Source organism: Oncorhynchus mykiss, chromosome 28, assembly GCF_057628025.1.
Source record: "Oncorhynchus mykiss isolate SJ-2025 chromosome 28, ASM5762802v1, whole genome shotgun sequence".
Classification (NCBI taxonomy): Eukaryota; Metazoa; Chordata; class Actinopteri; order Salmoniformes; family Salmonidae; genus Oncorhynchus; species Oncorhynchus mykiss.
In genome coordinates this window covers 19,056,193-19,200,371 of record NC_143049.1, presented here as the reverse complement: position 1 = coordinate 19,200,371, position 144,179 = coordinate 19,056,193, and the positions used below count along the sequence as shown (strand labels likewise).

Sequence of the window (144,179 nt, the reverse complement as noted above, 5' to 3'; positions counted from 1 at the left end):
TCCAACTCTCTGAGATAGTCAAGGATTCTAGATAAGTGACTATAGTAAGAGTTGGCAAATTAACTAGGTAATGTCCTACCTTCATCAGAAATCAAGGTAAGACCCAGATGCAGGTACGTCAAATTTTACAATGGCTTAATATTACAACATGGGCAGGCAACAGACAAGTCAAGGCAGGCAGGGGTCAGTTAACCAGAGGTGGGGCAACGGTACCGGATGGCAGGCAGACTCAGGGTAGGCAGAGGTCAAACAATCCAGAGGTGGGGCAAAGATACAGGTTGGCAGGCAGTCTCGGGGTCAGGACAGGCAAGTGTCAAAACCAGGTGAGCAAAAAAAAGAGAAACTTGGAAAAGCAGGAGCTGAGAACAAAAACGCTGGTTGACTTGACAAACAAGACAAACTGGCAACGGACAAACAGAGAACACAGGTATAAATACACAGGGGATAATGGGGAAGATGGGCAACACCCGGAGGGGGGTGGAGACAATCACAAGGACAGGTGAAACAGATTAGGGTGTGACAACCTTATACACTTTTGTTTATTTAAGTAAAAATAGGAAAATATTATAAATGGTAAAATTATGATTATTATTATTCATGTCTTAAAAATGTCAGCAAGCATTCAACACGTAGGTGCGTATGGAAACAGTAGACAGGGCTGTGAGACATAGCTTTGACTCTGGACACATGAAAGGCGGGGTGTATACGAAGGGTACAGGGCAACAGAAGACGAACAACAGAGGGGCTAATAATCTTGGAGATGGGAAATGGGTCAATAAACCAGGGGGAGTGTTTGCTTGAATCCACCCGTAGGGGCAGATCTTTGGTGGATAGCCATACCTTCTGCCCGAGACGATACAGGGGGGCCGGGGTCCAATATCGATCTGCTTGTCATCGATACCTGGAGGTGGTCTTGAGGAGGGCTGACCGGGCTCTCCTCCAGGTACGACGACAGCGGCGGATGAACATCTGGGCAGAAGGTACGCCGACCTCTTCTTCCTGTTCTGGGAAGAGCGGGGGCTTATACCCCAGGGAACACTCAAATGGAGATAGGCCTGTGGCAGAGCAGGGAAGGATGTTGCGGGCATACTCAACCCACACCAGCTGGTAGTTTGGGGAGAGGAATGAAGTGAGCGGCCTTGTAAAACCGTTCGACCACAGTCAGGATGGCAGTGCTGCCCTCAGACAGGGGCAGACCCGTGATGAACTCCAGGGATATGTGGGACCAGGGATGGTGAGGGACAGGCAGGGGTTGCAGAAGACCAGCAGGAGCTTGCCAAGGAGTCTTATTCTGAGCACAGACCTTGCAGGGGGAGACAAACGTGGCGACATCTGGAAACCATCGTAGGCCACCAAAAGCGCGTTGCACGAAGGCCAGGGTCCGACGGGAGACCGGGTGGCAGGCAAGCCTGGAGGAATGGGCCCACTCCAGGACCGCAGAGTGGACAGCGTCAGGCACAAACATCCGATTATCAGAGCTCTCCCCAGGGTTCGGCTGGGACCGCTGCGCCTCCCGGATCTGTTTCCCTATACCCCAGTTGAGTGCCGTCACCAGGCACATGGTGGAAAGGATGGTCTCGGGCTCCGGGGTGGTAACCACGGGGCTTTAGTGGCGGAACAGTGCATCTGGCTTGACATTCTTGGATCCTGGCCGGTACGAGAGGGAGAAGTTGAACTGTGTGAACAGCAGGGCCCTTCTGGCTTGCCTGGAGTTGAAGCGCATGGTGGTGCGGAGATACTCCAGGTTCTTATGGTCGGTCCACACGATGAATGGGTGTTCCACCCCCTCCAGCTACTGTCTCCATTCCTCCAACGCCATCTTCACCACGAGAAGCTCACAATTGCCCACATCGTAGTTATTTTCCGTGGCATTGAGGCGGTGGGAGAAGAAGAAGCAGGGATGTAGCTTGAGATCCAGGGCAGAATGCTGGGACAGGACCGCCCCCACTCCGACATCAGAAGCATCGGCCTCCACCACGAACTGACGGGAAGGATCTGGATGAACCAAGATGGGAGCTGTGGTGAAGAGATGTCTAATTATATATATTTTTTACCATGTTCAGCCATAGCTAAAGTAGAAAATCCATAATCAGTAGTTCTACTTTACCAAAGCTTGCAGCAGGTGCACCCTCCATTGACATCCAGTAGCTCTTGCTCAGCCAGCTTGCGGCCTCTTTCAATCTGTTCAAGACATCTTCATAGCTCCTCAACCTTTGCCTGCATTAGATTGTTATGTCTCTACAATGGCAATGTTCTCTTTCAGATCATCATTGGAGTGGAGAGAGTCATTCAACTGGATTTGGGCATCCTAAAGATACTAATACCCGCGCCCTGTTCAGAGACCATTCTCTGGCATTTTCTACAAGGAATCTGCCTCCAGGAAAAATATTATACCAAGTGGGTGTGACACCTACTCCCATTGCCTGCTGCACTGCTGCACTGCTGCTTGGATTCCACCTGGCGATCTGTTGACCGTCTGCCCTGGCCTGTCTCCCCCACCACACTCCACCCTCTCTCCCAAGCTTTCACTCACCTCCAGGACACATGCACTGTTGGGGCGAGTGACTCTGAACTTACAATGGCTAGCCCCAAGTCGTTATATTGTTTTCTTGTGCTTTATGCTATTTGCCTCAAGACTCCTGCATGCTTTATTGACTATGAACTTGCTTGTTTATCCAACCGTGGGACAGACTATGTTTGTTCCCACACTCGGGACTCTGACACTCTATTGGTAGCATGGACTCTTGGCCTCCCATCCTATTCTAACCACCTCTCGCTGGCTTTGTATTCAGGTTACCTGATGAAATTACTGAACAATATGATCTTGTTGCCTTTTAATGCACATTCAAATGTCATAAATCAACACTGCAGAGCTCTCCCTGTTCTCTGCCGTGCCCTGATTGTATTACTGCTGATGATATCTGGAAATGTGCATGTACACCCTGGTCCATCTACTGTTGCTATCGCCAATTCTGACTTGTGCTCTGATATTCGCTTCACTGATTCCTGCTCTCGTAAAAGACTGAGGTTTCTGCAGCTCTAATCCAGATGTGTTGGTCATTACTGAGAAGTGGTTAAAACCTGTTATGGCAAGGCGATCCCCGAGGGGAACTCCACCCCCCCATTCAGCTGAAAAGGTGGCGCAGGGAATTAAAAAATATTCTTTAGAAATATTTAACTTTCACACATTAACAAGTCCAATACCTCAAATGAAAGATAAACATCTTGTTCATCTACCCATCATGTCCGATTTTTTTAAATGTTTTACAACGAAAACACAACATATGTTAGACCACCACCAAATCAAAGGAAAAACGCAGCCATTTTTTCCAGCCAAAGATAGAGTCACAAAAGCAAGATTAGAGATAAAATGAATCACTAACCTTTTGAAAATGTTCATCAGATGACACTCATATGTCATGTTACACAATACATTTATGTTTTGTTTGATAATATGCATATTTATATCCACAAATCTCGGTTTACATTGACGCCATGTTCAGAAATGCCTCCAAAATATCCGGAGGAATTATAGAAAGCTACGCCAGATAACAGAAATACTCATCATAAACTTTGACTAAAGATACATGTTCTACATATAATTAAAGATACACTGGTTCTTAATGCAACCGCTGTGTCAGATTTTTTTTTAACGTTACGGAAAAAGCCTACCATGCAATAATCTGAGACAGCGCTCAGACGTAAAAGTATTTCTCCGCCATGTTGGAGTCAACAGAAATACTAAATTACATCATAAATATTCCCTTACCTTTGATGATCTTTCATCAGAATGCAGTGCAAGGAGTCCTAATTCCACAATAAATTGTTGTTTTGTTCCATAATGTCCAATACTAGTGTCCAATTAGCTGCATTTGCTACCACTTTCAGCTCACGTGCCCAAAAGCTGACGCCGGTCCAGGACAACTTGCACGAAAACTTCAAAAATATATATTCCAGGTCGAATAAACTGGTCAAACTAAGTAGAGAATCAATCTTCAGGATGTTATTTTCATATATATCCAATAACGTTCCAACCTGATCATACGTTTTCAGCTGCAGCCAAATGGAACGACGGTGGCGCCACAAGGAAATTACATTCTGTCGGGACAGTGACTATTTCCCCTCCCATTCGGTCAAAGTTCACACCAAACACTCCATTCCACATTCTACCGAATGAGGACATCTAGTGGAAGGCGTAGGAAGTGCTACCCGATCCATATCTTGTTGGGAAAGGAAGGGGCGATGACGTTAAAGTTGACCAACATTCAGAATTTCACTTCTTGTTTGGAAGATTGCCTGCCCTATGAGTTCTGTTATACTCACAGACATAATTCAAACAGTTTTAGAAACTTCAGAGTGTTTTCTATCCAATAGTAATAATAATATGCATATATTAGCAATCTAGGACAGAGTAGCATGCAGTTCACTATGGGCACACAATTCATCCAAAGTGAAAATACTGCCCCCTATCCTCAACAAGTTTAAGGAAGATTGTTTTGAACACTGATGTTAACCTTTCTGGTTATAACCGGCCTGTTCCCTACCCGCCTTAAACTCTCTCCTGGCCCCTTACACTAAGTCTGAATTTGTCCTGCTAGGTGACCTAAACTGGGACATGCTTAAACCACCTGACCAAGTCCTAAAGCAATGGGACTCCCTAAATCTTTCTCAGATTATTACCAATCCCACAAGGTATGACTCCAAACACCCAGAAAAGGCTACTCTCCCTGATGTTATCCTCACAAATAATCCTGATAGGTATCAGTCTGGTGTTTTCTGTAATGACCTTATGATCACTGTTTTAGCCTGTGTTCGTAATGGCTGCTCAGTGAAACGACCTGTCCTGATTTGTCATAGGCGCTTTCTAAAAAACTTTAATGAGCAAGACTTCATTCATGATCTGGCCTCTGTAAATTGGTATAGAATCAGCTCTGTCAAAGATGCTTGGACCTTATTGTTTTTATATTTTCAGTGGTATTGTTCACAAACACGCCCCCATAAAGAAAATTTGAATTAGAAACAGGTTCACCCCCTGGTTCAACCGTGATCTTGCAGAGTTACTCCGCCTCAAGAATTCCATTTGAAGAAAGGCTCGGCACATGCATACACAGGCTGACTGGCTCTCGTTCAGGCAAATGAGAAATAAGTGCACTCAGACTATCCGGAAGGCCAAAGTTAGTTACTTCAAGGAGCAGTTCTCTCTCTGTGGGTCTGACCCCAAGAAGTTCTGGAAATTGGTTAAAGACCAGGAGAATAAACCCTCATCCTCACAGCTGCCCATGTCCCTTAATGTTGATGATGTAGTTGTTACTGACAAGGAGCACATGGCTGAGCTGTTTAATCACCACTTCATTAAGTCAGGATTCCTATTTGACTCAGCCATTCCTCATTGCCTGTTCAACATTTCCTCATACCCAACCCCTTCTAATGCGACCAGCCGCGATGCTCCTCCCTCCTTTTTCTCTGCCCCGCTACAAAGGCAGGGAGTCACTGAATCTGAGGTGCTAAAGGAGCTCCTTAAACTTGAACCCCCAAAAACATCTGGGTCAGATGGTTCAGACCCTTTCTTCTTTAAAGTTGCTGCCCCTATCATTGCCTATCTCTGACCTTTCAAATCTGTCTCTCCTCTCTGGGGAGGTTCCCATTGCTTGCAAGGCAGCCATGGTGTATCCTTTATTTAAAGGGGGGGGGGGGGGGGGGGGAATCAAGCTGATCCTAACTGTTATAGGCCTATTTCTATTTTCTCCTGTTTATCAAAAGTGTTAGAAAAACTTGTCAATAAATAATTGACTGGCTTTCTTGATAGTCTATAGTATTCTCTCTGGTATGCAATCTGGTTTCCACTCAGGTTATGGATATGTCACTGCAAGGTCCTCAATGATGTCACCATTGCCCTTGATTCTAAGCAATGTTGTGCTGCTATTTTTAGACCATTCCATTCTTGTGGGCCGGTTAAGGAGCATTTGTGTCTCTGAGGGGTCTTTGGCCTGGTTTGCTAACTACCTCTCTCAAAGAGCGCAGTGTATAAAGCAGAGGTGGGACCAAGTCATTGTTTTACAAGTCACAAGTAAGTCTCAAGTCTTAGCACTCAAGTCCCACGTCAAGTCCCAAGTCAAGACAGGCAAGTCAGTGTCAACACTCAAGTCAAGACCGTCAAGTATCAAGTCAAGTTTCCAGTCCTAAACAAGTCATAATGTGCTCTTCACCAAATGTAATACCATTTCATATTTTTAACAATAGTAATAGTATAATACATTACGCAAATCATGAATGCTTTTAAAAATATCTATATATTTATTACTTTCCAAATAAACATTATATTTCCATGGAAATACATGGGTAGCCATGAGAAAGACCCCCCCCCCCAATAGTGATCGACTATCGAGGATTGATATGGGGCGCAATCGGGCGATGTAGGCTTGTACACAATCGCCCAACCTTTAACACACACACACACACTCTCTCTGTGTGGTTACAGTAGGCTAATGTATGTCCATGGTTTTAGGAACAGCAGTAACATCAGGCAGGAAGGACCAACTGCCTAGCCAGTTGTAGCTCAATCTTGAGTGCAATGATCACGTTCTCGCACTGACTGACTGTGTGGAGGCTCATTGACTTAACATTACGTTAGCTTACATGATACACTTTAAAGTAATAAAATATATAGCTGCCGGCTATATTAGCCACTACTTACCGTTCTTTGTGCAGCTTCAAAAACAAAGTTCAAAATTGTTGCACCTCCATCTGTAATTTTCTTCCCGCATGGTTTGCAAGTTGCAATCCGTTTTTTGTTGATACAGCGTCGTCTTTATATCCGAAAATAATACATTTGGGTATCATCTTTCCAAGGGCTCCATCTGAATTCACCCACCGACGTTCTTCTGCACAGCCACGCACAACTTTTTTTCAGCTGGCACAATTTTGATTGGCTGCTGTCCGATTCAAACTGTAATCCGTTAAATGAAGAGTTGATGCGCTGCACACTTTTTTATTAGCATCATTTTTTATATTTGGGCTTGGGGAGGGTATCAAGTCAGGTCAAATCATAAGGCTCGTCACGAGTAATTGGTGTTAAAGTCAAAGTCGAGTTGCAAGTCATCATATTTGTGACTCAAGTCTGACTCGAGTCCAAGTCATGTGACTCGAGTCCACACCTCTGGTATAAAGTCAGAACATCTGCTGTCTCAGCCACTGCCCGTCACCAAGGGAGTACCCCAAGGCTCGATCCTAGGCCCCACGCTCTTCTCAATTTACATCAACAACATAGCTCAGGCAGTAGGAAGCTCTCTCATCCATTTCTAAGTAGATTATACAGTCTTATACTCAGCTAGCCCCTCCCCGGATTTTGTGTTAAACGCTCTACAACAAAGTTTTTTTAGTGTCCAACAAGCTTTCTCTGCCCTTAACCTTAACCATTAACCTCCAAAACAAAGGTCATGTGGTTCGGTAAGAAGAATGCCCCTCACCACACAGGTGTGATTACTACTTCTGAGGGTTTACAGCTTGAGGTAGTCACCTCATACAAGTACTTGGGAGTATGACTAGATGGTACACTGTCCTTCTCTTGGCACCTATCAAAGCTGCAGGCTAAAGTTAAATCTAGACTTGGTTTCCTCTATTGTAATCGCTCCTCTTTCACCCCAGCTGCCAAACTAACCCTGATTCAGATGACCATCCTACCCATCCTACCCACGCTAGATTACGGAGACATAAGGGGGCACTCAACCGGCTAGATGTTCCTTACCATTCGGCCATCAGATTTGCCATCAATGCTCCTTATAGGACACATCACTGCACTCTACACTCCTCTGTAAACTGGTCATCTCGCAAGAACCACTGGTTGATGCGTATTTATAAAACCCTCTTAGGCCTCACTCCCCCCTATCTGAGGTACCTACTGCAGCCCTCATCCTCCACATACGACACATTCACCAGTCATTCACCAGTCACATTCTGTTAAAGGTCCCCGAAGCACACACATTTCCTGGGTCGCTTCTCTTTTCAGTTCACTGCAGCTAGAGACTGGAACGAGCTGCAATTAACACTCAAACTCTTCATTCAAAGACTCTGTCATGGACACTCTTACTGACAGTTGAGGCTGCTTTGCGTGTTGTATTGTTGTCTCTACCTTCTTGCCCCTTGTGTTGTTGTCTGTGCTCAATAATGTTTGTACCATATTTTGTGCTGCTACAGTATTGGGCTGCTGTCATGTTGTGTTGCTATCATGTTGTTGTCATTTTGTGTTGCTACCATGCTGTGTTGTCATGTGTTGATGCTTTGCTATGTTGTTGTCTTAGGTCTCTCTTTATATAGTGTTGTGGTGTCTCTCTTGTTGTGATGTGTGTTTTGTCCTATATTTTTATTAGATGTTTTTAAAAATTATCCCAGCCCCTGTCCCTGCAGGAGGGCTTTTGCCTTTTGGCAGGCCTTCATTGTAAATAAGAATTTGTTCTTAACCGACTTGAGTTAAATAAAGGTTAAATAAAATAATATTACAAATAAAAAAATATGTAATGTTACAATCTTAGAAAAACGGGTTCCAAACCGGTGTTTAGGCTGTCCCCATAGGTGTCACGGATTCCGCCGGTACTGCTGCCCTTCCGTGCACCAGTTCCGGAGGTCAACGTCATCGGCCTCTAGGAGTCACTGAACTGTCTCATTACGAACACCTGATTCCAATTCCCCTGATTAGTAATTGTATATATATATATGTGCCCTCTGTTCACCATTGTTTTGTCGGTTATTGTTCCCATGTCCGTTGGTCTGTGAGTACCTGTGCTTTGTTATTTCGGCTTTCGTGCTGCATGTATTGTACACTTGTTATTATGGGTCTCGTCCCGTGTATTGTTGTGCATTTGTCGTTACGGGTCTCGCTCCCTGTAGTGTATTACGGGTCTCGTCCCATGTAGTGTATTACGGGTCTCGTCCCATGTAGTGTATTACGGGTCTCGTCCCATGTAGTGTATTACGGGTCTCGTCCCATGTAGTGTATTACGGGTCTCGTCCCATGTAGTGTATTACGGGTCTCGTCCCGTGTATTTATTAGAGGTTACATCCCTGTGTTTTGTATACGTGTTTGTTTTGGGCTTCGTCCCCGTGACTTTTCATGGCATGTTGTATATTTTAGGTGGAGTATTAAACCCCCCTGTTACGAATTCCTGTGTCTGTCTCCAATCATTTATACAGGGTTCTCCTATGGGGACAGTATATTGTTGTATTTACTGTAGTGTTTTTGCGGACTGTAGTACGGAATACTGTAGTATTTACTGTAAAGACGACGCTGGAGTAGAGCAGCGGGTACGGGGAGTCAATATTTAATAAGTAACAGACATGGAACAAGACAGGAACAGTGTCAGCACACAGGCAACACAGCGACATATGACGTTGAAGCGAGGAACAGATATCAAGCGAGGAACAGATATATATATATAGGGGAGGTAATGACACAGGTGACTGAGTCCAGGTGAGTCCAATAATTGCTGATGCGCGTGACGGGGGAAGAGAGGTCTGCATAATGATGGTGGCATGAGTGAGTAATGCTGGGGAGCCTGGCGTCTTCGAGCTAGTGGCTTGTTAGAATGGAAAAATGCTATCTAATCTCTATATAGGATCTCACATCATCAACTTTTTGCTCTCCCCTGTGTGAATTATTCCATCACTCACCTCTTGGACAGTTTGCCCTTTGACCCACTCGTTCCCTACTTTTACCTGTGGGTGACAGAGACCCTTTATGAGGTCAGCAGAGTTCAGGCCCATAAGATATCATACTTTGTCACCACCTGGGGAAGAAAATCAGTGAGTTGTAATGCTTTACCTATGGATTCACAGAACTATCCAATGCTCTGCTTTTGGCTTTTAGCCTGCTCTCACATTCCGTTCCATCAGCCTCTGCCTGCTCCTTGCACTGTTTCTGCTTGAACCTCATATTGCCATAGTGCTTGATGGCACCAGTCAGCTTATACACTGAGTTCTTCTTCTCCACAGGAAAGCCCAGCAAATCAAAAGCACTCTGTGGAAGCTGAGAAAAGCACAGCAATTTAGTAGTGAGAATTGGTCAAAAAAACAAAAAAACCAACACCGATATTTCATGATGTAATGATGCTCTGCTATCGTAGATATTATTATTTAAAATCAAGAACAGGGTAGGCTACAATGTTTACTTGACATATGCAACATAAATCCATCTTTTGGATTGACAACATAACAAGCTGGCTTGAAATTTAGCAAGACAACACTTTGTTTCCCAAACCAAAGAATTACAACTGTAATACCTAAATTCAGGGGCCAGAGTAATGGTAAAGTAACTCACATCTGTTCCCAACATCAGTGTCATCAATAGACATCAATAGACAATAGTCATATGGATTAGCTGTCACCAGCAGCGTCTCTGTATTCTCATGAGAGCGAGGAGAGAGACATAGAAAGACAAATGTAGACATGATATTACATTATTACACTCCACAAATGAATGTAGTCAATGCATCATTGTTATCTAATTGTGGTACTGACCCAGTAATTCAGGTTTCTTGTTTGACAATATCTGATAGAAGATGTGGTAGTCTCTCTCAGCCCTCAGCTCAAAAGTGACACAAGATTTCTTTCAGCCACTTTCTTTGGACATGTCTCAATTTTAGCAGAAGTTAGTTTTCTCGAGTGTCAAAATTAATCCTGATAAATTTACCCGAAACATAAAATGTTTTTTAGTTTATTTTCAGGTGATTAATGTTGTATTAAATAAATCTGAATATCTATCAGAAACTCTCAAATCTTGAGGAGTTGTCATTTCTAATGGTCTTGGCATTACCAAATGCCTCCAGAGCTGGGTTAGCCTGGATGATTAGATCCTTAGTTTCCTTAGAATGTTATAGAAACACATATTAGTGTCACGCCCTGATCTGTTTCACCTGACCTTCCCATTTCACTGACCTTCCCATTCTTGGTCTGCCCCAGTGGAGGCTCCTCGGAGGAGGAATGGGTGGACCATCCTCAGTGAATTTCATACACATTTAAATTGTAAAACATTCAAAAAGTTATACTTTCTAGATAAAACTATAACTCATGTCACCAAATAACTGATTAAAAAACACTATTTTGCAAAGAAGGTCTACAGTAGCCTCAACAGCACTCTGTAGGGTAGCACCATGGTGTAGCCGGAGGACAGCTAGCTTCCGTCCTCTGGGTACATTGATTTCAATACAAAACCTAGGAGGCTTATGGTTTTCACCCACTTCCATTGACTTACACAGTAATTACGACAACTTCAGGCTAGAGGACGTCCTCCGATCAGAGCTCTTGCAGCATGAACTGACATGTTGTCCACCCAATCAAAGGATCACTGAAAGCATAAGCTACAACTAGCTAGCACTGCAGTGTATTAAATGTGGTGAGTAGTGGACTCAAGTAGAGAGAGAATAGTTGAACAGTTTTGAACAAATTAATTTCTTCCAAAATGAAGGAGAAGCAAGAGAAAGAGTGTATTTTTTCCCCTCACTTTTACTTACTTAGCTAGCAAATGCAGCTACCTAGTTTAGCGTACTGAAACATCCTGCTCAAACAGAGGGATGCTATGTTATCTAGCTGGCTATGACTATCCAACACAACACTGGAACTCTTCCAAGTCTAGGTAAGCTTTTGGTAGTACACATTTATTGCCACCAGGACCCGTTGGTGTAACTGCTCACTGACTGTACACTGTAACGTTATTGCGTGATTGTAGCGGGTTTACTAACGCGTTAGTTCTATTAGCTATGCTGACTATGATGTTACTTTAGCTAATATGGTGACAACGATGTGGGCTGTGTGTGGCGGTTTGGCTTGGAAAGGTTTTTTCACCTCGTCACATACGGCTGATGTGTTGTGCATTTAAGTCCACGAGTGAAGGGAAAAGAAGGAATACAACGTGGCTGTTATGAGTGAACTCTGTTAACGTGTGATTCACTACGCTGATTCTGTTGAAAAGCATTTCTTAAACTGAACAAAACGGGGATAAACATACCTGAATTTGTCCAATAAACTCTCTTTCGCAACTGTTGGACTAATGATTACAACCTATATCAGCTAGATGCAGACAAGAGTGTGCAAGGCGGTACTGAATGACACTGTCTGTTTCCTCAAATTTGTCTCTCAACCTGTGTGCATTCTACGTTGTAAACTTTCATTCATAGGCTAGGTTGTAGCAACCTCATGATGGGTATAGGAACATTTGAGTATCATGTAGTAGCCTAAAACTATCGCTGTTACATTGAACTGGGTGAATGGAATATAAATGAGTCACCCCAATATGCTGTAATAGAAATAAGGCCCTGCTCATGAAGAAAAAATAGTCCTCCCTCATCTTAAACGGCACTGACTGCCACTGCACAGTGACCGAGTCGCCTTTGCGGCTGGTGACGGACGCCTGGACAAACTCCTTCAGCATTTCCACCGTTCATTACATCACTAATCCTTTGTCAAAAGCATAGCAATAAATCATACAATTTGATTTCGATGTATGTAACAATCACACAATAAAAGTGAATGGAGTGTTAATTTACCTTGAACACTGCTAAGAGGTGGATAAGGAAGGATGCTTCAGAACTCTATCCCTGCAATAGCGGAGATCAAATATGTAACCTCTGTAGGCCCTGACCTCAAAGGCCAAGGACACTGTAACCCATGACCCCCCTACGCACAAAACAAGCACACGCACAAACCTCTGAGACACAAACTACTCCAGACTCCAGAGGGACATGCCACTCTTGCCCAGAGGAGTGCATTGTTTTCTGTCTACCTCCCTTGACCGGCATTCCACAGCTCCATTGTGATTTTATGAGGTAATGTCCAGGGAAATGCAGATGTCTATGCTGTGAGTCACACATATACAAGCACTTATTACTATCCCCAACACTTCATCTGTCACTGTCAGTGTTGTTCTTTTTCATCTTTTTTGTTATATAGGGTTTAATATAAGTCTCATTTTGGCCCATCCACCTTTCTATATCTCCATCTGTCTCAAGCCAAGGGGAACGGCAGGGACGGCCGAGTTCACAGCTGAATGTGCATGTGGCAGTGCTGGTGTAAATCCTCATTATCACTCATCCAACTATTTGTTTTGAAAAGGTCACATTGACTGATTGAAACACCTAGCTGATCCAACACATACACTTGCGTTAAAGTGTTGCTATGATCTTGTTATTATGACTCCACATTATTTATAGCAATGTGATTTGGGACATTCCCATTCCTCTCTGAAATGCTACATAGGAAATACAATCTTGACTCTCACTCGTCCAATGATAGCAGAGCTAAGGGAGCAATAACTTTAAATTAACACTTGCGTCAGTGTTACCTGCTTCGAACACCAGCCATGAACTCTTCATTAGCCAATCATGCTCACTGTGCTTGCCGACCTGGGCCATGCACAGACCTTTTGGGGCAAAGTTCCCGCAACCACAGTCTTTGGTTACTCTTTGAGCAATTATTGCAAGAAGAAGGGAAAGTGGCACAATCTGATGATTAAATCATTTTAGAAAAAATATTTTGAACAGGAACTTGTTAACAACAACCAAAACAATTCCAGTCAAAATAGAATATTATAATAAATACTGTAGCCCATCATTCCCATATACAACCCAAGCCCATTTGTTGCCACAATCCAGAGGTACAAAACTTGCTACCCCCCCCCCCCCCCCCCCCCCCCCCCCAGCCAATATCATCAACTAGGGATATGTCATGTCACTTCCCTGGAGTCCAGAGCAAGCAAAATCATACGTCCTACTTGTAGCGGAGGATGCAGGACAGATGGAAAGGATGTTCTTTCTGGCAGCACTACGCTATCACTTTGGAGGGCAGCCTGCCAGCAGAGTGCTCGTTGCCAGCCATCATAGACTGTCTTGATCACATACTGTATGCCTGCTGGTTTATAATGCTGGTATCAAAAGGTAGACAAGTATTCAGAATACATTTCTACATTTCACTAAAATATATCACATTGGGGTTGAATAATATTGACTATGGACATTTTTCACAATTCAAATAATCGAACTTGAAGGTATCAGTGTATTTTGCAATAAACTATCTTTACCCAAGTTATTTCACAAAGAAATGACTATTTAAAATGCAGGTACCAGCTGTCAGTGCAGTTGGTGCATACATGATGGCCAACATTACTATGCTGGACATTTGCCTGCATAGTGGAAACAGACACACAGCTTGCCACATATTTGCTACCTTTATTTTACCTTTGAAGTTTTATCACTGGGCTTCAATCTTAATCTCTACATGACAATTAGCCGAGACACACATCAGAAAGAGTGCCGTTTTGGCGGAACACTCTTCATTACTGCTGAGTGCTAAAAGACATGTATCTTTAAAGGCTTTTTATGACCTACTAAGACTGTGATATGTGGTTGCCTCACCTTAATGGATGCACTAACTGTAAATTGTTCTGGATAAGAGCGATTGCCTAATGACTAAAATGTAAATGAGAGTCGGTTTGTTGATCGCTCTCATAAAATTTGGTTGGGTCCGATCCACCATGGTCCACCTGAACCAATACATTTAAATCATTTAGCAGACGCTGTTATCCAGACAAACCCCTCAAGCCAAAGCACCATTATCTCTGCCATTACCACACTTATTGTTAGGTTCGGCCACAAATTCAACTCTGGATGTTGAGGTTCGAAAGTATGCATACTTACTTCAAGCAGTGTGCGCGGATATTGCACAACCTTAAGAATGCATGTGGGACTCTAGCAGAGAGACACCAACTGTTCCAAGTCTATTTAAGTGCTGGCAGTTTATTTCAGGTAGAAAACTGAACCGACTTTTATGCCAGTGATTACAACAAGAAGATTGACGATTCAGTCGCTGTATTTCACTTCAAATCTGACAACACAGCTGTTTCAAATGATATCACTGTCAAAGGCACAATGTACAGGAAGAGAATGTATGTTGTGATGGGGAAAGATGAGGATGGATTGCAGGTAGGTACTTGATTTTGAAAATTATTTTGAAATATGATTTTTTTAACGACTTTTGTCAGTCATTATTGATGTAAATAGCCATTAAAGGTATGTTCAGTGTCATGTCCTCTTCAAAGTTGCGTGTGAGCTCAACTACCAGAAGCGTCTGCATGCATCCTGACTCCTGTGGGAATGACATGCCACATGTCTGCCTTAGCATCTCCTCTCGTTGCCTCCTGTGTCCTCATCTGAGAGGACTTACGGGAGTTGAAAAGAACTGACCGCATTCAGCAGTGCAGCTGTTTGTATTGTCAGTCAGAGCCTAACCAGGGGATCAGAGGTCAATTCCAGTCCAACTGCTGAATGTTCTATTCTCAGAGGCATAGAGAGACAAATACACAAATTGTTTTTGGTCATCACCAACGACAGGATAGTTGTTGGATAAGTTATTTGGAGAATTATACTGGTCATATTTATGCTTATATTTTGACAGTGATGTGTTTCTCAAGGTACTGTATGTTTGTGGCCCAATTTATGGATACAAAGTTTAAATTTAACATCCCGAGTACACCATTTTTTTGATCAGATGTTTGTTTTTTGTTTTGTTATCTCTCTCTCTGTTGTCTCAATTTCCTCATAGACCTTTTTGGCATCCATTATTTCTGTGAACATAGAACAATTTAGTGAGTGTCAGATGAAAACAAAGAGACAGGAAAAGGTCACAGGCTTAGTAATAGAATAGCTTGGTATAACGACAGTGAGACATCCATTAATACCAAGGGAGACATAAGGCTGGAGCCCAGGGTAAATATTTTGAACGCAGGAGCCATTAAGAAACAAGTAGCATTCTACATATTTTAGATTGCTGACACAATGACATGAATACAACATCCAGAAATTCACGAGCTCTGCTTTCAAAACACACCCACATGCAATTCAATGAACATGTGTAATGTAGATTTTGACCACATGGTGGCAGTGATGCCACATCAATATAGGCCTATTTCAGTGGCCAAGTTATTCTTGGATGGTGATTGAAAAATTGTAAGGACATCAAGCCACTCAACTCTGTTAAGTAGTGAAGGAGAAAGGGTGCATGGGTCATTCTCCCAAAATAGTGGCTTTTTGACCAGCCATTTAAAAATATATATAATTTTTTTAAACCAAAACTTAGATCATTGTTTTTTTTAAACCTAATGGAAATCAACATAAATTACAGCTTAATGTATTTTGATATTTTACTACATAAAATGTTTGCTAAATGCTTGTGTTGCCTTTCTGTCAATGGGGTTACCTATATTTTAATGTTAATTCAGGCTTTACAGAATGTAATTTGACTACACCTACGGTGTCTTTGGAAAGTATTCAGACCCCTTGACTTTTTCCACATTTAAAAATAAAAAACTGAAATACCTTATTTACATAAGTATTGAGACCCTTTGCTATGTGACTCAAAATTGAGTTCAGGTGCATCCTGTTTCCATAGATCATCCTTGAGATGTTTCTACAACATGATTGGAGTTCACCTGTGGAAAATTCAATTGATTGGACATGATTTGGGAAGGCACACACCTGTCTATATAAGGTCCCACGTAAGGTCCCACGTGTCAGAGCAAAAACCTTCCAGAAGGACAACCATCTCTGCAGCACTCCACCAATCAGGCCTTTATGGTAGAGTGACCAGACAGAAGTCACTCCTCAGTAAAAGGCACATGAGGCCCGCTCGGAGTTTAACAAAAAGCACCTGAAGAGACTAAGACCATGAGAAACAAGATTCTCTGGTCTGATGAAACCAAGATTGAACTCACGTCTGGAGGAAACCTCGCACCTTCCCTATGGTGAAGCATGGTGGCATGGTGGCAGCATCATGCTGTGGGGATGTTTGTCAGCGACAGGAACTGGGAGACTAGTTAGGATCAAGGCAAAGATGAACGGAGCGAAGTACAGAGAGATCCTTGATGAAAACCTGCTCCAGAGTGCTAAGGACTTCAGACTGGGGCGAAGGTTCACCTTCCAACAGGACAACGACCCTAAGCACACAGTCAAGACAATGCAGGATTGGCTTCGGAACAAGTCTCTGAATGTCCTTGAGTGGTCCAGCCAGAGCTGGGACTTAAACCCGATCTAACATCTTTGGAGAGACCTGAAAAAAGCTGTGCAGCAACGCTACCCATCCAACCTGACAGAGCTTGAGAGGATCTGCAGAGAAAAATTGAAGAAACTCCCCAAAAACACGTATGCCAAGCTTGTAGTGTCATACACAAGAAGACTTGAGGCTGTAATCACAGCCAAAGGTGCTTCAACAAAGTACTGAAGTACTTTTTTGAAGCACCTTTGGCTGTGAAGCACCTTTGGCTGTGAGCGTTGCTGCACAGCTTTTTTCAGGTCTTTCCAAAGTTGCTGACAGGGGTATGGAATAGAGTACACAGCTGTGCAGTCTCCATAGACAAGCATTGGCAGTAGAATGGCCTTACTGAAGAGCTCAGTGACTTTCTTTTTTTTTTTACCCCTATGTTCTCCCCAATTGGTAGTCGCTGCAACTCCCGTATGGACTCGGGAGAGGCGAAGGTCGAGAGCTATGCGTCCTCCAAAACACAACCCAACCTAGCCACACTGCTTCTTGACACAATGCACATCCAACCCGGAAGCCAGCCGCACCAATGTGTCAGAGGAAACACCTGGCGACCTGATCAGCGTGCACTGCACCCGGCCCGACACAGGAGTCGCTAGTGCGCGATGAGACAAGGATACCCCTGCTGGCCAAACCCTCCCTAACCAAGACGAGGCTGGCCCCATTGTCCTCCCCATGGGCCTACCGGTCGCGGCCGGCTGCGACAGAGCCTGGGCTCGAACCCAGAATCTCTGGTGGCACAGTGCCTTAGACCACTGTGCCACCCGGGAGGCCCTAGCTCAGTGACTTTCAACGTGGCACCGTCATATGATGCCACCGTTCCAACAAGTCAGTTCGTAAAATTTCTGCCCTATTAGAGCTTCCCCGGTCAACTGTAAGTGCTGTTATTGTGAAATGGAAACTTCTAGGATAAACAACGACTCAGTTGTGAAGTGGTAGGCCACACAAGCTCACAGAATGCGATAGTCGAGTGTTGAAGCAAGTAGTGCGTAAAAATTGTCTGTCCTCGGTTGCAACACTCACCATTGAGTTCCAAACTGCCTCTGGAAGTAACTTCAGCACAGCCAGCACAATAACTGTTCATCGGGAGCTTCATGCAATGGGTTTCCATGACTGAGTAGCCGCACACAAGCCTAAGATCACCATGCGCAATGCCAAGCCTCGGCTGGAGTGATGTAAAGCTTGCTGACATTGGACTCTGGAACAGTGGAAACGTGCTCTTTGAAGCAATGAATCATGCTTCACCATCTGGCCTTCCGAAGGACAAATCTAGGTTTGGCAGATGCCAGGAGAACACAACCTGGCCCAATGTATAGTGCTAACTGAAAAGTTTGGTGGAGGAGGAATAACGGTCAGAAAAAACTTAGACTTAGAATTAAATTATAATGAAACGAAAAATGTCTTACTGGCTATAAAGTCATTCAACAATGCCTATTCTATGTGCGCTATTTCAATGCATCCCGTGATTCAATTTCGTTTTTGCGTCTTTTACTTTCGGTTTTGTACACCAGCTTCAAACAACTGAAATTATAATATTTTCGGTTATGGAAAATATATTTCACAGCGTTTTAAATGGTACAACGATTCTCTACTTCTTGTTTTGACGCATAAACAGAAATTAGGCGAAGTATTCGACTTTTAGCAATGTCGGTGCATTGTTTGTGTTCATTGTTTATTTTATTTATTAAAACACTCACTCCCTGAACTTGCTTCCCGACTCTCAGCGCACTTGTTACATGACGTGAGATATGACTAGAGCGATGCACGGACTACACTACACTACCATTCTTCACAATCTTTATGGAAATTGTTGTTACTTTAATAAACTATTTACTGATAAATCATACAGTACCAGTCAAAAGGTTGGACACCTACTCATTCAATGGTTTTTATTTTAATTTTCACTATTTTCTACAATGTAGAATTATAGTGAAGACATCAAAACTATGAATAATACATATGGAATCATGTAGTAACCAAAAAAGTGTTAAACAAAATAGATATTTTTTCAATATATTTTAGATTTTACATTCTTCAATGTATCCACCCTTTGGCTTGATGACAGTTTTGCACACTCTTGGCATTCTCTCAACCAGTTTTATGAGGAATGCATTTCCAACAGTCATGAAGGAGTTCCTAGATATGCTGAGGACTTGGTAGCTTTTCCTTCACTCTGCGATCCAGCTCATCCAAAACCATCTCAATTGTGTTGATCTAGTCATGGGTGCACCTCAGCCACGCTCAAGGTCCGAAACGATATCATAACCGCCATCGATAAAAAAAACAATACTGTGCAGCCGTCTTCATCGACCCGGCCAAGGCTTTCGACTCTGTCAATCACTGCATTCTTATCGGCAGACTCATCAGCCTTGGTTTCTCAAATGACTGCCTCACCTGGTTCACCAACTACTTCTCAGATAGAGTTCCATATGTCAAATCGGAGGGCCTGTTGTCCGGACCTCTGGCAGTCTCTATGGGGGTGCCACAGGGTTCAATTCTCGGGCTGACTCTTTTCTCTGTATACATCAATGATGTCGGTCTAGCTGCTGGTGATTCTCTGATCCACCTCTACGCAGACGACACCATTCTGTATACTTCTGGCCCTTCTTTGACACTGTGTTAACAAACCTCCAGACGAGCTTCAATGCCATACAACACTCCTTCCGTGGCCTCCAACTGCTCTTAAATGCAAGTAAAACTAAATGCATGCTCTTCAACCGATCGCTGCCCGCACCTGCCTGCCCGTCTAGCATCACTACTCTGGACGGTTCTGACTTAGAATATGTCTACAACTACAATTATCTAGGTGTCTGGTAAGACTGTAAACTCTCCTTCCAGACTCATATCAAACATCTCCAATCCAAAATCAAATCTACAATCGGCTTCCTATTTACCAACAAAGCATCCTTCACTTGTGCTGCCAAACATACCCTTGCTGTTACGGTGCGTGAATGAGGACCCAAAAGCGAATCAACTTAAACAGAGCTTCTTTAATTACCAAACATAGGTAGGCTCAGATGGACCGGCAGATTCCGACAGGACAGGACAAGGTTACAGCAAACATGACGACAGTCTGGTTCAGGCATGAATGACACAAACAAACAAGAATCCGACAAGGACAGGAGCAGAAACAGAGAGAGATATAGGGACCTAATCAGAGGGAAAAAGGGAACAGGTGGGGAACGGGGTGAATGGGTAGTTAGAGGAGACAAGGGACAGCTGGGGGAAAGCGGGGGAGAAAAGGTAACCTAACACGACCAGCAGAGGGAGACAGGGTGAAGGGAAAGGACAGAGACAAGACAACATGACAGTACATGACAGTACCCCCCCACTCACCGAGCGCCTCCTGGCGCACTCGAGGAGGAAACCTGGCGGCAACGGAGGAAATCATCAATCAGCGCACGGTCCAGCACGTCCCGAGAGGGAACCCAACTCCTCTCCTCAGGACCGTACCCCTCCCAGTCAACTAGGTACTGATGACCACGGCCCCGAGGACGCATGTCCAAGATTTTACGGACCCTGTAGATAGGTGCGCCCTCGACAAGGATGGGGGGGGGGGGGGGGGGGAAGACGAGCGGGGGCGCGAAGAACGGGCTTAACACAGGAGACATGGAAGACCGGGTGGACGCGACGAAGATATCGCGGAAGAAGAAGTCGCACTGCGACAGGATTAATGACCTGAGAGATACGGAATGGACCAATGAACCGCGGGGTCAACTTGCGAGAAGCCGTCTTAAGGGGAAGGTTCTGAGTGGAGAGCCAAACTCTCTGACCGCGACAATATCTAGGGCTCTTAGTTCTACGCTTATTAGCAGCTCTCACAGTCTGCGCCCTATAACGGCAAAGTGCAGACCTGACCCTCTTCCAGGTGCGCTCGCAACGTTGGACAAAAGCCTGAGCGGAGGGGACGCTGGACTCGGCGAACTGAGATGAGAACAACGGAGGCTGGTACCCGAGGCTACTCTGAAAAGGAGATAGCCCGGTCGCAGACGAAGGAAGCGAGTTGTGGGCGTATTCTGCCCAGGGGAGCTGTTCTGACCAAGACGCAGGGTTGCGAAAAGAAAGACTGCGTAAGATGCGACCAATAGTCTGATTGGCCCGTTCTGCTTGACCGTTAGACTGGGGGTGAAAGCCGGAAGAGAGACTGACGGAAGCCCCAATCAAACGGCAAAACTCCCTCCAAAATTGAGACGTGAATTGCGGACCTCTGTCCGAAACGACGTCTGACGGAAGGCCATGAATTCTGAAAACATTCTCGATGATGATTTGTGCCGTCTCTTTAGCAGAAGGAAGCTTAGCAAGGGGAATGAAATGAGCCGCCTTAGAGAACCTATCGACAACCGTAAGAATAACAGTCTTCCCCGCTGACGAAGGCAGTCCGGTGACAAAATCTAAGGCGATGTGAGACCACGGTCGAGAGGGAATAGGAAGCGGCCTGAGACGGCCGGCAGGAGGAGAGTTACCGGACTTAGTCTGCGCGCAGACCGAACAAGCAGCCACGAAACGACGCGTGTCATGCTCCCGGGTGGGCCACCAGAAACGCTGGCGAATGGAAGCAAGCGTACCCCGAACGCCAGGGTGGCCGGCTAACTTGGCAGAGTGAGCCCACTGAAGAACGGCCAGACGAGTAGGAACGGGAACGAAAAGAAGGTTCCTAGGACAAGCGCGCGGCGACGGAGTTTGAGTGAGTGCTTGCTTTACCTGCCTCTCAATTCCCCAGACAGTCAACCCGACAACACGCCCCTCAGGGAGAATCCCCTCGGGGTCAGTGGAGGCTACTGAAGAACTGAAGAGACGAGACAAAGCATCAGGCTTGGTGTTCTTAGAGCCCGGACGATAAGAAATCACGAACTCGAAACGAGCGAAAAACAGCGCCCAACGCGCCTGACGCGCATTAAGTCGTTTGGCAGAACGGATGTACTCAAGGTTCCTATGGTCAGTCCAAACGACAAAAGGAACGGTCGCCCCCTCCAACCACTGTCGCCATTCGCCTAGGGCTAACCGGATGGCGAGCAGTTCGCGGTTACCCACATCATAGTTACGTTCCGACGGCGACAGGCGATGAGAAAAATACGCGCATGGGTGGACCTTGTCGTCAGAGAGGGAGCGCTGAGAAAGGATGGCTCCCACTCCCACCTCTGACGCGTCAACCTCGACAACGAACTGTCTAGAGACGTCAGGTGTAACAAGGATAGGAGCGGATGTAAAACGATTCTTGAGGAGATCAAAAGCTCCCTGGGCGGAAACGGACCACTTAAAGCACGTCTTGACAGAAGTAAGGGCTGTGAGAGGAGCTGCCACCTGACCGAAATTACGGATGAAACGACGATAGAAGTTCGCGAAGCCGAGAAAGCGCTGCAGCTCGACGCGTGACTTAGGGACGGGCCAATCAATGACAGCTTGGACCTTAGCGGGATCCATCTTAATGCCTTCAGCGGAAATAACAGAACCGAGAAATGTGACGGAGGAGGCATGAAAAGTGCACTTCTCAGCCTTCACAAAAAGACAATTCTCTAAAAGGCGCTGGAGGACACGTCGAACGTGCTGAACATGAATCTGGAGTGACGGTGAAAAAATCAGGATATCGTCAAGGTAAACGAAAACAAAGATGTTCAGCATGTCTCTCAGGACATCATTGACTAATGCCTGAAAGACAGCTGGAGCGTTAGCGAGGCCGAAAGGAAGAACCCGGTATTCAAAGTGCCCTAACGGAGTGCTAAACGCCGTCTTCCACTCGTCCCCCTCCCTGATGCGCACGAGATGGTAAGCGTTACGAAGGTCCAACTTAGTGAAAAACCTGGCTCCCTGCAGGATCTCGAAGGCTGAAGACATAAGAGGAAGCGGATAACGATTCTTCACTGTTATGTCATTCAGCCCTCGATAATCTATGCAGGGGCGCAGAGACCCGTCCTTCTTCTTGACAAAAAAAAACCCTGCTCCGGCGGGAGAGGAGGAGGGGACTATGGTACCGGCGTCAAGAGCTACAGACAAATAATCTTCGAGAGCCTTACGTTCGGGAGCCGACAGAGAGTATAGTCTACCCCGGGGGGGGGTGGTTCCCGGAAGGAGATCAATACTACAATCATACGACCGGTGTGGAGGAAGAGAGGTGGCCCTGGACCGACTGAACACCGTGCGCAGATCGTGATATTCCTCCGGCACCCCTGTCAAATCACCAGGCTCCTCCTGTGAAGAAGAGACAGAGGAAACAGGAGGGATAGCAGACATTAAACATTTCACATGACAAGAGACGTTCCAGGAGAGGATAGAATTACTAGACCAATTAATGGAAGGATTATGACAAACTAGCCAGGGATGGCCCAAAACAACAGGTGTAAAAGGTGAACGAAAAATTAAAAAAGAAATGGTTTCACTATGATTACCAGAAACAGTGAGGGTTAAAGGTAGCGTCTCACGCTGAATCCTGGGGAGAGGACTACCATCCAGGGCGAACAAGGCCGTGGGCTCCTTTAACTGTCTGAGAGGAATGTCATGTTCCCGAGCCCAGGTCTCGTCCATAAAACAGCCCTCCGCCCCAGAGTCTATTAAGGCACTGCAGGAAGCTGACGAACCGGTCCAGCGTAGATGGACCGACAAGGTAGTGCAGGATCTTGAAGGAGAGACAGGAGTAGTAGCGCTCACCAGTAGCCCTCCGCTTACTGACGAGCTCTGGCCTTTTACTGGACATGAAGTGACAAAATGACCAGCGGAACCGCAATAGAGACAGAGGCGGTTGGTGATTCTCCGTTCCCTCTCCTCAGTCGAGATGCGGATACCTCCCAGCTGCATGGACTCAGCACCCGAGCCGGCAGAGGAAGATGGTAGTGACGCGGAGAGGGAGGCGACGGAGAGCGCGAGCTCCTTTCCACGAGCTCGGTGACGAAGATCAACCCGTCGCTCAATGCGAATAGCGAGTTCAATCAAGGAATCCACGCTGGAAGGAACCTCCCGGGAGAGAATCTCATCCTTTACCTCTGCGCGGAAACCCTCCAGAAGACGAGCGAGCAAGGCCGGCTCGTTCCAGCCACTGGAGACAGCAAGAGTGCGAAACTCAATAGAGTAGTCTGTTATGGATCGATTGCCTTGACATAGGGAAGACAGGGCCCTGGAAGCCTCCTCCCCAAAAACAGATCGATCAAAAACCTGTATCATCTCCTCCTTAAAGTCTTGATACTGGTTAGTACACTCAGCCCTTGCCTCCCAGATTGCCGTGCCCCACTCACGAGCCCGTCCAATAAGGAGAGATATGACGTAGGCGACACGAGCAGTGCTCCTGGAGTAAGTGTTGGGCTGGAGAGAAAACACAATATCACACTGGGTGAGGAACGAGCGGCATTCAGTGGGCTCCCCAGAGTAACACGGCGGGTTATTGATTCTGGGCTCCGGAGATTCGAAAGCCCTGGAAGTGGCCGGTGGATCGAGGCGGAGATGGTGAACCTGTTCTGTGAGGTTGGAGACTTGGGTGGCCAGGGTCTCAACGGCATGTCGAGCAGCAGACAATTCCTGCTTGTGTCTGCCTAGCATCGCTCCCTGGATCTCGACGGCTGAGTGGAGAGGATCCGAAGTCGCTGGGTCCATTCTTGGTCGGATTCTTCTGTTACGGTGCGTGAATGAGGACCCAAAAGCGAATCAACTTAAACAGAGCTTCTTTAATTACCAAACATAGGTAGGCTCAGATGGACCGGCAGATTCCGACAGGACAGGACAAGGTTACAGCAAACATGACGACAGTCTGGTTCAGGCATGAATGACACAAACAAACAAGAATCCGACAAGGACAGGAGCAGAAACAGAGAGAGATATAGGGACCTAATCAGAGGGAAAAAGGGAACAGGTGGGGAACGGGGTGAATGGGTAGTTAGAGGAGACAAGGGACAGCTGGGGGAAAGCGGGGGAGAAAAGGTAACCTAACACGACCAGCAGAGGGAGACAGGGTGAAGGGAAAGGACAGAGACAAGACAACATGACAGTACATGACACTTGCAAAACTGACTATCCTATCAAACCTTGACTTCGGCGATGTCAAATACAAAATAGCCTCCGACACTCTACTCAGCAAATTGGATGTAGTCTATCACAGTGCCATCTGTTTTGTCACCAAAGCCCCATAAACTACCCACCTTTCAAAGTTCTTGAGATTTTTCGCATTGACTGATGTGTTAAAGTAATAATGGACTGTCATTTCTCTTTGCTTATTTGAGCTGTTCTTATCATAATATGGACTTGGTCTTTTACCAAATAGAGCTATCTTCTGTATACCACCCCTACCCTACTTTGTCACAACAAAACTGATTGGCTCAAACACATTAAGAAGGAAGAAATTCCACAAATAAACTTTTAACAAGGCACACCTGTTAACTTCTTGCGACTATCAAACCCGGATCCGGGAGCGTAATCATAGCCTCAAACTAATTAGCATAACGCAGCGGACATAAATGTTCCTACAAAATCTTCCTATTCATTAAAATCACAAATGAAATATATTGAGACACAGCTTAGCCTTTTGTTAATCACACTGTCATCTCAGATGTTCAAAATATGCTTTACAGCCAACGCTAGACAAGCATTTGTGTAAGTTTATCATGGCATAATGCTATGCTAGGCTCTGCTGGCAGCAGGCAACATTTTCACGAAAATAAGAAAAGCAATCAAATTAAATCATTTACCTTTGAAGAACTTCGGATGTTTTCACTCAGACTCCCAGTTAGATAGCAAATGTTCCTTTTTTCCAAAAATAATATTTTTGTAGGGGAAAAAGCTCAGGAAAATGCGGTCACTACAACGCCAAACTTTTTTCCAAATTAGCTCCATAATATCGACAGAAACATGGCAAACGTTGTTTAGAATCAATCCTCAAGGTGTTTTTCACATAACAATTCGATAATATATCCATCGGGACAATTGGTTTCTCATAAGAAGCGATTGGAAAAATGGCTACTTGTGTTTTCTGCGGGAGCCATCATGTGACCACTTGCTAAATGTGGTCCCTTACGGCTATTCTTCAACATAAATGCGTAAAAAGACGTCACAATGCTGTAGACACCTTGGGGAATACGTAGAAAACGTAAGCTCATTCGTAGCTCATTCACAGCCATATAAGGAGTCATTAGCATGAGGCGGTTTCAAAAAATGCGGCACTTCCTGATTGGATTTTTATCTGGGTTTCGCCTGTAACATCAGTTCTGTTGCACTCACAGACAATATCTTTGCAGTTTTGGAAACGTCAGTGTTTTCTATCCAAAGCTGTCAATTATATGAATAGTCGTGCATCTTTTCGTGACAAAATGTCTTGTTTAAAACGGGGACGTTTTTTATCCAAAAATGAAAATACTGCCCCTAGAGTCGCAACAGGTTAATTGAAATGCATTCCAGGTGACTACCTCATGAAGCTGGTTGAGAGGATGCCAAGAGTATGCAAAGCTGTCATCAAAGCAAAGGGCGGCTACTTTGAAGAATCCAAAATCTAAAATACATTTTGATTTGTTTAACACTTTTTTGGTTACTACATGATTCCATATGTGTTATTTCATAGTTTTGATGTCTTCACTATTATTCTACAATGTAGAAAATAGTCAACATAAACAAAATCCCTGAAATGAGTAGGTGCGTCTAAACCTTTGACTGGTAATGTACTTCAGCTGTAACTGGTTCTGTTGCGCTCAATTTTTACAGACATAGACTATCTTCTTTTTTAACAATAGCTTGTATAGAAATCAAAACGTCTCTGGTCCTGCAGCATACTAAAAAAGATTCTGCTCAATTCTATGTCATATAAAATTACATAGAATTACATGAAATGCGTTTATAAAAGGCAATTTGTTTCTCAGTCTGCAAATAATATGATCGATTCATACGGTGCTTTTATTATAATGGAGACCTTTGTCCCCTACCCCGGTCTGCGGTAGTCTGCGAATCCACATCTGGCTACATTGCCATGTAATGCTTACAAAAGGAGGAACAGTTTTTAAAACTGCATCTAAGCCTCTGGTCTGTCCTAGGACTAAGGGTAAACATGTTCTTTGCTATTCACTTTATGTTTTAATTATTATTTTGGGGATAGGGGAGGGTTACTTGTTTTTTTTTAAGCATTCAGGAAGGGAAGAAATATATTTTCAATTCAGAGAGGTCCGATTTTCTCAAGGTATCCCTCATTATAAGTCATGTACAGTCCCTTAGATTATCATAGTTTCCGTAGGTTTATACTAAAAGGCATATCATGAAAATACGTCCTCTCATCACATAAGCCTACACTAGATTTCAAAGTGCAAAAAATATTCAGCAAGAATGCAAGATGAGTGTCTTGTCAACAGTAGATCAAGGTCTGTGCTAAATCACTGATGCTATGAGAGAAGAATGTGCAATGATATTTTGGGAAAGAGCAATGGCAAAATGTTTTATTTGGGTAGCTGAGGGGTAGCTTGATCGTTGCGTAGGGGTGCTTGCAATCGATGAGGGTGCTTGTAATCGATGGTGTACATGTGTTCAAATTACATTCTGTCTTGGGAGTGCTAATGGCCCACTGGGCACACACGGGTTGAATCAACATTGTTTCCACATCCCTTCTAGGCTTTTTCCCTGGAGCCTCATGGGTAAAACAGGTCTACTACATCCATCCATAATAAAAAAAAATCCAGTGGGAATTTGCCCCCACAAGGAATTTTGCTTCTACAAGTTACAGTGCCTTCAGAAAGTAATCAGACCCCTTGACTTTTTACACATTTTGTTGTGTTACAAGGTGGTATTAAAATCGATTTAATTGTAATTTTTTTTTTTTTTTACAATTTACACAAAATAATCAGTAAGGTCAGAATAGAAGAAAATTTGTAAAACAATTATGAAGGATAAAACACTAATATCTTGATTACATAAGTATTCAACCCCCTGAGTCAATACAAGTTAGAATCACCTTTGGCAGAGATCACAGATGTGCGTCTTTCTGGGTAAGTCTCTAAGAGTTTTGCACACCTGGATTTTACAATATTTGCACATTATTCTATAAAAAATTATTCAAGTTCTGTCAAGTTGGTTGTTGATCATTGCAAGACAGTCATTTTCAAGTTTTGCCATAGATTTTCATGCCGATTTAAGTCAAAATTGTAACTAGGCCACACAGGAACATTCAATATTGTCTTGCTAAGCAACTATATTTGGCCTTGTGTTATTGTCCTGCGGAAAAGTGAATTTGTCTCCCAGTGTCTGTTGGAAAGCAGACTGAATCAGGTTTTCCTCAAGGATTTTGCCTGTGATTAGCTCTATTACTTGTATTTTTATCATAAAAACTCCCTTGTCCTTGGCGATGACAAGAATACATGATGCAGCCACCACCATGCTTGAATATATGAAGAGTGGTACTCAGTGATGTGTTGTGTTGCATTTGCCCCAAACATAACATTTTGTATTCAAGACATAAAGTTAATTTCATTGCCACATTTTTTTCAGTATTACTTTAGTATATATTTTACTTTAGTTTACTTTAGTACCTCATTGCAAACAGAAGCATGTTTTAAAATGTTGTTATTCTGTACAGGCTTCCTTCTTTTCACTCTGTCATTTAGGTTGGTATTGTGGAGTAACTACAATGTTGTTGATCCATCACAGCCATTAATCTCTAATTGTTTCAAAGTTACTATTGGCCTAATGGTGAAAATTCTGAGCGGTTTCCTTCCTCCCCGGCAACTGAGTTAGGAAGGACGCCTGTATCTTTGTAGTGACTGGGTGTATTGATACACCATTCTAAGTGTAATTAATAACTTCACCATGCTCAACTTATGTGACTCGTTTTTTATTACTGAACTTATTTAGGCTTGCCATAACAAATACTTATTGACTCAAGACATTTCAGCTTTTCATTTTTAATGAATTTACTAACATTTCTAAAAACATAAATCCACTATGACATTATACAGTATTTTGAGTAGGCCAGTGACACAAAATCTCAATTTAGTCCATTTTAAATCCAGACAGAACAAAATGTGGAAAAGGGGTGTGAATATTCTGAGGGCACTGTACATGCTACATATAGACTTTCTCTGTATATAGGCAGACAGAGAAAATAGACAGCAGTGAGGGATGTCAGTCAGGAATACTTGAGCTTGAAATGTCAGCGTGTGTGTGAGAGAGAGAGAGAGAGAGAGAGAGAGAGAGAGAGAGAGAGGGAGAGAGAGAGAAAGAGAGAAAGAGAGAGAATGAGAGAGAGAGAGAGAGAGAGAGAGAGAGAGAGAGAGAGAGAAGGAGAGGGAGAGAGAGAAGGAGAGAGAGAGAGAGAGAGCGAGAAGGAGAGAGAGAGAGAGAGAGAGAAGGAGAGAGAGAGAGAGAGAGAGAGAGAGAGAGAGGAGAGAGAGAGAGAACAGCTCCAACTCACTGATTGACAGAGACAGGCTTCTAGGCCTACACCAACAGCTGAGTCTAAGAATGGTGGCTGGGCGGGTGTGGATACAGTACACAGGTTATAGATATAAATAGAAGACACATGGAGGAGACCTAGTTATTTAGAATGTTACTGACATTTACAGCAGAGAGTTAAAGAAAACAAAATTAAATCGTGGAACTGTGGGCCAACCAATTCAACTGGGAGAGTATTTGGGAGCTCTAGCGCTTACTATAATCAAATATCGTTGCACAACTTCACACTGCTTATAATGAGTTGAAAGATATTATAAACAAAGTGCGTACTCAGCATTAATGTAGTATTTTTTTTGGAATGCACACAAATACCACAATAATCACATTAACACAGTAACACACAATCACATTAACAGTGGGGTACTTGCTGATTCACTCAATACATTCTGTAACCCCTAAAAACGTTGTAAAAGTAATGTGACACCTGCAACGGAGGGATTTTCCAAAGGCGAGAACATATGTCCCACACTGTCGGTGTGGATGAAAGGGTGAATGGGTGGAGTGAGACGGGAGCTGAGGGGATGTGGGACAGAGGAATCTCTAACTTCAGCTCTAACAGTTGGACTTTACGGTTTACTGTTTGAGCACAAGGACAACGAACACGCCATTGTGGATTAGCATATTTTTTAATGCTGCATGAGCAAGAGGTGGGCCGTTACCTCAGCAATAACAGGAAGAACAGTGGCAACACGTGGAAGTAAATCCAAAGTGGAAACCTAGTCAAGGTCAGACAAGGCAGGATTAAAATATTCTTCAACTGTGGAAAACTGCAAGATATTGAATAACAAATTAAGTGCAACATTTGTAGAAATGGGATGTACCAACTGTGTTGGATACAGGAGATGAACAACTGGATTTGTGCACATTCAAATAAGTGAGCTTCTGAAAGTCAGAACACCTGCCACTTTAAGACATCTACACATGAAGAGTTGAATGTCAAAAACTTGCAGAAGATTGCATCTCGATTGAATTACCAAACCTTTGGATTGATTCAATTAAAAGTGATTTACACCAACTGAAGGTATTGCTTTTAGATTATAACATGCAGGATTGGTCAGTCACACGGGCATAGTAAGCAATACAGAAACAACAACCTACAGGATCATTGGATACACACATGAACTATAGGGTATAGTTTTAAAGCCAGAGGAAGAGATAAAAGCTTCATTATTGTTTCGGTTGAGACTAGATTTAGTCAGTTGAGATGTTTCTCAATACCCTTCTGGTGGTCTTGACTGACCTGGCAGCCGGACTCATGGGAAGTGCCAATTTCCGCCGCCATTTTCACCTGTTCTTGTCAGGCCTGATTATGTTTGGACCTGCCCTGAGCATGTGGGTCTCCCAACACAGCATCTTTGCCAAAAGGACACATTTTCTTTACAGGTGAGAACTAAGATGGGCCCAAATAACAATGCATGATTGCCTTATTGTTTGTTTCAAGATATTTTTCTAAAGTACAGCACCTTCAGAAAGTTTTCACACCACCTGACTTTTTACATATTTTGTTGTGTTACAGTCAGAATTTTTAGATTTTGTGACATTGGCCTACACACAATACCCCATCAATTCAAAGTAGAATTATGTTTGTAGACATGTTTACAAATTGATTAGAATGCTGAAATGTCTTGAGTCAATAAGTATTCAACCCCTTTGTTATGGTAAGCCTAAATAAGTTCTGGAGTACAAATGTGCAAGTCCCATAATAATTTGCATGGACTCACTCTGTGTGCAATAGTAGTGTTTAACATGATTTTTGAATGTCTACCTCATCTCTGGAGCCCACACATACAATTATTTGTAAAGGTCCCTAAGTCGAGCAGTGAATTTCAAACACAGTTTCAACCACAAAGACCAAGGTGGTTTTCAAATGCCTCGCAAAGAAGGGCACCTATTGGTAGATGGGGAAGAAAAAAAAGCAAACATTGAATATCCCTTTGGGCATTGTGAAGTTATTAATTACACATTGGATGGTGTATCAATACACCCAGTCACTAAAAAGATACAGGCGCCTTCCTAACTCAGTTGCAGAAGAGGAAGGAAACTGTGCAGGGATTTCACCATGAGGCCAATGGTGACTTTAAAATAGTTAGTTAGTTTAATGGCTGTGAAAGGTGAAAACTGTCAATGGATCAACAACATTGTAGTTACTCCACAATACTAACCTAAATGACAGAGTGAAAAGAAGGAAGCCTGTACATAATAACAATATTCCAAAACATGCCTGCCAGTTATTTAAAACTATGTTCCAACCATCTTGTCATTTCTTTACCATTCAGAGCATTCCTGCGCTCAGGCTGGGGATGGACCTGCATCTTCGTCGGCTCCTTTGTCTTCCTCCTTTCCTTCTCAGTGCGCAGATCCCTCGTTCTCTCACTGCGACACCTGTCCAGGCTGGTGGTGGCAGGCGTGCTGTGGGTGGGGTTCCGAAAGCTTCTGGATGTCCTTGAGAACGCCACAGGGAGCTGCTACGAGCCCCTCAGCGCGGTAGATGGCCAGCCCACGGTGGACGGCCAGCCCTTCCTACTACTTCGGGAGGGGGCGAGCAAACAGTTGTGTGTGGGAAACGGCATGCTGTGGCGTGGCTATGAGGTCTCTGAGGACATCTTCTTGCTGTGTCTGTGCTGCCTGCTGGTGGCAGAGGAGACGGCCGTGTTCGGGCCCTACCTGACTCTGGGTGGGCCCTCGGGGGCCCCGCTGCGCCTGCTCTTCCTGTTCTGTGTCACTCTGCTAGGCCTCTGGATGTTCTTGCTTCTCTGCCTGCTGGCTTACTTCCCCGCATTCCCCACACAGATCTTAGGAGGGGCTCTGGGGTGTCTTAGTTGGAGGGGCCTGTATCAGGGCTGGTACCGCCTGGGCCCCAGCTGGTACTGTCCTGGACGACCAGGGGTGGGACTCTTCACCACGAAGGAAGGGGGGAAGCCTGAGTGAAAGAACGAGAGGAATGGTTATAGGCATAAACACACCTCATTAAACTTAGACACGAAGCTAATGAATGTGATGTCCTTTTCAGGAACGAATTAGGGGCTAATTAAACCCTGTACAGAATTTTAAGTCATTTTAACTGATGTCACCTATCATTAAGTTATTGTACTTGATAAAAAATATTTGTTTGTGAACTTGTCTACAAGCAGTTTTATGATAAATAAAATTCTTCATACAATTCGATGGCTGCCTTTCAGACCTCAGGTGCCATCATTTTGCAAATGTACATGCATATCAATATGGTATTAACTAGGCCTCGAACACAGTGTTACAGTGCATCTGACCATACAGCATTCATTACATAATACTGTATCTTTTGATTATGCATCTTTGACAGTGCAGGACATGTACAGTTGAAGTTGGAAGTTTACATACACTTAGGTTGGAGTCATTAAAACTAGTTTTTCAACCACTCCACAAATTTTTGTTGACAAACTATAGTTTTGGCAAGTCGGTTAGGACATCTACTTTGTCTATGACACAAGTATTTTTTTCAACAATTGTTTACAGATTAATTCACTGTATCACAATTCCAGTGGGTCAGAAGTTAACATACACTAAGTTGACTGTGCTTTTACACAGCTTGGAAAATTCCAGAAAATGATGTCATGGCTTCAGAAGCTTCTGATATACCAAATGACATAATGAGTCAATTGGAGGTGTACCTTTGGATGTATTTCAAGGCCTACCTTCCAACTCAGTGCCTCTTCGCTTGACATCATGGGAAAATCAAAAGAAATCAGCCAAGACCTCAGAAAAAAAATTGTAGACCTCCACAAGTCTGGTTCATCCTTGGGGGCAATGTCCAAACACCTGAAGGTACCACGTTCATCTGTACAAACAATAGTATGCAAGTATAAACACCATGGAACCAGGCAGCCATCATATCGCTCAGGAAGGAGACGCGTTCTGTCTCCTAGAGATGAACGTATTTTGGTGCGAAAAGTGCAAATCAATACGAGAATACAGCAAAGGACCTTGTGAAGATGCTGGAGGAAACAGGTACAAAAGTATCTATATCCACAGTCAAACGAGTCCTATATCAACATAACCTTTAAGGCCGCTCAGCAAGGAAGAAGCCACTGCTCCAAAACCGGCATAAAAAAGCCAGACTACGGTTTGCAACTGCACATGGGGACAAAGATCGTACTTTTTGGAGAAATGTCCTTTGGTCTGATGAAACAAAAATAGAACTGTTTGGCCATAATGGCCATCGTTATGTTTGGAGGAAAAAGGGGGATGCTTGCAAGCTGAAGAACACCATCCCAGCCGTGAAGCACGGGGGTGGCATCATGTTGTGGGGGTGCTTGGCTGCAGGAGGGACTGGTGCACTCACAAAATAGATGGCATCATGAGGTAGGAAAATGATGTGGATATATTGAAGCAACATCTCAAGACAGTCAGGAAGTTAAAGCTTGGTCGCAAATGGGTCTTCCAAATGGACAATGATCCCAAGCATACCACCAAAGTTGTGGCAAAATGGCTTAAGGACAACAAAGTCAAGGTATTGGAGTGGCCATCACAAAGCCCTAACCTCAATCCCATGGACAAATTGTGGGAAGAACTGAAAAAGAGTGTGCAAGAAACCAAGGGTTTTGAATGCAACCGAGTCAGGCAATGGTAACAATACATTTAAAAGGAAGAACAAGAAAGACCTTATATCTGAAACACATTGCATTTTCCTTTAGTGCATGTGAAAGTATAGTGAAGAGTTACCTTCTGCTGCCTCTTCTTCAGGCTCATCTGTGGACTCCTGTGTTTGCTAATGTGAAAAACAAGACAACACAAATGAATCATTGTGAACACCTGTTAGCATGAAAACCATTTTTAGACAGATTTCATTAGATTAAGGGACAGGTTATGGGAAATTATGAGGAAAGATCCCAGGAGCATGTAAGGAAGCCTTACCTCTGAGGAAGTCTGCATGTCTGTGGGCATGGGGGGCATGCCGATGGGAGGTGGGGGTCCCATCATCCCATGGGGGCCTGGAGGGGGGTACCCTCCATAGGGACCGTACCCACCATAGTTGTAGCTGTTGTACTGGTCATAGCCCCACTGAGGGTAGTAATTCTGGTTGGGTTGTTGATAGTATGGCTGTTGGTAATTGTTGTGGTAGGAGTTGTGGTTCTGGTTGTTATAGCTGTTCATTTTATGAGCGAGCAAGGAGGCCTACAAACCTGACTCCGTTACACCAGCTCCGTGAGGAGGAACGGGCCAAAATTCACCCAACTTATTGTGGAAAGCTACCCAAAATGTTTGACCCTATTTAAACAATTTAAAGGCAATGCTACCATATACTAATTGAGTGTATGTAAACTTCTGACCCACTGGGAATGTGACGAAATAAATACAATCTGAAATAAATCACTCTACTATTATTCTGACATTTCACATTCTTAAAATAAAGTGGTGATCCTAACTGACCTAAAACAGGGAATTATTACAAGGATTAAATGTTGGGATTTGTGAAAAACTTTAAATGTATTTGGCTAAGGTGTATGTAAACTTCCGACTTCAACTGTAGGTAAGAAGGAAAATTAAGATTTTATTCAAATCAGACCAAATGTGTTGAATGAAAATGTTAAACTTTGCATAAGCACCACTTTTCCGTGTCAAATTACAATTGGATAATACAGTCTACTACTGTACTTAAACAACTTCAACATCTTGTTTTTTTCCCCTCCAAGTCAGCTTTAATAATACAATTATTTCAAAAGCTACAGGCACAAAAAAAAGCTGACATGAATTACAAGTCTAAGACAAATAGACAAGTTGTATAACATGAAAATGACAGGTAAATGCATTTAAAAGAAGAAAAAAAAAGAAACCCACAGATTAAGCTAAAGTAAAGTTGAGATGCAAGCTTTTGAAATACAAGCTTAAATGTAAGTTTCTAATTTTTGAAAAATAGAGTTACACCAACATTTCTTTACATTTTCTTTCTGAAGACAAGATGGTACCCAAAACAGTGTGAAATAAAAAACAAAGTGTCTGGGAGATGACGAACATTGATTACTTGATATAATCAAATTAAAATGGAAGAATCAAGTTTCGGCAAAAAAAAAAAAAATCTAATAATAATAATAATAATCTAGAGAGACAGAAAAAAATAAGCAAAAGACGTGGACAATATATACAAATGGACAATAATGTAGCTCAGGAACATAATGCGTCTCTACTGGTAAATATTTTTTTTAAACAACGCTGACATTTTCTGTGTGACTGCTCTTTTGGAGAAAATACACTTCATACTAAATTCATAGGACAAGTGGAAACAGATCAGGAAGTGGAAAAAGGAGGGATTTTTGAAGTGATGGTATCCAGTGGCTGCCAGTGACAGTTCATTAGTGAATCATAGAGCTCCTCACTCCCCTCCATGTATTCTTTGTTCAGTGCATCCACATCCAGGTGAGGATTGGGTTCTGGCAGGGAAGAGAGGGGAATGAAGAAGAGTAAATAAGTCAAGAAACCAAGGGTTTTGAATGCAACCGAGTCAGGCAATGGTAACAATACATTTAAAAGGAAGAACAAGAAAGACCTTATATCTGAAACACATTGCATTTTCCTTTAGTGCATGTGAAAGTATAGTGAAGAGTTACCTTCTGCTGCCTCTTCTTCAGGCTCATCTGTGGACTCCTGTGTTTGCTAATGTGAAAAACAAGACAACACAAATGAATCATTGTGAACACCTGTTAGCATGAAAACCATTTTTAGACAGATTTCATTAGATTAAGGGACAGGTTATGGGAAATTATGAGGAAAGATCCCAGGAGCATGTAAGGAAGCCTTACCTCTGAGGAAGTCTGCATGTCTGTGGGCATGGGGGGCATGCCGATGGGAGGTGGGGGTCCCATCATCCCATGGGGGCCTGGAGGGGGGTACCCTCCATAGGGACCGTACCCACCATAGTTGTAGCTGTTGTACTGGTCATAGCCCCACTGAGGGTAGTAATTCTGGTTGGGTTGTTGATAGTATGGCTGTTGGTAATTGTTGTGGTAGGAGTTGTGGTTCTGGTTGTTATAGCTGTTCATTTTATGGCTAAAAAGCAAGGAAACAGGAACACTTTATGTTAGGAGCAGTGGATGTCAAGTTAGGAGGACAATCACACACAGTATATCAACTTTCAACAAAGACAGACCAGCATGACACTAATTGACCCTAATACAGTATAATTTATATACTTATTTCAGAAGATTAGAACCATACCTCTTGTTCACAGCTATGCTGATCCTGATTGGTTTCGTCCCCAGGCCTGAAGCATTCTGACACTCATCGATGGCTTTCTTCTGTTCGTTCTCATCTTCAAACTTGATGAAGCCATAACCTCTGCGAGATCAAGCAAAATGCTAAAACCCTGAGCACACATTCTGTCCGAACTCGCCGTATCATGCTAATCAAATGCGTAATTAATTCGAAAAACAAAAATGGTATGGTAGAACTGAAACTTGTTGTTTTACTTTTAATATGAAGTAGCATCACTTCAATTGTGAGTTGCTCTTGCTTACCCTACATGGGGAAAACAATAGTTTTAGCATAAATGTCAGAAACAAACTTTTCCAGTATTTAGGGGGAAATATACCAGTGGTAAACAGTGGTGAAGATACCCAACACAGTAGTATATATACACACACACACACACATCCAATGTAATAAGAAGTGTTATTGAAACAATTGTCTATTGTTAAAACGCCATGAGCTTTTACAAGGAATTTAAAATGTAATGAAATGTCAGATTAATTCAAATTGTGTTCAAAAGCAGGTGATGCATAACTAGCCTCACCAAATAACATGAATGTATAGGTCTGTTCAGCACACATACCTGGAGTTACCATACTGATCAGAGACCACTTTGCCTCCTTTGCAGGAAGGGTACTTCTTCAAGAAGAACTGATGAAGCTGGTAGTCGTCCACCTCTGATGACAGATCTCCCACAAAAACGGAAAATTCCGGGCTGAGGTTGCATAAAAGACAGACACAGAGAGAGGGATTACGAAGGTGAACCAACACAAAACCATCTAGCGGTTTCTTTCGCACAATCTTTTTTTCTGGAGATAGAAAATATCACACAGAACAGTGTGATATACTGCGGGTTCCAACAACAGAATCATGCATCAAATGAGGAAGAAAGTAAAACAGCTTACCCAGCCTCTGGCCGTTTCCCGTAAGTTGCATAGTTTAACTTAAACTTTCTGGGCTATACAGGAAGAAAGAACAAGCAATCAAGCACCTTCAAAGACAAATGCGTGTAGTAAGGACATATATTGCTGGAAAATAAAGAGTATATTATTAGAGAAGAACATTTTATTTGGTTTACATACCTCCACCACCCAGAACAGGCTTTATTCCATTCGTCAGTTAGCTCCTAACAGAGTTTATTCACCAGCTTTAAACAAAGTCAACTTACAAACAGCCTCAACCACCTTCATCAGGAAGAAAACGGAGCTCAGTAACTTTGCAGTAATGTAAATCTGAGATACTGTATTCCGTTCCATCAACCTCAAATTAAGGTGGGGGCCAATGCTAGCGAAGCTCCGCTATCAACAACACATTTGAAACTAAAACTAGAGGGTGGTTGTCCGCTAATACATCTTGAGTAAGTTGTTCAAATGAACTATGAATTTTAGAAATGTCAAGCTTATGATGAGTGCTCACCGGATTTGATCCAGGAACTAGCTTCCCATTCAGTTGGTGAACGCATCGGTCAACGCTGGTTTCGTCTGCCATTTCCACAAAGCAATAGCCCGCTGAACCACTGTAGAACAAGAGATTGTATTAGTGCCAACAGTGTGATACAACAACATTTTAGAAACGGGACAGAAACCCCAATGTGGGGTAATAAATATTGCATTTTGAAATTACAGTATCAATTCACAGCTTTGTGGTAAGTAAACCAAGTACTTCCCTAAAATGACAACAGGAGGTTCTAGAACAACTGACATTTAAGGTTAGGATAGCCTGGCATTGTAGCTGATAGGGTTAAATTACTCACAATGTATTTTAATTACTGACTGATTCTAATTTGGTAAAGTAGTTGCTTGATATATAGCCTACATAAAATAGTGTGGACTATTTAAAAACAAGGAAACACATGGCATTACTTGACTACATTACACAGAGGTGTGATGAACGTACCCTGTTACTCTGTGGGTAATGATCTTAACACCATACGCCGTCTCGCCCATAGTGCTGAAGGCTTGTTTGATGAAATTCTCATCCATGTATGGGTCCAGCTTTGAAAAAGATTGTGTAGAGTTATCTGTCTGTAAGATATACACTTGCAAATATCCCATTCATATCCATGAAATATAAAGCTGGCTACAGTACAAGCCAGGAAATAGAGAATAGTGAGAGAAGGCCTGGTTAGGTTAGGCATAATGTTAGCAGTGTGGTTAAAGTTAGGTTTAAAATGTTGCTATAATTATGACTTTGTGGCTGTGGTAACTAGTGACGACCAAACATTTGTTGAACGTAATTCAATTCGTCAGACACTTCCTTCACCATGGAGTGGAGTTTAGTCAGCTATGATAACTAGTGACAACCCAAATGTTTAAACAAATGTCTGCTTGAGCTCAGGAGTAGCTGTAAACACGTTAGACTATTACCAAAGACAGGTTTAGAAACTCTTTATATTATTAGGTCCTCTACTACTAGGCCCAGCCAGGGCAGCGAGCTAGCCTAACTGTCGGGATTCGGGAACATTACTTTTGAGAAGTTACCACATTTTAATTCGGTACCTAATACATCACTGGCTGTATCTCTTGTCCTGTTTTTAAATGAACGTCCACATAACCATACAGATTATACACTTCACATCACAACAATTGGGGAATTTAGCTAGCTGACGTTAGCGAGCTAGATAACGTTACCAGATAGCTAGTCCCCTGTAGCTAAAGTAGCTGGCTAAAACGTTTGCCTTCAGTCAGTTAGTAACAAGAGGATTAAAACAGAGCGAACGTACATCACCCATCCAAAGGCTTGTCATCCTGTTGAACATATTGATGGTTTATTTTCGGGGTGTATCCTACAAACACGAATATGTAGCTACTAGTTAAGTTTTATAAATTGATAGCTCTTCCTGCTGAAACTGGTGCTACTGAAATCAAAGATGGTGAAGACCACGCCTCCGGAAATTCGGTTAGCTAAATAAATGGACTAGCATGAATGGACACATATTGAATTCATTTCCGCATTAGATTATGTAGGCGACTTCAAAATGATTGACTTTATAGATCAGTGTTAACAAAACAATAAACCTCAGTGCCAGTGGTTTGGACCTTATTTTCGCTAGGGGGCGATGTGGATTCTATCCGTCCTTCGAAGAAGTGTGACGATATTTTCTTTCGGCTTTGATTATTCAAGAGGGCAACGGCTACATTTTCCACCAATCATAGTAACGGATGCTATTCTGCTTCCATGGTAACCTCCCAAATATTTTGAACAAACCAATCACGACAGCGCATTTAGTAATTTAAAGAAAGTTCGTCATTGGTTGTTGAAATTTTAAACCTGAGCTGCGGCTGAAAGGAACACGTTTCAGTGAAGTTTGTGAGTTGATTTTCCCTTCCAGTAGTTCTAAAAGTACATTTTTATCATCAACGACGTGTGGAATTAATTTTATAGTAAGTAGCTCACGTTTGTTAACGCCTACATTTAGGTTTTGTTGCATGGAATGTAAATCGTAAATGACGGAGAAAGCCAGCAAGTTTGCTGGCAAACGTTAGCCGTTCAATTATAGCGTCAGTGAATTCGTTTTCTACGGTTAGCTAACATGCACGTTTAGTTAACAAAATATATGCATTTGTTAGTGTAATTTTATAAACTACTTGGTTCTATTCTTGCATCGTTACCCTGTAGGAAGTCCGAAAGTCAGATTCAGACATGGCTCAATTTGGATTCGACAACGACATTCACAGCATTCTGAAGCTGGATATGCCAATCACAAACGCGCCCATGGCGAGGTGGCAGAGAAAAGCCAGTTCGTCGATGTCGACCAGCTGTGCCAACACCAGCGCTCTATCACCTGGCAAATCCGGAAACCGATCTCTTAGTCTGTCCAAGACGCCCAGTAAAACACCAGGTGACTAGCTATTATTTTTGTTTTTCATGTTGAATCTTGCTCTACAGTACTTGATTATGTGTACGTAGATAGTCTCTTTCAACTGTCTATGGGTGTGGCACTGTTAACAATCTGTTTCACCAAGGGTTCTATTACTAATCTGCCCTTCTCTCTTGCTCAGGTAAAAATGGAAAGACACAGTGCACACCTTCCAAGGCAGGTGGCGACCGTTTCATTCCCACTAGAAACAACAAACAGATGGATGTGGCAAGCTTCCTGCTCTCAAAGGAAAATGAACCCATGGACACAAACCCCTCAGCAGCAACATCAGTGAGTCTTTTCTCTAACATTTCCAATCACATTTGTTGTTGGTATGTTGTATTGTAGCTAAACACAGGCAAATTTGTCATTGTAGGAGAACCAGAAAGCATGGTCTGTTACACTCAATGGATATGACATTGAGGAGGCAAAGATCTTGCATCTGGGAGGAAAACCCTTGAATGCTCCAGAAGGTAGGCCTTCTGTTGGGAATGATTGTGACTTGATGTCAGTTGCTTGCTATCAGAATCTAGTGTTGAATTCTCTTTTCTTTGCAGGTTACCAGAACAACCTAAAAGTTCTCTACAGTCAGATTCCTACCCCAGTTTCCACCAAAAAGAACCGATACATACCATCAGTGCCTGACAGAATCTTAGACGCTCCTGAACTCCGAAATGATTTCTGTGAGTCCTGCCAATACTGTACTACAAATGTCTGAGGAGCAGGTACCGATTAACTTAATCTAGGGCTGTGTGTCATAGATGCTCCTGAACTTCAAAATGACGACTGTCTCCTAACACAGTAAATGTCCAGTAACCTACTTGGGAAGTAATCCTAGCTGTGGGTGTAACATGCGCCTGCCGTAATGCATAAATCCAGTGTTTTACATTTTAGTAATTTGGCAGCTGCTCTTATCTGTGGCGGGTGTGTGGGATTACTTCAGATACTCTTTGAGGAGTTTTGGTTGTTTTTGGAAGATGGACAGGGAAGCTGCTGTCCTAGCTTGAGGTGGAAGCTGTGCCGCTTCCGGTGAGAAGTTCGTATTCTACAATGTTGTAGAGCATGAACTTGCAGGAGCGAGTCACTGCTTTGATGTTGGCAGAGAACGAGTGTTGTCCAGGGTCCGGCCAGGGTTTTTTGCATTCTGGAGGTGTCAACTGTGATGGGGAGGTAGGCCTTTCCCTGGAGGAAGAGTAGCTTCGTCCTGGCGAGGTTAAGCTTGAGGTGGTTGGCTGACATCCAAGCTGAGTTATCTGCCAGGCTGATATGACGGAGCTGAGTTACTTGGTGTATAGAGAGAGGTCCAAGATTTCAATGGGAGATGGAGTGACTAACAGGCCACATCAAGTTGATCTTGTCCTTTTGTCTTCAGACTCATCTAAATTCACTCAGGGTGGAGATGCGCATTCTTTTACTTTGTTAAAAAGCTCAATTTACCTCTGTCTGTTCCCACAGATCTGAACCTACTAGACTGGAGCAGCCGGAACCTTCTAGCAGTTGCCCTTCACAGCAATCTTTATCTGTGGGACGCCACCCAGGGTGACATCGTCCTACTGATGAAGATGGAGCAGGTGGAGGACTACATCTGCTCTGTGTCATGGATCAAGGAGGGCAACTTCCTTGCCCTTGGTACCAGTGACTGCAAAGTTCAGGTGAACTGTCTGCTGTGAACCTACCCAGCGCACATCTAACTGAATTGGGCCTCCAATGCAATTTTGTGGTGTTAAAGAATGATTTAATGCCTTTTTTTCCCTTTTTTGTATACATATCACCTGAATTTGTCGTTGTCCCTAGTTGTGGGATGTGGAGAACCAGAAGCGTCTACGCAGCATGTCTGGCCACACTGCCAGAGTTGGCAGTCTGAGTTGGAACAATCACATTCTTTCCAGGTAAAGTTTCATGTCTGGGGGGGGGGGGTACGACTGTATGAATAGTCAGTCCCACTTAATGCTTTTGCTGTGATTTTGCTGTCCCAGACAATGTCCATGTTGTGGGCAAATTCTTAGGTCGTAAATGATCGTGGTACGTCTTGGCTCGTTCAGTGTGACATGGATCTGTCGCTTATATTACTGCTACATGCGGTCGTAGACCCCTTGAAGAAGTTATACCGTGTCCAATTTTTTGGGGTGCTTTATCGCGCAGTGTGGCTGGTACGAGCCGATCCCAGCGACTGACAACTAGGAACACTGCCGGTACAGAGTATGCACAGAATATGATTCTTGTGAATAGTCAGATTAAATGTAATAGTTCTATTTAATGTTTAGGCTACATACTGTGTCAGAACAATTTCCTGAATAGTCTTATTTACGTGACGCATCTGAAATCAGCCTACCTGATGGGATTATAATAAATGCACAATCGCCAATCAAAATAATGTTCTACCACAGCGACCATGCTATTTAGAGGTTATTTGAAAATGTTCTACAATGCCTACTTTCAGTTTTTTAAATTCAATATACTTGCGCATAAGCATAGTGGGGCTGGTGCTGGAACATGATCAACATGAGCTGGCTCAGATCAAATACACCACTGCAGTTGACGAAGCCTCGCAAGACTATCACAGAATGTGACGCCAGAACTGAAGCGAATTGTACATCTGGACAGGATGATAAAGATTTTAATTTGGTAACATCAGTGTGGCGTGACAAAATGTAAAAGATGGAATCCCATGTACAGTCTGCCACAGCCTTAAGTCAGTCCCTCCTGGATCTATTTTTTTGGTTATGTTTGTGTCCAGAATGTTTTGATTTGGTGTTTTTATTAACCATCTTGTGATTTACCTTTTCCAGTGGCTCCAGATCTGGTCACATCCACCACCATGATGTAAGGGTAGCAGACCACCACATCTTCACCCTGTCCGGACACTCTCAGGAGGTGTGTGGGCTGGAGTGGTCCCCTGATGGAAGATACCTGGCCAGTGGCGGCAACGACAACCTTGTGTACGTGTGGCCAGGTGTGCAGGAGGGCAGCGGCCAAGGCAGTAATGCTGTCCACAGCTTCAATGAGCACCAAGGTGCAGTCAAGGTAAGCAAAAAAAAAAGAAATAAATGTAATTATTGGTGCAACGTGCTAAATAAACTACCATGTTTGAAGGATGGAGTTGGGATTGAATAAAAGGCCACAATTTGATGCACATTAAAGTCCACTCACTGTAAAGAGAAATGCCCAACCACAATGATTGTTTCTTACAAAAATTCCTTAGGCTCTGGCCTGGTGCCCATGGCAACCTAACATTCTTGCGTCTGGAGGGGGCACCAGTGACCGTCACATCCGCATCTGGAACGTCACCAGTGGCTCTTGCATCAGTGCCCTGGACACTCAGTCTCAGGTAACTGCACCCATCTTGATCCCTAGTGGGATTGTCTGTTCTGAAGTCTCATTCAATTTTGTGCTAGATGATATTCCACCTCCAAGGACCTGCTGCTCAGTCATAGCGACATGAATATTTGCATACCAGTCACTTAAAAAAAAAAAAGTTTACTTTGCATAACTGCAATACCTTTACGATCAGACATTGACTGGTGGTCAAATCTGCCTTACAGGTGTCCTCTTTGAAGTTTGCGCCAAACTACAAGGAATTGGTCTCCGGCCACGGATATGCCCACGACAACGTAGTCATCTGGAAGTATCCCTCCTTGACTAAAGTGGCAGAGCTCAATGGTGAGTGTCTGGCCTGAAATGATGACTCTTGTAATAACTTTACACAGAGCTGTTAAGTTTATCATTGATGGATCAGTTGACAAGGATAATTTTTTTGCCTAAAACTGCAAAAAATTTCAGTTTGACAAAATAAGTAGCTATAGTGTAAAGAATCATCTAAACTACTGAAGTATTTTCCATAACCAAAAGGTATATCATTTTTCAGCTTTATGAAGCTGGTGTACAAAATTGAAAGTAAAATAGCACATGTTTCCAACTGTAGCCATTCTGGGGTCAAAGTTCAAAACTGAAATCTAAAACTCCCCCTCCCCCCAAAGGTCATGAGGGCAGGGTCTTGAACATTACCATGAGTCCAGACTGCTCGACTATCGCCACTGTAGCCGGTGATGAAACTGTCCGCCTCTGGAAGAGCTTTGAGCTGGATCCAGTCAAGAAGAAGGCCAAAGAGAGGATGGTGAAGTCCACCAGCAGCAGCATCCACCAATCTATCCGATAATTAACCTTTTTGTATTGTGTGTTCAAGTTAGTTATTGATCAACTCCTAATTCTTTACTAATGTACAAAATGTTTATTCACTGTAAAATAATAAAGATTGCCACTTTTAAATTTTCTTTGTTTGAATATTTTGCAGCCTTGCCACTCGATGACAAATCTGATTTTCCAGTTAAGAAAATCTTCAAGTATTATAACCTGGGTAGAGTGTAGTGAAATACTGTTCAGGCCCTCATTCAATGTGAAACAGATTATCTTTGCTGAAACCATATTAGCTTCTGCTTTTGAGTCATTTTTCTGTGGTTAACATTATTTTGAAGTACACCTGAGTTTATTGGTGATGCGCTAGTTGAATGTGGTCTTATTCATAAATGACTCTTTAACCAAGAATGGTGGTTTCTGAAATGCATAACTAGGGCTTGATTATTGATATGTCCAGATGGGATGGGTTCTATGTCATGTACAGAACACTTCTAGGCATTGTGATAACAGCTCAGGTCAACAATCCTCTGAAACTAGCAGTGTGACCACAGTAAAGACTACCTGGAAAACCAATGGGTGCTTTCCAGTAAGACATTCTGCAGAATACAAGATTGTTGATCGGTAGGTTTCTGAGAAGCACTTGTGCAGGAATGAAGATATTCTAAAATGGTGTCCCAACTAACCTTAGTCTCTAGCTAACTGTTCTAAACCTGGCCGGAGGCCAGGATGGTGTTCTAAGCTTGTTGGATGAGTGCCTAAAATGAGGCATGTATGACTAATATTCAGTACGCTTTGGTTTGATCTGCTCCTTTATGAAAGCCAAAAATGCAACACCCTTGACCCTGATGGTGAGGAAAAGATTGCAATGCCTGGGATGTGCAGACTACCACCAGAACACTGAAAAGATGCATGGAGAACAATAGAAAAAGTGGCCTTATCAAGAATGCTGCTGCAGACCAGATACAGGGCTCTAGCGCCACAATGAGAGGGTGCAGGCTGCCAACTCAGTGGAGTCTGCCACCAGCAGTCAGTGTAGTCAGCTCAGCTATCCCAATTGAGACTGTTCCTCAATCTAGGTTGGTCTAAACATGGCGGTGTTCGAAGACGTCCATTCCTGTCATTGAAAGAGATTGTGACATTCAAAATGGGGCTACTTAATGTTAGATCCCTCAGTTCCTAGACAGTTATGGTCAATTAACTGATCATAATCTTGTGATTGACCTGACAAACATGGCTTAAGCCTGAATTTACTGTGTTAAATGAGGCCTCTCCTGGTTACACTAGTGACCATATCCCCGCGCATCCAGCAAAGGCGGAGGTGTTGCTAACATTTACAATAGCAAATTTCAATTTACAAAAAAAAGATTGCATTCTCATCTTTCGAGCTTCTAGTCAAATCAAATTTTATTTGTCACATACACATGGTTAGCAGATGTTAATGCGAGTGTAGCGAAATGCTTGTGCTTCTTGTTCCGACAATGCAGTAATAACCAACGAGTAATCTAGCTAACTATTCCAAAACTACTACCTTATACACACAAGTGTAAGGGGATAAAGAATATGTACATAAAGATATATGAATGAGTGATGGTACAGAGCGGCATAGGCAAGATACAGTAGATGGTATTGAATACAGTATATACATATGAGATGAGTATGTAAACAAAGTGGCATAGTTAAAGTGGCTAGTGATACATGTATTACATAAAGATGCAGTAGATGATATACAGTACAGTATATACATATATGAGATGAATAATGTAGGGTATGTAAACATATTAGGTAGCATTGTTTAAAGTGGCTAGTGATATATTTTACATAATTTCCCATCAATTCCCATTATTAAAGTGGCTGGAGTTGAGTCTGTGTTGGCAGCAGCCACTCAATATTAGTGGTGGCTGTTTAACAGTCTGATGGCCTTGAGATAGAAGCTGTTTTTCAGTCTCTCGGTCCCAGATTTGATGCACCTGTACTGACCTCGCCTTCTGGATGATAGCGGGGTGAACAGGCAGTGGCTCGGGTAGTTGTCCTTGATGATCTTTATGGCCTTCCTGTGACATCGGGTGGTGTAGGTGTCCTGGAGGGCAGGTAGTTTGCCCCCGGTGATGCGTTGTGCAAACCTCACTACCCTCTGGAGAGCCTTACAGTTGTGGGCGGAGCAGTTGCCGTACCAGGCGGTGATACAGCCCGACAGGATGCTCTCGATTGTGCATCTGTAGAAGTTTGTGAGGTTAAAGAGGCGCTGCTGCGCCTTCTTCACAATGCTGTCTGTGTGGGTGGACCAATTCAGTTTGTCTGTGATGTGTACGCCGAGGAACTTAAAACTTACTACCCTCTCCACTACTGTTCCATTGATGTGTGTTCCCTCTGCTGTTTCCTGAAGTCCACAATCATCTCCTTAGTTTTGTTGACGTTGAGTGTGAGGTTATTTTCCTAGTCATGAAATCTATGCAGCCTACTCAATCACTTTTTAAAGCTACTGTTTACAGGCCTCCTGGGCCGTATACAGCGTTTGTCACTGAAATCCTATCGGACCTTGTAGTCATGGCAGATAATATTCAAATTTTTGGTGGCTTTAATATTCACATGGAAAAGTCCACAGACCCACTCCAAAAGGCTTTCGGAGCCATCATCGACTCAGTGGGTTTTGTCCAACATGTCTCCGGACCTACTCACTGCCACAGTCATACTCTGGACCTAGTTTTGTCCCGTGGAATAAATAAATATTGTGGATCTTAATATTTTTCCTCATAATCCTGGACTATCCGACCACCATATTATTATGTTTGCAATCGCAACAAATAATCTGCTCAGACCCCAACCAAGGATCATCAAAAGCTGTGCTATAAATTCTCGGACAACCCAAAGATTCCTAGATGCCCTTCCAGACTCCCTCCACATACCCAAGGACGTCAGACTACAAAAATCGGTTAACCACCTAACTGAGGAACTAAATGTAATCTTGCGTAATACCCTAGATGCAGTCACACCCATAAAAACAAAAAACATTTGTCATAAGAAACTAGCTCCCTGGTATACAGAAAATACCAGAGCCCTGAAGCAATCTTCCAGGAATATGGAACAGAAATGGCGCTACACCACTGCTCGATCATCCTATTTTTCCAACTTAATTGAGGAGAATAAGAACAATCCAACATTTTTTTTTGATACTGTCGCAAAGCTAAATAAAAAGGAGCATTCCCCAAGAGAGGATGGCTTTCACTTCAGCAGTTATAAATTCATCAACTTCTTTGACGAAAAGATCATGATCATAAGAAAGCAAATTACAGACTCCTTTTTAAATCTGCGTATTTCTCTGAAGATCAGTTGTCCTGAGTCTGCACAACACTGCCAGCACCTAGGTTCAAGGGAGACACTCAAGTTTTTTAATACTATATCTCTTGGCACTGACTATATCTCTTGGCACTGATGAAAACATGAAAATTATGTGGGTCCACAGACCCACATAATAAACATAAACATAATAAACATCCACCGGATGTCACTAAAAGTAATAACGCCTCTCTTGAAAAAGCCAAACCTTGACAGCAACTCACAGCTTTCCTGAAGACGATGTATACGAAACGTTTCAGTCTGGTTTTATTTTTTTATTTTATTTCTACCCCTTTTTCTCCCCAATTTCGTGGTATCCAATTGTTGTAGTAGCTACCATCTTGTCTCATCGCTACAACTCCCATACGGGCTCGGGAGAGACGAAGGTTGAAAGTCATGCGTCCTCCGATACACAACCCAACCAAGCCGCACTGCTTCTTAACACAGCGCGCATCCAACCCGGAAGCCAGCCGCACCAATGTGTCGGAAGAAACACCGTGCACCTGGCAACCTTGGTTATCGCGCACTGCGCCCGGCCTGCCACAGGAGTCGCTGGTGCGTGATGAGACAAGGACATCCCTACCGACCAAGCCCTCCCTAACCCGGACGACGCTAGGCCAATCCTGCGTCGCTCCACGGACCTCCCGGTCGCGGCCGGTTACGACAGAGCCTGGGCGCGAACCCAGAGTCTCTGATGGCACAGCTGGTGCTGCAGTACAGCACCCTTAACCACTGCACCACCCGGGAGGCCCTTCAGTCTGGTTTTAGACCCCATCATAACACTGAGACTGCACTCGTGAAGGTGGTAAATTACCTTTTAATGGCATCAGACCAAGGCTCTGCATCTGTCCTCATGCTCCTAGACCTTAGTGCTGCTTTGATACTGTCGATCACCACATTCTTTTGGAGAGATTGGAAACCCAAATTGGTCTACATGGGCAAGTTCTGGCCTGGTTTAGATCTTATCTGTCGGAAAGCTATCAGTTTGGCTCTGTGGATGGTTTGTCCTCAACTGTAAATTTCGGTGTTCCTCTTGGCTCTGTTTTAGGACCACTATTGTTTTAACTATATATTTTACCTCTTGGTGTTGTGATTCGGAACCATAGTGTTAACTTTCACTGCTATGCGGATGATACACAGCTGTACATTTCAATGAAACATGATGAAGCTCCAAATTTGCTGACCCTGGAAGCCTGTGTTTCAGACATAAGAAGTGGATGGTGGCAATTTAAAAAACTTTATACTCAGACAAAATAGAGATGCTAGTTCTAGGTCCCAAAAAACAAACAGATCTTCTGTTGGTACTGACAATTAATCTTGATAGTTGTACAGTCGTCTCAAATAAATCTGCGAAGGCCCTTGGCGTTACAGATTTTTTCCATCTACGTAACATTGCAAAAATCAGAAACTTCCTGTCCAAAAATGATGCAGAAAAATGTAACCATGCTTTTGTCACTTCTAGATTATACTACTGCAATGCTCTAGTTTCTGGCTGCCTGAATAAAGCACTAAATTAACTTCAGTTAGTGCTGAACACGGCTGCTAGAATCTTGACTAGAACCAAAAAAATGTATCATATTACTTCAGTGCTAGCCTCTACACTGGCTTCCTGTTAAGGCAAGGGCTGATTTCAAGGTTTTACTGCTAACCTACAAAGCATTACACGGGCTTGCTCCTACCTATCTTTTCGATTTGGTCCTGCTGTATATCTACCATACGCTACTGTCACAAAACACATGTATCCTTATTGTCCCTAGAATTTCTAAGCAAACAGCTAGAGGAAAGGCTTTCTCCTATAGAGCTCAATTTGTATGCAATGGTCTGCCTACCCAAGTGAGAGATGCAGACTCCGTCTCGACATTTGTCTTTATTGAAAACTCATCTCTTCAGTAGGTCCTATGATTGAGTGTAGTCTGGCCCAGGGGTGTGAAGGTGAACGGAAAGGCACTGGAGCAATGAACCGCCCTTGCTGTCTCTGCCTGGCCGGTTCCCCTCTCTTCACTGGGATTCTCTGCCTCTAATTCTATTACCGGGGCTGAGTCACTGGCTTACTGGTGCTCTTCCATGCCGCCCCTAGGAGGGGTGCATCACTTGAGTGGGTTGAGTCACTGATAGGATCTTTCTGTCCGGGTTGGCGCCCCCCTCAGGTTGTGCCGTGGGGGAGATCTTCATGGGCTATACTCGGCCTTGTCTCAGGCTAGTAAGTTGGTTTGAATATATCCCTCTGGTGTGGGGGCTGTGCTTTGTCAAAGTGGGTGGCGTTATATCCTGCCTGGTTGGCCCTGTCTGGGGGTATCGTCACGCAGGGCCACAGTGTGTCAGCCTCCAGTATTTATGTAATAGTTTGTGTCGGGGGGGGGGCTAGGATCAGTTCGTTATATCTGGAATATTTCTCCTGTGTTATCCTGTGTGAATTTAAGTATTCTCCCTCTCTCTTTTCTCTCGGAGGACCTGAGCCCTAGGACCATGCCTCAGGACTACCTGGCCTGATGACTCCTTGCTGTCCCCAGTCCACCTGCTGCTGCTCCAGTTTCAACTGTTCTGCCTGTGGCTATGGAACCCTGACCTGTTCACCAGATGTGCTACCTTGTCCCGGACCTGCTGTATTCGACTCTCTCTCTACCGCACCTGCTGTCTCTCTAACTCTGAATGATCGGCTATGAAAAGCCAACTGACATTTACTCCTTGAGGTGCTGACCGGGTGCACCCTCAACAACTACTGTGATTATCATTTTACCCTGCTGGTAATCTATGAACATTTGAACATCTTGGCCATGTACTGTTATAAATCGCCACCCAGCCAAGCCAGAAGAGGACTGGCCATCACTCATAGCCTGGTTCCTCTCTAGGTTTCTTCCTAGGTTCCTGCCTTTCTAGGGAGTTTTTCCTAGCCACCAATGAATGGAGAAACGTATATCGCCCCACCCAGCAGACTGTCGAAAAATCTTGTTCACGTTGTGTCACTCAATCCCTTCTAAAAGTCAGTGTTTGAGTCGAGAAACCTGCTGTTTGGGGTTTTAGGCTGGGTTTCTGTACAGCACTTTGTGACATCGGCTGATGTATTTGATTGTGGATGCCTTATGTGCCTCCCGGTAAGTATGTTTAATGACTCAGCCTTACTTAAAATGTGTTTTATTTCAAAAAAAGTTAAATATAAACAGCACCAAAAAACAAAACCATGATGGACATCAATACAAATCCCATCTCTTTGAAAGAGACCTGGGTCAGCCATTTACAAGCATGTTCCAGTCCTTTCAGTGGAAACTACAATATTTTCAAGCAACACAGGAGTCATGCCAGCCAAACAAGAAGTTAAAGTCCAAGGGTGGGCTTTCATTGGTCATTTCAAAACTGGGTTGGAGGTGAATAATAGTGAGGATGAACACCTCTTCATACAGTGTGATCTACAGTTAGTAGTTCCCTCCAACCACTCAAAATTTAACAGTGTGTCAAGTAGGGACCAACTGGTAAATCCATTACGCCATTCATATCCCAAAAGCAGTGTAAATAAATATAAAAAATATACATTTGAGGAAAGTGATCAGTAGCTAACATGTGAACGAGTAGCATTGTTTTGGAATCTTTGGCATTTTGGAGGCTCACTCAGACAGTTATGTTTCCCCGTCCAAAATGACAAAGCTAGACTTCCTTCACTTTGCCTAGTTGGTTATGGCCGTTGACACGGTGCGCTGTTGTCCCATTGCTATTCTCCACTTGTTTGCCGTTGGGCACCACGGAAATGTTGCCAATGGTAATGCCGTTGGTATGACCATTAGTAACGCCATTCTGCTTGAGCTTTGCCTCCTTGGTGGCTGTAGGCAGCCGTTTACCCTTTATGTAGGCCTGAATCCAGAAGTTGGAGAAGAGTACGAAGAAGAAGGTTCCGTACATCCAGATGAGGTGAATGAACATGGGCACCTGAAAGTCACACTTCTCCATGAAGTAGTATTGAGAGATGTGAAGTGAGATCAGCACAAACTGGATCTGAAGAAGGAAGAAATAAGGGAGAACATATTAATGATGTTTGTAGATGGCGCGCGAGTCACCAATTCACAACAGTAACATTGGCAGCTATACACAAATCAATGCTTCCGTTTAACAGTTTCTTCCAATTCTACATCATTAAGAAAGAACACCCACAAGCTGGATTGCGGTCATGTACTTCTTCCACCAGAGGTATTTCTGGAAGCGAGGTCCTGCAGCGGACAGGCCGTAGTAGGTGTACATGATGACGTGGACACATGCGTTGACCATGGCATGGAACGAGCTCATTCCCCCTGCTGGAGATTCACAATGACAGGCACATTATTATAAACAATTTTTTAAAAATGTACCCTTTATTTAACTAGGCAAGTCAGTTAAGAACAAATTCTTATTTACAATGACGGCCTACACTGGCCAAACCCGGACGACGCTGGGCCAATTGTGCGCCGCCCTAACGGGACTCCCAATCATGGCCAGTTGTTATACCGCCTGGATTCAAACCAGGGTGTCTGTAGTGACGCTTCTAAGCACTGAGATGCAGTGCATTAGACCACTGCGCCACCCGAGAGCCCCATTCAGAGATTCTGAATAGTCACAGGGGCATAACAAAATACATGTTGTTCCTAAATCATTTTGTTAAACTCCTTATTCCCTGGTAAAATTGTAAAACGTTCCTTTTGTGGTTATGAGGTTTATTGAACAACAACCCCCCCCCCCCCCCCCCCCACAGTTAACTACTCTAAAGTTAAACATGTTATATGTGCGACTGTAAGCACACTGCATGGGGATGATGTCATTATGAGGTCAAGATTACCAGGAGCGATGGTCATACCCCACCACCACGTGAAGGGCATGAAGGAGTGATGGAAGACATGAAGAAATGTAATCTGGCTGTGTTTCTTACGCAGCACAAAGAATAACTGCAAAGCAGACAAGAGTTTAAATTACTCTAAAGCAAACAAATTCTAAAATCTCCATGTGTGTCAGAAAGATGAAGTCAGAAGTTGATTTATGCTAACGTCAAAGGACAGTTCATGCCAATATTTTTTTATTCACAAACATGTTTTAATAGAAAAAAAACATTCTTACTGTGTCCAGAAGCTCGATGAATTTAGAGAAGTAAAACCACCAAGCCACTCGAACCATCTGACAAAAAGGAGAGGAAAGTACAGAGAATAAATAGATGGCATCAAATAATATAATTTGACCTATTAAAATAGCTATGCATGTTTAAAATATATAATTTAAAAATTTTCATTGAATGAAAACATGGGTGGCATCTCATGAGATAGAAAGCAGATTCTCTTATAAATAAAGCATGAAAACATGGATGGCATCTCATGAGATAGAAAGCAGATTCTCTTATAAATAAAGCATGAAAACATGGGTGGCATCTCATGAGATAGAAAGCAGATTCTCTTATAAATAAAGCTTACCCTTAGAGCCTGTGGGCTGCTTGAGTAGTCACAAAGGTCACATCTCCAGGTAAAGGTGGTGCCCCATCCTGACATCAGGAACTGCAATGGCAAAGCACAGAACTGGCTGTCATATCATACATCCATAAAAGCTGTAAATAAATAAATAAATAAATAAATAAATAAATATATAAATATATATAAAAAAAATATATATAAATATATATAAATATATATAATTGCACCTAGAGTACAGTCTGTCTTCACAACAAGGTTCTTTGAAGAGCTTAAATTCTGCTGAACGACTAACTGCTTTGCTCACCTCATAGACAAGGAAGGCGTTGAGGAACACCATGCTGAAGTTATAGACGATCATGGCTGATTTGAGGTGATAGGGCTTGCGGTGTACCATCAGGCGAGGCCCTGCATACAGCGAGAAGAACACATAGCCCAACAGGATGCTGGTCATCTGGAAGGGGGTCCGCATCAACGGGTAGGGCAACAACCGGTGGTCTGAGGATAAGCAATTTATCAAAGACAACAATACAGGTTACACACACAGCATGGTACAACATGTTCATCATCTACAAACTGCAATTCAAATGCATTTCATTCATTTACAAATTGTAATAATAAAAATATCAATTTTAGAGAAAGCACTCACCCGTTCTCTGCAATAAATACTCATACAACGACATAATATTGGATCCCAGTTCTAGCAGCATTTTGATGGCCTCTTTCCTTTATTCAGTTGATCAAAAAACCCTGAAAAAAAAAAGACAAAAATACAATTCGGTTGAAAAGACAGTGACTGGTGATAATGGCAGCTAATGCTTTTATGCCTACATGGAAAGCAGTGGTGTGTCCTTAGGCCTATAGTACACAGAGACATAAGGCGATGAACATAGCAGCCTAGTGTCACACTGCCTCCCCTACTAAACAAACAGAGACAGCTGCACAGGCCCATCATATATCTGAACCGGAGGCTCTGCTTTGATGACTGACTATCTATCTGATAGACAAACAAAACAAACATCATTCACAACCGTAAAAATCGCCACAAAGGGCATTGTAGTCGGTCTGACCATGTACTGTAGGTCAGTCAATGCCCAATAGATCCTACTGGGATTTTTCACAGATAAGTAATATTATATGAACTTTTCTATAGTAGCTAAGTGTTTTATTCCACTATCAGCCATGGACATAAAACATATGATGTAATATTAGGGATTATCTACACAACAGACTGCAAAGGCAAACAGACACACCAGCACAATTACAACTGAACTGCATTTCACTTGTTCAGTGTTTACTTCAGTTTCTAGCAAGAAACAGGGGATAGGTTACATTTGCATGCAGTTGTATACCATAGATGAATCTGGCATACCAGGCAGTTGCAGCCCCACCAGCTTTAACCTACACATAAGAATATACTATATAGGCTTTAGCATGGAGTCAACCTAAAAAACAAACGCGCCACTATACTAATAAAATCATCTCACACACCGCGACCCAAAATGGTGGTAGTTTTACAAAGAGCTTGTTCAGCAGCATTTAACATTCCCTTAGCGACTCCTTTGAGACAATGTGTTCTCTCAATGACTAACAGATCCAGTCAAACAGGTGAGGTGAACACATTTGAACAGTCAGTATGTGGTATGAGCTCACTAGATAGTAATGGATGAGGGATTGAGAAACATGACAGAGATGGAGTGGCTTGGAGGTGAGCCGGCAAACCAAACTAAGAGCGAAGAACAAAAGAGAGAATGTTGGATATTTTATTTTTTATGTCCTTTCCATACAACGGCAATAAAACCCACTCCACACAAAGATGGGACAGCGTTTTCATATCCACCAAGTAATACAGCTCTAAATACAAGAAAAACCTATCCTAACAGTTTATAAAAGTAAAAAACTTGAAATAGACACTGCAGTGCTAGATGGAGTATAGCACTGAGCATTACTGAGATTATACAGTCAAGACATTTTTTTGTTAACACGACTCACCTACTAAGTTGTCCTCAGTACTGTCCCCAAACCCTCAGGCCTTTAGGCACACGGCCAAGAGAGCAACAACCAATGACCCTACAATGGGCCAGGCCCAGCAAAACAGAGGAGTCAAAAAGAGAGATGCTAGTCCCAGAATTTCTTGTTTCTCCCTTGAAGTCCTCAAAATGTTGAATCAAATTACCTTCTAGAAATAGCCACAGAAAGCTCAGGCAGACTAAGTCAGAGAGAGAAATGTGTACAGCTATGAGGGAAGACAGCTGTGTTGGGACTCATTCAACCCAGATTTAAACCAAAGGCTGAGCACACTACTAAGTGACAACACCCAGCTAGTTTCAGGAACACACCCTGTTTCAACATTTAGACCCATCCTCCCCTAACCACTATGCCTCTCTCTGATTGGTTCAGCAGAAAAAGTGGGAATGGCCATTGGTCATCAGAGCAGGGTTGGGTAGCTGAAGGTAGTAAGCGAGGGAGAATCCAGTAGCAACCTCTGTGCCCAGTTTTCAAAAGTTAAATGGATTTCACCTATCCGATGGGATTGAATGCATAGAAATATAATGAATAGAACTTCATTTGAATGGGGACTCCTGTTCTATTCATTCCATTTGGCAAAATCTGGATAGATAGCTTTTGAAAAACTGGGCCCTGGAGAGTTTGAATGGCCTCTGTTAAATAATGGGGGCCCATCACATAGTTTTTGTTACATATAGACAGACGTACTAACACATCCCTTATAATAATAAGGGGGATATGAGAGTAAATCACGGGGATGTAATGTGTCCATGTGGCCCTAACTGACAATAGGCACGGAGCCTAGGCTTAAACTCACGTCTGTCCCACCTACAGACACAATATGACAGGTTCCACTAACTTCCAGTAGCTCTGGTTCTACCTGTTCCTCAGACACTGAGAACTGGAAATGAGCATTGTGGTGAAAGAGGGGGCCTTAAAATGTTATCACTCAATCTTACGTTGGCATGAATGGCTGACTGGAATTAGAAGAATCTTGGCATGAGCAGTGTACAGACAAAAAATTTAAAACACACACATTGACAACTGTCAGTTTACACAGTGCTTTAAGACTTTCCCTGGGAGAAAGCACATGGGGGGGTATACACTGTAAAAGGCCATATACCCTCACGTGATGATGACCTGGCTGTTTAGACAAGATGACATATCATAGGAATTAGTCCATATTTCTCATACTGAGTTGCCAAGTTAAAATGTAGGCCTACAGCCAGTATGTATTTAAGACAGAGGAGAGAATGATGAAGTAGGGTGGGGCAAGTGGAGGAGGAAGACACCACCACATCTAAGTGAAAATATGATAGGATTAGACCAAGAAACAAAAATCACACCTAAACCAACCCTAGAAACACCAACCAGACAGGGTTAACCACACATCACAGATTCTTTCAAGATCAAATACACCTCTTCCCTATGGGCTGAGGTTTTGGGCAAATCGCCAACATTCAGAGGGCAATCACTCTCTCATCCCTCTTTTCAGCATCCCTCTAGATGGGGGATTGACTGGACCTGTAGTCCCATACTGGGTGTAGTTGTCAGCCACAATAGGCCATCGAGAACCAGTACTTTCCACTCATTAAAAAAGGTTAAATGTTTTTTTTTAATCGTTCAAATAGCTCTAAAATTGACATAAGTGGCAAGGATAAGAGACCCTAGGGTTGCCTATTCCACTGCTGCTGGAATAATCGTGGTCTGGTACGATTTGGCGGGAATATTGGCCCCGAGTACACTCACGTAAGAGGCGTGGCCCCTGGCCTCTCCCAGGACACAAGTCCCAGACAGTCCAGAGATATTTAGAGAAAAGGTGGAGATAGGAATCCCAGTTGCCAATGAATGGAGAAACGTACAAAGCCCCACTCAGCACACTGTCGACACATCTTGTTTGCGTTGCGTCACGCAATCCCTTCTAAAAGTCAGTGTATGAGTCGAGAAACCTGCCTATTTTCCTCAAAAGTACGTAATGTCACAAGTTAATCATCTCACATCCCAAAATATATTTGTAATATAGTACTTCTTGTTCACGTAATTCAGGCTAATGTTGGGTTAAGGTAGCGCCCAATTGACTCCCAATAACTCTTTGTATAAAGTTACTCCTTGTCCCATCATCGGCCAGAATGCACCATGCAGACCATTGATGACGCATGGACAATGTGCACAGTGGGAGTTAATAATTCTCCAATGGAGTTTCCCCATCCCCTCAAAAGTATCTCTGGACAGTCACAACAAAAATGGACAACTTTACTTACGGCACAGACGGAAGGAAAGTTTCCAAGGACTATGCTGTCAACAGCAGACAGACAGCAAACGATCTGTCAAAAAACTAAGTTTAGCCAGCCAAAAAATGAGTTGGATGAATGATGTGGAAAGAGCAGATGGTAGATAAATTCTTCGGAAACTGATGCACTAAAACATGGTTACTCAATTCATAGACGCCAACTACCTTTAGTGCATATTGACAATAGTACTGTAGCGACCTGCACAGACAGCTGTGTTTTAGGCTTTTAGTTGGTTGTGTTGTACTTACCAGTACCCAGTGTGCCTGGAATGTTCTGATGCCGGGCATCCTTGTGGTTGGCGGAGTGGCGTGGTGGGGAATGGAGCATTGGAAGTTAAGACCAGGTTTAGCCATTGTTCTTTCTCTTACGTCTGGGCTTCACAAGAGAAGGTCACGGTTGGTTTGTGGGGTATCTTTCATTTATTTTGTTTGGGCTACGGCCAAACAGTAGCCTGTGAATAGTTGGGTTAATAAACCGTCAACTCAATCCTCTGTCTGGACAATTGTCCCTTTATGATCTAGTCAGATCATTACATTGGTGTCAGGAGTTTAAAAAAAACGTTGATAAACGTTAGCCAGCTGACTTCTGTGGCTAGCTACCATATGTGAGAACGGGGGTTGAAAAAGCGTCGAGGGAATCCCGAAAGTGGAGGTAGGGGACGATTATGACCAAGGAGGTGCGTGTGCATGGACGTCAGAGGATCTGGCTGAGGAGATCGCCAGGGCGTCGGAGCCCAGAGGCCGCTTGAAGGAGGTCGTTAGAGTGATGGCGGCTGAAGCGAGCATGAGTGCTTCGTCAACTGTGCCTTGCGAGGATTCTGGTGGACGGACCGAAAGGGTTACGTAGACGCGGCGGGACGAGGAATCTGGGGCTCAGGATGTAAACAAACATGGCGGCACCCAGTTCCCGGCTGCGTCCAGCTCATTTTAGGTGGTGGTCGGATGAGGAAAGGGCACAGCAGTTGGCTTTATGCCTCACTGATGAAGCTCTGGCCTGTTTGATATTGATTAGCCTCAAGGACAGACGTGATTATGGTGCTTTAGTGGGAGCATTGTGGCACTATGGACAGTGTGTACAGCCCGGGCTGCTGCGCTCCGAACTGAGTAATAGATGCAGGCAGCCTGGAGAGCCTCTACGGGTGCTAGCTAATGACATTGAGAGCCTCTCTCGGCGGGCATATGTACACATGCCTCCCCTCCATGCAGAGCGACCTAGCACTTTAGCTGTGCATACAGACCCAGCTGGCTCATCACGAGTCATTTCAGATAGCCTTGGAGATGGCTTTGGAGAGGGAGCTGGTGTGGGTTGGGGCTTTGGTGGGGGTTCAGGGAGACAGACCCTCTGTGCGGGCTGGGGGGCAGAGCAGCCCGGAGACAGAAAAGCCTGCATGGATGGCTGGAATGACAGAACTCATTCGTGCGGTGTCACTACAGGCGGCATGAAACACACGCCCTGGTCCCAGGGTCTGCTGGGGTTGTGGTCAGCCAGGCCATCTACGCCGGGATTGCCCCATGTCCCCCAGCGCTCAGGGAAACGGCTCGGGGTCCGCATGGACCAGGTAGTACAGACCCCTGGCTTTCTTTCTCAACCACCATCTTCAGGAAGAGCCCACCGGCACAGACGGAGAAGCAAGGCTCCACTTCCCCCAGAAGCAGACGAGGGCAAGCTGATGGAGCCTGTTGTTGAGGTGGGCCAGACCTGTGTTGGGGACTTTTGTCATGTCCCTGTCACCGTGGAGAGGATGCCCTGCCCTGGTGGACACTGGGTCCACAGTAACCCTGGTGAGGCCGGATATTGTGCCAGGTTGGACTCTGTGTGAGTCCAAAACTGTGCAGCTCCACAAAGTCGCAGGTGAGCTGGCACCCATGAAAAAGGGAAGGAAATAATGAATGACAGTAGGGGGCAGGCCTGTGCCTCATCCTGTGTGGGTGGCGGCTGTGCAGGACCCTTGTATCCTGTGGTTGGACTTTCTTAGAAGCACAGGCTGCCAGTTAGACCTAAATAGGGGCACACTGAGCTTCCAGGGAGGGCCGGCAGTCACCATGGCCCCCCCTAATGTCAAATCCCACTCAACCCAACAAACCCTTTACTCCAACAGTTAAAGCAGCAGACTCATGGCCGCCCCCCCCCCCACCCCACCACATCTGTGTGTGAACTTTCCCCCAGCTACCTCCACGACACATCCCTCCGCGAGCCTGGGCCATGTCCCCCCAGCCCAGCTACCCCAGATGGGAGAGAAGAGGACACTGTCTGCAGTGAGGGAGATATGGGGGAGGAACTGTGTTGGTCTTGACCCCAAGCAGCAGGAACGGTTGTGGCAGTTGCGGTTTGAATTAAGAGACAGCTTTGCGCTGAGTGAGGAAAAGGTGGATCAGACTCATCTGGTGCAGCATGAGATCAAACACAGGTGATGCTCGACCCATCAAGATGCGTCCCCGCTGGCACGCCGGGAGGCGGCAGACAAGGCTGTGTTGGAGATGCAGCGGGCAGACGTCATCCAGCCCTCAGAAAGCCCCTGGGCGGCGCCAATCATCATGGTCCCTAAGGGGGGCAAGCTGAGGTTCTGTGCAGACTACAGGCGGCTGAATGAGGTAACCAGGAAGGATACACCATATCAATGAGACGCTGGACCTGGTTAGGGGGTCAACCTGGTTCTCCTCACTAGACCTCCGCAGTGGCTACTGGCAGGTGCCCCTCTCCCCAGAGGCCAGAGCCAAAACTGCATTCTCCACTAACAGAGGACACTGGCAGTTCAAGGTCCAGTGCTTTGGCCTGTGCAACGCCCCAGCTACTTTTGAGCGTTTGATGGACAGGGTGCTGGATGGCATCCCCCGACAGCAGTGTCTGGTATACCTCAATGACATCCTGGCCCATGGCAGCGCCTTCCAGTCAGCCCTGGTGGCGCTACGGTGTGTGCTGGAGCAGGTGGCTGCCGCACGTCTGAAGCTCCACCCTGAGAAGTGCCACTTCATGAGGAGAGAGGTGTACTTTGGCCACCGAGTGGGGTAGGAGGGGATTAGCACCATGGAGGACAAGGTGGGGGCTGTCCGAGACTGGCCCACCCCCACTGACCAGTGTCAGCTGAAGAGCTTCCTGGGCCTGGCCTCGTACTACAGGAGGTTTGTATGGGGCTTCTCAAGCGTTGCTGCTTGGGAGAGGAGAGGTGGTGGTCCCAAAAGCATTGCAGGAGGCTGTGCTCCGGAGTACTCATGGGGGGGTGGGGACTAAACGTCGACCGATTAATCGGAATGGCCGATTTCAAGTTTTCATAACAAACGGAAATCTGTATTTTTGGACACCGATTTGGCCGATATATATTTTTTTACACCTTTATTTCATCTTCATTTAAATAGGCAAGTCAGTTATTAAGAACACATTCTTATTTTCAATGACGGCCTAGGAACGGTGGGTTAACTGCCTCGTTCAGGGGCAGAACGACAGATTTTCACCTTGTCAGCTCGGGGGATCCAACCTTACAGTTAACTAGTCCAACGCTATAACCACTTGCCTCTCGTTGCACTCCACAAGGAGACTGCCTGTTACGCGAATGCAGTAAGCCAAGGTAAGTTGCTAGCTAGCATTAAACTTATCTTATAAAAAAACAATCAAAATCACTAGTTAACCTTTCTGATCTCCCCATCCCGGATCCGGGATCGTGAATACAGACTCAAGCTCATTACCATAACGCAACGTTAACTATTCATGAAAATCGCAAATGAAATGAAATAAATATACTAGCTCTCAAGCTTAGCCTTTTGTTAACCTCTTAGAGCTCTAGGGGCGCTATTTCATTTTTGGATAAAAAACGTTCCCGTTTTAAGCGCGATATTTTGTCACGAAAAGATGCTCGACTATGCATATTCTTGACAGTTATGAGAAAGAAAACACTCTGAAGTTTCAGAATCTGCAAAGATTTTGTCTGTAAGTGCCCCAGAACTCATTCTACAGGCGAAACCAAGATGATGCATCACCCAGGAATTAGCAGAATTTCTGAAGCTCTGTTTTCCATTCTCTCCTTATATGGCTGTGATTTGCGCAAGGAATGAGCCTACACTTTCTGTCGTTCGCCCAAGGTCTTAGCAGCATTGTGACGTATTTGTAGGCATATCATTGGAAGATTGGCCATAAGAGACTACATTTTCCAGAGGTCCGCCCGGTGTCCTTTGTCTAAATTTGTGCGTAATCTTCAGGTGCAGGCATTTTCTCCTGGGATTCAGGAGAGAAAGCATGTTTCCAAGAACGATGTATCAATGAAGAGATATGTGAAAAACACCTTGAGGATTGATTCTAAACAACGTTTGCCATGTTTTCAGTCGATATTATGGAGTTAATTTGGAAAAAAGTTTGCGTTTTGAGGACTGAATTTATGGATTTTTTTTGGTAGCCAAATGTGATGTATAAAACGGAGCTATTTCTAATACACAAGGAATCTTTTTGGAAAAACTGAGCATCTGCTATCTAACTGAGAGTATCCTCATTGAAAACATCAGAAGTTCTTCAAAGGTAAATGATTTTATTTGAAGGCTTTTATGTTTTTGTTAATGTTGCGTGCTGGATGCTAACGCTAATGCTAACGCTAAATGCTAACGCGAAATGCTAACTCTAGCTAGCTACTTTTACACAAATGATTGTTTTCCTATGGTTGAGAAGCATATTTTGAAAATCTGAGATGACAGTGTTGTTTACAAAAGGCTAAGCTTGAGAGATGGCATATTTATTTCATTTCATTTGCGATTTTCATAAATAGTTAACGTTGTGTTATGCTAATGAGCTTGCTGATAGATTTACACAATCCTGGATACAGGGGTTTTTTCATAGCTAAACGTGACGCAGAAAACGGAGCGATTTGTCCTAAACAAATAATCTTTCAGGAAAAACTGAACATTTGCTATCTGAGAGTCTCCTCATTGAAAACATCTGAAGTTCTTCAAAGGTAAATGATTTTTTTGAATGCTTTTCTGTTTTTTTGTGTAAATGTTGCCAGCTGAATGCTAATGCTAAATGCTACGTTAGCCATCAATACTGTTACACAAATGCTTGTTTTGCAATGGTTGAGAAGCATATTTTGAAAATCTGAGATGACAGTGTTGTTAACAAAAGGCTAAGCTTGAGAGCTAGCATATTTATTTCATTTCATTTGCGATTTTCATGAATAGTTAACGTTGCGTTATGGTAATGAGCTTGAGTCTGTATTCACGAACCCGGATCCGGGATGGGGAGATCAGAAAGGTTAACAACACTGTCATCTCAGATTTTCAAAATATGCTTCTCAACCATTGCAAAACAAGCATTTGTGTAACAGTATTGATGGCTAACGTAGCATTTAGCATTAGCATTCAGCTGGCAACATTTACACAAAAAAACAGAAAAGCATTCAAATAAAATCATTTACCTTTGAAGAACTTCAGATGTTTTCAATGAGGAGACTCTCAGATAGCAAATGTTCAGTTTTTCCTGAAAGATTATTTGTTTAGGACAAATCGCTCCGTTTTCTGCGTCACGTTTAGCTATGAAAAAACCCCTGTATCCAGGATTGTGTAAATCTATCAGCAAGCTCATTAGCATAACACAACGTTAACTATTCATGAAAATCGCAAATGAAATGAAATAAATATGCCATCTCTCAAGCTTAGCCTTTTGTAAACAACACTGTCATCTCAGATTTTCAAAATATGCTTCTCAACCATAGGAAAACAATCATTTGTGTAAAAGTAGCTAGCTAGCGTTAGCATTTAGCGTTAGCATTTAGCGTTAGCATTTAGCGTTAGCATTTAGCGTTAGCATTTAGCGTTAGCATTTAGCGTTAGCATTTAGCGTTAGCATTTAGCGTTAGCATTTAGCGTTAGCATTTAGCGTTAGCATTTAGCGTTAGCATTTAGCGTTAGCATCCAGCACGCAACATTTCAACAAAAACATAAAAGCCTTCAAATAAAATCATTTACCTTTGAAGAACTTCTGATGTTTTCAATGAGGATACTCTCAGTTAGATAGCAGATGCTCAGTTTTTCCAAAAAGATTCTTTGTGTATTAGAAATGGCTCCGTTTTATACATCACATTTGGCTACCAAAAAAAATCCGAAAATTCAGTCCTCAAGACGCAAACTTTTTTCCAAATTAACTCCATAATATCGACTGAAAACATGGCAAACGTTGTTTAGAATCAATCAAGGTGTTTTTCACATCTCTTCATTGATACATCGTTCTTGGACACATGGTTTCTCCCCTATATCAAATGGAAAAGTACGAGCAGCTGGCAATTGCGCACCGAATTCCACGCAGGACACCAGGCGGACACTTGGAAAATGTAGTCTCTTATGGTCAATCTTCCAATGATATGCCTACAAATACGTCACAATGCTGCTAAGACCTTGGGCGAACGACAGAAAGTGTAGGCTCATTCGTTGCGCAAATCACAGCCATATAAGGAGACAATGGAAAACAGAGCTTCAGAAATTCTGCTAATTCCTGGTTGATGCATCATCTTGGTTTCGCCTGTAGAATGAGTTCTGGGGCACTTACAGACAAAATCTTTGCAGATTCTGAAACTTCAGAGTGTTTTCTTTCCAAAACTGTCAAGAATATGCATAGTCGAGCATCTTTTCGTGACAAAATATCGCGCTTAAAACGGGAACGTTTTTTATCCAAAAATGAAATAGCGCCCCTAGAGATCTAACAGGTTAAACTAGTAATATCATCAACCATGTGTAGTTATCTAGCATGTCCTGTGTTGCATATAATCTGACTGAGCATACAAGTATCTGACAGAGGTGGTAGGCAGCAGCAGGCTCGTAAGCATTCATTCAAACAGCACTTTCGTGCGTTTTGCCAGCAGCTCTTTGTTGTGCGTCAAGCATTGAGCTGTTTATGACTTCAAGCCTATCAACTCCAGAGATGAGGCAGGTGTAACCGAAGTGAAATGGCTAGCTAGTTAGCGGGGTGCACGCTAATAGCGTTTCAAACGTCACTCGCTCTGAGACTTGGAGTGGTTGTTCCCCTTGCTCTGCATGGGTAACGCAGTTGTCGTTGTGTTCCTGGTTCGAGCCCAGGGAGGAGCGAGGAGAGGGACGGAAGCTGTACTGTTACACTTGCAATACTAAAGTGCCTATAAGAACATCCAATAGTCAAAGGTATATGAAATACAAATGGTAGAGAGAGAAATAGTCCTATAATAACTACAACCTAAAACGTCTTACCTGGGAATATTGAAGACTCATGTTAAAAGGAACCACCAGCATTCATATGTTCTCATGTTCTGAGCAAAGAACTGAAACGTTAGCTTTCTTACATGGCACATATTGCACTTTTACTTTCTTCTCCAACACTTTGTTTTTGCATTATTTAACCTCTTTCAGGGGCACCATTTTATGTTTGGAAAAATAACGTTCCCAATGTAAACGGCCTATTTCTCAGGCCCATATGCTAGAATATGCATATAATTGACAGATTAGGATAGAAAACACTAAAGTTTCCAAAACTGTCAAAATATTGTCTGTGAGTATAACTGATATTGCAGACGAAACCTGAGGAAAATCAAACCAGGAAGTGGCTTTTATTTTGAAAGCTCCATGTTCCATAGCCTGCCTTCGCTCCATTTAAAGGGATATCAACCAGATTCCTTTTCCTATCGCTTCCTCAAGGTGTCAGTCTTTAGACATACTTTTAGGCTTTTATTTTGAAAAATGAGCGAGAAAGATAACATAGCGTCGGTGGATAGCTGAGTGTTCCCATGAGTTTTGCTTGAGTAACAGTGGGGCAGCCATGGACTCTCCCTCTCCTACTGAAAAAGAGACAGTGCCAGTTGATATATTATTGATTATATATTTTAAAAACAACCTGAGGATTGATTATAAAAAACGTATGACATGTTTCTGTGGACATTACGGATACTATTTGGAATTTGTCTGCGTTGTCATGACCGCTCGAGCCTGTGGATATCTGAACATAACGCGCCAAACAAACTGAGGTATTTTGGATATAAAAATAATCTTTATGGAACAAAAGGAACATTTATTGTGTAACTGGGAGTCTCGTGAGTGAAAACATCCAAAGATCAAAGGTAAGCGATTAATTTGATTGCTTTCCTGATTTGTGACCAAGCTACTTTGATGCTAGGTGTTCATAAAGTTGTCTAGTGATCGATAAATTTACCAATGCTTAGATTTCTTTCGCTGTAAAGCATATTTTCAAAATCTGACACGACAGGTGATTTAACAAAATGCTAAGCTGTGTTTTGCTATATTGCACTTGTGATTTCATGAATATAAATATTTTTAGTAATATTATTTGAATGTGGCGCTATGCAATTCAGCAACAATTATCCCACTAAGGGGATGGGTAGCGTCAAGAAGTTTAACCAAATGGAACATGTTTATTTATTTGAGGCCAAATTGATTTTATTGATGTATTAAGTTAAAATACAGTGCCTTGCGAAAGTATTCGGCCCCTTTGAACTTTGCGACCTTTTGCCACATTTCAGGCTTCAAACATAAAGATATAAAACTGTATTTTTTTTGTGGAGAATCAACAACAAGTGGGACACAATCATGAAGTGGAACGACATTTATTGCATATTTCAAACTTTTTTAACAAATCAAAAACGGAAAAATTGGGCGTGCAAAATTATTCAGCCCCTTTACTTTCAGTGCAGCAAACTCTCTCCAGAAGTTCAGTGAGGATCTCTGAATGATCCAATGTTGACCTAAATGACTAATGATGATAAATACAATCCACCTGTGGGTAATCAAGTCTCCGTAGAAATGCACCTGCACTGTGATAGTCTCAGAGGTCCGTTAAAAGCGCAAAGAGCATCATGAAGAACAAGGAACACACCAGGCAGGTCCGAGATACTGTTGTGAAGAACTTTAAAGCCGGATTTGGATACAAAAAGATTTCCCAAGCTTTAAACATCCCAAGGAGCACTGTGCAAGCGATAATATTGAAATGGAAGGAGTATCAGACCACTGCAAATCTACCAAGACCTGGCCGTCCCTCTAAACTTTCAGCTCATACAAGGAGAAGACTGATCAGAGATGCAGCCAAGAGGCCCATGATCACTCTGGATGAACTGCAGGGATCTACAGCTGAGGTGGGAGACTCTGTCCATAGGACAACAATCAGTTGTATATTGCACAAATCTGGCCTTTATGGAAGAGTGGCAAGAAGAAAGCCATTTCTTAAAGATATCCATAAAAAGTGTCGTTTAAAGTTTGCCACAAGCCACCTGGGAGACACACCAAACATGTGGAAGAAGGTGCTCTGGTCAGATGAAACCAAAATTGAACTTTTTGGCAACAATGCAAGACGTTATGTTTGGCGTAAAAGCAACACAGCTGAACACACCATCCCCACTGTCAAACATGGTGGTGGCAGCATTATGGTTTGGGCCTGCTTTTCTTCAGCAGGGACAGGGAAGATGGTTAAAATTGATGGGAAGATGGATGGAGCCAAATACAGGACCATTCTGGAAGAAAACCTGATGGAGTCTGCAAAAGACCTGAGACTGGGATGGAGATTTGTCTTCCAACAAGACAATGATCCAAAACATAAAGCAAAATCTACAATGGAATGGTTCAAAAATAAACATATCCAGGTGTTAGAATGGCCAAGTCAAAGTCCAGACCTGAATCCAATCGAGAATCTGTGGAAAGAACTGAAAACTGCTGTTCAAATGCTCTCCATCCAACCTCACTGAGCTCGAGCTGTTTTGCAAGGAGGAATGGGAAAAAATTTCAGTCTCTCGATGTGCAAAACTGATAGACATACCCCAAGCGACTTACAGCTGTAATCGCAGCAAAAGGTGGCGCTACAAAGTATTAACTTAAGGGGGCTGAATAATTTTGCACGCCCAATTTTTCAGTTTTTGATTTGTTAAAAAAGTTTGAAATATCCAATAAATGTCGTTCCACTTCATGATTGTGTCCCACTTGTTGTTGATTCTCCACAAAAAAAATACAGTTTTATATCTTTATGTTTGAAGCCTGAAATGTGGCAAAAGGTCGCAAAGTTCAAGGGGGCCGAATACTTTCGCAAGGCACTGTAAGTGTTCATTCAGTATTATTACAAATAAATAAAATAAAGTCGGCCGATTAATCAGTATCGGCTTTTTTGGTCCTCCAATAAAATCGGTATCGGCGTTGAAAAATCAGTCGGTCGACCTCTAGTGGGGACTGGACACTTTGGGGTCACAAAAACACTCCGCCGCCTCCGTCAGGGCTTTTACTGGGGGCAGCACAAGAGGGATGTGGAGGACGTGCCGCCGCTGTGACAACTGCACAGCGAGAAAGGGCCCCCCAGGCCACTCATGCTCAGCTCCAACAGTTCCCAGTGAGGGCTCCCATGGAGAGGGTGGGAGTGGATGTAGTTGGGCCATTCCCCACCACAGACAGTGGAAACCGCTGGGTGCTCACGGCCATGGACTATTTCATAAAAATGGCCCGAGGCCTATTCTGCCTGACCAGGAGGCAGAGACCATTGTCGACGCCCTGACAGCGGGGATGTTCAGCAGGTTTGGAGCTGCGGAGTCCATCCACTGCGACCAAGGCAGAAACTTTGAGTCGTGTGTGTTCGCCACCATGTGTGAGAGGCTGGGTATGCACAAGACCCGCACTACTCCTTTCCATCCACAAAGTGATGGCCTTGTGGAGTCCTTCAACAAAACGCTTGGACAGCAGCTGGCCATCGTCTCTGCCAAACACCAACATGACTGGGACAAGCACCTGCCTATGGTCCTGATGGCATGCCGCTCTGCTGTCTCAGACTCCACCTCCTGCATGCCTGCCCTCCTCATGCTTGGGAGAGAGATCTGCGGAGATGGCGTTTGTTTGGCCCCTGGATAGCCCTCATGTTCCCCCGGGGCCGGAGTATGCCCGGAGACTCCAGGACCGCCTGGAAACAGCCCACACCTTCGCCAGAGAGCAGCTGGTGAATGCAGGTGCGAGGCAGAAGAGGAACTATGACATGCACACCCAGGGAAGGCACTTTGTGGCTGGGGAGCTGGTCTGGGTCTATAGCCCCCTGAGGAAAAAAGGCAGATGCCCCAAGTTGGACAGTCACTGGGTGGGACCCTGCAGCGTCCTGGAGAGGGTAGGGGAGGTTGTTTACCGGGTGCAGCTTCCTCCCAGGGGGAGAAAGGTGGCACTGCACCGGGACAGATTAGCCCCATACAGAGGGTCTCTTCTCCCCAAACCCCAGAGACCCCCACAATTCCCCTCTCTGGCAATGACATTCTCCAGGCACCCAGCCCCAGGTGCCGCAGACAAGGCTCCAGACAGCCCACTCCCCATCTCCCTGTGTCACCACGTTGTGCCCCAGAGCCACGGACTGTATTCCCCTTTTCCCGCTTTCTTGTCCCCCATATCCCTGCCTTCATCCCCTGGGTCCCAGAGGGGCAGCCCCCTGCCAAGGATGGAGCCCCGTTTCACATCTGGACACTCTGCAACCATCACGGCCACGCAGGCAAAGGAGACCTCCAGGTCGCTTCAGAGACCGTTTGTTCCCTCGGGGACGAGGGACTTTGTGGTGGGGGGGCCTGTGTCGCAACCCACACAGACAGCTGTGTTTTATGTGTTAGACTATTAGTTGGTTGTGTTGTACGTACCAGTACCCAGTGTTCGCAAGGTCCGACATGCCATCTGCCAATCCCGGGAATGTTCTGATGCCGGGCATCCTGGTGGTTGGCGGAGTGGCGTGGAGGGAGGTTGGAGCATTGGAAGTTAAGACCAGGTTTAGCCATTGTTCTTTCGCTTACATCTGGGCTTCACAAGAGAAGGTCACGGTTGGTTTGTGGGGTCTTTCATTTATTTTGCTTGGGCTACGGCCAAACAGTAGCCTGTGTATAGTTGGGTTAATAAACCGTCAATTTGTAAACTCAATCCTCTGTCTGGACAATTGTTCCTTTATGATCTAGTCAGAACATTACAGTACCTTCTGGCCAGGGGTCTTTTGTCAAGAGTCCAAATGCTGAAATTTAACGCATTGCTTGCGGTAAGGTTTTGCAAACATAAAACGAACAGATCTTTCATATCAGCAAAAAAAATAAAAATTTTGCTTTCCCACACAGCCATATTTCCATGTTACAGTGCTTATTTACAGGAAACAGACTACCTATGCTAATTAGCCATCTGTGTCTCCAAACACCTGTGTGTAAACAGAAGGACGCCACAAACGTGTTGTCACTGAAAAATACTGTCGATTGCAAGTGTTAAAACAGTGTCCAATAAGTGGATATTTTGCATTTGTGAAATTATTGATGTGAAAGTAGAGGGCTTTGCGTTTCTAGAACCGTACCACAATTGAGAATCAATTCACTTAAGTATTTGGCTGCCATAGCCAATTTGCTTCTAAAAACAGAACATGTCCTTGGACTAAGAAGTAATGTTAGGCTCCTTTAGTCCATTATTGGGCTGAAACCTGGTAAGCTAACACTCAAAACTAAATGTTAGCTTAGCAACATTTACTAGCTATTCATCTAATGTTCCAGCAAAGCGCTACATATTTTTTACTCGTTGTAGAAAGATCACCACGGTAGCCTAAGGATACTTTTGCTGAGAGCCACATGAATTTGCTATTCAGAGTCTGTGGGGATTTGTTTACAAATCATATCTTCATTTCAGCCCATGCAATTTATTTAGTTAGCGTCAGCATTTAGATTTAACCACAGCCATAGAATAGTGGTGCCCGAAATTTGAGTGGTGTCCGGTCATTCTGAATGGGGAATAATGACTGTTTAGTCTAAATTACACTAGCTACAGTGGCCTGAAAATAAGATGACTTTGCTAAAGTAGGCAAATAATTAGTAGAAAACTTTACCATCATTATATCGTCAAATGTACTTATGCAAGATTGCAAAGGTCTTAAAAAAAATAGATAGCAATGCTAACGTTAGCTAGCTAAAATCCAGTGCTGTAAACTCAAATCATAGCTAAAGTTATGCTGCATCTACAGTTAATCTTGTGACATCACATTGATGACAAAAGGCTTTCATCCTAATCATTTGCTTCCTTTTGAAATATCTGCATTGAATAGAACATACAGTCGGCATCAGTCTTCCAAAGAACATTCAAAACGATATTGGTGATGAAACGTGCGACCCATTAATTGCAAGTGTTGATGTATGAAGAGGTGATCTCTTTAGTAATGTAGAGGGGATTCAATTTTGAATCAGTTTTTCCAGAATCACATCCCCATGTTGGCTATGCAAGAATCTACACTGAACACAAATAAACGCAACATGTAAAGTGTTGGTCCCATGTTTCATGAGTTGAAATAAAAGATCAGAAATGTTCCATACACAAAGAGCTTATTTCGCTCAAGTTTGGCGCACAAATTTGTTTAAATCCCTGTTAGTGAGCATGTTTCCTTTGTCAAGATAATCCAAGGCAGAGAATTGAACGTTAATTTCTCTACCATTTTAGAGAATTTGGCAGTTTATCTAACGACCGGTCTCACAACCGCAGATCACGTGTAACCACGCCAGCCCAGGACCTCCACATCCGGCTTCTTTACCTAAAGATTGTCTGAGACCAATCACCTGGACAGCTGATGAAACCAAATAATTATTGCACAAACTGTCAGAAACCGTCTCAGGGAAGCTCATCTGCGTGCTTGTCGCCCTCACCAGGCAGGGTCTTGACCTGACGGCAGTTCGACGTCGTAATCGACTTTCAACTACCGGGCAGATGTCAGATGGCGTGTTTTGCAGTGTGTGGGCGAGTGGTTTGCTGATGTCAACGTTGTGAAAAGAGTGCCCAATGGTGGCGGTGGGGTTATGGTATGGGCAGGCATAAGCTACAGACAATGAACACAATTGCATTTAAAATCGATGGCAATTTGAATGCACAGAGATACTCTGATGAAATCCTGAGAACCATTGTCATGCCAGTCATCCGCCGCCATCACCTCATGTTTCAGCACGATAATACACGGTCCCATGTCACAAGGATCTGGACACAATTCCTGGACGCTGAAAATGTCCCAGTTCTTCCATGGCCTGCATACTCACCAGACATGTCACCCATTGAACATGTTTGGGATGCTCTGGATTGACATGTACGACAGCATGTTCCAGTTCCAGCCAAAATCCAGCAACTTCGCACAGCCATGGAAGAGGAGTGGGACAACATTCCACAGGCCACAATCAACAGCCTGATCAACTCTATGTGAAGGAGATGTGTCACGCTGCATGAGGCAAATGGTGGTCACACCAGATACTGACTGATTTTCTGATCCACACCCCTACTTTTTGATCCACACCCCGTATCTGTGACCAACATATGCATATCTGTCTTCACCGACATGTGAAATCCATAGGTTATGGCGTAATGAATTAACTTAATACATTTAAGTTGACTGATTTTCTTATATGAACTGTAACTCAGTAACATTTTTGAAATTGTAGCATTTATATTTTTTGTTCAGTGTAAAAAGTGTTTGCCTACTATACTAGGGTGCATGAGGCTGGGGCCTTATTGCTGGCAGTGTTGAATTATAACCACCACAGATCAGCCATGCACAACTCAAAATTATGCATGTCACCCTCAACTATTGAGTGTAATATCATTACTATGAACTGAATGCAAATCAGAATACCATGCAACCAAACTTTTGCTCACATAACACAAAATTCCAATGGAAACTTGACTTTCCCTTTAATGAATATGTCATCAAATATGTTTCCTTCTTGCAGTCCAGAAAACCATGTATTGAAGACAAAAGAATGGCATCTGCACCACAGACCTCCAAAAGAGCTGGTTTGGGGGATCCGGCTAACATCTGACCATGGGATGCCAAGAAGAAGCTTAGGCCTAATAACCAAACCTATGCCAAAGACAGAAGTAATGCCACATTGACATTTATGTTGTGCACTCTGATAGGATGGGAAGACTAAACGTTACCGTCACCACGTAACATTTCTAAAATGGTCAGAAATACTAGGATGTGAGGTTTGATGATCTATTGCTGTGTACATGCTTAATAAAAACTCAACCATTATTTGTATTTTTATGCAATATATGCTCATATGGCTAGTAATGAATGAACCACTTGTAATTTCCTAAATTGTTTTCATTGCTGAAGTATGAACATTTCTGCTATTAGCTTGGGTTCACAGTTATTTCATGTTCCAAATACAGGTTGGTGTTTGTGCTTCAGCCATTATAGCTAACCTTGGTTATGGCAAAATTTTAATTTTTGGCATAACCAATAACAGAAACATCTGACAGAGGCATGGGACAGCCAGGCTCCCGTAATTTAAAGTAGTTTTGTCCATCGCTATAAATAAACCATCTTTGGCTTTACTTGTTAATGTGTATGAGATGTTGCTAAAACACACCAATTTCCATGATCAAAAACTAAACAATTCATATTTCATGTTAGCTGTGTAGCAATGGATGTGTTAAGGAGCTAGCGCTGTTTACATGACTTTACAACTCCACAGTGAACAATATTCAAGTTGTTGGGAAAGTGTGATCACATACGAGATTAAATTCTACTGTAAAAATAGTTTTTTTTGTAGCCAATACCAATTCTACCAATACAAGTTTCACTGCCATCTCAGCATTGCGTGGTGCTTAATGTTTATCATCTTACAATCACCTACATCGTACCATAAAGACAAGATTGTACTAGGCCTATGATGTTACCTGTGAGTAAAACAAATGCATTTTCTATTTTTAAAAGCTGCATAACTGGTTCCAAACCAAATGCAGAGGCCAGAGACCCATCCAGCATAATGTTTGAATTCCAAAGTTATCAATATGGGCCATTCCAAGGTAACAGAATGATGTTGAGACTGTTGTGTCAAACAAAAACCATTGACTGCAAACTTAAACCATAGAAATCTATGCACAATGGACTACTTTTATCAATTTCCACCGACAATTTTACAACAGTGCAGATGTTGGTAACAGAATGACAAAATCTCCCTCAGTTTATGTGACCAAGTTTTCCAAAAAACTTGTTCAATATCTACTCCCTGAATTAAGATGAATATATAAAATCAGCTATGATTGTCAATTTTTTCCTTCAGTGAGTTTGTTAAACTCTGATCTGATCCTGGATCCGTTTGTGTTAGAACTTTACTTTTCAGGCTTAACTGTAGAAGTAGTATCTTCAGTTTAAGCAGCCAGGCAACTGTTTTCTTCAAGCTGTTCCATGGTGAATAGTACTCCGTTTGCTGGTTGGACTCTTTTCTTCTACACTTGTACTGTTCACGATGACGTCTTTTCTCACCTCTGGATCATCCGGAGGGATGGAGCCAAGCTCCTCTGGGACTTTCAACCATAATGTTTCTGCTTTCTCCAGGAATTCTGGTCAGTTGAGCCATCTCTTTGAGTTCAGGAAAGTTTAAACATGTAACCCTCGAGGCATCGTTGACTGGGTTGTGTTTGGAGTTCAAATACCTCCACTGTACTGCTTTCAATAGGGTTGCTGTGATCTTTGACCCATTAGCCACAAAGGTATGTGGTATCATTGCGGATGTATTTTAGCACAGACTGGCCGTCTTTCCAGAAAGTTGAGTCCTCGAGTTCAATCGTGAGCTCCAACCTTAACATCCTGTCCACTCGCACCACCAATGTTGCTGCAGCAAGTTATAGTCTGGGGATCGTCATCTGCTTGAGTGGAGTCACCCTTGATTTCCCCAACATGAATGCGATGTGGACCTTTTGCATACCGTTTGTGAACCTAAGGTAACTTGCCGTGCAATAATTTTGTTCACTTGAGTCCCTGAAGTGATGCAGCTATGCGGTCTTGACCAAAGTTCACAGGCATCATGCACCTGTCAATCTAGAATCTGGACATTTGTTCAAGCTCTGAGAGCCATCTCTTCCATGAAATAGAGTGTTTGTCGGGGATGACTTCATCAAAAGAGAGGGAGAGAGCACAGAGAGAGAACAAAGGACTAACTCCTAAATCCTCAAAATGGGAGAATTAAACAAATTCTACATTTGAGACTGGTCCGTGGACACTTAACCTTTCTGATCTCCCCATCCCGGATCCGGGATCGTGAATACAGACTCAAGCTCATTACCATAACGCAACGTTAACTATTCATGAAAATCGCAAATTAAATGAAATAAATATGCTAGCTCTCAAGCTTAGCCTTTTGTTAACAACACTGTCATCTCAGATTTTCAAAATATGCTTCTCAACCATTGCAAAACAAGCATTTGTGTAACAGTATTGATGGCTAACGTAGCATTTAGCATTAGCATTCAGCTGGCAACATTTACACAAAAAAACAGAAAAGCATTCAAATAAAATCATTTACCTTTGAAGAACTTCAGATGTTTTCAATGAGGAGACTCTCAGATAGCAAATGTTCAGTTTTTCCTGAAAGATTATTTGTTTAGGACAAATCGCTCCGTTTTCTGCGTCACGTTTAGCTATGAAAAAACCCCTGTATCCAGGATTGTGTAAATCTATCAGCAAGCTCATTAGCATAACACAACGTTAACTATTTATGAAAATCGCAAATGAAATGAAATAAATATGCCATCTCTCAAGCTTAGCCTTTTGTAAACAACACTGTCATCTCAGATTTTCAAAATATGCTTCTCAACCATAGGAAAACAATCATTTGTGTAAAAGTAGCTAGCTAGCGTTAGCATTTCGCGTTAGCATTTAGCGTTAGCATTAGCGTTAGCATCCAGCAAGCAACATTAACAAAAACATAAAAGCCTTCAAATAAAATAATTTACCTTTGAAGAACTTCTGATGTTTTCAATGAGGATACTCAGTTAGATAGCAGATGCTCAGTTTTTCCAAAAAGATTCCTTGTGTATTAGAAATAGCTCCGTTTTATACATCACATTTGGCTACCAAAAAAAATCAGAAAATTCAGTCCTCAAAACGCGAACTTTTTTCCAAATTAACTCCATAATATCGACTGAAAACATGGCAAACGTTGTTTAGAATCAATCAAGGTGTTTTTCACATCTCTTCATTGATACATCGTTCTTGGACACATGCTTTCTCCCCTGAATCAAATGGTAAAGTAGAAGCAGCTGGCAATTGCGCACCGAATTCGACGCAGGACACCAGGCGGACACTTGGAAAATGTAGTCTCTTATGGTCAATCTTCCAATGATATGCCTACAAATAGTCACAATGCTGCTAAGACCTTGGGCGAACGACAGAAAGTGTAGGCTCATTCGTTGCGCAATCACAGCCATATAAGGAGAGAATGGAAAACAGAGCTTCAGAAATTCTGCTAATTCCTGGGTGATGCATCATCTTGGTTTCGCCTGTAGAATGAGTTCTGGGGCACTTACAGACAAAATCTTTGCAGATTCTGAAACTTCAGAGTGTTTTTTTTGTAATATGCATAGTCGAGCATCTTTTCGTGACAAAATATCGCGCTTAAAACGGGAACGTTTTTTATCCAAAAATGAAATAGCGCCCCTAGAGCTCTAACAGGGACAGTTATGACGAGTGTGTTTCATTTGGTGATCTCATGAAGGACAGGAAACACACATAACGGTATGTCTTAAAGTGTACATTTCCCAACTGTCAGGTTTACATCTAAATATTGGGAAAATAATGTGATTAAACATGAAACTATTTGTGAAAAGATGTGAACCTTCTAAATGAGTATGGATTTTCATATAAAGATCAACTAGTCAGTGGCCACACCCCCGTGAGCCCAGACATCGCATTATAGGCGTCATGGACCGCCCTTTTCTACCGAAAAGTATAAAACCCACTCCTGATGAAATTCACACCAGACCACGCAAATCCCGGTGTAAGCGTAGGTTGCAAATGGTTGAATTTCTGAGACCATAACATGCCGGGTGACGCTGGTGTGTGAAGTGGTTTAAACTACAACTCTACCAAAGGACAAGACTATACCACATGTCGCATTGGCTACATGGCTGGAAATGGTTACTCAGGCTTTCAATCTCTACAGAATAAGAGCAAATCTTAGACATATCATTTCTAGCAGCAGACTAGTAATTCTGTAAACCTAGGACAAGAATACAGACAACTGACAAAACATTTGTTCTATGAGAACATTTCTGAATGGTACTCTGAAGTATCCATTCTAACAACCACAAAATACTTTGATCTTCAGGGAAACGCAACCAGGAGAGACTGATTAACGCTCCAGCAGACAGACAGGATTCTAACATAGAAGACAACGACATATGGGCGTAAATATAAATTGCAATTTCTTTTCGAATGAGATGTCATTCATGTAAACTATTAGCAATTTCTATGAGTGTAGTAATCTTCCGAGTTTGCCGCTTTCCCTCAGTCACACCCCTTTCTTTTGTCTACCAAGCCGTCATATCGGTTTTGTCTACTAGGGACTTTCCTTTGTATCATGTAGCAACCCAATGTATAATATCTGCTGTGTTATGTATTTATGTGATTTGATTAGTTAGTAAATAATTAAGCCAATTTGTAGATCGCAGATTCATAATTTATGCTAGGGTTTGTTCACATAACCAAGAATTTTATGACGTTCAGATGAGACTGATAGAAGGTAATAATACATTAATGAGAATGACTAATCGATCAGATATTAAAATAACTTATATTCTGAAAATTATAGCTCTGTAAATCAACATTTGTGGTTCCCAACTTCCTAGTTAATTAAGTTTACATAATTAGTTTAATCATGTAATAATAAATAATAATAATCAGAATTTATTAGATCGAATTGGTCATTAAATGTGAATACTGTTAAGACAACTTGAACCCACCCTGAGAGCACACATCTGAGTTTTTTTGTGAGAGCTATGGCTTGTTCTTCTGTGGCCACTGATTTGCCGTCATCAACACTGATGGGGGGGGGGGGGCACTGCAAATAGTCTGGGTAGCCATTTGACTAGATGTTCAGAAGTCTTATGGCTTGGGGTAGAAGCCTCTTGGACCTTGGCTTGGTGCTTTGGTACCGCTTGCTGTACGGTAGCAGAGAGAACAGTATATGAATAGAGTGGCTGGAGTCTGACAATTTTTAGGGCCTTCCTCTGATACCGCCTAGTATAGAGGTCCTGTATGGCAGGAAGCTTGGCCCCAGTGATGTACTGGGCCGTTCGCACCGCCCTCTGTAGTGCCTTGCGGTCGGAGGCTGAGCAGTTGCCATTCAACCAGTCAGGATGTTCTCGATGCTGCAGCTGTAGAATGTTGAGGATCTGAGGGCCCATGCCAAATCTTTTCAGTCTCTTGAAGGGGAATAGGTTTTGTTGTGCCCGCTTCACAACAGTCTTGGTGTGCTTGGACCATGTTAGTTTGTTGGTGATGTGGACACCAAGGAACTTGAAGCTCAACCTGCTCCACTGCAGCCCTGTCGATGAGAATAGGGGCGTGCTTGGTCCACTTTTTTCAGTAGTCCACAAACATCTCCTTTGTCTTGATCACATTGAGGGAGAGGTTGTTGTCCTGGCACCACATGGCCAGGTATCTAACCTCCTCCCTATAGACCGTCTCGTTGTCGGTGATCAGGCCTACCACTGTTGTCATCTGCAAATTTAAATAGTGGTGCTGGAGTCGTGCCTGACCGTGCAGTCATGAGTGAACAGAGAGTACAGGAGGGGACAGAGCACGCACCCCTGAGGGGCCCCTGTGTTGAGGATCAGTGTGGTGGATGTGTTGTTACCTACCATAACCACCTGGGGGCGGCCCATTAGGAAGTCCAGGATCCAGTTGCAGATGGAAATGTTTAGTGCCAGGGTCCTTAGCCTATTGATTCAGCCACGACTCAGTTTTTAAATGTCCCGTTGGTAGGATACAGTGGGGCAAAAAAGTATTTAGTCAGCCACCAATTGTGCTAGTTCTCCCACTTAAAAAGATGAGGCCTATTTTCATCATAGGTACACTTCAAATATGACAGACAAAATTAGGGAAAAAAAACCTGAAAATCACATTGTAGGATTTTTAATGTATTTATTTGCAAATTATGGGTGCAAAATAAGTATTTGGTCACCTACAAACAAGCAAGATTTCTGGCTCTCACAGACCTGTAACTTCTTCTTTAAGAGGCTCCTCTGTCCTCCACTCGTTACCTGTATTAATGGCACCTGTTTGAACTTGTTATCAGTATAAAAGACTTGAAAATAAAAGAGCCGCACACTCTAGGAGCTCAGATGCAAAACTTTAATTACCAACGTTTCAACAGCCAAGCTGTCTTCATCAGGGTATAATCACAAACACTGCGGGATGACTCGTTTATATATAGTGTCAAAAGACACAGGTGTCTGTAATCATGGCCAAGAGTGGCCTAATTTCATTGGTTAATAATCAAATATTAAAATGTCATACAAAGAATAGCATACAAACAAATGGATAGCATACAATCATAGATTATTTTTGACTACACAAGTTTACAAACAATTACAATGGCAAAGTCACAATAATCACAAGAATGGCTTCAGATCAAAGTCTACGTTGAGACCGAAGGGAGCAAGGGTCTTTAAATTAAAGATCCAGACAGCCTCTCGTTTTAACAATAAATTATCAAGGTCACCCCCTCTCCTAGGGAGGGTGACATGTTCGATACCAATATAACGCAGAGACGAAATCGAGTGACCTGCCTCCAAGTGGGCCGCAACTGGATAAGTCAAGTTTTTACACCTAATGGTGCTACGATGCTCTGATATACGTACTTTTAATTCACGCTTTGTTTTACCTACATTATTGTTACCACAAGGACAAGTTATAAGATAAATAACTGCCTTAGTGGAGCACGTAATAACACCTTTTATTGGGATCGAATTCCTTGTTTGTGGGTGTTTGAAGGATCTACATTTATAAGTGCCATTGCATTGAGCACAGCCATTACATTTGTAATTTCCATCCAGTAGGGGCGCAAATAGACGTTGTTCAGGAATATCTTGGGGTGGTAAATCAGAGTTTACCAATTGGTCTGAGATTTCTGTCCCGCGAGAATACGACCAAGGGAAGGTCCGAAAACACATTACCGAGATTATCATCGGATTTTAGGATGTGCCCATGTTTGTGAACAATTCCCTTAATTTGTTCAGAGCACTTATTTAGAACGCAAGAATGCGTATTTTTGCGAGACTGACCATGAAAAAGGTCATGTTTTGAATTTTCTCAATGGCAATATTAATCTGATCATTCTTGTAGCCCCTCTCCTTGAATTTTCTTTGCGTCTCAGCCATATTTCTGTCGAAATCAGATTGTTTTTTGCAAATTCTTTTGATTCGACAGAATTGGCTGTAGGGCAAACTATTTTTCAAGGGAAGTGGGTGACAACTATCAGCCCTCAACAAACTGTTACGATCAGTAGGCTTCCTGTAAAGATCAGTGTATAGAACATTATCTTCACACAAGATCAGAAGATCAAGAAAACTGATTTGACGTGTATCAGATTGCATCGTAAATCTCAGATGCTCAGAACAGGAGTTAAGTAAGAAAAGCATGGAACGCCTGGAGCTGTTTTGCATCACTCCTCCATAGAACAAAAATATAATCAATATACCGTTTCCAAATAATGTGAGGCAAGAAAACATTTGAGAGGATTGAAAATAGACTGTTTCTCCATGTAACCCACATACAAATTAGCATAGTTAGGAGCCATGGGGGATCCCATAGCAGTACTTTTCGTCTGAATAAAGAAATAATTTAGAAACATGAAATAGTTATGCGTGAGTACTATTTCAGCCAATGTTACAATGCATGCACTGGAAGGTAGTTCAATAGGGTCACGTTGCATAAGAAAATGTTCCATAGCTTCAATACTGCCCTCGTGTGGAATATTAGTGTATAATGACTCATCAAAAGTAACTAACAAGGTATTCTCAGGGAGAGGATCAAGAGATTCAATGATAAAGATCATACTGCTGGTGTCCTTTACAAATGAGAGGGGCTGTTCTGCGAGTGGTCTAATAAATAAGTCAATAAAAGTAGATCGAGGGGCTGTTACTGCATCAATGCCCGCTACAATAGGACGCCCTGGAGTTTGTGTAACATTCTTGTGTAATTTCGGCAAAGTATAGAAAGTGGCAATTTTAGGGTGTTGAATAGCCAAAAAAGCATGTTCTCTTTTGGTTATCTGACCAGAACTTAAATATCCATCTAGGACAGTCAAGATACTGTTCTGAAATTGGGAAGTGGGGTCACTTCTGAGTTTCTTGTAAAAGGTGTTGTCAAGCAGCTGTCTATGACACTCATGTACATAAGCTGTCCTATCCATGAGTACAACAGACCCACCCTTATTAGCAGGGAGGGTAAGGACTGTCGTATCGGATTGCAAATCAAGCAAAGCTTGTTTTTCATTCTTGGGTAAATTCTGGAAAGATTTGGATCCCTGTTTATTCTTAAGGAGAAGTCCAACATTTTCCACAAGTCTGCAATATGTCTCGATAGAGTGATTGCGATTGGCTGGAGGTATAAAATAACTCTTGCTTCTAAAAGGAGTCGGAGGATGTGCAGGAGAGCAACCTACATGTTCAGTAGAAATATCAGAATTAGGGGAGCTAAAGTATTCCCTTAAACGGATGTTTCTAAAAAACTTAAACATGTCTACCTTAACATCAAAATCGTTGCACTGGGTTGTAGGCACAAAATATAACCTTTATTAAGCAAAGAGACATGGGCAGGGCTCAATATCTTGCTTGATAAATTAAAGACACTCAGTCCCGTGGGTTCTGGGACCGTGTGAACGGTCTCCTCTGCCTCTGATAGTAGTTTCTTCTTACCCTGTCGGGTGCGATATCTCGTAGATGTGCGTGCCTGCGGCCTCCTCCGAGGCTGCATGGTTCTTTAATTTAAAGACCCTTGCTCCCTTCGTTCTCAACGTAGACTTTGATCTGAAGCCATTCTTGTGATTGTGACTTTGCCATTGTAATTGTTTGTAAACTTGTGTAGTCAAATTAATCTATGATCGTATGCTATCCATTTGTTGTTTGTATGCTGTTCTTTGAATGACATTTTAATATTCGGATTATTAACCAATGATATTAGGCCACTCTTGGCCATGATTACAGACACCTGTGTCTTTTGACACTATATATAAACGAGTCATCCCGCAGTGTTTGTGATTATACCCTGATGAAGACAGCTTGGCTGTTGAAACGTTGGTAATTAAAGTTTTGCATCTGAGCTCCTAGAGTGTGCGGCTCTTTTATTTTCAAGTTTTCTACTCCGCTAGCCAGCACCTCGTCTTAATAGGTGTGCGTTTCTTTTTCTTCTAGATCATCAGTATAATAGACACCTGTCCACAACCTCAAACAGTCACACTCCAAACTCCACTATGGCCAAGACCAAAGAGCTGTCAAAGGACACCAGAAACAAAAATTGTAGACCTGCACCAGGCTGGGAAGACTGAATCTGCAATAGGTAAGCAGCTTGGTTTGAAGACATCAACTGTGGGAGCAATTATTAGGAATTGGAAGACATACAAGACCACTGATAATCTCCCTTGATCTGGGGCTCCACGCAAGATCTCACCCCGTGGGGTCAAAATGATCACAAGAACGGTGAGCAACACGGGGGGACCTAGTGAATGACCTGCAGAGAGCTGGGACCAAAGTAACAAAGCCTACCATCAGTAACACACTATGCCGCCAGGGACTCAAATCCTGCAGTGCCAGACGTGTTCCCGTGCTTAAGCCAGTACATGTCCAGGCCCGTCTGAAGTTTGCTAGAGAGCATTTGGATGATCCAGAAGAAGATTGGGAAAATGTTATATGGTCAGATGAAACCAAAATAGAACTTTTTGGTAAAAACTCAACTCGTCGTGTTTGGAGGACAAAGAATGCTGAGATGCATCCAAAGAACACCATACATACTGTGAAGCATGGGGGTGGAAACATCATGCTTTGGGACTGTTTTTCTGCAAAGGGACCAGGACGACTGATCTGTGTAAAGGAAAGAATGGATGGGGCCATGTATCGTGAGATTGAGTGTAAACCTCCTTCCATCAGCAAGGGCTTTGAAGATGAAACGTGGCTGGGTCTTTCAGCATGACAATGATCCCAAACACACCGCCCGGGCAACGAAGGAGTGGCTTCGTAAGAAGCATTTCAAGGTCCTGCAGTGGCCTAGCCTGTCTCCAGATCTCAACCCCATAGAAAATCTTTGGTGGGAGTTGAAAGTCTGTGTTGCCCAGCAACAGCCCCAAAACACCACTGCTCTAGAGGAGATCTGCTTGGAGGACTGGGCCAAAATACCAGCAACAGTGTGTGAAAACCTTGTGAAGACTTACAGAAAACGTTTGACCTCTTTCATTGCCAACAAAGGGTATATAAAAAAGTATTGAGACATTTGTTATTGACCAAATACTTATTTTCCACTATAATTTGCAAATAAACTAATTAAAAAATCCTACAATGTGATTTTCTCAATTTTTTCCCCGTCATATTGTCTGTCATAGTTGAAGTGTACCTATGATGAAAATTACAGGCCTCATCTTTTTAAGTGGGAGAACTTGCACAATTGGTGGCTGACTAAATACTTTTTTGCCCCACTGTACATGGAGCTCTGTACTTTCAGTCTTTTATACAAACGTCTAAAATCGCCTCTAACAATCCCTGTTAGTGAGCATTTTTCCTTTACCAAGATAATCCATCCACCTGACAGGGTGTGGCATATCAGGAAGCTGATTAAACAGCATGATCATTATGCAGGTGCACCTTGTGCTGGGGACAATAAAAGGCCACTAAAATCTGCAGTTATGTAACACAATGCCACAGATGTCTCAAGTTGAGGGGGTGTGCAATTGGCATGCTGACTGCAGGAACGTACACCAGAGCTGTTGCCAGATAATTTAATGTTCCTTTCTCTACCATAAGCCCCCTACAACGGTGATTTTGAGAATATGGCAGTACGTCCAACCGGCGTTACAACCGCAGAGCACACTGTATGGAATCATGTGGGCGAGCGGTTTGCTGATGTCAACGTTGTGAACAGAGTGCCCCATGGTGGCAATGGGGTTGTGTTATGGTCAGGCATAAGCTACAGACAAACACAATTGCATTTTATAAATGGCAATTTGAATGCACAGAAATACCTTGAGATCCCGAAGCCCATTTTTGAGGCCAATTTTTTTTTTTACGGTACCTGTAACCAACAGATGCATATCTGGCGCAGCGGTCGAATGCATTGCATCTCAGTGCTAGAGGCGTCACTACAGACCCTTGTTCGATTCCAGGCTGTATCACAACCGGCCGTGATTGGGAGTCCCATAGGGCGGCGCACAATTGGCCCAGCATCGTCCGGGTTAGGGTTTGGCCGTCATTGTAAATAAGAATGTGTTAACTGACTTGCCTAGTTAAATAAAGGTTAATTCAATTAAAAATATGTATGGCCAGTCATGTGAAATCCATAGATTAGGGCCTAATGAATTTATTTAAAATTGACTGATTTCCTCAAATTAACTGTAACTCAGTAAAATTGTTGTATGTTGCGTTTATATTTTTGCTTAGTGTATGATATATTTATGTAACACACACTCAAAAGTTTGGACACACCTACTCATTCAAGGGTTTGTCTTCATTTAAAGCCTTATTCTAAAATTGATTAAATTGTTATTTTATCCATCAATCTACACACAACACCCTATAATGACAAAGCAAAAACAGGTTTTTAGAAATGTTTGCTAATTTATTACAAATAAAAAAACTGAAATAGATTTATGTAAGTAAATTGCTATGAGACTTGAAATTGAGCTCAGGTGCATCCTGTTTCCATTGATCATCCTTGAGATGTTTCTACACCTTGATTGGAGTCCACCTGTGGTAAATTAAATTGATTGGACATGATTTGGAAAGGCACACCTGTCTATAAAAAAGGTCCCACAGTTGACAGTGCATGTCAGAGCAAAAACCAAGCCATGAGATCGAAGGAATTGTCCGTAGAGCCCCGAGACAGGATTGTGTCAAGGCACAGATATGGGGAAGGGTACCACAATATCTCTGCAGCATTGAAGGTCCCCAAGAACACAGTGGCCTCCATCATTCTTAAATGGAAGAAGTTTTGAACCACCAAGACTCTTCCTACAACTGGCCAAACTGATCGGGGGAGAAAGGCCTTGGTCAGGGAGGTGACCAAGAACCCAATGGTCACTAACAGAGCTCCAGAGTTCCTCTGTGGAGAGGGGAGAATCTTCCAGAAGGACAACCATCTCTGCAGCACTCCACCAATCAGGCCTTTATGGTAGAGTGGCTAGACGGAAGCCACTCCTCAGTAAAAAGCACATGACAGCCCACTTGGAGTTTGCCAAAAGGCACCTAAAGGATTCAGACCACAGGAAACAAGACTCTGGTCTGATGAAACCAAGATTGACCTCTTTGGCCTGAATGCCAAGCGTCACGTCTGGAGGAGACCTGGCACCGTCCCTACGATGAAGCATGGTGGCAGCATCATGCTGTGGGAATGTTTTTCAGCGGCAGAGACGGAGACTAGTCAGGATCGAGGGAAAGATGAACGGATCAAAGTACAGTGAGATCCTTGATGAAAACCTGCTCCAGAGCACTCAGGACTTCAGACTGGGGAGAAGGTTCACCTTCCAACAGGACAGCAACCCTTAGCACACAGTCAATACAATGTAGGGGTGGCTTTGGGACAAGTCTCTGAATGTCCTTAAGTGGCCTAGCCAGAGCCCGGACTTGAACCCAATCGAACATCACTGGAGAGACCTGAAAATTGCTGTGCTGCTCCCCATCCAACCTGACAGAGCTTGAGGATCTGCAGAGAAGAATGGGAGAAACTCCCGTAATACAGGTGTGCCAAGCTTGTAGTGTCATACACAAGGTACTGAGTAAAGGGTCTGAATACTTATGTAAATGTGATAAGTTTTTAATTTATAAATTTGTTAACATTTCTAAAAACCTGTTTCCTTTATGGGGAATTGTATGTAGATTGGGGTGACCTATAATTCATTTTAGAATAAGGCTGTAAAGTAACAATGTGGAACAAGTCAAGGGGTCTGAATACTTTCTGAATGCACTGTTTATACACTGACACTACAAATAATCAAACTAACCGAACAGCAAATTAGATCACCTAAATGAAAATGAGTGGTTTGCTGGGTGAAAAGCTTGAGTCTTGTAAGAGCTGAACTCTCCAACCTCTGCCCTGCCTTAGCCTACAAAATAGTTTGAGTAATTACTTTTGAGAAGTAAATCCCATTATTCAAGTCTGAACATTCCACGAGGGGAATGACAAATTGTAAAATGGTTGTCAGTGTAACAGAAGCAAATACAAAAGCTCTCCCATCAGATCGGCCATTAAGTCACCCATTTCTCATTGTTGTGAAATTAGGCAACAAGACTGACCGTCTGACCTTGTGACTAGGCAGAAAAATTGTTAGCTCCTCAGTCACTGGTTTATACCCACACAACAGAAGTGTGTGAAGGAGACAGACGTATAGAGCAATATTAAATGTTACTCACATGAGTATGTTTTTTTGTATCTACGGGTTATTGTCCAGCTTCATTGCTAACGAATGGACAATGTCCACTGGCTGGTTTGGTCCTACAAAACCAAAGCCCCCCAATGGGAGAGCATAATATACAAGGAAATTCTCAAAGCTGCTAATGTGAACCTTGACCATCTTGTACCTAGCCGGTGGGGATTCCAGTTGGGTGTGCCCAACCCAGGCAGTGGCAGTGCTGGCAACACTAGCTGCAGTAACCCATGGGGAGGGGGTCACACTCGGCCATTCAGAGGGGGCATATTATTGTGGCCCTGGTGGCACAAAATCATCAAATGTCTGACTGCACAGAGATGCTTGGGATATATGGTCAAATTGGGGGACTGCGTGTGAGTGTTTCAGGGGAAAGGGGTATATCTGATATCCATCAGCTAGGCAAAAATGGGGAGATTTGATTAACCATTGTCAAATCTCCCCATTTTTGTCAATTTTTTGCATGCCTTCTCATACAGCTGCAACTGTATATGCATTTGTAAATCAAGGTCTTTCTTGAGTTGGGCTCTGAGATGGAACAACTTTTGAGCATCTGAGTGTATGGTTGTTTGTTGAGGAAAGGGGTTGAGTGTGTATGCATCCCACAACTTTTGCTTGGGAGTAAAGATGTTAGGGACAATATTGGATGAATCACAAGAATTGTTTGGTGAAAAAGTCATTTTTGTAATGGCAATACTGGTAAGAGGTAACAATCCTACCTATATTTGTACCTACATTACAAATATGAATTGTTAATTAAAAAGCAGGATTTTTAAAATGTATAATTCTTTTTAAATAGCTGTCGAGGTGAGGTCGATGGAAATGCTTTTGGGGGCTGATCTGCTTCAGCTTTGTGGGTGGCACTGTGTGCTCTTGTCTAAGGATGGGTCCCGTTCTCTCAGTGGCCATGGGATCCGGGGGGATTATAATATGGTTTTAAATAAGTCTATGGACCGTAAAGGAAATCACACTACAAACTATCACCCTCATGCAGTTAAGGAAATCATGAATGTCATGGACATATTGGATTTAGTGGATATATATATATATATATATATATATATATATATATATATATATATATATATATGGAGGCTTAAATACCCTGACCAAGTGAGATACACCGTGGAGGCTAAATCAAGCTAGTCGTCGCTAGTCGTCTTGACAAAGTAACCATTCTCTCTGGCACCAAAAGTTGTTTTTTAAAGTGTCGATGGGGACAGAATACGATCGGACCATCACATAATTGGCATACAGTGCCTTGCAAAAGTATTCATCCCCCTTGGTGTTTTTCCTATTTTGTTGCATTACAACCTGTAATTTAAATAGATTTTTATTTGGATTTCATGTAATGGACATACACAAAATAGCCCAAATTGGTGAAGTGAAACAAACAAAAAAACTTGTTTAAAAAAATTATTATGGAAAAGTGGTGAGTGCATATGTATTCACCCCCTTTGCTATGAAACCCCTAAATAACATCTGGTGCAACCAATTACCTTCAGAAGTCACATAATTAGTTAAATAAAGTCCACCTGTGTGCAATCGAAGTGTCACATGATCTGTCACATGATCTCAGTATATATATATATATATATATATATATATATATACACACACACACACACACCTGTTCTGAAAGGTCCCAGAGTCTGCAACACCACTAAGCAAGGGGCACCACCAAGCAAGTGGCACCATGTAGACCAAGGAGCTCTCCAAACAGGTCAGGGACAAAGTTGTGGAGAAGTACAGATCAAGGTTGGGTTATAAAAAAAATATCCAAAACTTTGAACATCCCACAGAGCACAATTAAATACATTATTTAAAAAATGGAAAGAATATGGCACCACAATAAACCTGCCAAGAGAGGACCGCCAACCAAAACTCCCAGACCAGGCAAGGAGGGCATTAATCAGAGAGGCAACAAAGAGACCAAAGATAACCCTGAAGGAGCTGCAAAGCTCCACACCGGAGATTGGAGTACCTGTCCATGAGACCACTAAGCTGTACACTCCACAGAGCTGGGCTTTACGGAAGAGTGGACAAAAAAAGCCATTGCTTAAAGATAAAAATAAGCAAACACATTTGGTGTTCGCCAAAAGGTATGTGGGAGACTCCCCAAACATATGGAAGACGGTATTCTGGTCACATGAGACAACAACAAAAAAAAAACACTGCCTGGCACAAACCCAACCCCTCTCACCACCCCGAGAACCACATCCCCACAGTGAAGCATCATGCTGTGGGTATGTTTTTCCATCGGCAGGGAACGGGAAACTGGTTAGAATTGAAGGAATGATGGATGGCGCTAAATACAGGTAAATTCTTGAGGGAAACATGTCTTCCAGAGATTTAAGACTGGGATGGAGGTTCACCTTCCAGCAGGACAATGACCCTAAGCATACTGCTAAAGCAACACAAGAGTGGTTTAAGGAGAAACATTTAAATGTCTTAGAATGGCCTAGTCAAAGCCCAGACCGCAATCCATTAGGGAATCTGTGGTATGACTTAAAGATTGCTGGACACAAGCGGAACCCATCTAACTTGAAGGAGCTGGAGCAGTTTTTCCTTGAATGGGCAAAACTCCCAGTGGCTAGATGTGCCAACCTCAGAGACATACCGCAAGCCACTGTATTATAAACTCAGCAAAAAAAGAAATGTCCCTTTTTCAGGACCCTGTCTTTCAAATATAATTAGTAAAAATCCAAATGACTTCACAGATCTTCATTGTTAAGAGTTTAAACACTGTTCCCCACGTTAAGATACTAACAGCCAATTAAGGTCACAGTTATGAAAACTTAGGACACTAAAGAAGCCTTTCTACTGACTCTGAAAAACACCAAAAGATGCCCAGGGTCACTGCTCATCTGCGTGAACGTGTCTTAGGTAAGCTGCAAGGAAGCATGAAGACCGCAGATGTGGCCAGGGCATTAAATTGCAATGTCCGTACTGTGAGACGCCAAAAAGGGCGCTATAGGGAGACAGGATGGACAGCTGATCGTCCTTGTAGCGGCAGACCGTGTGTAACAACACCTGCACAGGATCAGTACAGCCGAACATCACAGTACAGGATGGCAACAACAACTGCCCGAGTTACACCAGGAACGCAATCCCTCCATCAGTGCTCAGACTGTCCGCAATAGGCTGAGAGAGGCTGGACTGAAGGCTTGTAGGCCTGTTGAAAGGCAGGTCTGTTGTAAGGCAGGAAAATATCAGATATCGGTCAAAAATGACATATCGGTGCGTCACTAGTTTATACCCGCACAACAGAAGTGTGTGAAGGAGACAAAGAGGTATAGAGCCATATAAATGTTATTCCCCATGGGTAAGGTTTTTTTGTTGGCATCTACAGGTTATTGTCCAGCTTCATTGCTAAAGAATGGACAATGTCCACCTGACTAGCCATATGCTCTCAATCATGTCTGTTAGAAAACATGTTCCAATATCTCAGTGGTTAGAGCAGGGTACTGGCTACAACAGGAGCTGTGGTTTTGATTCCTCCATGGGCCACATTCTGAATGTCACTCACTGTTAATGTAGACAGTTCTGTAAGTTGATTTAGATGTAAGCGTCTGCTAAATGATCATGCCGACAGGACAGACCATCTGAATACTCTGTGCTTCTTGGGTAAAGGTTACATATTTAGGAGCGGGTTAAAGTAACTGTCCAGTGTTTCCAGCTTTCTATGAAATATGAACTATCATTAATTACAATAAGAGTGAAATACTTAATTAAACAAATTTGGAAGGAAAAGTATGTTAAAAAATGACTGATGTGTTGGTATGGTGTGGGAGTACCAACAACAGAATAGTGTGGGCATATACTGGTCATTACACATATTCATGCAAGTAGACTGCAGATTGGCCAGCTCAGCCAATGAGCCAACATGACATTCTGAAATAGCAAGCATTTTTTTTAAAACATTCTGTTGTTTGAGATACAAGTCTGAGGCGGAGTTTTTGAATTGTTATTTTCTCCAATTCATGTTTTGGCCGCAAATACAAGTATAGGATGAGTCAACAACATTATTTGGGTATGAGTTAATAACAGAATAAGAACTTTTAAAAATTGAGATTGTCACTGGACACTAATGGAGAGAGCAGAAGTTACCCAACAACTCAAGTGTCCTCATCCCCAAACTTCCCTTTCTACTGACACTAACCACGTTTCCATCCACAGTTTATGAAAGTAAAGTCACATTTTTTTTTTAAACTAATCACGACAGCTTTGATGGAAAAAAAGGTAGTGTCGGTAGAATTTTATAAATGCAGACAGAATTTGTTCATTCGACATGGTGGAAAACCACGCAGTTTATTAGGTTACAGATTAAATCAATGATGAACTTCACAAGGTGGTGTATGGTGAGCTTGACACTCCTTTCCAGTAAATATTGAGGGTCTTATTCTAGTGACATGATGATGGATGCTTGACTGGCGTTTGACAAACAAAAACGTAAAACACCACTGGTGGGAAAATCTGCATATTTGCTTTATGCCGATTTTAGAATATTTGCATGATAATCTATCGGCAATTGGATGGACCTCTAGCTAGAGACATAGTTGGAATCCTTGGATTGTGTTTCATATCTTGTTGCCTACATGTCAGGTTGGATTTGATTTATGAGGGATATAACATAGTTTGTCTTGGTAAAATTGCTACACTATCTCGGAGTTGCTGTTGGTTGTAGTTTAATTTCTACGAGAGTCAATATAACATTGAATTTAGGCCTAGATTACTGTGAAATTTCTACTTGGTAATGTGTTCATGTCATGCATGTGCAGAATTTCCTTTGTTCCATAGGGGGAATTCCATGATGATAGAATTACTATGAGACTCAGATTTTTCTCATTGAACTCTCTGATAAACAAAACCCATTGATTTCTAAATTTAACAAACCATACAACTCTGCACAAGGACTACTTTTAACAATTTACACAGAACATCTTACAAAAACATTTAATTGAAGAACGGTGCCGATGCAAAGTCGGTACTTTGTAGCTGCACTGTACTTTAAAGGTTTTGGGGGTAACATTTTCTGTGGAAATTGTTAGAAGTAGTTATTGTGAATATAGTTGTTTGGTTTGTTAACTTTGAAATCAATGGATTTTGTTTGGCATACAGTTTAATGTGAAAACTCTGAATCTCGGCGTAATTCCGTTACCCTGAAGTTGTCCATAGGCTACTGCTCTGTATCGTGTACCAGCGCCACAACATATTCAGGGACCTAAAAGGAAAATACAAAATTTAAGACTAAAAATGTAGGTCTCTCTACGATACAAGTCAATAGAATAGCATTTTTGTTTGACAAATCTGCTTTGATAAACTTGATCTGGTGGTCATGTTTGACTTATTTTAGACAAATGGCATAGGCATTTCCTTCTCTTTGCTGATAGTCATGCATGGAAGAAGAAAAATATATTGAGGGACTAGGAAGATTCTAGCCTACATGATTGAGGACTGAATTTGCGATAGGCCTAGATTTACTTAAACCTCATTGTAGTTTTTCCACATTGGGATTTGACTTTACTAAGTCACACACGTATCTTTTGTGATAGGGCAAAACCACTTTCTGCATTTCACAACCTCGGAGATATTGCAATTCTAATGATGCACATAAAATAATGACGTTTGCATTACAAAACCATTACAATAGCTAACGTTACTGGTGAAAGCGTAGCTTTAGCGTCAGCACATCCAACCTTGATATTAACCTTCTTTATAAAGATAAACACCTTAGACCAAATACCTTGAAGTAGTTAAAGGTCGTTTCAAATGATACATGTGTGTTCAAGGTACACCACAGCTTTTCCCCCGCATGCATGCATGCACTCACCTGAGGTTTTGTAGGCTGTGTATGTGAACTCGCTCCAGGGTTGCGGTGCAGAAGCCCTGGACAAGCCCCATTAATTGGCCCGCAGTGAACTTTTCCAATTATTTCTTGGTAATTGTATAACTTTTTTTCGCCACTGAAACACTCGAGCTGTCACAGCGCGTTTAGGTCAAACCGAAGGGTGTGTAGCCTACACAGCACAATCCCTCCACTGACCAGAAGGTTATGCTGTTTACCACGTGTTGCTCCCTTCATATGCCTTCAATTTTTAGCAAAAGTGTGCCAGATTAGAGGATTATATAAGGTTATCATGGAATTGTAATAGAAGTAACATTTAAATAATCAAGATTCAATGTTTGATATAGGTGTTAAATACTATACGTTTGGTTAATGATGCTTGTACAAATGTCCCAGAATCTCCTCAGCCAATTTATAGCCAATCACCAGGGAGAACAGAGGAAAATGTCCAAGGTTTTGCATGTCATCAGTCTTGGGTTGATCTGCTTTCAGGTTGAGGGAACTGATTATTGACAGTGACTTGGCCGAATCATTTTAAACCCACGCCAGTCATCTTTGTTGTCCATCCCCTGCTACAGAGACAGCCCTAGATGACCAGTCACTGAGACAACATTTCCACAACGTTAATTTGATGTAGCTCCTTATCCTCCCACTGCACGTCTCTAATGAACCTCTAAATTGTTGCTCTGACCATGTTGATGTATTTTATTCCCCACCCTACTATATATATATTCATATATGTTTCACGTGTTCCTTCATTTATTTTACACAATCCTAATGCCTTTGTATTATACAAGGGAACACACATTTTTCTTCAATAGTGTGAAACTCTTTCTCTCTCTCTCTCTCTCTCTCTCTCTCTCTCTCTCTCTCACTCACTCACAGTTGTTTTTTAAAATGTTTAATGACCCTGTCACATTGTTACAAAGTAATATACTGTCTGGAAAGCAAACATGTCTTTCAAGCACCAGGATATTACCACAAGGCATTAATATTAGATGTTACGATTAAAGGGAAAAAAAGGGAAAAGTATGCAGCTTGAACAGGAAATGTGTCACTGTTATTTCCCTCCCGATAACTTAATTTGTTACCCAACTCGCCGGTGTTAATTCCGTTCACCCTCAGCTCCCTCTGTTGCCATGGATATGCTATTCCTATGGCAACTACGGGTCTTTGTGGATGGCCTCGGGCCTCGACCACAGAGGACTCTCAGAACCTTTCACTACATTCACTTCTAGCTCACAGACACTAACAGTGGCAGTGTTCTATTATCCTCTCTCTTTCTTTATTTCTTTCTCTCTCTCCTCCCTTTCCCTCTCTCTCCCTCTCTTTCTCTCTCTCCTGCTTGTCTTTTGCGTAATCACAAGCATTCTGTTACCTTAATCTCAGTGCACATTCCACGTCAGCCAGGGTCTCGAGAGCTGTAGGCAATGTGACTGTGCATTTATGCTTCATGACACCCAGCCTTTACTACAGAAGCCTCCCATTGTACCACAGGGAGGGGAACTACAGAGGCTCTGTGACCACTCACAGTTTAGTCCTAATTACCATCCCTGACTGAGCCATCAGTTGTCTAAGTATTCTTGTGGGGGAGGGGGAGGTAGGGACACCTGTGACCAGATTTGTAGAGTAGTTTGCATACCCCTGTCTTGAGGGTGAATGAATGAATGAAACAGGCTTTTTTAAATTTTCAGTGGCGAAGGGAAACCAGAGCCCTGTCTTTAATGATGCATGAGGAGTATTGAAGCAGGCCAGAGCAGAGACACTGCCTGGCTGCCAGAGAAAGTGCTCCTGTGTCAGTGAGAGTAAAAGTGGTGATGAGTACTTGCATCCAATGTTGCTGCGGACACAGGTGCTACAGCTGGGTCAGAATCTGAAGGCTAGGTTAGGTCCAGTCTCTGACAGTCCTAGTTCCTCTGTGTGCCTGGGGCCTTAGGTGGGTGGTGACGAGGTGGGGGGTCTCCTCTCCACCTGCCGGATGAACAGGGTCAGCATTGGGGAGAACCATGGTCTGCGGGTGGGCTTGGCCCTGCTCAGCATCGTGGCAGGGTGCATCATCATCGGGGGGTCAAGGGAGTGTGATGAAGATGCCGTAGGAGGAATCTTCATGGGTGCAGGGGATGGGGAAGTACATCCAGGACTACACCTATTCTTTGGTTTTGCTTAGTGCAATGCAATGTGCTATGCAAAACGTGCTATACAAAAAGTGCTATGCAACATTTCATTGGTACTTGCAGGGCATAACATTGCAAGAGGCATGCAAACATTATTTATAGCTAAAATATATGCCTACAGATATTTACTGGTAGCTCATTCAGTTCAGAAACTAGTTCATCTTTGATGGTGAAACCACCAGTAGTCTTTTCCCCCAATATATTAACACTTCATGCAAATGTAAAGGATGCACTCTGAAGTTTCTTGTGCAGGGAAGGGGAAATTATGTTCACAAAAAAAGTAAATAAACTCATTGCAAATAGATGACCTTGATGTAAAAAAAAATGACTTAAAATTAAGTGTTTTTAGTAAACATTTTGACTGATATGGATGTTTATGAGCAGTGTGCTCAGTTTAAAAAAAAATGGGACAGATTCCCGTCTTGTGCTACTCAACTACAAATGAGCTACCACATGATGGTTAGCCTACTGGTGAAAACATGTGCTATACAATTATGTTCTTTCTCCAATTCTCATGACGTTCTGAAAATAATGTTTTTTCATTTATTTTTGCTTTTGTTTTAATGTATTCTAATTGTATGTATTCACTCTTTTTTGATAAGTGGATTTCCCTTTACTAACTTTATTAGCCCAGACGCTCTTTCAGTCTCAGGAGTCCACTAGGAGTTGTGAATGCATCTAAACAGCTCCAGCTACCCTGAGGCAGGCAGGCTGAACACACTTATTGATTTCCGTTCTGAGCGACAGAGAGAGCTGCCATTAAACAGTGGCTGGTCCTGAGGGTGGCTGTGTGCGACTCACACGCATGTCTATGCTGCCAGAACATCTCACCAGTCGCCAGGCTGCAACAGGAGCGAAAAGATCTTCGCAAGAACAGTTGGGTTCATTCAGTTTATAGCCACAGGCATAGCCTACTTGGATTGCAATTGTACTCTTCGGAGGAAATAATATGCGAACACCTGCACCTCAGGACATTTAGATTCTGCAGTGAATGGGGAAAGTCCCATCATGGAACATAAGGGGTTGTCTGTGTGCTTTATTTCTCCATACAAAATGTCTACAACTATTTGAGGAATTCATTACTACCCTATTGTTTTGTTTAAAAGCAATACGTTGTTATTTTATTACAAGGAAAATACCCTACAGTTTGGGATGATCATAACAACAACAAAATGCAGAGTTCAAAGTTGACTTTGAATGACATACTCTGCAGTAAGTGTAGATCAAAAGCCGGCCACTTGTTTTCTTCTCTCGGACACTGCACTTCTCATAGTCTCCTGGGTTGAGTGGAATACCCTGCTCCCCATGCTGCTATCAACTGGGGAGCAGGGTATTCCATGCTGCTATCAACTTAGATTACACCAGCGGATCAAACGATCCCCGGGTGTGTTTTCGATGGAGGTGGATGGAAAATGGCATGGTCCAATGATCATTCACAGTCTTGTACAGGTCTTGGCAAATATTAGACATTGCAGCAGGCCTTGTACATCAGAGAAAGTATGACCTCTTAGACCCATATGACACCTTAGGATAGAGATACAAATGTCTGACGTTCCAACAATGCAGTATAAAATCCCTCAGTTACAGTTTACAGTGTAAATATTGTAAAGATAGACCACAGAGATTAAAATGCCTGCCAACCCTCCTGGCCCTGAACAACCTGCAGAGACATTGAAACAAGAAGGTACATGTCAGTTGGCCATGTTTGTAGTTTTTAGTCAATTGCTGTAGTCACCAGTATTGTGGTCAGTTATAGTTTGAAGTCATACAATTCATTGGATAGAATAAAAACTTTATTAAAAACTAAAGGGCCATTTCTAAGATCTAAGTAAAAGGCCTTATAACTCTGCAGGCTGGGCCAGATAGGACATGATAATAAACTCTGCCAGGAGAGTGTGTGATGAAAGAGCATGCCCATTACATTAGAAAATACTCATCACACTCACTACTCTTTGATGAGATGGAGATTACTTTGAACAGCAGCAATTGGGCTGGAGAGAGCTATGTCTGTAGGATGCTGGACAGGCACCACAGTCACTTACCATAGCAGTTAGTCTATTCTATAATAGAATGATGTAGAGCGATGGCTAGCCTAAGTTGTATAAGCTACAGACAGCTGAGGCCAGCCAAACACTGCATCGCCAGTAGTGTTTATTAGGTTACAATGACCTTTACAAGTGGTCATTTCTCAGACAGGCATGAACTGATAATGCAAATTGTATTCACATTGTATTAATATGCACACATATTTCACTTCAAGTAGTGGTTTTATAACAGTATGCTTCATAGATATTCTCATTGTTCAATGTGACCCAGAGGTTGTTGTGTTCCGTTCTCTGAAAGTGAATCTAGAGGGCTCTAAGAACCGGGTAGGGACATTTATTGACGCCAGACCAATCGCTGAGGCCTCCGCAGATGAGGGTTGAGATATGACAGACAGATGGACGGACACACACACACACTCAAACTTTATCATATTTGAAATATTCATGTACATTTTAGTTTCACAGTATGGGAATCCCTTGGGTTGTGAATATTTTTATTTCATACATCAGCTGATGATGCCTAGCTAACAGTCAGCCACTCAGGGGCACTCCAGATAATGGAATGATTTGGATTGCAGCCTGCTTGAAAGTATGATGCTATGCGCCTGCCTGCTTCTCTCACACTCAGTTCAGAGAGGTTTTTGATAGTCTCTGCTGGGACCAGATTAATGTAATGGCTTCATGTAGACTCTCGAGTAATGTGTTTGTGAGATTGGTCTGTGAGATGAGTCAGGGGTACTGGCAGACTCACCAGTGTTGTGTTGCCACTACCATGACCTTCTCATGATAACATGTTGCTATAATGAACAGTGAGGATAATAGCAGGGGACACACGGTATTACATCTAAATTATAAGGCAACAGTAAGAATATAGAGCTTACTGTCAATGGAGAAAATGAAACAAGTTAAGCACTGAAGCATTTAAAACATTCGGGTTGTTCCATGAATAGAGTACATTTTGCGTCCCTTTGACATTTTAACTTGAAATTGTGTACCAATATCGAATTTTAAAAGCCGGTTGTATTAAATTAAGTTTCCTTTAATATAAGCCACATGGAAAATGGAATAAATCAGATTTTTAATATGAATAAAGACTTTTCTTTGCCCCTTTCGACTTTTAGGAATATTTGTTTTATTTTACCCCCTTTTCTCCCCAATTTCGTGGTATCCAATTGTTAGTAGTTACTATCTTGTCTCATCGCTACAACTCCCGTACGGGCTCGGGAGAGACGAAGGTCGAAAGCCATGCGTTCTCCGAAACACAACCCAACCAAGCCGCACTGCTTCTTAACACAGCACACATCCAAACCGGAAGCCAGCCGCACCAATGTGTCAGAGGAAACACCGTGCACCTGGCAACCTGGTTAGCATGTACTGCGTCCGGCCCGCCACAGGAGTCACTAGTGCACAATGAGACAAGGATATCCTTACCGGCCAAACCCTCCCTAACCCGGACGACGCTAGGTCAATTGTGCGTCGCCCCATGGACCTCCCGGTCGCGGCCGGCTGCGACAGAGCCTGGGCACGAACCCAGAGTCTCTGGTGGCACAGCGCCACCCGGGAGGACTTTTAGGAAGATTTTAACCCACTTCATCTCAAAATGTTTTCCCCATCATTGTTAAGCCCGAGATATGTTTCTGCTTTGACAAAGTATTTTCTAGGGATAATTCTTTAATTCATGTGATAAGTGATTAATTTACTGTCTGTCCCTCAAGGTCAACCCTGTTACGTGAACTGAACTCGTTTTATTATGGTGAAACAATTCATTTTTTTTAAAGAAACATGAAACATATAATAGTTAAAAGCAGGTGAGCCGTTTCTACCTTTTTTGGCAATTTTTTTGTGTTTTGTGTTGGAAAACTGAGTGCTTCGGGCATAACCTGTCAACCCTGTTACCCATAGATAGGCAGGCTATAAACCCATAGATAGACAGGCTATAAACCCATAGATAGGCAGGCTATAAACCCATAGATAGACAGGCTATAAACCCATAGATAGACAGGCTATAAACCCATAGATAGACAGGCTATAAACCCATAGATAGACAGGCTATAAACCCATAGATAGGCAGGCTATAAACCCATAGATAGACAGGCTATAAACCCATAGATAGGCAGGCTATAAACCCATAGATAGACAGGCTATAAACCCATAGATAGACAGGCTATAAACCCATAGATAGACAGGCTATAAACCCATAGATAGACAGGCTATAAACCCATAGATAGACAGGCTATAAACCCATAGATAGACAGGCTATAAACCCATAGATAGACAGGCTAGAAGTATTTCAACAATAAATAAAAATGTGTGAAGCTTGCATTGAATTGCCCCGTCACAAGGGGAACTATTTAGAACTATTTAGTTCATGGCTGATTTAGGGTGTGTTCGTAAATTCAATCTGGAGTGCCACTCAGAGTACCCACTGGGTGTTCGTAAAGTCAGTGTTGTCAGAGTTTTCAGAGAGCACTCTGGATGCTCTGGCCGAGGAGTAGGGTTGACCAGAGTGTTCTGACCTCACAACGTCAGTCAAGCACCCAACTAAGTGGCTAACGTTGGCTAGATTGCGAGCTACTCCCAGACACAAACGAGAGAACACCTCGCTCTGACCATTTAACTCACCCTAGAAGAGCTGGTTAGGCTGTTTTCATGTTATAGAGCTTTGGGGACTGTAACTGTGCTGCTGGCAACAATTGAATTACGTTATTTTTGCCGACCTTTACAAACACCGGGCCATATTCAACCGGTGTTGAGCTTTTGTAAATTAATCAGTTATTCTCTGCTCTGGCACAGTCAGACAAGAGTGCTCTGAAATCGGAGTAGATAGCCACAGTGAATTTACAAATGTACCCTAAAGATGAAAACCCAAACCCTGTTACGGTCAACACTGTTTCTTTAATGGCACTTTATTTGCACTTACGATAGTATATATTTTTTTCACTCCTTGAGATGAGAAAACATGTTTTTAATTAGGTTGAGCATGTGCTCTTTCTGACCAAGCTACACTAGCCAAAATGTACTCTATTCGTGGAATGACCCATTAGCATTGCTATCTAACAAATGTATACTTTCATAGATTGTGTATTTGATCAAGTATTTGCATTGAACAAAAATAACAAAAAAGAATCATATCCAGTTCAGTACAAAGAACCAATATGTGTGTTCTGTCTCCTTAGCCAGAGCCCCACATTTTTAGCTTGCCTGTTTTGCATGTTATTTTTGCATTAATACATGTCACATATCAGTTTGCAAACAATGTAAAATAAAATATCATTGAGTTAATAAAACTGCATACAAACATGGTCTCTTTTTTGTTTTCTTGAGTAAGACAGCTCCAAAATGCAGGTGTTTCAGCCTAGCTTTCTGTGGTGGTGGGGCGGGCCAGCAGAAAATACGGAACGTTGCGCCGTGATTAGCTCAATGTTATGTTACTCATGGGGACAACACGTCTGTAATGTCTGCTTCCAAATCACACTCTCAAACACGTAGATCCCTTGAACGCAGCTCACATTCCAGACCACTTTCCAGCTCACACTCTCAAACACAGATCCCAATCACCTGAATTCTGATCACCTGTTCACACACCTGTATGTCATTATCACACACTATTTAGTTCCGTTCTTTGCACCCCATCATTGTGAGGTATAGTTTGTTTTGTGATGCATGTCTAGTTGGAGTGATGGGTTTCCTGTAATTTAATCCTACTGTGTATGATATGATGATTGACCTGCCTCATGCCTATTCCCTGCCTGTACTTTAGCCTATTGGATTTGCTGTTATCAACCAACTGCCTGATCTCCTGGACAACGTTACTAGCCTTTTCCCTGCCTGTACTGTTGTCTTTCTGGACTCCCTGTGTATGACCTGCCTGCCTGCCCCTGGATCCAGCTACCGGCCTCCATCTGTGGTCCTTTACAAATAAACACCTGCTGCACCCTGCACTTGAAACCAGCTCTCTGTCTCCCATCGTGTTCATTACAACGGTTCAGCTAGAAAATTCTCGCCCCATGGGTGCTGCCATAGAGTTACATTAGAAGTGCCCATCCAAGAAGGCTCAAGGTCATTGGCCACAGATAGAATGTTAAATCACGTATATGTACAGTAGCTTTGATTGGACTGATCATGTCAACATACTTTAAATATCTTAGCTAGCAGTGATCTTCATGAATCAAGTTGACAATCTACAGGCAAGTCCTTTTTAATCCTTGTCATATGAAGAGAAATTAGAAATTATAGGTAAAATGTATCGGTGCTCATTGGCCATTGGGCAAGAACATTACATAAGTTGGATCTCGTAAATTCAAGAATGAGTGGTTTGGAAGGAATCAATGACCGTGGCTAACTGCAAGCATTGCAAAGCAATCACTAGCGTGCTATTCAGTGAAGTGGCTGTGTGGTCCCAAATCTGGGATCAAGGGTCTCTTTTCCAAGTTTAAAATGATAAACATTCAACATTGGCCGTGCAGTCAATGAAGCATGATTTGTGCCGCAATCAAAACAACTGTTAACTCGGAACTGCGAGAACTTGACTTCAGTGAGTTCACGACAACTGGGAAGTCATGAAAAAATGAGCTCAGACTGGGAAAATACATTTTGAATGGTCATCCAACTCGTATTTGTAAATCTGTCTTCTTTCTAGAGCTACGACCTGAAGCTCAATGATGTCATCATGATTCAACCTTGTTTTATTCTGAGTTCCCAGTTGTTTTGAAAGCACCATAAATCCATAGAATGCCAGACTTTGATGACAAAATTTGCCCACGAAGGACCGCCGCGCTCAAGTGAACACAGCACAAGTTGTATTGTATGCTGCTGCATAAATTATGTAATATGCCGGAGAGATATTTATACTGTAGCCAAGAAAGTAATACTAAGTGTATGTTTTGTAGTAAGATGTTAGTAGCCCATATGCCTCACCCTAATAATTTGGCCCATTTTCCCCTCTTAATTTGGCCTACTGTTCTGACTTGGTGGTGCACATGTAGCCTATAACCTGTTTTAGAGAGATGTGATCATCAAATATTCATTGTCTGATTATATGCCCCTTTTATTTATCCTACAGTACAGTTCTGACTTGGTGTACAGGGAGAATATTGTAAGAACGGCCCATGTTATGAATTCTGTCACTGTCCATTTCAAAAGTGCTGAACAAATAGTTATAGTGACTACGTCCGTCCTAGCTTTCTCATTAATATCTTAATCGAAATTAATGATTGCCTCTTATATGCTGTAGTTTGTACATCTCAACTGTCATTAGAAGCCACATTTGTTTAAGCAAGTCAGCCATATCAGCTATGTTTTTTTAAAAGCAGTAAATGAGGCTGAATTATTTGTTTCGCTGCCAGACAAGGCTCCGCTGATAGCCAGGTGTAGCAGTGGTAAGATGTTGGGACAGGTTTATGTAGGCCGTTTGTGGGAACCGCTTGTCATCGTTATAGTGCAATTAACGTATTGTTTAGTGTTGTGTTGTGTAGTGGCTTTGCTGGCATGTATCCCACGTTTTTTTCTTTGGCCCACCAGGATTTACATGCTAAAATTGCCACTGATTCCTTGTCATAACCAAGCAATCAAGTTGTGCCCATAGGATGTTGCCATGGTAACCAAGACCCCAGATTCCATTCATCATCTGACTCTGTCATTCACCAACCTTGCAGGGAATGCATGTCTGATCTGAATCAGACATGCACACACACACCCCCACACACAGACACATGGGCATGCATGCACATTTTCACACATTATTTACCATGAGGTAGGCAATGTTTCCTAAAACCCACACTATTCTGTTGCAGGACATCCTCAGACATACCAGACATCTTGTCCAGGCAGAAGTTAAAGCAGACCCTCCCTGATCCAGAGCTCCAATAAATTGTTTTTATAGTAGACTGCACAAATCCAGTATCTCCTGCTCACCTACTCACACTTGGTCTCAAATGGACTTCACAAGCTGGTAAATCAGATGTTCATTTAATTCCACAGTACAGTTCAGAAGCTACACAGTGTGCCTTCTCTTAATTATCCAGAAGAATAAACAGTATTTTCTTCTAAAATCTCGTTTTATTGGCAATATTATTATCCTATACCTACAGTTGAAGTCAGAAGTTTACATACACCTTAGCCAAATACATTTAAACTCAGTTTTTCACAATTCCTGACATTTAATCCTAGTAGAGGTCAGTCAGGATCACCACTTTATTTTAAGAATGTGAAATGTCAGAATAATAGTAGAGAGAATTATTTATTTCAGCTTTTATTTCTTTCATCACATTCCCAGTGGGTCAGAAGTTTACATACACTCAATTAGTATTTGATAGAATTGCCTTTAAATTGTTTAACTTGGGTCAAACGTTTTGCGTAGTCTTCCACAAGCTTCCCACAGTAAGTTGGGTGAATTTTGGCCCATTCCTCCTGACAGAGCTGGTGTAACGGAGTCTGGTTTGTAGAACTCCTTGCTAGCACACACATTTTCTACAGGATTGAGGTCAGGGCTTTGTGATGGCCACTCCAATACCATGACTTTGTTGTCCTTAAGCCATTTTGCCACAGCTTTGGAAGTATGCTTGGGGTCATTGTCCATTTGGAGACCCATTTGCGACCAAGCTTTAACTTCCTGACTGATGTCTTACTTCAATATATCCACAATTTTATTTATTTATCTATTTTGTGAAGTGCACCAGTCCCTCCTGCAGCCAAGCACCCCCACAACATGATGCTGTCACCCCTGTGCCTCACGGTTGGGATGGTGTTCTTCGGCTTGCAAACCTCACCCTTTTTCCTCCAAACATAACGATGGTCGCTATGGCCAAACAGTTCTATTTTTGTTTCATCAGACCAGAGGACATTTCTCCAAAAAGTATGATCTTTGTCCCCATGTGCAGTTGCAAACCATAGTCTGGCTTTTTTTAATGGTGGCTTTGGAGCAGTGGCTTCTTCCTTGCTGAGCAGCCTGTCAGGTTGTCGATATAGGACTCGTTTGACTGTGGATATAGATACTTTTGTACCGGTTTCCTCCAGCAACTTCACAAGGTCCTTTGCTGTTGTTCTGGGATGATTAGCACTTTTCGTACCAAAGTACGTTCATCTCTAGGTGTAACGGTTTTCTTCTGTGGACGAAGGATTGGACCAAAGCGCAGCGTGGTTAGAGTTCAACATGTTTAATAAAGACCATAAACGTGAACACTACAAAATACCAAAACAACAAATGTGAAAAACCAAAACAGTCCTAGCTGGTGCATAGACACAAAGACAGAAGACAAGAAACAACCACCCACCAAACCCAACACAAAACAGGCTACCTAAATATGATTCCCAATCAGAGACAATGACTAAAACCTGCCTCTGATTGAGAACCATATCAGTCCAAACATAGAAATGGGAAAACTAGACACACAACATAGAATGCCCACTCAGCTCACGTCCTGACCAACACTAAAACAAAGAAAACACAAAAGAACTATGGTCAGAACCTGACACTAGGAGACAGAACGACTCTCCTTCCTGAGCGGTATGACGGCTGTGTGGTCCCATGGTGTTTATACTATTGCTTGTACAGATGAACGTGGTACCTTCAGGTGTTTGGAAACTGCTCCCAAGGATGAACCAGACTTGTGGAGTTCTACAATTTTTTTTCTGAGATCTTGGGTGATTGATTTTGAAAATCCCATGATGTCAAGCAAAGAGACATTGAGTTGGAAGATAGGCCTTGAAATACATCCACAGTTACACATCCAATTGACTCAAATTATGTCAATTAGCCTATCAGAAGCTTCTAAAGCCATGACATCATTTTCTGGAATTTTCCAAGCTGTTAAAAGGCACAGTCAACTTAGTGTATGTAAAATTCTGACCCACTAGAATTGTGATACAGTGAATTATAAGTGAAATAATCTGTCTGTAAACAATTGTTAGAAAAATTACATAGATGTCCTAACCGACTTGCCAAAATTATAGTTTGTTAACAAGACATTTGTGGAGTGGTTGAATTTCTTTTTTTATGACTCTAACCTAAGTGTATGTAAACTTCCGACTTCAACTGTATATACTAGTCAGATATATGAGCATAGAGGTTTCTTGTTCTTCCCTGAAGTGATTTCCCTCACGTTTATATTTGGCATCAACCAAGTAAAATCAACTACTGGATAGTAACTCAGCTCATCACACAAGATAGTGAAATAATCAAGTGGTGATTCTGACTATTATAACCTGACGAGTGAGCCCTTACATATAAGGGCTCACTCACTTATCAAGAGAACATCCCTGGGTGTGCCCCTGGCTTTCCGTTAAAAAATGTAAATAAAAAAATGTCACCATCTGATTTGCTTAATATAAGGAATTTGAAATGATTTGTACTTTTACTTTTGAAACTTAAGTATTTTTTAGCAATTATATTTACTTTTGATACTTAAGTATATTTAAAACCAAATAATTTTTGACTTTTACTCAAGTAGTATTTTACTGGGTGACGTTTATTTAAGTCATTTTCTGTTAAGGTATCTTTACTTTTACTCAAGTATGACAATTGGGTACTTTTTCCACCACTGCACACACAAGCATGCACACACGCACACACACCAAAATGCACTCCTGCATTGAAACGCAATGCATTTATATTCAGGAGAGCTCAGCCAGGCAGTGGCTGCTGCATGGGTAGTAGCATGGGGAAAACGCAGTGCTCAGATGTACAGCATGATGTGTGCTCTGAGCCTGGAATTGAATAATGAATGCAGTATTATGTTGGCTTCTTGTCTCGCTGTCAGGATCTTTAAGTCCACAACTTTTTTGTAAATTAGGAGTTTACAATTACGTCATGTAAGCTCTATTCTAACTTAATACTTAATTTCATAACAGGAAACTGTTGCTGAAGTTTTTATTTGACCTGGGGTAGCCAACCCTCCAATGAATGTACAAAGTTTCAGTAAGGCTAACTTACACTGTGAATTTAAATGCAGGGCCTTTGCTTTCCAGTGCCCTTTTCACTGAATAACAATGCAAATACTTGCAAATTACTTTATTTCCATTGTTGTTCAATGCTATCATGTATGATTGAAAGATAGTCAAATAAAATACAATTTCAAGTTGTGAACAGTGATGGAGTAAATGCTTCTGGTCTTTTGAGGTTACATGAGGACACTTTCACTCTAGGGAGCATGTTTTTTTTTTCAGATTAAGCTAGTTTCGAATTTCAAATGCTTGAAAGAAGAAGGGTTTATTCCCATTTGTGGCCTGAAAGCCACATGCCAACTCCTTGTCACTCATTGTCATGCCAAACATTAGCCATGTTGTTTGGCATAGCGGTGTGTGGGTAAAATCACTGGGAAAGCCAAGCCAGGAATAAATATTACACATTACAACCTATGTGTTGTGATAATTGTTTTTGCTTATCAATGCTTATCACAGTGTCAATGTCTTGACACTGTGATATACAGGCCTAAAGTCAAGACAATAAGAAGACACAGTGGCAAAATAAATTCAACCACACCCTAGTTTCATCACAAAACCGGAGAGCAACCTCTGTCTGGTGAAGTATACAAAACATATTGCATATAACAAACAGTTACATGACCTACAGAGCATGGTGAAGCAAGTTAATGTTTCTGACATTTTCGGACAACCGAACAGCCATTGATTTAGAACCACAGAGAGTTACCGCAAGTTGCAAAGGAAACAGGAACTGTCTCCACTATTCCAGCACCATTTCAACATAATCTAATCACCTATGCTCAGTCTAATATAGTGACAACTAAAAGATACCAAAAACTATTTTATCCAATCTACATAAGCTAAATATGATGGTGCATGCGTGCAAGGAGAAAAAAACTTGGTGATTCACCCTACTTGTAGAGAAACACCAATGCCATCCTCTTTTATGTTGCCTAAACGGCCTATGACTCTGCAATACAAGCATTTAATTTTTGTTGTCCTAGGTTACCTGGCTAAAATTATTGCTTGCTAGCCTAACTTCCTTACATGGGCAACGATGCGCCAGGCCAGCTAGTTAACATTACCCTAACGTTACTACATCTAGCTATATGTTGAACTTCCGTACTCTCAGGCCAGGGGCACAATGTATGAATTTATGGTTGGATCAGAATCACCATAATCATTGGTCAGTGCAGAGAATGAAGTAAAACCACAAGTCCAAATCCCGATCTGCATCCATTGCTAATTTAGGGAAGGGATGATTTTAGGCACAGTGGTTCCTCCTTTAAAACCTTTTTTGTAATAACATAGTATACGGGATTGATTTTTAGGAAATTTGGCTTAATTCATTTGATTAATATTATGGTGTTTCCATTCAGAGAAAAAATGGTCAGTTTGTAAATTCAGACCGTTTCGCTCTCGGGAGAGCACACTGGACGGAGGAGTAGGGTTGATTTGAGCATTCTGGCCTTACAACGGTGCTTGACGCACCCAAGCTAACGTTGGCTAGCTACTTCCAGACACAAATGAGACCACTCTGACCGTTTACTCGTCCTAGCAGAACTGGTAAGGCAGTTTTAGTGTTAACCAGAGCGCTGGTGACTGTAAATGTGCTGCTGGAAACAATTTAATTACTATTTTTTTCCGACAATGGCCATATTCAACCAGTGTCTGGTACTCAGACAAGAGTGCTCTGAAATCCGTGTACATAGTAGGCTTTTGTGGAGCGATGGGTAACGATGCTTTGAGGGTGGCTGTTGTCTATGTGTGCAGAGGGTCCCTGGTTTGAGCCCAGAAAGGAGCGGGATGGAAGCCTAACTGTTACAGGTCACCATTTTAATCAGGAGAATCCTCTCTTTGTAATGATGTAAGTCTGGGCAGCGAGCTTGTTTGTCATCAATCGCTAGACCAGAAATATAAGTTTGAATTTTTCCCTACTTTTTCATTACGCAGACATAAGCACAGTTGACACCATCGAGGTGCGGATGTTTACTTTCTACACAAGTTGTTTTTTTCCAGTTTTGTCCAACGAACAGATTGTAGTGGTAAAATAAAAAGAGATACATGATGTTATAACAACTTACATCTGGTTCCACCGTAATGTTTTGGCAGCCATCTTTGTTGAAGAACGACACAAGGCAAGGGTGGCTCGTGTCAAAATTCGTCATTGGAACCACTCGAGGTGTCTGGTAACATGACCGAATACAAACAGTGCAGCTATTCCCTCCGCAAGGCTATCAAACAAGCTAAGCGTCAGTACAGAGACAAAGTAGAATCTCAATTCAACGGCTCAGACACAAGAGGCATGTGGCAGGGTCTACAGTCAATCACAGACTACAGGAAGAAATCCAGCCCAGTCACGGACCAGGATGTCCTGTTCACAGGCAGACTAAATCACTTTTTTGCCCGCTTTGAGGACAATACAGTGCCACTGACACGGCCTGCAACGAAAACATGCGGTCTCTCCTTCACTGCAGCCGAGGTGAGTAAGACATTTAAACGTGTTAACCCTCGCAAGGCTGCAGGCCCAGACGGCATCCCCAGCCGCGCCCTCAGAGCATGCGCAGACCAGCTGGCTGGTGTGTTTACGGACATATTCAATCAATCCCTATACCAGTCTGCTGTTCCCACATGCTTCAAGAGGGCCACCATTGTTCCTGTTCCCAAGAAAGCTAAGGTAACTGAGCTAAACGACTACCGCCCCGTAGCACTCACTTCCGTCATCATGAAGTGCTTTGAGAGACTAGTCAAGGACCATATCACCTCCACCCTACCTGACACCCTAGACCCACTCCAATTTGCTTACCGCCCAAATAGGTCCACAGACGATGCAATCTCAACCACACTGCACACTGCCCTAACCCATCTGGACAAGAGGAATACCTATGTGAGAATGCTGTTCATCGACTACAGCTCGGCATTCAACACCATAGTACCCTCCAAGCTCGTCATCAAGCTCGAGACCCTGGGTCTCGACCCCGCCCTGTGCAACTGGGTACTGGTCTTCCTGACGGGCCGCCCCCAAGTGGTGAGGGTAGGCAACAACATCTCCTCCCCGCTGATCCTCAACACTGGGGCCCCACAAGGGTGCGTTCTGAGCCCTCTCCTATACTCCCTGTTCACCCACGACTGCGTGGCCACGCACGCCTCCAACTCAATCATCAAGTTTGCGGACGACACAACAGTGGTAGGCTTAATTACCAACAACCAACGTCAACAAAACTAAGGAGATGATTGTGGACTTCAGGAAACAGCAGAGGGAACACCCCCCTATCCACATCGATGGAACAGTAGTGGAGAGGGTAGCAGGTTTTAAGTTCCTCGGCATACACATCACAGACAAACTGAATTGGTCCACTCACACAGACAGCATTGTGAAGAAGGCGCAGCAGCGCCTCTTCAACCTCAGGAGGCTGAAGAAATTCGGCTTGTCACCAAAAGCACTCACAAACTTCTACAGATGCACAATCGAGAGCATCCTGTCGGGCTGTATCACCGCCTGGTACGGCAACTGCTCCGCCCTCAACCGTAAGGCTCTCCAGAGGGTAGTGAGGTCTGCACAAAGCATCACCGGGGGCAAACTACCTGCCCTCCAGGACACCTACACCACCCGATGTCACAGGAAGGCCATAAAGATCATCAAGGACATCAACCACCCGAGCCACTGCCTGTTCACCCCGCTATCATCCAGAAGGCGAGGTCAGTACAGGTGCATCAAAGCTGGGACCGAGAGACTGAAAAACAGCTTCTATCTCAAGGCCATCAGACTGTTAAACAGCCACCACTAACATTGAGTGGCTGCTGCCAACACACTGACACTGACTCAACTCCAGCCACTTTAATAATGGGAATTGATGGGAAATGATGTAAATATATCACTAGCCACTTTAAACAATGCTACCTTATATAATGTTACTTACCCTACATTATTCATCTCATATGCATACGTATATACTGTACTCTATATCATCGACTGTATCCTTATGTAATACATGTATCACTAGCCACTTTAACTATGCCACTTTGTTTACATACTCATCTCATATGTATATACTGTACTCGATACCATCTACTGTATCTTGCCTATGCTGCTCTGTACCATCACTCATTCATATATCCTTATGTACACATTCTTTATCCCCTTACACTGTGTACAAGACAGTAGTTTTGGAATTGTTAGTTAGATTACTTGTTATTACTGCATTGTCGGAACTAGAAGCACAAGCATTTCGCTACACTCGCATTAACATCTGCTAACCATGTGTATGTGACAAATAAAAATTGATTTGATTTGATTTGATATGATTGGTCATATAAAAACCTTGGGACAAAAATGCATAATGAGTGCTCTGACTCCCCCTTGTGGTGGTCTGGAGCAATGAAGCCCGAGGTGAAAGCTCTCAACTTTTAAAGGAGGAACCATGGTAGCTAGCTTGCTAGCCACATGAGGACAACTACACAACGAAATGCAACAATTCAAGTTTTCTGTCAGCGATGTTTGGCTTCTAATGTGATGTGATTGGTGTGAAACCAAATCCAACTGGCTTCACTTTTCACTTTTTTTGGTGTACCAGAACCATTCATAGCTGAGCTCAGTCAGTTTAGCTGAATTCTGATTGCCTATTATTTTATACCTTTTTTATTGAGGGAGGCCAAATGCTTGCTGGCTTCCTTTGCATTGACTGCTAAGGGCGGCAACACTGTCATACTCTTTTTGACCAGACAGCATAGATGGGCTACACATACAAAGCATTCGCTTGGATGCTCTCTTGCGAATTGAAGGACATTTATGAAACACAGAAAGAAGAAGGATACATTATCTTGTATCTTTTTTTCTTTTTTCTTTTTCTTTTTTTGTTGGGATAGCCTGGAATCCCTTGGCATCCACGAATATATGCTACTGATCTAAGACCAGGTTTATTTGTTCATGCATGATCAACAAATGAAGACTAGCCTACTTGCAATATGTGCAATGATGTAATAGCTTTGCGTAGCTTGTTCCAACTCCGGGAGCTGTCCACAGAGTCCGCTAGCCTCCCCCCAATGCTCTTTCATCAGACACCCACCGCTCCTCCTCCAGTACACCACGTGGAGCGGTGTATATGATAGTGGTGTTGTATGGACGCAAGATGCTCATTATCACACATACATACATATATTGTGTTACCCAGTGAGGAGAGGGGGACGTCTCAAAGCACTGTGCAAACATCCTACTTCCTATATACCCATCCAAAACAGGTGTTGTCAATCACAAGACTGGCGGGATTATGGAAACGCACTCATTATTATTTTATCTGAAGAGCAGCTCCTGAGTAAAGAAAGATGATGAGAATATTTGGACAGGTCTTATGTAAGAGAGGTTTATGTATCCTAGAATTGTATAGGCGTCATGTATCCGACTGCACAGTCACGTGGACACAACAAGCGTCCATATGTCAAGAAGAGCAACGCCTTCACCTGAATGAGCCTCTCTCACAGATGCCCTAACTACGTCGACCGGCCATGGTTGTAATATTTACTATTGATTGGCACACTATGAGGTGTTCAATCTGAAAATCAACTCTTCGGCATATACACGTCGTTCTAACCGGACCATCCGTATGCGAATGGGATTCGGTATGAAAATGCGTGTTGGAGATGTAGGCTAATTCTAAAGGAACCTTCAACTATTCTGAACATCAGCACAGAAGGTAAGATGAATCTCGGAAATCAATGAATTTGAACGTTGTTATATGCAACAGTTCAGTACAAGGATGAATTTGATGCCTGCGCGCATTCTACAAAAAATGCTCAATGCCCAAGCTCAGAAAGGCTATACCAAACATGCCATTTCATTTTCCTGCAGCAATAGGCTAGATACTAAAATAACCATTATGCGGTTTATAACTGATTCTTTCTTTTTAGGGAGTGTATGTTTGATGAATGAAAATTGTATCGTTTCTGGTTGCTACTCTGCAATTCAAACCTTATTCACCCACCAGCCTTGAATGAATGCAGTCACTGTTTAGTACATTTACACACAATATTGTATATTTTATCAAATATCTATTTAAAATACTTAAAAAGACAAGTAATAATGTAATCATTCAGTATGGTCATTTTTAAGAGGTAATATTGGTATGTCGACTAGGCTGTCCTTTCCCAAGTTCACTGACAATTTAGTCACTGGTCAATCAATACCTTCCTAATACCCTGCCACCTCTTCTGCACCCATGCACACTGCATAACCTTTCATTTCAATGTTTATTATTTCCCTCAATACACGTTATACTTTTAGATATTCATGAACAATAAATATTTATGCATGCGTACTTGGCTCCAGCAAATTATGGTTTACCATTAGCGTAGAGGTTTGTCACGTGTTATCTATGTTGTTGAATTAGGGCCATAGGCCAGACTAGTGTAATGTGCAGTGAATCAGGCCCAAAATTGAGATGTGTGAACTGGAGAAGTTGCGGGGGAGTATTTAGTGTTATATGAGCCGTAGCCTTGGTCAAGTGAAGCACGACATGAGCTTTCTCACCAAGGCCTCTTGATAGGCCTCTTGATAGCATTGTAATTGTGTTTTAGTGCTCAGACCAAGGCTAGAATTATCATCATAATGTCATGCATAAACTACAATCATCATTGAATCACGATAGTGCATGAATTACAACCATCATTGAACATGAGTTCTGCATGTCCTTGTCTGTTATTTCCACCTTAGAAACTTGTATAACTGAAAACACATTCAGCTTAAACATTTATATTTCCTACTCTGATTCAGGAGATTTTACACTGTGAGCAATCAACCAGCACAGCCATGGCCTCCCTCTGTGGTCTGTTGCCAAGGGGAACAGTCCTTGCTGAACAATAGAAATATAGAGCTAAGGAAAGACGGAGAGACAGAGCAGCCTTGAGGTACAGAAGAAGAGATGGTCGTCACTGACAGGAGTTCGAGCACTCCTGTGCCCAAGAAGCAGGAACCAAAGAAGAAGAAGAGGAAGTCCCGCCCCCATGGCCTGCCCTCGCCAGCGTTGTGCTGCGCATGCGGCCTGTGCATCATGCTGGCAGGCATCAACATCACCCTGGTGGGGGCATTCGCCTTCAGCACCTTGGTGCCCTCTGCCAACCCTCCCATCATCATAGGGCCCATCCTGCTCCTGGTGGCCTTCTCTTTCTTCGGCGCGTGCTGTGTCTGCAGCCGCCTGCCCCCCGCCCAGGGCTCCCGGAGATCGAAGGTGGGCGGGAGGAGCATGGGGATGATGGGGCGGGGAGGTTTAGCTGGGGGAGCGACGTTTGAGATCGAGACAAGTGAGCACACTTTGCAGGACACCACGGCAGTACAGCTCAGCCCCTCGGCCTCACCGGGGTCATCACGGGCGTCCAGCCCCGAACGGGATGCTCCTGACCCCGCCCCCCCAGGGACCTGCAAGCTCTTCACCATGGAGACCAATGGCCCCACCTCCGCCACGGCCTACTACTCTGCCTCCTCGGCCGGGGGAGGGGCTGTGAGGCTCAACCTGCCACGTGATGATATGGCCACCTAGCACAGCCCTGACTTACGCACTGAAGCAAGAGCCTCATGCCCCAGGGGACTGATGCAAAACTATGTAAATATGAACTAGGATTGATGATATACAGACAGTGTTTCAGTGTGTCTAGCCATTTTGTGTAGTGCCATTTTTCATGTTTCTGACAAGCTATGGGCGTTTTATTGCATTTGTTTTTGTTTTTTCCAACAGCCAAACAGTAATTAGCATGCAATTCAACGTTGAAGGAACGTGGGTGACGGTTTCGTTGGAATTGATGTTCCTACCTCCTCAGAACTGTTCTCTTTAGAATCCTCTCTTAACATGCATGGGGCATTATTATAAGCAGTTTCTAACCGGAAAGCAAAATGAGAGAATTGAAGCGTTTTCTCTGTGGCATTTCTGAGGGGTAAAACAAAGTGATGTGTCCCTTTTCTTTGACCGTCTGGACCTCAGTGATGGACATTTCAGCCGATTACTCTGACGCAACTTTGTTGTTGTTGCCAGAACTGAAAGGTTTGACACGAAATGGCAATGAGTTTAATGCTATCATTTAAATACTTAGTGATGTTTGACATTACAGTATGTGCTGCTTTGGTCTTAACTTAGATTCAAAGATGGGGTCGCAAGATTCCTTTGCAATATAATCTCAACTGAAAGGATCAGCAACAGAGGACTAATATGAATTTTTCCTCAATTGTTTCTACAGACAAAACATTATGGATGATATGCAGTGTACATCAGTGGTTGGCAACAAGTGGCCTGCGGGCCAAAACTGGGTCGCAAGTGATTCGTTTTTTGGAACCAGAATTTTTACTACAAACATAGAAATGCACCATTTTCACATACAGTGGCAAGAAAATCCTTTGGAATTACCTGGATTTCTGCATAAATTGGTCATAAAAGTCGTAACAATAAACAAACAGTCTGCTTAAACTCATAAACAATTATATGTACTCATGTCTTTATTGAATACACTGTGTACATATTTTTTTTACCTTTATTTAACTAGGCAAGTCAGTTAAGAACAAATTCTTATTTTCAATGACGGCCTAGGAACAGTGAGTTAACTGCCTGTTCAGGGGCAGATTTGTACCTTGTCAGCTCAGGGGTTTGAACTCTCAACCTTCCGGTTACTAGTCCAACACTCTAACCACTAGGCTACGCCTTCGCCCTGTGTAAAAATTCACAGTGTAGGGTGTAAAAAGTATGTGAACCCTTGGATTTAATAACTGGTTGACCCTCCTTTGGCAGCAATAAACTCAACCAACTTTTTCTGTAGTTGGGGATCAGACCTGCAAAATGGTCAGGAAGAATTTTGGACCACTTTACGAAACTGTTTCAGTTCAGCAATATTCTTGGGATGTCTGGTGTGAACTGCTCGAGGTCATGCCACACCATTTTAAATCAGCTTGAGGTCAGGACTCTAACTGGGCCACTTAAGGTATATTTTCTTCTGTTGAAGCCATTCTGTTGTTGATTTACTTCTGTCTTTTGGGTTGTTGTCCTGTTGCATCACCCAACTTCAGTTGAGCTTCAATTGGGGGACACAGCCTTACATTCTCCTGCAAAATGTATTGATAAACTTGGGAGTTCATTTTTCCGTCGACGATAGCAAGCTGTCCAGGCCCTGAGGCAGCAAAGCAGCCCCAAACCATGATGCTCCCTCCACCATACTTTACAGTTGGGATGAGGTTTTGATGTTGGTGTGCTATGCCTTTTTTTCTCCACAGTTGTGTGTTCCTTCTAAACAACTCAACTGTTTCATCTTTCCACAGAATATTTTGCCAGAAGCGCTGTGGAACATCCAGGTGTTCTTTTGCGAACTTCAGACATGCAGCCATTCTTTTTTTGGACAGCAGTGGCTTCTTCCGTGGTGTCCTCCCATGAACAACGTTCTTGTTTAGTGTTTTACGTTTCATAGACTCATCAACAGAGATGGCATGTTCCAGAGAATTCTGTAAGTCTTTAGCTGACACTAGGATTCTTCTTAACCTCATTGAACATTCTGCACTGTGCTTTTGCAGTCATCTTTGCAGGGAAGCCACTCCTAGGGAGAGTAGCAACAGTGCAGAAATGTGTCTTACCGTGGACTGATTTTAGAGAATTTTGTAACCCTTTCCAGCTTTTTGCAAGTCAACAATTCTTAATCTTAGGTCTTCTGAGATCTCTTTTGTTTGAGGCATGATTCACGTCAGGCAATGCTTCTTGTGAGTAGAAAACTCACAAAATGTGAGTTTTTTTTATAGGGCAGGGCAGCTCTAACCAACATCTCCAATCTTGTCTCATAGGTTAGCTGACTCCTGACTCCAATTAGCTTTTGGAAATGTCATTTTCCGAGGGGTTCACATACTGTTCCCAACCTACACTGTGAATGTTTGAATTATGTATTCAATATATTTTGTGTGTTATTAGTTTAAGCACTCTGTGTTTGTCCATTGTCTATGAAGATTAGATCAAATTTGATGACTAATTTATGCTGAAATCCAGGTAATTCCAAAAGGTTCACTTACTTTTTTCTTGCCACTATGGTGATGTTGGGGTAGTGCTGGACATGATTAAGATGAAGTTGAACATGTTTGACATGTTCCGTTAGGTATAGCCCTATGTCTAACATGGACATCACAGCAAGATCCAAACTGCTTTAATATTGACTCAGAAGATTGAACATGCTTTGATTTTCTATACAGAGTAAACAACTTCTTTCTTGAACTGCATTGTTGGTTAAGGGCTTGTAAGTAGTATTTCACGGTAAGGTTGTATTTGGCGCATGTGACAAAGTTTGATTTGAACTGGAGTTTACCATGTCCCAGCCAAGTATTTTGACAGCCTAATATTTGTATTTCATGTGAGGAAAGTCAACTCCCCCTACAGGGAGTGGGCTTGTTGTAAATGTGTGTAGTGTCAAGATGTATGTAAACTATCAATGTTGGCCATGTATTTCAAAATGTATTCTGGTTTGATAACATCTTTAACAATGTATTTTTTTGAAAATTAAATTGACTTAATTTGATAACAATACATGTGATACTACTAAAATATCAATAAAATACATGCTCATATAAAATGGATCACAAATAGTTTGTTGCAGCAAACGGCATGAAAAAAATATTTATCAAAAGATGGGCAAAAAAAACATTCCTCTGATGGATGCACAGGTGGTGGCTGTTTGTACGTCACCGGTGACTGAGTCTGTTCTTGCTTCTGCTGCGATGACTGGTTGTCTGTGAAACGGTGGCTCTTTTCAGACTGTCTTTTGGGTGTTCCTTGAGGTGAAGACATCTCCATGTCCCTTCTGGGTTACATCCTTGTCACACTATACATGGTCCAGTCATTTGCTGTGTCTTGGTCTGTGACCGTGTCTTTGTTCAAGCTATGTGTCCAGGTCCAGCCTCTTCCTTAGTGTCTTGGTTCTCTCTCTGGTTAAGGTACAGCACAGAGATGGGGCCACTGTAGATGCTAGGGCACCTCTGACCACCTCCGATGTCTGTGCGCCTTGGCAGTACTTGGGAGCTGGTCATTTGGGAGAGGTAACCATATGCCCGTTCTTATCTTCTCCCAGCTGATGAACTGTAAGATCTGTCTCCAGAGCTTCTTCAGCTCTTTGATTAGACTGAACACATTGAACAGACTGATCACCAAAGGGGCCACACCAAACACCAGGATCACTCCTATCATGTAAGATCCCTCAAACTCAACTCTGGACCTCAAAGCCAGATCCACTGCATTGTTTCATTGTTCTCTAATCAGGGACTGATTTAGACCTGGGACATCAGGTGTGTGCAATTAATTATCAGGTAGAACAAAAAACCAGCCGGCTCCAGACCTCGTAGGATTTGAGTACCCCTGATGTAGATGATGTAGAAGATCAGGAAGCTGAGACCGCGTTTGCAGAGTCACCCTCACTGTACCAGGTTGGCAAATAGCTTCAACCTTCAGAGCAGGAAAGCGTGACCTAAGCATTTAAAAGAGCATAGAACATTTACATCAAGAATGGTAAGCAGAATACTTGTTATCAGCCTGGAAACATTTATTTTGAATGTCAACTGAAACCAGTATTCTACGATTTCAACTGTAAACATGAAGTATTGTCCATAGGGACATTTTGACATCCTAATATATTTAAGATTCCATTGAGAAAGACCTAACTCCATGCAAGATTCTGCCCGGGTGACATGCTAGTGTCACTGACATTTTGAACCAGAGTAATGGGAAGACACAGGCTCTATAGCTTGAGCCCAATATGGCTTCTCCTCATTCTCTCTGCCTGCATGTATACTGACTACCACCAGGTGATGGTAGTGCTTCCAAATGTGTCCTTTGTTCTCACGTTATGTAACAGGGTATTGTCCAATAGAGCCAGTAGATGTCAGCAGAGCATAAGATGTGTGTGTGATTATGTAGACTAAGTGAAAGTGGGTCTGACCATGCACAAACTTTCTAGCACATAAATGCATGCCATGATGCACTTGCACAGGATCTCTGACCACAGAGATAATGATCATGGTTGATGTTGCAACGTGTCTTTTTGCACTAAAGCACAGGGGGTCTAATGTCCCCATCATTCATAGCATGTTTTCATCAATAACCACTGCTTAAATAACATAGTAGTTGCTTATCTCAATATATTTCACAAATCACACTAAGATTGCATTGATTAACATCTTGCGATATCAATTGTTTATAAAGGAGACCTTGTAAATACATTTTGAATGAAGCCCTTTCGGATGCTGCATGGGTTTTTGAATGGCCTACTTTCCGAGGAAACTATAGCCACTGCACTAATAAGTGGATTGGGCTGATTTGGCCCTATCATAACCACTTCTAAGAGCAGTTAGTTTTCCCCACTTTCAACAGTTCACTCTGTGATAATGAGCCTTATTTGTAGACAACGCTAGGCTTTCTGTCAACTGTCGCTTTTGATATGATAAACCAGGGTTCTCCAACGGTCAGTTTTGAGATATGATAAACCAGGGTTCTCCAACTGGTGGTTTTGAGATATGATAAACCAGGGTTCTCCAATTGGCGGTTTTGAGATATGATAAACCAGGGTTCTCCAACTGGTGGTTTTGAGATATGATAAACCAGGGTTCTCCAATTGGTGGTTTTGAGATATGATAAACCAGGGTTCTCCAATTGGCGGTTTTGAGATATGATAAACCAGGGTTCTCCAACTGGTGGTTTTGAGATATGATAAACCAGGGTTCTCCAATTGGCGGTTTTGAGATATGATAAACCAGGGTTCTCCAACTGGCGGTTTTGAGATATGATAAACCAGGGTTCTCCAACTGGTGGTTTTATTTGCCCCCCCCCCCCCCCCCCCAACAATTGTTATTGTTGGACATAAAACACTGTAAAAACACCAGCAAATAAGCTACAAGTTAGTTTAATTTTGGAAATCCGTTCCAAAGTATTCCCACACACAATGTGATCGGATACAAAAAGGCGACCGACCGGTAGCCTAGCGGTTAGGAGCGTTGGGCCAGTAACCAAAAGATCGCTGGTTCAGATCCCCGAGCCAACTAGGTGAAAAATCTGTTGATGTGCTCTTGAGCAAGGCACTTAACCCTAATTGCTTAACCCTCACTTAACCCTAGTGCACTACTCTTGACCAAGGGTCCAGCAGTGCTTGGCTCAAATTGGGATGCAGACTGGTAAAAGCTGTGATTATATCCTAGAATTAGATGCACTAGCTATCTGTAAAGCATCTCCTTGAGGTGATGAGGTGATGACTGACTGAAGGGGAATTAGACTGTTGATGTTATCTAAGGAAATCTCTTCTAATCCAATACTGGAGAGTCGACCTAAGGTGACACAACTTAGCAATCAACATATGTTCTAACACTTGTTAGTGCATAGCTGTATTTTGTTCTCTATAACTCAAGGATGAGACAAGTTGATGGAGAATGTTATGACATATACATGTTGTGAATTACTGTTGCATAACAGCAACAATGGTTATGAATATCATTATTTTGACCCAGTCTCCTCCTTGGTGCTTACGCTAGGGCTCCTCCGTTAAGTTCAAGCACCCAGTGTAAAAAGTGGTATTCTATCCACACTCATTAACTGCAGTAATACTTGCAGCATCAACTGTTATTGCCTCTCCTTTCCCTGGAATTGTACTTCAATACTATGAACTATTTTCCAACAAAGGCCATTGACAATATAGTTCCACAGAATCTGTGTTCCTGAGAAGACTGATCGTACAAAGTCTGTGATTAACTCCTATCAAGAGCTATCAACAAACCTGTATGTACAGTAGTAGAGATAGATGATGCCTGTTGAGACAGACTAGATGGCGTGCAATGAGTAGAGACACTGGCCTGATCGATGAACTCTGAAAGCTGGTTAGCATTAAGAGCAAAAGAACAGCTGTGCCTAAAGGCAAACATTTCAGCTGTACCAGGGACCAAAATGGAACGACGAGAACGACTATGATAGATTCGACCAAACCCAGAAACAGCCATCAAATCCGCTCTGAACCGGCTGGATTCTGCTGCTGCGTGTGTGTGTGTGTACTGTATGTGTTGCTTGGCTGTGTGTGAGAGCCACAGCAGTTTGAATGAGTCAGGGAGGGGAGGGGAGGAGAGATGTGAGAGAGTAATCAGGCAGAAGAGATTAGGGGAAGATGAGCTGCTATGCCAAGGAGAGGATCTATGAAAGCAGACAGTGGTTACGTAACCCGTATAACCTAGTTTACTCCTATCTGCTCTGGCGGGAAGACTACTGAAGACGGGAGGATTGACTTTTTGTCCTAAAAACAATATAATAAATATGAACTTTAGGTTTTTACATACATTCTATTGCATCTTCTGCTTTTCCATCACATTGTCTGTCTCTCTAAGGGTCCTTGATAGATTCATTTGATAGATCGTTTTTCAGTGTGAATGAAAGAATACAAGGGGATGGTAACACTTTATGACCGAAAAGTTGTTTATTCTATTTCAGTGACTCATATCATCTCTGATCACCAACGCAACAAGGAATCACTTGTGTGTGGGTTCTGTAAAATTAGGAAAGACATGATTTATTCCCAGAGCAAAGCTGACCATCTCAACAACAATTTTACAGAATGATGTACATACATATGGATCTTGAAAACAAGAGCAATCAAACAAATCAATGGTGAACCATAAAAATTATGAAACAACCCACTGGGCATAGATGTCTATTCTAAACTCGTCTATTCTAAAAAAAAAGTCCTCTCGCTGTCAACAGCGTTTATTTTCAGCAAATTTAACATGTAAATATTTGTATGAACATAATAAGATTCAACAACTGAGACATAAACTGACTAACAGAAATGGAAATGGAAATGGAATAATGTGTCCCTGAATGTGTCCCTGAACAAGGGGGGGGGGGGGGGGTCAAAATCAGAAGTAACAGTCAGTATCTGGTGTGGCCATCAGCTGCATTAAGTATTGCAGTGCATCTCATGGACTGCACCAGATTTGCCAGTTCTTGCTGTGAGATGTTACCCCACTCTTCCACCAAGGCACCTGCAAGTTCTCAGGCATTTCTGGGTTGGAAGGGCCTTAGCCCTCACCCTCCGATCCACAGGTCCCAGACGTGCTCAATGGGATTGAGAGCCGGGCTCTTCGCTGGCCATGGCAGAACTCTGACATTCCTGTCTTGCGGGAAATCACGCACAGAACGAGCAGTATGGCTGGTGGCATTGTCATGCTGGAGGGTCATGTCAGGATGAGCCTGCAGGAAGGGTACCACATGAGGGAGGAGAATGTCTTTCCTGTAATGCACAGCGTTGAGATTGCCTGCAATGACAACAAGCTCAGTCCGATGATGCTATTACACACCGCCCCAGACCATGACGGATCCTCCACCTCCAAATCGATCCCGCTCCAGAGTACAGGCCTCGGGTGTAACGCTCATTCCTTCGACGATAAACGTGAATCCGACCATCACCCCTGGTGAGACAAAACCGCGACTCGTCAGTGAAGAGCACTTTTTGCCAGTCCTGTCTGGTCCAGCAACGGTGGGTTTGTGCCCATAGGCGACGTTGTTGCCGGTGATGTCTGGTGAGGACCTGCCTTACAACAGGCCTACAAGCCCTCAGTCCAGCCTCTCTCAGCCTATTGCGGACAGTCTGAGCACTGATGGAGGGATTGTGCGTTCCTGGTGTAACTCAGGCAGTTGTTGTTGCCATCCTGTACCTGTCCTGCAGGTGTGATGTTCGGATGTACCGCTCCTGTGCAGGTGTTGTTACACGTGGTCTGTCATTGCGAGGAAGATCACCTGTCCGTCCGGTCTCCCTGTAGCGCTGTTTTAGGCGTCTCACAGTACGGATATTGCAATTTATTGCCAAGGCCAGATCTGCAGTCCTCATGCCTCCTTGCAGTATTCCTAAGGCATGTTCATGCAGATGGGCATCTTTCTTTTGGTGTTTTTCAGTCAGTAGAATGGCCTCTTTAGTGTCCTAAGTTTTCATAACTGTGACCTTAATTGCCTACCGTCTGTAAGCTGTTAGTCTTAACGACCGTTCCACAGATGCATGTTCATTAATTGTTAATGGTTCATTGAACAAGCATGGGTAACAGTGTTTAAACCCTTTACAATGAAGATCTGTGAACTTGTTTGGATTTTTACGAATTATCTTTGAAAGACAGGGTCCTGAAAAAGGACCGTTTCTTTTTTTGCTGAGTTTACATTGGTTCAACGTCGTTTCTTTTAAAGGACGTGGAAACAACGTTGATTCAACCGATGTTTTCACAATGGGAAGGCACAAAACACAGAAATCCATCCAACCCCAGTAGCCTTGAATGAGATTTGTTTGTTGTTTGTTTATTTAAACTCTAAGTTGCTTTGATTACAGTGTGTTGCTGTGAAAAGCAGTAAAGACAGGAAACTTCCTGACTGAGTCGTTGTTTTGGTCTGCCACAGTATGTCCGGGGACTGTTGGACCTCTGCTATTGGTCTCCATCCCAGGAGCTGTTGGGGGGCAACACGGAGAAGAAAGACCCCTGCAGATCTGGGAGCAGATTTTGATATAAGCAGCAACAGAGTCTTAATACCAATACATTGCTGCTGTGAATTCTAATGGTCTCCTATAATGCCTTTCAGAGGCCTCTCCATTCACTCCCATAAAACACCAGTTACTCAAGTGGTCAATGCTGTTGCATAACCTCCTTTTTACCAGTCACTCTATATATGAGAGAGACTTTATATTAGAGCACTGGGAGAGCACTGGAAACCAACCTGGACGTAACATAGTAAACGTAAATCTGTGACACTCAAAATAGTATGATATATTACATTTCGTATGGTATATATTAATTTGTGTATGTCCATAATCCATTTCGTGTGATATGTTACAAATTGCAATTTGTACAATATGTTATGACATCAGACATCAATTCAACATTTAATCCACATTAGTTCAACGTAGGTCCCTTCTTTAGTTTTTGGCTTAATGATGTACTATGCAGAAATCTCTCCACCATTTCCTGGTTGCAAAAAGTCTAATAGTTCACCTAATTTCTGTTTGTGACAAAACATGCAAGTATAGTGTAGAGAATCATTGCACCATCTATACTGCTCTGAAATATCTTTTCCATAACCAAAAATATTGTATTTTCAGCTGTTTGAAGCTGGTGTACAAAATCGAAAGTAAAAGAAGCAAAAACTAAACTTAAAAACAGGAAGCATAGAAATAGTACACATAGAACAGATCTACCGCTTCTTAAACTTGCTTTCATTGAGAATTACAGATCTATAACTATCATTTCTATGTGAATTTGATCGCGTCGCCTTAAAAGTTACATAGAACAGCTTTAAGTAACCTTATGTAACATAATATATCATACTAACATACAGATTTACATGTACTATGCTACGTCTACTCTTTGAGGCCAGGCTGTTGTGTAAACTGCATTGATGCTCTGGTACACAAATCAATGAGCCTTTCCTATATTCTACCATTAGCAAAGTCGATTAATCACATTCAGTTTTTTTCTCCAGTAAGAGACAGTGGCTCCCATATACTGACGTATACGAGGTAATGGTTATTTTCAGTTCCTTTTTTAGCTCAACTGGGGGTCTTTTGACATGAATCTCCTCTCTAAATGTTATCCTCCATCGGTGATGTGCTGCCTATTCAAACAGATACATATTTTAGCCAAACCAAAAATGGTGTAGTGTTGCACTAATATCTAGGTGTTGTCAGTGGTGAAATAGTGTATAGGAGTCCAACAACATGCTGCTGCATTGGAGAGAGTCAGTTCGATGAACTGTCTATTTTTTTGTGACTCTGGTTGTCTGTGTTTTAACATGAAGGGTATACTATATGGTCAGATTATTATTTTATTTTTTTCAGTCCTGGGTTTAGAAAGGGGTCAGCTAAGCATGTGTGAACAAAATGCCCAGTTCCATATCATGTTTGGTACTCCTACAGCAGTGGAGGCTGCTGAGGGGAGGGCGGCTCATAGGAATGGCTGGAATGGAGTAAATGGAATGGTACCAAACATGTGGTTTCCATGTTGTTGATATCATTCCATTCATTCCATTCCAGCCATTACTATGAGCCGTCCTCCCCTCAGCAGCCTCCACTGTTGCAGGAGTACCAAATATGATACGGAAATGGTACATTTTGTTCAGGCAATTTGGGGTGCAGTGGGGAACTGGTAAACAACGTGCAGTAATAGTCTTCACCAGCAGGGGCCTCTATAGTTCATAGAACTGATGCAACAATGAAAAAACATACTTGATGCGTCTACAGCAGACTGCTTCAGAACAGTTTTTGCTTTGTGTGTCAAATAAGAATTAACATGTCTTCACATGGCAAGTTTATAATGCTGCGTTTACTGATTAACTAATGTTACAATAAAGCCATAGACTATATATTGTCACATTAGCTGAGGTTAGACAATCCAATCAAGTGAAAAGTCATGGTACTTAATAGAGCGAGCAAAGTAAACCATTTCTAAAATGTAAGCAGGGGCATGTACACTATTAAATTGTCAATTTCCTTATGTGTTTCCCCATTGTATATACACGGCAATGACACTAGTTTACCCAAACAGTCACTACACTTGTATGTAAACAACTATAAAGTTGTATCAGCTTTTCTGAAGTCTCAAGTAGCCTATATCAACAGTTATATTGTTGTGGTTCAGTTGCTATGGTATATCATGGTATATGGTCTGCTATCAGAACATTGGAGTGATTACTTCAGCCCTTCCCACAGAATATACCTGCTTCCTTATTCGCAACTCTTGAATATGTATAGTACGGTCGTCATGAGGCTGGTGAGGGGACAACAGCTCATAATAATGGAACCATGTGTGTGTGATGTGTTTGATACCATTCTATTGACTTCATTCCAGCCCATCCTCCCCAATTAAGTTGCCAGCAGCCACCTGTGAGGGTCATGGTACAGTAGGAGTAACATGAGACTCATTCGGTTCGGTCTATGATTAAATAAATGGCCTCATATCAGGGTGGTTCCCAGCCAGTCACCTAATGTCGTGCTGGGCCTTTTTAAGTCAATTATGATTCAGTGATCTTTGGTGTAATAAAATATCAACCTCACACATCACTACTAACCACCTCCTTCCACACAACCAGCCAACACACTCCTCATCGTCTGAAGGCCCTTTCCTGCAGTAAGAATAGCCTAATTTACTGCATTGCTGGTGGATGGTGGCCACCTGTAGAGAAGAGGAAGTGTCTCAAATTGTCCGACAGGCTGGTTCTTAACAGAGGCGGGTCGATCGTTTCCCAGTTTGCCATGGTAGCAGGCAAAGTAGCGCAGGGTGGTGTAGGGGTGGCCAATCGGTGTCAGCCCTCATTACCTTTGAGGCGCTCATCGGATCCCTCTCCCAAGAGTCCCTTAGAAATAAATAAAAGGGAAATGCTTAACACTTTAATGACTCCCACAAGGGCTCTCTCCAAAACAACAACTCTCTCCTAAATTGCTCTGCTTTGGCCGAGTCCGAAGGGGGAGAGGGAGAGGCTAGTTTTCAGACAACTAGTGCTGGGTCGGCTAGGCCAGCCAACAGGAGGAAGAATCGGGTCTTTATGGGGCTTCTATGGGGCCTACTAGGGACAGCCACTGCATTGTCCCCCCACCACTCCCTTTCCCTCGTCTTTGCCTGATCCCCCCCCCCCCCCCCCCTCCCCACAGCCAACATTGGGTCACGTTGTGTCACCCCCTCCAACCTAGAATTGGTGTGTTGCTGTCCACCCTCCAAGAAAAAAAAAATGACATAGATTGTCTCTCCAGGTCATTCAGATAATGAACTGAGGACTTGCGGACAAAACAAACCAGCTCTTCTATTGTCCAGCATCCCCTTGTTCAAGGCACCGAGGGGAAGATGCATGGGGTTTTGAAAAAGGCATCACAAGGTTTACAAGTCAACTCTTCCTGGACCTGTTTTAATCAGCTAAAAGGTCTAAAAGCAAGGGGGTGCTTTCAGATCTGTGATTTACATGGTTGCCTAGAACCCCAGGGTTACCCCTTCCTACTCAGTAGCATATACAACAGACTGTACAAAACACCTGCTTTTTCTATGACAGACTGACCAGGTGAATCCAGGGGAAGCTATGATCCCTTATTGATGTCATTTGTTAAATCCACTTCAATCAGTGTAGATTAAGGAGGAGATGTGTTAAAGAAAGATTTGTAAGCCTTGAAACAATTGAGACATGGATTGTGTGCATGTGCCATTCAGAGGGTGAATGGGCAAGACAAAATATTTTAGTGCCTTTGAACAAGGTATTGTAGTAGGTGCCAGGTGCACCGGCTTGTGTCAAGCAATTCTGCAGGGTTTTTCATGCTCAACAGTTTCCTGTGTGTATCAGGGATGGGCCACCATCCAAAGGACATCCAACCAACTTGACACAACTGTGGGAAGCATTGGAGTCCATACCCCGATGAATTGAGGCTGTTCGGAGGGACAAAAGGGGGTGCAACTCAATATTTGGAAGGTGTTCCTAATGTTTGGTATACTCAGTGTAGGATGCAGGGTGTTGAAATAGAAGCCAACTAGTTTGTGCCATCACTAAACTATCAACTGTTAAGCTGTGTGTTGCAGGTTTTTAGTTTTGCTGTAAAGTAAATGGTGAAATGTAATTAGAATTGCAGAGGAAACTTTCCATTATAGATGTAACTACTGTTGTAACATCTATTTACAGGTTGGCTGACAACGTCACAAGAATTATGCATGTGCATCGATGTGTCTGCAAGGTGTGGGTTATTATGATTCTGGTCAGATATCTAACAACAATGACCAGAAGCTAACTTGTGGGGAATCGTACATGGCTCATTTCAGCTTGTTGTTTCTTGTTATTGATACAACGTCTTGTTTTGACATTTTTTCATGTCTATGCTAATATGGAAAACATTTGCTAGCTAGCTAACCAACAGCTGGTACAACATACAAACGTATTTATGTTTTCAAGAAACATTTGAAGACAAAATATAGTTTACATGTTGTCAACAGTCTAAGCCAACTCCGTAGTTGCGCACTTGTCAGTGTGTTGCTAAACAACCAACCCTTCAATACATGTCTGTAGGGGACAATAAGGTGTTACCAGAGACTTGTCCCATCCTCATGGGAGAGGACTGATGTTAGAATACAGTTAAGTAGTAAGAACAAGGCCGGATCTTCACTGCTGCTCCATTCCGCGTCTCCAGGGCTTTCTTTCTACAGTTTTATCTCTCAAAGTCCCCTCACATCCTCTCAGCAGTTTGTGTTGTTTTACTCTGTCATCTACAGGTCAGCGATTGAAGTCAGGCTAGTAACAGACATCTAAGAAACCCAGTGTCCTGTCGCTGAACATATTTGTCCTGAAATTGTGCAACAAATTGACATTTATGCGGACACAAGACCATTCGAACCCATCAAGTGTTAGGACAAAAAAACATTGCTATTACTTTGAACATAAAGTTTGAATTACTCAACGTTTCAACAGCTTTTCTGCTAACACTTACACTTAAATAGCAGGAAATATTATCGCATGTACCTTCAGCACCAGCATTTTCTATTTATGTTTTTATTTAATTTGAATCATTTTGCACATGCTCTTAGCCAGAGAAACTTAGAGTAGTGAGTGCATACATTTTTGTACTTTTATTCAAATAAATGATGGTCTGGTCCCCGTGGGGAATCAAACCCACAAACCTCACATTGCAAGCACCATGCTGTTCTAGCTGAGCCACAAATCATGTTATGGAATAATAATTGTATCTACTCTTTTGCAATCTACCCACAGTATGCTACATCTACAAAAGGTTCTATTAATAGACATTATCAGGATCTACGACTCCTAGCTGTGCTGTGATCTAATGACATATAGGCAGTCCAACTGAAAATATCCTGATGATATTTATTTATTTCCATTGCTAATTATTGCTCATCATTGAGCATAGCATAGGCTGATGTAGCAAGCAAGAAAAAGCCACTTAACTCTGCACAGTTGCTAGGCAACACTTCTCACCACGAGTTAACACTTGGCAATGAAGGTTTTCAATGCAATTCATTTAGTCTCACTTTAAATAAACTAAGCTTTCCATCAATTGATAATATTTTAATGTAGGCCAGGAGGAGAATAAGAAACCACATAGTAGCCAATTAAAGATAAAGCAAATCAGTATAATAATCTAACACAACTATGAGGTGTTTACCTAAGGCCTGCCTTTGCAAACTTCCTTGTTATGTCCTGGTGTTACGTCACAAGATCCTTACCCTATTATGTTGCATCATACTGTAAAATCTACATTAATCTTACAGAAAATGTATGTCATACGATGGCTTGCTACTATACACTCAAATGTAGCATTCCACATTCATTTGACTCTTTTTTTTTTCTAAGATCACTGTAACGTTGGATAATGTTTTCCTGAACTGCAGTGTGAAAACAAAAGTAATAGTAAAACAACTTAACGCAACTTTATACTCACAATGTGTTCTATATACTGGTTCCAATTGTAGAGTCTAAACTCACACCTTGACCTCTGCGTGAACAGGTGCTGATACAATGGTGGTATTACCTCCATTCTACTTGATGGTCCTCCACCTTGTTTTTTGTCATAATCTGGTTTCAGGTTTCCTGAGTACTTTTCTCTCGCTCTCCTGCGTTTGGAACAAACGGGGGAGTGAATTTAATCAGATCTAGACAGGAATGGAGGGATGATTGTCACCTGGCTGCTGTAAAAGGTACAGATGGAGAGCACAGCAGCACCGTGTTGTATGAAAGAGCCTCCCCATGAGGACTCAGTGAAAACCCAGGATGTAATAGAGACCACACAGCCAAAGGAGCAGTTATGTGACCAGCCTTTGTCATGTCTGGTCAGAGACAGTTTAGTTCTGTAGCATGAATCTGTCAGCTGTCAGAGAGCACAACTTTATTAGAATTAGATTATATTAGAATACGTTATAGACAGATAAGGTACAGGACAGAGCTGTAACTCTTTTGTGACACAGCAGCCCACACCGGAACATTGTGTCAATGTCCGGTAATATGATTGACCAAGCCTCTTCTTGTATGGGGAACTACACACAACATGTTTCGCTGTTATTTACACTACTAGGAAGTTGGCACTCCTGACTGTTTTTGCCATAGTTTGACGTAGTGTACAAACCTGTTTAGTTATAATTAGGTGCCAGTGTTCCATCCTGTTCCATTGAAATGTGTGTCACCATATTTGTTTAGGGCATGTCTGACACACACACTGACGCACACACGTATGCACGCACACATATATACACACACACACTCTATACACTGTCACTGCCCTGGATTACTAACCTGCCCTTGACCTGTCGTTTGCCTACCCCCTGTTTTGTCTGCATCTGGGTTTTATCCTGAGTCCTGATAGTACAAACTGGTCATGACTGACCTAGCGGACTTGAACCAGCTCTGCGACACTGAGCTGAAAGCTCCCACGGAGCCACCATTGGAAGACGCAAGGAGTTCCTTCACAACCTTATGGGATGTTTACAGACCTTGGCGGAACGCCATGACCGTACTTTCCATACATTGCTGGAGCAAGTCAGCGGATTGTCTATTAGACAGTCAGCCACTACAGTAGCCTCTCAGTATCCCAGTTGTCAGCAGTGCATCCCACCCAGCCCACCCCGGCTTCCCGGGAACCCTGCTTACCACTTCCAGAACACTTCGCTGGAGATTCAGAGATCTGTCAGGCATTTCTCTCCCAGTACTTTCTAATCTTTGAGCTACAGCCCTCTTCTTTTCCCTCGGACCGCTTGAAGGTAGTGTACATTATAACACTGGTGTCCAGGAGGGCTCTTGCCTTGGCTATGGCGGTGTGGGAGCAACAAGCCACCGTGTGTTTCAGTCTAGAGGAGTTCATGACGGAGGTGAAGAAAGTGTTTGATCCTCCGTTGTCCGAGAGAGAGGCTGCTCGGAAGCTACTCTGACTACGCCAAGACTACCGTATTGTGGCAGACTATGCAGTCAATTTCCACAAGTTGGCCGCCAAGAGTGCCTGGAACCCGGAAGCACTGTTCAACACATTCCGTCACGGGTTATTGGAGGAGGTGAAAGACGAGCTCGCTGCCCATCAAGCTCGACTCTCTCAACGCCTTGACCATCCGGATGGATGGGCGACTACGGGAATGTAGGAGGGAGCGGAGGTCTGTTCCCACTACCCCTCGCTTGTCCATAGATGACACCTCACCTCCGAGGAGTCCTGGAAAGTCCTCGGCGTCTACATTGCAGAGAAAATCAGAGGTTACCGAGTTTCCCCAGGAATCACAGAGGTCTGCCGAATTGCCTCCTCTGGAGCCTATGCAACTTGGCAGACCTAGATTGTCTCCTGCCGAATGGTTCCACCGACTGAACACCAAGAGCTGTCTGAATTGTGGGACTACAGGTCATTACATTTCTACCTGTCCTGTTAAAAGACCCGGCTCATCAGGAGGTATGAGTACACTGGTGGGCATTATGGAGAATGTCCAGTCTCCTCTTACTCGTACCCCTCTCCATCCTGCTGTGGGGTGACCGGTCCAAATCTGTCCGGGTACTCATTGACTCTGGGGCCGACAAGAGTTTTATGGACACTACCCTGTTGTCTGAGCTGGGAATCCCCACCCAACCCCTCTCCACATCAGAGTGCTGGATAGGCGTTCGATTGGCAGAGTCACCCACAACCTGTGATTGTCAGGCAACCACCGCGAGTCGATTCAGGTTCTACTTATCGAATCCCCTCTGGTACCTGTTGTGTTGGGGTTTTCATGGTTCCAGAGACACAATCCCCTTGTTGACTGGACTGTGGGTTCGATCAAGGGATGGAACCCGTTCTGCCACGCTCAATGCCTGAAGTCGGCGCAGCCTGCCCTGGGATGTCTTCTTGCGGGCTTGGGAAAAGCCCTGAACATCTCCACCGCTCCTGCTGAGGTTTTCAGCAAGGCCCGTGCCACCTCGTTTCCTCCGTATCCGCCCTATGAATGCGCCATCGACCTTCTCACGGGCACTACACCGCCTCGGGGCTGGCTTTATTCCCTGTTGGGTCCAGAGACCAAGGAGATGAAGACGTACATTGAGGACTCCCTGGCTGCAGGGGGTATCCGTCCTTCTGCCTCCCCCCGCAGGTGCAGGTTTATTCTTTGTGGAGAAGAAGAAAACCCTGCACCCATGTATCGATTACCGGGGCCTGAATGACACCACGGTTAAAAACCGTTAACCGCTTCCACTCATCCCCTTGGCTTTTGAGCCTCTCCAGGGGCTCTGGTACCATCTGGTACGGATACGGCAAGGGGATGAGTGGAAGACCGCCTTTAACATGTCTAGCGGGCACTACAAATACCTGCTGATGCCATTCGGACTGACCAATGCTCCTGCAGTGTTCCAGGCCCTGGACGACATTCTCTGTAACATGTTGAACCGGTTCGTGTTCGTCTACCTCAGGGTTTCCCCAAACTTGGTCTTGTGCACCCAGAGGGGGGCCTGTTTTGTTTTTATGCCCTAGCACTACAGATTTGATTCAATAACCAACTCATCATAAAGCTTTGGTTATTTGAATCAGCTGTGTAGTGCTGGGACAAGAAAACAAAACTTGCTCCCAGGGGAGAACCAGGACCAAGTTTGGGAAACCCTGGTCTACCTCCTATGACATCCTCATTTTTACGCTTGGCTCAAGAACACGTCTGACAAGTCTCCCAGCGTCTTCTGGAGAACCAGCTGTTCATAAAAGCGTAGAAAAGCACATTTCATCGCTGCACTATCTCCTTCCTTGGATACATCATAGCTGCAGGCAACATACAGATGGATCCTGGAAAGGTGAGAGCGGTGGTGGATTGGCCGCAACCCACCTCCAGAGTACATCTGCAACGCTTCCTGGGGTCCGCCAATATCTACCACCGGTTCATCTGGGGTTAAGGCACCCTGGCTTCCCCCCTTTCAGCACTCACCTATCCCAAGGTCCCGTTCACGTGGTCTCCAGCTGTAGACCGGGTGTTCTTGGACCTCAAGCACCAGTTCACTATCGCCCCCATCCGAAACCATCCGGATCCGTCCCGATAGTTCGTGGTGGAGGTCGACGCCTCAGATGACGGAGTGGGGTCTGTCCTGTCCCAGCGCTCAAATCAAATCAAATGTATTTATATAGCCCTTCGTACATCAGCTGATATCTCAAAGTATAGAAACCCAGCCTAAAACCCCAAACAGAAAGCAATGCAGATGTAGAAGCACGGTGGCTAGGAAAAACTAGAAAGGCCAAAACCTAGGAAGAAACCTCGAGAGGAACCAGGCTATGAGGGGTGGCCTGTCCTCTTCTGGCTGTGCCGGGTGGAGATTATAACAGAACATGGCCAAGATGTTCAAATGTTCATAAATGACCAGCATGGTTAAATAATAGGTCTGGGACAGGTAGCACGTCCGGTGAACAGGTCAGGATTCCATAGCCGCAGGCAGAACAGTTGAAACTGGAGCAGCAGCACGGCCAGGTGGACTGGGGACAGCAAGGAGTCATCATGCCAGGTAGTCCTGAGGCATGGTCCTAGGGCTCAGGTCCTCTGAGAGAGAGAAAGAAAGAGAGAATTAGAGAGAGCATAGTCATCAGCTGATGTACGAAGGGCTATATAAATAAATTTGATTTGATGACTCTGCCTGTTCCCCGGTTCTGGAATGGGCTCATTCATCTCGACTGGCCTGCCAACCTGGCTCCCGTCGGACCCTGGCCTTTGTACGACAACGTTTTTGGTGGCACACCCTGGTTCCTGACGTCTCCACGTTCGTCGCCCCCTGCACCGTGTGCGCCCAGAATAAAACTCTGCGACAAGCTCCGGCTGGACTCCTTCAACCTCTTCACATTCCTCACCACCCCTGGTCCCATATATCCCTGAACTTTGTCATGGGTCTCCCTCCATCAGAAGGCAACACCACTATGCTCATGGTGGTGGATATATTTTCCAAAACTGCCCATATCATTCCCCTTTCCAAGTTGACCTCAGCCAAGGAGACAGCCCAGCTCATGGTGCAGCACGTCTTCCAGATCCATGGACTTCCGGGGACATGGTCTCCAACCGCGGACCTCAGTTCTTGTCCCCGGTTGTGGAAGGCTTTCTGCAGCCTCATTGTGGCATCGGCTAGCCTGTCCTCCGGTTTTCAACCCCAATCTAACAACCAGTCGGTGTGAGCCAATCAGGACCTAGAGATGACTCTCTTAGTTGCATCGTCACCACTAACCCCATCATCTGGAGCTAACAACTCGTGTGGGTGGAATACGCCCGCAACACCCTTCCCTGCTCGGCCATTGGTCTATCGTCGTTTGAGTGTTCCATGGGTTATCACTCTTCCCTGAGCAGGAGGAAGAGGTCAGCATACCCTCGGCCCAGATGTTCGTCCGCTGCTTTCGCCGTGTCTGGAAGAGAGCCCGGTCCACCTCCAGGTATCGGTGACAGGCGGACGGCCACCAGACCCCTGCTCCCCGCTATCATCATGGGCAGAGGGTATGGCTGTCCACTTGAGATCTGCCCCTCCAGGTGTAGTCCCGCAAACTTTCTCCCTGTTTCATCTGCCCTTTCTCCATTTCTAAGGTCCTTAGCCCCTTTGCTGTTTACCTTCTGTTGCCCCGCACTCTCTGTATACATCCCACTTTCCATGTATCTAGAATTAAACCCCTGTCTCACAGCCCAATAACTGGCTGATGTGAAGGGTTATGGCCCGGAGGAGAGGTGCTGGGTCCTTGCTAGGTACATCCTGGACGAAGCATGGGCACTTCACCACTAGAAACAATAGTATGAACCACGGGCACTTTCTGTTTGAGTTTCTGCCTATAGAACGGGGGGAGGAAGATGGCGTAGTGGCCAGATTTTCTGAAAGTAGGGCGGGGAGGGCCTTGTAAGCATTCCGGAAGTTTGAATAACAATGGTCGAGAGTCTTAGTAGCGCGAGTGGTTCAGTCGATATGTTGAAAGAACTTCGGCAGCCTAGTCCCCAAATTTGCTTTGATAAAATCCCCAGCTATAATAAATGCAGCCTAAGGATATGTGGTTTCCATTTTGCATAAAATCCAGGGAAGTTCTTTGAGGGCCGTGGCGATGACGGAGAAGAATTGACGGAGGAGAATTCTCTTGGGAGATAATATGGTCTGCATTTCATTATGAGGTATTATAGGTTGGGTGAACAAAACGACTTGAGTTCCTGTATGTTCCTAGAATTACACCATGAGTCGTTAACAATGAAACCGCCCTTCTGCTTCCCAGAGAGATATTTATTCCTGTCTGCGCGATGTACTGAGAATCCTGCTGGCTTTACCGACTCTGACAGAGTATCCCGAGAGAGCCATGTTTCCGTGAAACAAAATATGTTACAGGCCCCGATGTCTCTCTGGAAAGAAATCCTTGCTCTAAGCTCATCACCTTTGTTATCCAAAGACCGAACATTAGCGAGTAATATAAGCCGTGGGTGGCGTGCGCGCCTCCTAAGTTGAACCAGCAGGCCGCCTCGAGTGCCTCTCCTCCGTCGGTGATGTTTTGGGTTGGCCTCTGGAGTAAGTTAAATTGCTCTGGGGAGAGTGAACAAAGGATCTTCTCCAGGGAAGTCGTATCCCTGATCGTAATGCTGGTAGTTCTGGTGAGTTACCGCCTCTCCAAGATCCAATAGTTCTTCCCAGCTGTATGTAATGACAAACATTTCCTGAGCTAATAATGTAAAAAATAGTACTTAAAAAAACAAAATACTGCAAAGTTTCCTGAGAGCTAGTCGCGATCATGCCATCTCCGTCGGCACAATCTTAAAATAATAGTTTTTATCACGTGGACGGGGATATGTTCCGGGTAGCTTGTTTAAAAAAATAATAATCTGCTGTTTTTTTTGGTTGATAACATTGAGTTTCATTGCATATATTTATGGCATGGCTAGCTAGCCATCTGGCTAACTGTTTTTGTTTGGTGATGCATCTGGACACTGTACCAGCTTTTTTGTTTCACCTGGCTGCTGGTTCCTGGGCCCGGTTGCATAAAACAGTTTAAGCGTTCCCCTTAAGGAATAGTTTCCCCTTACCTAATGTAATTAAGGGTGTTGCATAGAACCCCTCAAACATTTCTTCAGCTAAGGGCATAATTTAAGGGTTTTACAGTAGTTAGATGGCAGAAAGAGTTTCTGGTTACCATGGAGATGACCTGATTCACTGACGGAACATCTTGTCAAAGAGATCACATTTATTTTGGAAGATCGCAAAATAGACCCTCCACATTTAAGACAGGAGAAACAAATTGATTCAGAAGATAATAAAACAGATTTATTATAGTTCTTTCTCAACTTGATTTTATTACTTTCTAGCATTTCAAGCTAATTTACAGAGTAGGTAGGTAGCTAGCTAGCTAGCCATCTAGCTTTGTAGCCATGGATTGTGAATGTGCACCTTCCCTTATTTAGCGAAGTAGCTAGCAAGCTATCTAGTTGTTGAATGCTTTCCTTTTGAAACCATGGCAGAGGAAAGCAACATTCACCTCCACAAATGCTGTTAACATTAATATCCATACCGAATGAAGCCCTTAAAGGTGCCCATGAGGTCTCTTAACTTTTTCCACTTAATTTAAGGGGGAAATGCACCTTACTTAACTTTAAGGAAACTTTAAGGGGGAAAATTAACTTACAATGTTTAATACAACCGGTCCTGATCTTTTGAAAACATCCATTGAAAAGTAATCTGAAGCTTGGGAGGAATGGGAGATGTAGTAGGGGTATGCAGTGCTGAGGCAGAGGGCTCGTAGTGAAGACAACTGGCTACTAGTCTGAACTGTGTGTGGTGAGCTTTGTGGTTCCCAGAGCTGCTGAGGCATCACTCAAGTGGGTGCCATACATTGTGAAGGAGGAGAAGTCCAGTAGCTACACAACTCAGGCTGGTTCTCAGAGTAGCCCTCTACATGATCATCATCAGACTCTTCATTAACCATCTTCCTGACCACCTTTCTCTGATCAAGCCATGAACTGTCCCTCTCCATCTTTGGAGGATGCATGCACTCATTTTGGTGTAGTGTGGGCAGGGATGAGTAGTGGTTGTAGTTGGTGGTTAGGCCTTCCTGGTGTTGAGTCTCTCCTTGCGTAGCTGCCACTTGTCCTCTGCGGCAAAGTGGAGATCTTTTATGGGTAGTGCCGCTCCCTCTTGAATGTGTTTTCTCTAGTTGTGTCTGTTTAGTGCAGTGTCCTCCCAGTTGTTGGAGGGGATTTTTTTTAAAGACTTGTTTTAATGTTGTCTTTGTAGCGTTTCTTTTTCCCGCTAGTGGTTCGCTGACCTTCCTTCAACTGGGAGTACATTATCTGTTTCGGGAGGCGTGACTTGGGCTCAGACGTCAATTCAACATCTATTCCACATTGATTCAACATAATTTCATGATTCAACCAGTGTGTGCCAAGTGGGTGAGCTGTCTATCTGATTTGTTATTGTATTATAGTAGTGGTGATGCTGTTTATGTTGGGCTCCTCCAGCTTGCTGGTTTTGGTGTGCCTGTCCTTCAAACTGATACTCAGGATTTTTCGTAAGGGTCTTTGGTTGTGTTATTCCAGTGCTTTCAGGTGCCTACTGTAGGTGGTCCATGTTTCGGCTCCATATAGCAGTGTGGGGAAACTATCTTTCCTCAGTCTTGCATTAGCTCCACTGACACAAGTTGAGGTGGTGGTTTATCTCTGAGTCAATGTCGGCTTTGGAAGAGAGAAGGCTACCGAGGTATAGGAAAAGGGTGTTTTCAAGGGTGTTATTGTCAACTTGTATTATGGGAGGAATAGCGGGCTTGTTGGGTGGTGGTTGGTAAAGGACTTGAGTCTTGAGGTGGAGGATGCCAGGGATGAACTCGGCGGACGCGATGATGCAGCCCTCTTTGACCCCTCTCTCCACAGTGAAGGGTTCTGAGTCGGAGCCTCTGTTGCTGAGCACTGTGGTACACATGCCACCATGCAGCAGCCTCAGTATTCTCATGAACTTGTCAGGGCAGCCGTATTTCTAGAGTGTGCGCCAGAGTGCGTGGCGGTCAACTGTCAAAGACTAAATAAATTCCGTTATCTAACTGAGCTCTGCGTGAGAGGAGGGTGTTGCAAAACGGCTGGTAATAATACGGTATACAGGTATACAGTATCAGTCTGGACTATATTCGACCAGTTTGGATACAAGCACTCTCATCCCCCGTGTGAGTGTGTTTCTTTGAGTAAAATAGGTAGTAGACATATTCACATTATATATGATTTGGTCCTCTCTTGTGCATGTCTTTAGTTTCCCATGTTATGCATGTGGTTGATTTTATCATGCAGTGTAAACAATTCATCCTCCATAAAATAATTTGTAGTCTGAATATTTCAGTATAACTACCTTATTTAAATACTCACAAGTTATGTTATTTGAGTAGCAGGTCTTTTACTTGGAGTAGCACTTTGTGCCAAGACAGTTTTACATAACCTCCTGTCAGTGTGCCTCTCAGTGTTCCTCTCCTCTGTAGAGATCAAAGGGCTGATAGATGCTTTGCAGGAAGGTCGTGCCCAGTGTCAATCTCACTCAACCCTGTGATTGACATACTGTGATTGCCTTCTGACACTACCAGCGTGATAGTGATGTCAGCATAATCCAGATGCCATAAAGAGAGACTTCCATTGACACAACTATAGACAAAGGATCGCTTGTTCTTATTTTTTTTTTAAGTTATGCTCCAAAGGTCATGAAGTACTTAACCCTTACATGACATTACATACTATGTTCTCTTAAAGAGAGACAGATGATTATTGGCCTATAGTGTATTCCTTTTCTGTCAAGCCATCAAAATTGATAGAATTTACCTTGATCATCACAATTCCACTGTTTTGGTTTTGCATTAAGTTCTGCATCCTCAGATGTGTAGTAGACCTGAATATGTTGCAAGTCATTAAGAATTAGGTCAAAAAGACAGAATTCTAAAAGACAATCAATCAAACCAAAGTCATTACATACTGTATATGTAGTAATGTATGTATGCGTGTAAGTCTGTAATGTCTATGTTAATGTTTTTAAACATATGTCAATTGTAAAGTATTTTTTGTCTGTAAACTATTTCATTATGTGTCAAACCCAGGAAGCCTAGCTGTTGCCAAAAAAAGGTCAAACCTCAGAGCTGGCCACTTTGTTAATCCAGTGGTGGCTTTCATCTACATCTATAGAAGGAACTGACTTCGCTGAACCAAATTGCCTGACTCTGAACCTCACTGGTGGTGTGGCACTGTGCTTATAACTGTTATGAAGAGACCACTCTCTCTGGGTACCATTCTCTATCTAGGAGTTAAGTTGGCCATCATAACACAGTTATAACCCCTTCAAAGACCTCCAACAACCTTCCAGTCACACAATATTCTGTTCCTCCAGCCCCCGAGCCTCTGCCTCAGTCTATAGCTGTTGCTGTACCTGGTGCATTCAGTGTCTGGTGCACCATTCCACCCCACAGGAAACAGCTCTTAGTGAGGCTTTACACGGTACAGCACATCCCAGAAACAAAGCCCCAGCTGTGTGCCCCTCCTCTCCTTTGTGGTGCTATGGCAATTACTAGCTAGCTAACACCTGAGTGAGCTTGTGTGCAGAACATACCGGATACCTTGGGATCTGTGAACAGGAACACTGAACAGTTATGAGTCCTCAGCCGTGCCCATATTACATCAGCGTCCTGTGGTTTTATAGGATACGTGTGAGTAACTCCGCATGACTGAAGCCCTTATGGATAAAGCCCCAGGAACACAGCTGATCTAAGGTGTTTTCCAGAATGCTCATCAAAAGTGTGCAGATTGCTGCCTGCGACAGCCCACACGTACGGCATATAAATACGCACACTCACACTAACACACGAACACACACAACATACATTCTCACATTGTACCATATACTCCAGCAGAAAAATACTTTGAAGCACGTACAGTCAGTGTAATTTAATTTCAGGCCACCAGGCCAGTGTTAGTGTGCCTGACCAGGCGAGGGAGGGAAGACTTCTTATGTTTTGAAGTTTGAAAGAGGCTTTAACCGGGCCCCAATAATGAAGCCATTGAAATCCAAAGGGGGATTTTGCACAAATTGAAAACACTATGAATAAACAAGACCCTCTTATATAACAGATTCACAGCACACATGGATGGAAATCCTCATTATCATTGGCCACACAATGGGCTTCCGAGTGGCATTTCATGGTGTCTCATTCGGTTTGAGACCTTCGCCCGTGATGGCATTGGCCATTTAGTGACACCTCCCTCTCTCGATGCCTCATTCTCCATGCGGCAGATCACAGACATGGTATTACGGTTAACATGCACAGAGCATCTCTCTGTTTGAATATACGTTAATCCACTCCAGGTTCTCCATGTGAGATTACCATGACAGTTTATACAGCACAGTGAGGGTTGAAGGGACTGGATGCGAGTGGAAGTCTGGTGTTGTGCTCGGTACTGTACTTCATAGAAAAGATCCTGCACCAAATCTAAATTAGTTTAATCAGTTTACTGTACTCTTTCCACAACTACTACTTAGCATTGTTTCTTGTTAGTAGGTGAACCCAAGAGCAGACTCAGATGAGGAGATTGGGATAAGGTATACAAGGTATTTGTTGGAAAGATGGGGTGCAGGCCAGGGGAAGCTTGGGCGGGTTGCAGGATGCCAGGTTATGAGGCTGAGGCTGGAGCAAGGGGAGTTGGGGCTGGGTAAGCAGGTCCGGAGCAGAATCCAAGGAAGAAGTGGAGTGGTGGTTCTGAGCAGGGTGGCAGGACTGACGAGACGTGGTACTGGAGACCGGGACCAGAGTCAGAGCGGACGGAACTGTAGCGGAGAGAAAACAGCGTCAGGCAAGGAAAAACGGGCACAACATGAAAACAGAATCAATGTGTGAGCCAATGGCTAAAACGCAGACTGACTGAGCAGAGGCTACAATCTGGCAGTGTGGAAGAGGCAGGGCTGAGCATTTGTAGAGGTCTTGATAATGGAACAAGTTGCAACTGGTGGGGATCTGCTCTGACTCCAGCACACACACACACACAGAGGGAGCGAGCGAGCACTGGGGGAGTGGCAGCAGGTCAAGGAGACACAGGGTGAGCAATAGAGGGCGTGGCATGAGCAGGTGTAAAAGTTTATTTTGCTGTTAGAACTAATACATTGTTATTTCTACAACAATCATTACTACTAATACTACTACTGCTCTATCCATCTGACAATATTTCTGTGTTTTCCTCTCAGGGTATAGTCCTTATCCATTCCCCTAGAGGTATTGACTGGGTTTCCCATACCCTTATCACTACTTTACCAGACTTTTTAAACAAGTTAACCCTAGCCTCTCCTTGACCCAGTGCAAAACAACCTGGTTGTACACAACTGCTCTACTAAACGGCAGTTGCAGCATAGCTACATTCTTTCATGTCAATTTTACACCACACCATCTTTTTAACCAGACCAGTCAACGTCTTGTGAGGCCCATTGCATAGTCAGGCACTGACAGGCAGGTTTGAGTCATGAAGACTGAGATCAATATCAAACAGGGGTGGGATTCTGGAAAGCTTCATAATACTCAGATCGTGTACTCACCACTACATTGTAGGCATTGGAAGAAATATGAACTTAGTGCTACGAAGCTTTCAGGAAACTCACCTCTGATCTGCAGTGTTTTGTCCCACGTCTTTCAATTAAATGAATAACTGTTGAGTGGAACAGAACAGGTTGAGGGTGAGCATGTGGAGTCCAACTGTATTTACAAGCCATAGTAGTTAAAGATTTACAGTAGCCCTCTGGGATGCCCTGACCCTGCCAAAATACAACATCTGTTTGTGACTCAACTGTCATCAAGGCTCACCAGGGTTAAAAGGTGCAGGTTCAAAGTAATCTTTCATCCAGTTAGTTCTGAGTGTTGCCAATTGAAGTGTGTGATCAAGAAGACTGACTTTTAAAAGACTGACTTTTAAAAGCAATATGCAAGGAGAGGACAAACAGAACCGGATGATGGGAAGGTTAATCTGATCCACCGGTAGGCAGAAGTCACCAGAGCCAGACTCACTGTACTGCGCTGCACTGGCTGTCGTGGGTCACCACCATGGCTCACGTTCAAGTGTTGTCCACTCAAATCTCCGGGTACATAAAGCACCTGTTGTTGTCATTGTATTAGGGTTTAATTAAGATGTTTTTACCATTGTGTGCCTGGAGCTGGGTATCCTGAATAATGGTGTTTTTGAGGCATCTATCCTCTCAGGGACCTGGAGGCTCCCAGTCCTGCTCAGTTCGGGTGACCTGGGTGAAGTTACACGGAAAAGACTACTGTGTGCCAACTGTCTGAATTGGGTCTGCTAGGAAGGACAATTAATGGTTTATATTGAAGTCCCTTCTCACAGCTTCTTTGTAGCTACTTTTGACCAATGCAGTTCCCACGGTGTAGTGGGCAACCTGGGACTCTGTGTGTGTGTGTGAGAGACGAGTGTGTGTGAGAGACGAGTGTGTGTGAGAGACGAGTGTGTGTGAGAGATGAGTGTGTGTGAGAGATGAGTGTGTGTGTGAGATGAGTGTGTGTCTGGTTGAGAGTACCTGTGAGTCTTTACCTCAGTCAGTTGCTCTTTATTTCTCTTTAGCAAGGGAGGTGATTGCACAAAAGAGACTAGAACATTGAGAATAGGGAACTAAAGGAGAAAAAACGTAATTTCAAGGGAACAGTGAAGGAAAACTGATCAAGGTAATTTTGAGGCTTTGTTCGAGGAGAAAGAACCTGTGAGTGTGTTTGGGTGTGTTTTTGTCGCTGGTCTTGGGAAGGTACAGGGACAAAGAAGAAAATTGCAACAGAGGAAGTTAGTGTACTATAGACCATAACAGAAAGAGGGACATTGTATTGTGTGTTATGAGGTCAGTTTTGCTTTTCTCCTGAAACATCAGAGGAGCATATGGTTCTTATAAAGAGAGCTCTCTTGGTTCTTGCACACAAGGAATTTGACATTGCTCATTGAAAGTTCATAGCCCCCCAAGCAACAACCCAAAACAAAATAACATGATCCTCCACTCAACCAAGCATGACCCTTTTTCAATCTGATACTTCAGCGCTGCCCCCCCAAAAAACTAGATTACTCAATGAGCATTTGTATGTTAAATTAAATTCCCTCTTTGCCAGCTTTGGAATGACTCTGATAGATAATTGGAGAGTTGGAGAAAAACAAAATGAGAGCACGTTGGGTCTTTTCAATACAGACTCACTGTGCATTTAGCCATCCAGTCAGAGGGTAAGATAATTGTTTTGTATAGTGCAAGTAGCAGTCGCAATAATGGCAACACAATCAAGTGTTTTGGAAACAAGTCACCATCCTCAGCCTTGCCAAGTACGTCACTCTACTCCTCCATGGAGTTGAGCTCCACTCCTCCATGGAGTTGAGCGCAGACTAGAGTTTTGAAATTAACATTTGACTCCTTAAACCCTTACCGTGTACCTATGTTTGTCCTCTGTTGTTGTGTGCCTTTTTGTTTGCTGAAATGTATCGTTTTTTATAAAACAATCATAATTTTTAATCAAGTATAACCATCGACTGTTTCCTTATTGCTGTTGCTCGAAGATGGCAACTCAGCGAAAATGCGCATGTGCCAATTGAATCTCAACAAGGAAACAGTCAGTCGTTGTATAAAAATATAGAGTTGAGGTAGTTGGCTAAGGGAATGCCCAAAGCCCATCTATTTCTGTCTGGGAAGAGCATTTGCGAAGGCTGAATAACAAACTTGGGCTCAAATATTGTAGGTTCTCTACCACTATAGTTTTCTGTACCTCTTTACTACAGTGTAGTTGTGCGGCCCTTTCTGTGTAATGATGACAATGATGTACAGCACCAGGCCATTTAAAAAAAACTTTTTAAATTTTTATTTAACCAGGCAAGTCAGTTAAGAACACATTCTTATTTACATTGACAGCCTACCCCGGCCAAACCCTAACCAGGACAACGCTGGGCCAATTGTGCGCCGCCCTATGGGGTTCCCGATCATGGCCAGTTGTGATACAGCCCGGGATCGAACCAGGGTCTGTAGTGACGCCTCTAGCACTGCGACGCAGTGCCTTAGACCCCTTAACGCCACTCGGGAGCCATGCCACACTGAGCCACCTGTTTGGCATTGTAGTATCATCCTGCTCCGTGTTGACCCAAATATGTCTCCTATTTCCATAATTCCTATCAACAGTGGCCACTGGAGGGCAATCCCTGGCCAACAGTACTGTGTGTGCAGAACAAGCCTGCATTAGGTGGAGATCCCTACTCAAGGCTAAAAATTAACACACAGCCAATACAAAGTCAATAGCATTTGCCATCTGAGATGAATATACTCAAGTTAACCATAAACTCACATCAGTAGACCACGTAGGTTTGACTGTTCTGCCAAATGTCCACAGATCATCCATGAAAAGCATGTACCCATTGGGCACACCATGTAATTTCAACGTGGAAATATGAGTCATTGTTTGTTAAGACATTGATCAATGAAATTTCAACCTTCATTCACCCACTCAAAAAGACAACTGGGAAGTTTCCCAATGTGTTATCACTAAGCTTGCAAACATCTAAAAGCACAACCATGAAAAACTGCCAGATTTTTGGTTTAGTTGTCATCCAAATGTGTTACATTTTTACGTTTGAGTCATTTAGCAGATGCTCTTATCCAGAGAAACTTACAGTAGTGAGTGCATACATTTTCATACATATGACTTATTGAGTATGGTTATGCATCACGGGGGCACACTGCCTCACAGGAAGGCCAAGAAGATGATCAAGGACCTCAGCCACCCGAGCCACGGCCTGTTCACCCCGCTATCATCTAGAAGGGGGAGCCAGTACAGGTGCATCAAAGCTGAGACGGAGAGACTGATAATCAGCTTCTATCTCCAGGCCATCACTGTTAAATAATCACCACTAGCCGGCCCTGAACCTTAGTCACTTTTACTTGCCCACTACCACCCAGTACTCTACCACGCACCTTAGAAACTGCTGACATTGTTAGAGGAATTTAATTCCTATATGTTCATTAACCAATTCAATTGCAATCAAGCAAAACACTGTCCATTTCTAAGAATTTGTAAGGCTCTTATTTGCATAAAATAGACAAAGATCAGTCTCAAAATGATTCAGTAGCGTTTATTCCCGAGAGCTCTGGTCATAATACCATGTACATTGGCTTATATACCTCACATTTTGTCATAAATGTCCCTCCTCCTCTCAGATACAAAGGTAATATACACTGCTCAAAAAAATAAAGGGAACACTAAAATAACACATCCTAGATCTTAATGAATTAAATATTCTTATGAAATACTTTTTTCTTTACATAGTTGAATGTGCTGACAAGGGAATTACACAAAAATGATCAATGGAAATCAAATTTATCAACCCATGGAGGTCTGGATTTGGAGTCACACTCAAAATGAAAGTGGAAAACCACACTACAGGCTGATCCAACTTTGATGTAATGTGCTCAATTGGATGTGCTGAATTGGATTCAGGTCTGGGGAACGGACGGGCCAGTCCATAGCATCAATGCCTTCCTCTTGCAGGAACTGCTGACACACTCCAGCCACATGTCTAGCATTGTCTTGCATTAGGAGTAACCCAGGGCCAACCGCACCAGCATATGGTCTCACAAGGGGTCTGAGGATCTCATCTCGGTACCTAATGGCAGTCAGGCTACCTCTGGCGAGCACATGGAGGGCTGTGCGGCCCCCCAAAGAAATGCCACCCCACACCATGACTGACCCACCGCCAAACCGGTCATGCTGGAGGATGTTGCAGGCAGCAGAAAGTTCTCCACGGCGTCTCCAGACTCTGTCACGTCTGTGAACCTGCTTTCATCTGTGAAGAGCACAGGGCGCCAGTGGCGAATTTGCCAGTCTTGGTGTTCTCTGGCAAATGCAAAACGTCCTGCACGGTGTTGGGCTGTAAGCACAACCCCCACCTGTGGACGTCGGGCCCTCATACCACCCTCATGGAGTCTGTTTCTGACCGTTTGAGCAGACACATGCACATTTGTGGCCTGCTGGAGGTCATTTTGCAGGGCTCTGGCAGTGCTCCTCCTGCTCCTCCTTGCACAAAGGCGGAGGTAGCGGTCCTGCTGCTGGGTTGTTGCCCTCCTACGGCCTCCTCCACATCTCCTGATGTACTGTCCT

The 144,179-nt window shown here is 43.2% G+C and overlaps 6 protein-coding genes across 14 annotated transcripts; 3 read left to right on the top strand and 3 right to left on the bottom strand.

Moving 5' to 3' along the window:
• The first annotated feature begins 29,527 nt into the window (after window positions 1-29,527).
• fitm1l (fat storage inducing transmembrane protein 1, like) lies at window positions 29,528-32,640 on the top strand. Its single transcript, XM_021589357.3, has 2 exons — window positions 29,528-30,858; window positions 31,752-32,640. The coding sequence occupies exons 1-2, from the start codon at window positions 30,680-30,682 to the stop codon at window positions 32,401-32,403; spliced, it is 831 nt and encodes a 276-aa protein (XP_021445032.3). The 5' UTR covers window positions 29,528-30,679; the 3' UTR covers window positions 32,404-32,640.
• A 1,486-nt stretch (window positions 32,641-34,126) lies between these two features.
• Window positions 34,127-34,606, bottom strand: LOC149970791 (uncharacterized). Its single transcript, XM_090225575.1, has 2 exons — window positions 34,366-34,606; window positions 34,127-34,219 (listed from the first exon to the last, which is right to left on the bottom strand). Exons 1-2 carry the CDS (start codon window positions 34,603-34,605, stop codon window positions 34,142-34,144), a joined length of 318 nt encoding a protein of 105 aa, XP_090081701.1. The 5' UTR covers window position 34,606; the 3' UTR covers window positions 34,127-34,141.
• A 521-nt stretch (window positions 34,607-35,127) lies between these two features.
• LOC110508663 (tRNA selenocysteine 1-associated protein 1-like) lies at window positions 35,128-39,816 on the bottom strand. 2 transcript variants are annotated; one of them, XR_016492870.1, is made up of 10 exons: window positions 39,416-39,786; window positions 38,590-38,687; window positions 38,110-38,209; window positions 37,599-37,651; window positions 37,277-37,408; window positions 36,915-36,963; window positions 36,664-36,783; window positions 36,249-36,495; window positions 36,057-36,102; window positions 35,128-35,879 (listed from the first exon to the last, which is right to left on the bottom strand). XR_016492870.1 is itself a non-coding variant. In XM_021589356.3 (9 exons), the coding sequence occupies exons 1-9, from the start codon at window positions 39,449-39,451 to the stop codon at window positions 35,737-35,739; spliced, it is 975 nt and encodes a 324-aa protein (XP_021445031.1). In that variant the 5' UTR covers window positions 39,452-39,816; the 3' UTR covers window positions 35,128-35,736. The 2 variants fall into 2 exon arrangements, 1 of the variants encoding a protein (XP_021445031.1); XM_021589356.3 differs by lacking the exon at window positions 36,915-36,963 and having other exon boundaries at window positions 39,416-39,816.
• A 143-nt stretch (window positions 39,817-39,959) lies between these two features.
• On the top strand, window positions 39,960-44,818 carry cdc20 (cell division cycle 20 homolog). Of its 2 annotated transcripts, none has more exons than XM_021589355.3 (11): window positions 39,960-40,002; window positions 40,312-40,534; window positions 40,695-40,843; window positions 40,929-41,025; window positions 41,110-41,235; window positions 42,008-42,204; window positions 42,347-42,441; window positions 43,342-43,576; window positions 43,755-43,880; window positions 44,095-44,212; window positions 44,530-44,818. In XM_021589355.3, exons 2-11 carry the CDS (start codon window positions 40,336-40,338, stop codon window positions 44,706-44,708), a joined length of 1,521 nt encoding a protein of 506 aa, XP_021445030.1. In that variant the 5' UTR covers window positions 39,960-40,002; window positions 40,312-40,335; the 3' UTR covers window positions 44,709-44,818. The 2 variants fall into 2 exon arrangements, with proteins under 2 accessions (XP_021445030.1, XP_021445028.1); XM_021589353.3 differs by having other exon boundaries at window positions 39,961-40,076.
• Window positions 44,819-51,135: 6,317 nt separating this feature from the next.
• On the bottom strand, window positions 51,136-92,171 carry LOC110508661 (very long chain fatty acid elongase 1). 7 transcript variants are annotated; one of them, XM_090225572.1, is made up of 9 exons: window positions 91,937-92,129; window positions 91,265-91,327; window positions 54,083-54,183; window positions 53,741-53,931; window positions 53,440-53,520; window positions 53,093-53,149; window positions 52,818-52,923; window positions 52,160-52,299; window positions 51,136-52,003 (listed from the first exon to the last, which is right to left on the bottom strand). In XM_090225572.1, the coding sequence occupies exons 3-9, from the start codon at window positions 54,141-54,143 to the stop codon at window positions 51,659-51,661; spliced, it is 981 nt and encodes a 326-aa protein (XP_090081698.1). In that variant the 5' UTR covers window positions 54,144-54,183; window positions 91,265-91,327; window positions 91,937-92,129; the 3' UTR covers window positions 51,136-51,658. The 7 variants fall into 7 exon arrangements, with proteins under 7 accessions (XP_090081698.1, XP_036822692.2, XP_036822690.2 ...); XM_036966797.2 differs by lacking the exons at window positions 91,265-91,327; window positions 91,937-92,129 and adding exons at window positions 55,426-55,503; window positions 55,610-55,775; XM_036966795.2 differs by lacking the exon at window positions 91,265-91,327 and having other exon boundaries at window positions 91,937-92,171.
• Window positions 92,172-110,145: 17,974 nt separating this feature from the next.
• LOC110508660 (transmembrane protein 275) lies at window positions 110,146-115,667 on the top strand. The gene is made up of 2 exons (XM_021589352.3): window positions 110,146-110,779; window positions 111,856-115,667. Exon 2 carries the CDS (start codon window positions 112,004-112,006, stop codon window positions 112,616-112,618), a length of 615 nt encoding a protein of 204 aa, XP_021445027.1. The 5' UTR covers window positions 110,146-110,779; window positions 111,856-112,003; the 3' UTR covers window positions 112,619-115,667.
• The last annotated feature ends 28,512 nt before the right edge of the window (window positions 115,668-144,179 follow it).

What these genes read in the sequence shown, in the direction of transcription:
- fitm1l (XM_021589357.3), top strand. Translation starts at nt 30,680, where the DNA reads ATGTTTCTCAATACCCTTCTGGTGGTCTTGACTGACCTGGCAGCCGGA. An exon ending in AGGACACATTTTCTTTACAG is followed by an intron (nt 30,859 to 31,751) that starts GTGAGAACTAAG and finishes TTTACCATTCAG; the next exon opens with AGCATTCCTGCGCTCAGGCT.
- LOC149970791 (XM_090225575.1), bottom strand. Translation starts at nt 34,605, where the DNA reads ATGAACAGCTATAACAACCAGAACCACAACTCCTACCACAACAATTAC. An exon ending in ACATGCAGACTTCCTCAGAG is followed by an intron (nt 34,220 to 34,365) that starts GTAAGGCTTCCT and finishes TTTTCACATTAG; the next exon opens with CAAACACAGGAGTCCACAGA.
- LOC110508663 (XM_021589356.3), bottom strand. Translation starts at nt 39,451, where the DNA reads ATGTTCAACAGGATGACAAGCCTTTGGATGGGTGAT. An exon ending in ATTACCCACAGAGTAACAGG is followed by an intron (nt 38,210 to 38,589) that starts GTACGTTCATCA and finishes CTTGTTCTACAG; the next exon opens with TGGTTCAGCGGGCTATTGCT. An exon ending in GATCAGTATGGTAACTCCAG is followed by an intron (nt 36,784 to 37,276) that starts GTATGTGTGCTG and finishes TTGATCTCGCAG; the next exon opens with AGGTTATGGCTTCATCAAGT.
- cdc20 (XM_021589355.3), top strand. Translation starts at nt 40,336, where the DNA reads ATGGCTCAATTTGGATTCGACAACGACATTCACAGCATTCTGAAGCTG. An exon ending in AACAATCACATTCTTTCCAG is followed by an intron (nt 42,442 to 43,341) that starts GTAAAGTTTCAT and finishes TACCTTTTCCAG; the next exon opens with TGGCTCCAGATCTGGTCACA. An exon ending in AGCACCAAGGTGCAGTCAAG is followed by an intron (nt 43,577 to 43,754) that starts GTAAGCAAAAAA and finishes AAAATTCCTTAG; the next exon opens with GCTCTGGCCTGGTGCCCATG.
- LOC110508661 (XM_036966795.2), bottom strand. Translation starts at nt 54,143, where the DNA reads ATGCTGCTAGAACTGGGATCCAATATTATGTCGTTGTATGAGTATTTA. An exon ending in ACGCCTTCCTTGTCTATGAG is followed by an intron (nt 53,521 to 53,740) that starts GTGAGCAAAGCA and finishes TTGCCATTGCAG; the next exon opens with TTCCTGATGTCAGGATGGGG. An exon ending in GCAGCCCACAGGCTCTAAGG is followed by an intron (nt 53,150 to 53,439) that starts GTAAGCTTTATT and finishes CCTTTTTGTCAG; the next exon opens with ATGGTTCGAGTGGCTTGGTG.
- LOC110508660 (XM_021589352.3), top strand. Translation starts at nt 112,004, where the DNA reads ATGGTCGTCACTGACAGGAGTTCGAGCACTCCTGTGCCCAAGAAGCAG.